The sequence below is a fragment of the Sciurus carolinensis genome, chromosome 12 (genome assembly GCF_902686445.1).
Source record: "Sciurus carolinensis chromosome 12, mSciCar1.2, whole genome shotgun sequence".
NCBI classification, from domain to species: Eukaryota; Metazoa; Chordata; class Mammalia; order Rodentia; family Sciuridae; genus Sciurus; species Sciurus carolinensis.
In genome coordinates this window covers 105,695,833-105,816,862 of record NC_062224.1, presented here as the reverse complement: position 1 = coordinate 105,816,862, position 121,030 = coordinate 105,695,833, and the positions used below count along the sequence as shown (strand labels likewise).

Below are 121,030 nucleotides of genomic sequence, written 5' to 3'. Positions count from 1 at the left end.
GGGGCTAATTTATAGGCCTGGACGGGAAGCTGGGGGGAGTCATTAGGAGAGCCCCCGATGGGGCGTAGCAGTTTTCTAGAGGTGGGGCAGCAGTGGGGTAAGGGCGGTGACAAAGGCTTGCAGTAACTGCTGTAGAAAATGGACTCGAATAAAGACATGGAATGGCCCCACACCAGGCACCATGTGTAAGAACTTGGGAGGCAATGCCGTCCTGTCATGTGCTTCTCTCACCACTCCTTCACCGTGTTCTTCAGGAAATTCTCTCTTCCTTGTCATAAGGCATATATTAAAGCTCCAGAAACTTTAATGACACAGGCACACAAAAAGGTCTTGGGGCTGGGGAGATAGCTCAGTTGGTAGAGTGCTTGCCTTGTAAGCACTAAGGCCCTGGGTTCGATCCCCAGCACCAAAAAAAAAAAAAAAAAAAAAAAAAAGGTCTTGGCTTTTCCAAGGTAAGAATACTGGTGTGAGCAGCTGCAATTGGAATATAGTCCTAGATGCAAGCAGGGCAGGAGGAGACCAGGTGCAGGCAGCTAATTACTAAAGGAAAAGTGGCCTCTGGTTGTCATAATGGGTGGGGGGATGGGACGACAAATGGGTCTGAGCTTTCTGGCTGTAGTTAATTAATTGTAGGAACCCAAGGAATGAACAACCCAAGAAGTCATTTTGATTTGTATGACAGAAAAAAATAAACAAGCCAAGAAAAGAATCCTAGGTCTAGGGAACAGAGGCCTCCCATATGCTGGAGAGAGAGCCTTTTTACTCCATTACCGGTACCAAGTCAGATATCAGATCCATAGCCTTTTACACGTAGCTCAGATAGTCTTGAAAAAGGATGCTGGAGATGCTGTACCCTAGACAGCAAACTGTTATCTCAGACTTTCCTCAAAGGCCTTGCAATCCCTATGGATAGCTATTCAAGAGAAAAGAAAACACTCAAACTTTTTAGTGACCACTACTTGCTAATTCTAAGTAATGCTAATTTCTGGGACCCAAAATGTCACTGGTTGCCATCAACATTTTGAGCTTGTAGGGGTTAGCTTATAGGGATTGGGTAGTGGGGGTGTGAATTCATCCTGTGGTAATGGACCCTAAGTACCAAGTGAATAGCTGGAAAAAATAAATGTGGCAACTGGCTGGATTCCTACACTGCCACTTAGTCATAAGTGCTATTCTGATAGGAAGCACCATCTGGGGTGCCAGAACAGTACAACAAAAGCAATGCCACATTGCTGGAGAACTGTAGAGGCAAGTGCCACCACCAGAGGAAAGACCACTATGATGGCTCCCACCTTATTGCCACCCACTTACTTCGCTGAAAACCCAATCAAGCTGTAACTCCAATTCTAGCCTCTCTTCAAATGGGGCATGCTTCTTAATAAAGCAACTTCAGACAGCCCCTGACACTTGGTTTGCAAATATTGATCTGGAATTTAATTCCATAATATCCTTAAAAAATCTGTCTTTTTAAAATATTATGCACCTGTGCACTAAAGTTCTCCAAAGAAGCCACATCAATATTCAAGAAGCTGCAGACTCTTCAGTGTTGGTTAAAAGATGGGAGAGATGGAATGTTGCAGATCAAGAGCCACTGTTATCTTGGGCTATCTTTAGTTCTTTTTAATAACTCTTTACTATCAACCTCTGTATCTGACCTAGCATTCTTGTGACTACTAGGTAAAACACTTGGCATATAAGTATATTAAGGTTGGTAGCGTTCTAACCTCCACCCACCTAAAGCTGAGAATGGAATACATCTGAATCCTGTAAAAGATTTGCTAGCCTTGTTAAACATCTGAATCCTGTAGAAGGGGTTTCCCTGTCCACCTACTTGATGACTCCACCCACTTTCTTTTGTGAGTACAAAGGCTCATGTAACTTATTCCACAGAGAAAACATGTTGTTCTGGTATCTTGAATTTGTGTTCCCCTGTCATGATCACTCATATTTGGCTCAGAATAAGTCATTTTTAAAAACTTCCTTAAGGAAGTTATTTTCTGTCAATACACCAATAACTTTTATGATTCAATCAAAATTTTTGCTATTATTGTCTATCACACTCCTATCCTTATTCATGACTATATTTAACATGGGGATCACAATTATGTCTTTTTCAGTTATCCTTTCAATAACAAAGAATAAATGGTGCTCTATATCTCACCTCTTATCTCATATAATTGGAGATGAAAATCTGGGATATCTTTTTTTTTTTTTTATTCATTGTTCATTTATCAGGAGTCATTCTCAAGTCATTCAGTGAAATGATAAATTTTCGGAAATCCTGCATGTCTGAAAATGGTTCTCCCTCCACAGCAAACACACTTCACTGCTGATTTGCCTGGGTAAAGGGTTCCAGGTTCAGCTTTGAAGGTACTGTTCCCTTGAGAAACCTTTGGCAATCTATTTTCCACTGCTTTATAGGTAGCCTATTTCTATGTAAAACCTCCTCTCTGTCCTAGGCTTAGTCTAAAATGGGGTCTTTTAAAAGTAAGTATTGTAAGGATTTAGTTGACCCTTAAAATCTGAAGATGTGTGTCTGTTCAAATCTGGGACATCTCCTTTTTAACGCCCCAATGCTTACCATCATTCTTTCCCCCTCATTTTTAAATCGGTGCAGTATAATTACACATAATGGCATCCCCATTCTATTCTTTGTTTCTATAACTTATGTTATTCAAATATTGCAATGGCTGGGTCCATCTTCAAACTCTTATGATTTTCCTGTTTGTTAATTTGCTAATTAGCCCCAAGGTTCTGTAAACTAGTTATAAATCTTGTCTATTTTCTGTCTTTCAGGGATTTCTCAATATTCCTGGTTCGTTGACTAAACATTTAGTCCCCTGGGGCTTTAAAAAAAATTGTGTATGTCATGGGGTTTTAAGCAGAAGGTAGTTGTGCTCAGGTCTCTTGGTTATCTTGTGGTTTAACATGTTCCCTTGCACATTTTAAACTCTTGCTGCCTCTCTATAAACTACTGTGTTCTGGTCTTCAAGGGTCTCACACCTCTGGCTTATTCCGCAGATACAACAAAACATCCAAATACATTCTTTTAGTCTGTTACCTGCAGTGGCCCCTGGAGTCATTCCTCTCTCCCAGGATCTAAGGTCGCTTCTCGCTCCGCGGTGGGAACTGCCTGTGTAACACCCCCACCCCACTGAGCCCGGACCCACTGAATGAGCACCTCTGACCTCTGCTGAGCAGACCTGGGCGCCGTCTTTCCACTTAACAACCCTACAGGTGCGTCCGGGGCACACCCTGCTTAAGAGCCACGCGGCCTCGTTCCCCGCCCGGCCTGTCGGCCTGGCCCCGGCCCCTGCCCCTGCCCCCTGCCCGCGACGAGCCTGGAGAGGCCCACGCGCCCGCCCCGCCTGGCGTCTCCCAACCACGTCGGAGGAGGTGGGCGCGGGCGGTCCCGCAAGGCCAGCCAGGCCGCCTCGGAGCCCGGCCAAGCGGCCCCGCAACCGGACGGGCCCCAGCCCGACCCCCGAGCGGCCGTCCTGGCCGGCCGTGCGGCCCAACCGTCCCACCCGCCGCGCGCCCTCGGGCTGGAACGCGGCGCCCCGGCCCGGCCTGCGGCCTCCGCCCGGTGCGCAGGCGCCGTTCCTCCGCGGCCCGCGGGCGAGCGCCTTCCGCTGCCCCAGCCGCAACGGCAGCCGGTCGCCGCGGGTCTCCTCCTGTCGTCCTCCCGCCTTCCTTTTCGCCCCGCGTCTCGGAAAGTCGTCGGGCAGGTGGAAAGACGCCTCCCCAGTCCCGCCAGGGGCAGTAGGGCCGTCGGGGCGGGGAAGGGAGCACCGCCGCCACGGGCACCGGGGGAGGAGGCGGGCAGAGAGGGGTCGTGGGCTGGAGGTAAGAGGAAGCGGGAGCCTCCCCGGCGCTGCCTCCCGAGGGACCAAGTGTGTGGGCGCGGACGTGTTTGAGTGCGGCCTCTCGCCTGTCGAGGAGGACCGAGTTGCTCCTGCCCACTTGCTGGCCCGGTTCCCGCCCAGCCCTTGCCTGATGCAGAGTTGGCAGTGGAGAGTAAGCCCAGCGAGCCCGGTTGACTCCAGCAGCCTGCGGGCCAGCCGGCCGGGCACCTCCCACTGGCCAGAGGCCATGGTTTCTTGATTCCCACGTAGGTTCATCAACACAGGTTGAGTTTTTAGGGTTTGAATTGTGTGTGGACTTTGCAAAACATGAGCCCCGGCCCACCCTCAGCTCGCATCTCAGTAGTTCATATTCCACTACTGGTCGTTAAAAAAAATGATTTTTCAAGGATTTGCCTGTTCTTCCTCTTAAGCAGCGTTTGTGTTAAATTCTGTAGGGTACAATGTCGGAACAAGAACGTATACAAGAATGCCTCAGGAAAGAAATAAGGTCACTTCTTATTTCCACCAAAGATGGGTTGACTCCACAGCAGTTGGAAAAAGAGTACCTTTTGATGGTTGGCAACCACTTACCACTCCGAGTCCTTGGGTATCGGTCCACGATGGAACTGGTGTTGGACATGCCTGATGTGGTTAGTGTCTGTCCCTGTGGGGATGGTACAGTAATACTGAAAGGTAGGTTTAACATTTTCGAAAATCTGTAAAATTTGTAATTAAACATAATCACTTAGTTTAGAATTGTTCTTTTATCTACAGTTATGCAGCATCCCAGGCATTGAATCTGAATTTGGGTGGAATAGGGAGGAGGAATCACAGGTGTCTCTGAGGCAAAGTCAGAACTTTACCAGAATTAAGAAACTGTCTCAGGAAAAGCTTGCATTCACAAAAACTACAGTTTTGCATGCTTTAAGGGTGCACCTTAAGTAGGGAGAAACATAACAATGGGAACATCTAATTCTAAAAACTTGTTTTAACCTCCATGAGGCACAAAAAGCATCATTACAAAGAACTTTGCTCTTCAAGATTTTCAGATCTTTCAGGGTCAATTAGCAGTAATGATGTACATTGGGATCTCTTTTCATCCTCCAGTAGAGAAGCTAACAAGCCATTCCCCAGAATGCAAGAAATGGAAGAGCCACAGGCTTCTGTTTGGAGAGTTCAGAATTGTTTACATAAGCACAGACACAAAGGATAAAGGGAGTACCTTTTTTTTTTTCTTTTTTTAAAATCTAAACCACGATTTCTTTTTTCACATTTCCCTAGCCATTCCAGATGAATCCACCAAAGGAATAGCAAGTTTAGTTGCAAAGCAGAGGAGCAGCCATAAGGTTCGAAGCTCCATGCCAAAGGGAAGGGCCACTGTTTGCTCTGGGACAAGCTCTGGTCGAGTGCCTTACCGAGGAAGGGTGACCCCTATTCTTCCAGCTGTTGTGAAGAGTGAGTTGAAAGATCTCTTGGCGCTGTCTCCTGTTCTCCTTTCCGATTTTGAAAAGGCATTTGCCAAGCGATTTGGACGATCCTTTCAATATGTGCAATATGGATTCCTCTCAATGTTCGAAGTGCTGAATGCAGCTTCAGACGTCATTTCTGTAGAGCAGACCAGAGCGGGTTCTTTGTTGAAGCTAAAGAAGAGCATATCCATGGAAAAGCAGAGAGGATGGCCAGCAGGTAAGCATGTTAGTGCACATAATTGTATCACAGATGAACAAATGTTGGAGCAGCCCTAACATACACAGCTGTGTAATTGCTATGCTCCATGAGTGTGTCAAAGTTGAAACCTGGCCCTGCCACTTGCAAGCTGCGTGTGGGGCAAGTGACTTAATCTGTCTAAACTCTAATTTCCTCATCTTTTAAAGTAGAAATAATAATACTTGCTGCTTGGAGTTGTGCTGAAGCCCTTACATGAGATAAAGCCTGTAAAGAGCCTGGCATTTTAGTAAGCTCATAATGAGTGGTAGCTGAAGGCTCAGGACTAATGTGATTATTCATATAATATCTCCCTAAACGCAGACAGTATGGAATTTATCCACTAAACAGAGGGGCAACCTGTTTTGGAAACTTCTATATCTGTTTCAGTGATTTTTTTTTTTCCCCTCCAAAGTTTGTATTTAAATTAATGTGGGTGAAATGTCATGAGTTTACAAAGCAGTATTGAAATGGTGGTAGATAATGTATTTGAATATATGAGGATGTGCTATGGTCAGGGAAAACTCTGAAGGCTATGAGTATTTCTGGTCTAGCCTTCATCCTTAGTGGGACTGAGGTGTGTAAACCTAGGAGATGAGGTTACACTGGATAAAGCAGCTTACCAACTGAATAGTGGGGGTGGATAGCCTTTCCTACGATTGGATTGCTCATGTCCCCCATCTGTGTTCCCTTTTCCCTTTCAGGATATCTTGGAAGTAGTTGGTTTATTTGGTGAAGTTGATCTTGGGGTCAAGAAAGAGCTAGGCTATTGTGATTTCCAGTGATGTAGCTTTCATGTTGTACAATAGAATACACTTCCCCCTCCTTCCCATAAATTTGAAGAAAAAGCTTATGCTTTAGAAGCTATCCTTTTTTCTGTTGCTTTTACTCTCCTCTTCCCGTACTGTGAGGTGGCTACCCAGTTTGAATCATAGTTCTGAGCACACTCCTTAATTGGAGACTTTTTGGTTTAACAAGACACAGCTTCTTAGGTTTTTCCCTATCAAATCCAGCTTCTCTGTAATTATATTCAGGTGACCTGAAGTGGAATTTTTTTTTTTTTTTTGTCCCAACCTTTATGGTAATGTACTTATGATCTTCTGGTTTTCTCCTATTGATTAGTAATTATGTACATAGTAGGTAAGTTCTATTGGTTACTATAAAAACATAGGCTTTCCTTAATTTTTGCATTAAGTTGAAGGCAGTTACCTCACAGTAGTTTTTATATATACACACCAGAAATTAAACTCGAAATTGCTAAAGACAATGTTTTCTTCTATTATTCACAAAAGGTAAAATTTTTACCCAGCCATTTAGAATGAAACAACATGGGTCATATCCTACAGGCTGTGTGGTTGCAAAGGCACGCTTTCCACAACACACTCCAAACACGGAACCACCAAAGCAAATACTGAGCATGGACAAGACTGCCACGTTCAATGCAGTGGAGACTTCAAGGTTGAATCACACTGAAAAATTAAACCAGGTGAGATATCTGAGTTTGGAGATAGGAATACACTGAAAATGTGGTGGAAAACTGACCTTTTAAAATTGAAGTCATTCATTTAATTTTGACTATTTTCTGTGGTTCCATTAATTTAGTAAGAAGTGAGAGGTGGCAGTGAGTTGATAGTTTTATCAGCTCTGGTTTCTACTGTTTTACTGTATATGTTCACATCTTGTGTGTGTGGTTCTGTTTTGGGTCCCTGTTCTGGTCCACATAGCTACATATCTGTCCTTGTTCCGGTACTGTACCATAGTGATTACTGTAGGCTTTTAATATCCTGAAAGTATATGATTGAATCCTACAACTTTATTCTTGAAAATTGCTTTGACTACTCTAGGTTTTTGCATTTCCATGTACACTTCATTTGATATAAATCAGCTTGTCACTTTTTACCAAAAATAAGCCTGTTAGAATTACATTAGATATATAGACAAATTTGGAGGAAAATGACATCTTTACAACATTGAGTCTGCTGATTCAAAAGTATGGTGTATCCCATCATTTATTTAGGTCTTTAAATTCTCTCAGCAATGTTTTATAGTATGCAGTTCACAAGGCTTGTATGTATTTTATTAAACTTATCTTTTCATATTTTTGATGCTAGCATGAGTGGTATTTTCAAATCAATCATTGCTAACATATAGAAAATCAGTTGTATTTTTTTTAGTATATTGACTTTGTATCTTGTAATTTTTGAATCGAGCTACTTGATAAACTCACTTTGATTGTTCAAATCATTCTAGTAGCTGTTCTGTAGAGTTGGGATTTTCTGCACAGACTATCATGCCATCTGAGAGGAAGGGTGGTTTGCTGCTTTTCTATGTGCTTTTTCTTCCTTTTACCCCTTTAGGCCAACCTCTCTAATATGAATAGACTGGTGAGAGTGGAAATCGTGCTTTGTTCCTAACTATAGGAGGAAAGCATGTAGTCTTTTTTTTTATTATTATTAACTATGATGTTAATTGTAGCTTTAAAAAAATAGATTCTCTATCAAGTTGAGGAAATTCTTTCCTATTCATGGTTTCTGAGAATCTTTTCATAACTGTGTTGAATTTTGTCATGAATTACTGAGGGAAGAGTGTTGAGATATTTAAATAAGTTGTGGATTTGTTTTACCTTTGAGTTTGGCCAGCTTTTGCTTCAGTGATTGTGAATCCTGCATGCACACTTAGGATTGCTATTCGTTCCTCACAGATTTTCCTATTTGTCACTGTGATTGACTTCTACTCATTAACCTTGTATCCTGCAACCTGGCTGTAATTGTTTATTAGACCCAAGAGCCATTTTTATTCTTTCAGATTGTCTGTGGGTGATCCTGTTTGTGAACAAAGACTATTTTATTCCTCCCTAGTCTGTATACTTTTTATTTCCTTTTCTCGTTTTGTTGGATTATTTGGGACTTGTGAGAGGATGTGGAAGCAGTGGTAGGAGAGGGGACATCCTTGCCTTGTTCCTAATTATTTTTTGTGGTTCCACTTTATTAGCTATACGTCCTCTATAGTTTTAGTGAATGGCTTAGGGTTTTCAACATATATTATTTTTAACTTACACATTTGACCCTAAATAATATACCAATTCATATGTAGTGTTAAGTACCTTAGAATAATGAATACACATTCTTTCCATTCTTGGAGCTATTGTTGTGGTATTTGTATCTCATGTTATATATCCCCTGATACATTATTTTTGGTTCAAAATATTTTTATCTTATTTTTGCAGTGCTGGGGATGGAACCCAGAGGTGCTCTACCACCAAGCTACATTCCCAGCCCTTTTAAAATTTGTTTTATTTTGAGGCAGGGCATGGCTTACCTCAAACTTGCCATCCTCTTGTTTCAGTCTCCCAAGTAGCTGGGATTACAGGCATGCATCACCATGCCTGGCTAAAAATTTGTAAATAAAAAATGTTTGCCCACATTTATTTTGGTGCTTTCCAGTCTTTTGTGTCCTGTTTGCCTCCAGTATAATTTTCTTTCTGCCTGGAAAATTTTAACATGTTCTGTAAGACAAATGGGTTGGGAGTAGATATTCTTAGCTTTTGAAAAAGACTTTTGTTGTCATTTTTGAAATATAACCTTGCTGGGTGTAGAACTTTAGGTTGATAGGGCTCCCTTCCACCTGCTCTTCAGTACTTTAGAGATGTTATTTTGTTGTCTGCATAGTTTCTGACAGTTGTATAGTCTTATTTATCTTCTGTGTATGTTATTTTCCACTGTCACTTTCAAGATTTCTTTCTTCATTATTTTCTACAATTTGATTTTGGTGTCCCTGTCCCTTGGTATAATTTTACTTGTTTGTTGTCCTGGGATTCATTAGCTTCTTGAATTGTTCAGCTTCTTGTATGTGTGTTTGTAATTTTCATGAAATCTGGAAAATTTAGTCCGTAACTATTTTTCTTCCCTTCCATCTTCTCATAGGATTACAATTATACCTGTTTTAGTGTGCTTGTTATCTTCTTGCAGGTCACCGGGTCTCTGTTCTTTTTCTTTTTGTCCCTTTTCTTGTCTCTTTTTCCTTCCATTCTGTACTTCATTTTGGATATTTTGTTGCCTTTAAATTAATTAATCTGCAGTTTTTTACTGGATGTCAGACACTGTGAAATTATCATTGTTGGGCTTTACATAGTAAGTTACTTTTACTCAATTTGGTGATATTTGAGTCTTTTAAACTTTGGGTGGGATCCTCACTGTGTCATCCAGGCTAGTCTCCAGCTGCCAGATCCAAGGGATCCTCCTGCCTCAGCCTTCCAAGTTCTGAGACCACAGGTATGTGTCACCACGCCTGACCTGCTTTTAGGCTTTGTTAGGGCATCAAGCTCTGGACCAAATTGTGTTCCCCCAAATTCATATGTTGAAGCCCTAACTTACTGAATATGATGGTATTTGGAAAGGAGGCATTTGGCAATAATTAGAGTTCAATAAGATCACAAAGGTGGCTTTCTTATGGTGGGATTAGTACCCTTATAAGAAGGAACAGCAAGTTGGGTGCTGTGATGCTTGCCTGTGATCCCAGGGACTCAAGAGACTGAGGCAGGAGGATCACAAGTTCAAAGACAGCTTCAGCAATTTAGTGAGACACCATCTCTGGGGCTATGGCTTAGGGTAAAGTGCTCCAGGTTCAATCCCCAGTACCAGAAACATAAAAAACCCAGAGAGCTTTTGCTTATTCTTAAAGTGGACACACAGCGAGAAGCTGGCCAGCTGTGAGCCAGAGAGCCCTCACCAGGAATCACATGGTACCTTGATTATAGACTTTCAACCTGGAGAACTGAAAGGATACGTTTCTGTTAAAGCCACCCTGTCTGTGGTAACTTTGTGTGGCAGCTCGAGCAGACCAAGACAGAGGGCACAGAAAATCTTCAGGCTGATTTTGATCCCTGCACTGAGGCATTCTTTTCTGAGCATTTGACCCTTCTCCTGTCTGGCGGGAATAGTAACTGTAACCAGCCCCATGTGAGCTTGGGTGGTGATTGACTTACTACTATTTGTTTTATTTCTTCAGCCTCAGAGAACTTCCGCCCACTTGCACAGATCCATACTCATCAGAAACCTGCGGGGGGTCTGTTTGCAGATTTTTGGAGCTATTTCTTGGTGCTGGTCTTTACTGCTACGTCCTGCAAAGTTTAGCATCCTTGTTGTCCCCACACTGATGCGTCTCTTCAGTTCACCTAGAGCCCCAGCCCTTCCTGTTGCCTGTGCGCTGCCACGGCCTGAGCACTCCCCAGGGTGTAAGTGGGGACTTTGAGGGGTCACTTCTCAGCTCTGCACTTTGTTACTCAGCATCTGTAAATTGTCATTTCATGTATTTCCTGTTTTCTACTTACTTATGGCATGTTGGAAGCTATCACCTTGCCTTAAATGGTGAAGCTAATTCCTAATACAAAAAAAGCAGCCTAAAAAATTACTCATAGTCATACTAACAAAATGTGTTTACTTCTTTGATAGCGATTTTCTCGTTTTTAACAATTTTCTCTTGACGTTTCTTAGGCCAGATCAGCCTAAGACTAACCTGTTCATCTGTGTTTATAGGTAAACCGACTGACTGCATCCTTGTGAAATTGACTTTATCTTCGACATTCAGAAAGGATAACCATGAACTGTTAGCCTTTTTAGTTTATTAAAGTTTTATTTTTATTTTTAAAAGTATTCTATTAGTTGTTGATGAACCTTTGTATGTGGGACTGAGAACTGAACCCAGTTCCTCACATGCTAGGTAAGTCCCCAAATGTTAATTCTTGAAAGATAGTTAGGCACAAAAATATTTTCTCTCATCAAGAAACTAAATATAGGGCTGGGTTTGTGGCAAGCGTCTAGCATGTGTGAGGCACTGGGTTCAATTCTTGGCACCACAAATAAATAAATTAAGGCCCTTCAACAACTTAAAAAATAAACTAAATATAGGATCACTTAATTTCCATTGTTGGCTACTGACAATTTGAATTAAAATAAATGTTAGCCATCTAGTTTAATGAATTATTTATTCTCATCCTTTTCCTGTTTTTCCTTTTGAGATGTTAATAAGCGGAAGAAACTTCGCTTATTAATTTTTATTTAAAGAATTAAAGGAACTTTTGCTATCATATGCTAGAAATACATTTTCTAAGTTATTTTCTTTTGTTTTTTTTTGGCCAGAAGTTGACAAGTTAGAATCATTAAATCTGTCAGTGGTTGTTTTCTACTTTGCTTCTTATCTTGAGCCTACAAAGCCCTTTCCCACCTGGAGGTTTTAAACAGGCTTCTATTTGTTGCAAGGTTATAAAGAAAATATAACATTTTAATCTAGATGCATTATAATTTGGGGCTATGATCTGTGCTGGGGCCACACTTTTAATTTGGTTCCTTTTGAGCTCACATTTACATTTGTTAAAACACATCTACCTTGATTGGTCTATTTTCAGACTTTTCTCCATTCTAATATCTTATCCTGAAATTTCAGAATTATTTTGTAAGTGCCAAAATTTCAATAAGATATCTTAGACTTAATTTTTTTGAAGAAGTGTTTCACATTACATAAATGTGTTCATTCAGCATGTCGCAGCTCTTTTTAATCCCGGGCTCTTTGTTACAGATCTGTAGTTTACTTCATTAGAGTTTGGCATGTTTTTGTAAGTGTGTCCTTGGATTTTATATATTGTGGTCCTATTCTTGCTGTTGACAGTGTGATTGTAACTAATCATGGATCCTGAGAGAAGTTAATTTTTTAAAATACTACTTTGAAACTGACCACCTTGCTGAACTAGTTTAAATAGTCTTCCCATAGGTTTTCCAAAGTAGACCATCATATCGTTTGTGGATAAGCTTGCCTTCTTATTCTCAATTCCTAAAGTTCTATTTTCTAAATATATTGTACTGACTAAAAATTCCAGAAAAATATTAAAGAATGATAGTGCATATGTTTTTTTCAGAAATTTTAAACTCTAGAATTCAGGAGGAAGACTGCCTTTTAGCCAGGCAATAAGAAATGCAAAGCTTAAAACATGTGCTCATGGATGGTCTCAAGAAAAGGAATGAAAACGATGCAGACACGTTTTATCTGGATTTCTTTTTTCTTGAGTTTTGTCCAGTGTGTTGCAGCTCCAAGTGTTTTTCATAGATACTACCCAGTACCCCTCTCCCTGCCTCTTGTCTTACACATTAGAAAACTTTATTGTAATATTCACCATGAGCTTTAAAGTAGGTAAACCTTAGACCTATAAAAGAATGTTTTTTGATCTTAAATGAATTGATCAGGTCTCGTTTTAGTTTGTACCTAACTTTTAATTTGTACCTGAACAATTGTTTTTACATGAATTAGGTGCTATGCATATTTTATTTCACCTGATGACCTGATTTGCTATATTTCAAGAATATCCTTGAAAAGCAATTAATATGTTAAACCATTATCAGAAGGGGCTGTTCAGTAGGTTAGTTAATGGAATTCTCTGGAGGTTATATTCTGTGGCCAACTTTGAGTAACTTTTCCCTAGCTCTTTTCCCTAAGTTCAGATGAAATTTTTAGTATGACAAATCAAATTCCTTATGGCCTGTCTTTTAGTTAAATGAACCAGACTAATCCTATTTATAGGATCCTAGTCCATTTGGGTTGCTATAGCATAAATCTCATAAACTGGGTGGTTTATCAACAAAGATTTATTTCTCACAGGTTCTGGAAGCTGAGAAATCCAGGATCATGGCAGTGGAAGATCTGAGTCTAGTGAGGGCCTGCTTCCTTGTTCATAGATGGAAGTCTTTTCTGTCCTCACACAGTTGAAGGGACAAAGGGTTTCTCTTGAGTTTGTTTTATAAGGGCACTTTCACACTCATGACCTAACCACCTCCTAATGCCCAGGCTTTTGGGTTAGGATTTCAACACAGGAACTTAAAGGGGCACATTCAGGCCATAGCAGATAACCTGGCAGATTCCTAGAAAGTGTGTATGTAGTTTGTAAGCATTGCCACAGAAGGTTTCTGTGCCAGCTTTGTGATCTTCATCAAAAATTGTATTAATGTTTTCCCATATGGCTAAAATGTCTTCAGTGTATTCCTCTAAGAGTAACTTCTGTTTCTTTCTGCTTTTAGCTTCTTTTTCATCTTCTCCAAATGCTTCCACCCTCGTGTTTCTAAATTACCACCCAGGTGTCTGTTTTTTAAAACTTTTTCTTATTACAAAAGTAATACAGATTGCAGAAATTTTGCAGTTTTGAAAGGCACAGAAGAAGATAAAAATCATCTGTGCTTTTGTCACCTAGAAAAGTTGACTTTTTAAAAAATGAAAATCTTTTTGTGACTTTTTTCTGCCACAATTGTGCATTGTAAACATTCACATCTTTATATGTTCTCATGCCTCATGATTTATAACAGAAGTATAAGTGGGCCATAATTTATTTAATTTGTAACCTAGGTGGGTGTTTTCTCTGTCTGGTTTGTGCTATTATGCTCAAATTTGCAAGCCTATTACTTCACAGGATAAATTTCCAGAAGAACAATTACCAGATCAAAAGGCATGGGCACCTCTGTGGCTTAGACATGATTAAATTGTCCTCTCTAATGGTGGTTCCAGTTAATGCTGGACATGCCCGAATATGCTACTTTCCTTTTGCCTTTGCTGGGATTCAGTTGAGAAGGACACTTCTTCTGAGAACCCTCCCACCAATGCTCACTGCTTTTCTAATACCTTTGGGCATAGTGTCCTGTTACGGCACTCTGTGGGGATACTTTCAATTTTTTAAATGGACAAGTAGAATTGCATAGATGTATGGTATAGAATGTGATGCTCATGTCTGCGTATACTGGCTAGATCAAAACGGCAACACGTGCATTGTCCCCCCTACTTTTGTGTGTGTGGTGGAACCTCTCAGAATCTCAGCAATTTTCCAAGTAATATATTGTTATTGACTGTAGTCATCATGATGTATAATTGATCTCTTGAACTTACTTCTCCTGTCTACTGAAAGTTTTTGTCTTTTGGCAACATCTCAGCCACCCCCCAGCCTCAGCCTCTGGTAATGACCATTTCACACCTCATGTAAAAGTGAGATCACATGGACTCAATGTTTTCCAGTATGTTCATTGTAATTAGATATTTATTTATATGGTTTTTTTGTTTTGTTTTGTTTCCCCACACTAGACTGTTCCATGAGGGCAGAGAGCATGTATAGCTTATTGATCCCTGAGTATTCAATGCAGTATAGTGGGAAGAACATACTAAATGCTCAGTATATTTTTGTTAAATGAGTAAATGAATGTTTTAAAACTTTTTCTCATTTGACAGGTAAATATCTTACTACTAATGAGTATTTGAGGTTGAACTTTGTTTTTATTGGTTATTTGGTGTTTTTAATTAATTGCCTATTCATGTCTTTGTTTTTCTGAGAAATATATCTGTTCAGAGCTCTTCTCTGGTCCTCTAGGCTTTTATTCTGAATATGGTATATTTTCTTTATAGTTCCCAATTTTCTGAAATATTCAATCTCATTTACTTGATATATTTCCTATTTCTTGTGTTTGATCTATAGGCACTGTCAGGTCCACATTTGATTACTTTCTTTGTGTCCTCTTAATTTTTTTGCACATCATAACTTCCCTCCATTTACCTGGACTTTCAAACAACTCCCCCGTCCCATTCAGTTTAAAGTCAGCTTCATTTACTCATAGCTTGAATGTTTTTTTCTTTACCTTTTTGAGATGGATCATTTCTAGCTAAGAGCCCATCATTTTGTTAACTTCAAACTATGATGGGAAAATATTTGCTCTAACAGGCAACATAGTAAATACTTGATGCTTTGTGGGACTAATGGTATGTGTCATAACAGCTTGTCTCTGCCCTTGCAGCAGCCATGACAATATATAAATGAGTGTGGCTATGTTCCATCAAAACTATGGAAACTGAAATTTGAATATCATATAATTTTCATGTGTCACAAAAATATTATTCTGCCTTTGGTTCTCTGTATTTCTGGAGCCTTGAGGCTCCAGGATATTTCTCTGATCTTGTTATTCATCCCTGGAGAATCGGCAGTTCTTTTCCCTCCATCATCTTTCCTGTTTCTGTGGATTTCACCTCTTGTAATATCTTTTTTCCATTCTTATTCTCCCTTCAGTCTAGTTTAAACTCTTACTTAGCATCCTAGCTAAAACAGTTCCAGTAGTCACTGGTTATCCATCACCCGTCTGATCTAATTGCTGCCAAATCACAGTTCTGATCAAGTCTCTTCTTTGTGAAAAAATCTAGCATCAGTTCTGTTTTCACCTAATATAGCCAAAAACAAACAAACAAACAAACAAACAAAAACAAAAATCAAAAAAAAACTCCTTAGCTTGGCCTTTAGGGTGCTCAATCTACCTTCCCAGTTATCTCTTCTACAATTTTCCTAGTGCCTTCAGGCAATTTATTTTTCTTTGTGAAGTTCCTTCTACCTGCAAAGTGTCTTCTCCACCATCTCTGCAAAAATTTACCCATCCTTCAAAGAACTAAAAATGAGATTACCTGTGTATTTGTAATTTAATGTGATGGATTCTTTTTTCTTTCTTTTTTTTTTTTTTTTCTGTGTGTGGGGGAGATAGTACCAGGGATTGAACACAGGGGTACTTTACCACTGAATCACATCCTCAGCCCTTTTTTTATTTTGAGACAGTCTCACTAAGTTACTGAGGTTGTCCTTGAACTAGTGATTCTCCTGCCTCTGCCTCCTGAGTCACTGAGATTATAGGCATGCATCTTTGCACCTAGTAGGATTCTCTGATAGCACGTTTAACCATAGTCATCCTTAGGTTGTAGCTGTTTATACATTTATTTAATTTCCTTCTTAATTGTAATTGCCTCAAGAGGAATGATGCTGTCAAAGCTGACCAACTTTGTCCCCTGAAACACCTAGCACAGTGATAATTTAATAACTTGTTATGGTGAGAACATGTTGGGATATGATAAAACTGTTATGTTTAGATTCCTTTTTGTTCACTGGGACAGGTTTAGGGACTTAAGAAAGAGAAGAAATGTAAAGAAGCAAGACCTAGAGCTGAGATGTTTTATGAAAGTTAATGATGTAATCATAGACATCCCTTTTCAGATCCACATGGAAATGCCCAAGAGAACATGAAACTAGGGAAAAACTTAAACCTTAGAAGCTAAATAGAAAGCCATCTAGCTGCCAAAATGTCGAGGGATTTCTACTAAATGTGTACCAGTGACATTGGATGAAAAGAGAAGTGAGTCCTGCCAGGGGGCGCACTACCACACAGAGGATCAGGGCAGGGTCATCGTGAACTCGTACTGTGCACAGGGTGCCATGATTAGCCCTCTGCACGCCTTGTCTCCTAGTTTTCACAGCCTCTGAGAGATGGATGGTATCTTCATTTTTCAGATGAAGAAATAGGTTTCTTCACACAGGTTTTATATAATGACAGTCCAAGTGGGAGACCACCAAAGGAAAGTTGAGAAGGAAAAAATATGATAGTGATTGTATCTTGGTGATAGGAGTTCACGTAATTTGTATTTTTCTTTATAACTTTGTAACTTCTCTGATTTTACACTTAGTTGTCAACTGTAATGACCTGAGTGAACATAACTTCATGCACTCCCTCACTTGATTGCTTTGTTCACTAGACGTGGGTTATGTGGATGTGCTGTACTCTGCTCTCTGGTCACCACTTCCTGTGCTTCTAGCCTACTGTTTGCTACCATGCATCATATTTTAACTTTATTGTGTCTCTGTGCCAGTGGCTTCATTTGTTGTACTAAAATACTCATACTCCTGCTATCCTAACTTGGGCCTCTCCTGCCTACTTCCAATCTAAGTTTAGATTTTCCTTATTTCCTCAACTTTATTTTTCTGGGTTTTCTTTTTTTTTTTTTTTTTTTTTTTTTTTTTTTTAATTTTTTTGTTATTGGTGTGTCGTCTGATCTCCCTCCTCTTTCCTTCTGTTTTTAGGAGAGGCCTTGTTTTTGTCTATCAGAGTTACTTTACCTTCTGGCCTCACATTCAGAGTCTTTGTGCCACTGCTGTTTTTCATCCTTTGCTTCTGTTGCTGCAAAAGAACTTTTCCTTCCTGACCTTTAGGGTCAGTGTCCCATCTATGACTTACTCATTCTGTCTCTCCCGCATTAGGTGTTCACTAAGTATGTGTTTCATAAACCTCCAACACTGGGCTGGGGTTGTAGCTCAGTGACTGAGCACTTGCTGGGCATGTGTGAGAGGCCCTGGGTTTGATTCTCAGCACCAATATAATAAATAAAATATTTTCATTTACAACTAAAAAAACTCCAATACTTTTATAAATAGAAAATTAGTGACAAAAATCCCTTTCAATCTGTTACAGAGAATGTTAGTTATGCTGGAGAATTCCTCATGCGTAGTTTCATGAAAATTCTATCTGCATATTTATGTGGTATGAAAAGTCACAGTGCTACTTCTTAAGAAGTGTTTTATCCATTTGGTTGAAGGAAATTTCCTTTTACAGATATTTCCTTTTTATGCTGTTTTAGATTTTTCTTTGATTTTTATGTGTATGTCTTAGTCACAGGGCTGTGACTTGACTTTTTCCCCCCCATAGTTGGAGAACACGTTCAAATCAGTCATTGCACAAATTGGACCTGGAGGGACCATCCATCCAGAACTAAAACATAAGATAAAATTTGTAAGTATTTTACATTTCTTGGAAGCAAGAATAATTGATTATAAAATCAGATATCATTTGTGGTTGAGTTTAATTTGCTTGCAAGTATTAGTTTATATTTATACCTGATCTTTTCTAATATATTGCAAATAGAGTAGCTATTTTTTTAAATCAAAAAATACATAAAGTATACACTTGTAAAAAGAATTTAATGTAAAATTTAGAAAATATAAGTTCAACCACAAATGCTCTCTTCCTTCCCCTCCTCCCTTCATCCTAATAATTTCAGTTTTATATAAATGTACATCAAATACTATTTCACATGGTGTGTGGTGTCCCATTATGTTTATCGTTTTTCACTTATGAGATCCATGATTGATTAAATTTGGGTTATTTTTACTCTTGGCTGTTCAAAAAGGCTGCAGTGATGTCCTTGAACATTTATCCATGTTCATGTCCTTGGCCAATCTGTTTTGCCTTATGAGCATGTGAAGCTCTTTGCTGTTATGCATGGGCTGCAGGGTGCACACGGTTAAGATGCTGTGGAAACCGTTGATCCCGATTTGGATGATCAGGTTCCATTGCAGCTCTTCCTGCCTTATACTGTCCCATTTCAGGGGTCATGACTTTGCTGGGAGAAATGCAAAATCCCTGGTACATTCAGGCTGTTTTGGGTTTTTGTTTTTGAAACTTGAATGCCTGATAGTTATTTGTTCAAGGATATTAAATATGACTTTTTATGATACCAAAAAGTAGAGAAAAATTAAATGTTCATTGATAAAGTGTTAGTTAAATTATCCACATAGCATAGGGAGTATCATGTGGCTTGTAAGAAAGCTTGTGTATATCTTTCTTAGCTAACTGGAATTCTCCTTCATGTTTTTGAACTCTAAAATCAGGTTTTATATTCAGTATTGAATATGGTATTCTCATAGAGTGAGTGATGTGGATGTGCATACACACACAGGTTCCAAACGCATGCCTTCTGAAGTACAGCAATGGCTATCTCTGGGAGTTTGAAATTTTTATTTTATATTTTTTTCCTGAAGCTTGAGTTAGAATTTTGTATAAAATATAATCAAGAAAGAACTAGGAAAGCATAAAATTTTATGCTGCATTGGAGATTGAACAGATCCACTTCTAGGGATTTATCCTAAAAAAAAAAAATCAGTAAATAAATGTGCAGAATGCAAGTATGAGGTTAATCATTGCAATTTTTGTGTCAATGAAAAATAAATGATCACAAACAGATGAAATACATTTAGGTACCTTGAATGTTTTGAAAAATGTGTGGCCCATTTATCCATGTTTACTGATGTGGAACAATGTCTGTGACACATTTTTAAAAATGGTCATACAAACTTAACCTTGTTCTTATATAAACATAAATGTTTTATGATAATATAGGTAATAGTGGCTATTTATGGTTATTTTATCTTTGCTCAGCTGTATTTTCTGAAATTTTCTATAGCATCCATTGATTTCTTATAATTAAAATGCTTGACTATTAATGCAGAATATTAAGTGTATGTGAACTGAAGATAAATATATTAGCTGGGCTAAAGAAATGGGACTTTATGGGAATTATGGCATTGTAGATTATGTAATAATGATTCTCAACTCTGGAAATGTTAGGAATTGGTTTTTTATAATGCTTCTTAAATATCGCAAAACATTTTTTTAACAAAAGCAATGTGTGATTGATTCATTGAATCATGTTATTTTTGCCTTTGTTACTGTTAAGCTTTATACTGTCTTATTTTAAACATTTTGTCTCCTAGCATTTCAATTCTATGTTGTACTTCGTTTTCTTTTCATTAGGTTGTATCTAAGTTTCCAGAGGGTTTGTTAATTTCTAAACTTCTTGGAGAGTTTGAGGTAAGTGTTCTTTTTTCTGTGGCTTACATTTCTTTTGATAGAAATTTTGTTGCTATTCCTTGGATCCCTCAAATTTATACTCTTAACACTTACACATTGTTTTGTATTTTAGTGTCTTTTTCTTCAATACAAGAGTTAAGGATACATACTTGATTATGCATAAAAGGGGTCTTTTTACCACTTGGTGATAACATCTTTGGAATTCATGTGAATTTATTCTTAATATCTGACAATTCCAAGTGTTGGTGGGGAATGTGGAAAAACAATACCTCATTACATATTCTTGATTTTATATTCAGTGATATCAAGGATGAAGGTAAGGGGGCTGGGGAGATAGCTCAGTAAGTAGAGTGCTTGCCTTGTAAGCACAAGGCCCTGGGTTCGATCCCCAGCACCCCCCCCCAAAAAAAAAGAATGAAGGTAAAATAAGGTATGTTCAGATAATCAAAAATAGGTCATTGTAAACACACCTGCACTATAAAGAGATGCTGAAGAATGGACCTCAGGCTGCAGGAAATGATGCCAGATTGGAACTTGAGCCTTCAGGTAGAACTGAAGAATAAAGGATATAATATATCTAAAAATATGCTTTCTTTCATCAATTAAAATATGACTATTTAATGCGAAGATGATAATACATAATTGTGTTTTAACTTAAAGATATAATACACCAGCGTATCATGCAACAGCATAATAAGTGTGGGCAGAATATGGAACTCTAGGGTTGCAAGGTCCTTAGGCTTTATGTGAGGTGGTACAATAAGCCTGAGAAGTTAAGGATGCGCACTGCAATACCTAGAACAATTATTAAAATGCGGAGTTATAGCATAAATCCAATAGATGCATTAAATGCAATTGTATAAAACATGCGGTAAATGTAAGCAAAGTCAGGGAAGGAGGAACAGGAACAAAATACAGTTGGAATCAACTGAAATTAATTTTAAATTCAGTTATATTCATAAGTGAAAATGGACTCACTACTATAATGAAAATATGGAAATCATGAGACTGTGGAAAGCAAAATGCAACTGCATGCTCTCTACAAGGCACACATCATAAGTGTGAGGATAGATTGGCTCAGAGTAAAAGATGAGAAAGATATATAAGCAACATAAAAGAACCGAAGTAACTGAAATAACTTCAGGTAACACATTTGGCTTGAAACCTGCTTTATTGGAGATGGACACATTCCATCAGGGTAAAGGGTCAGTTCTTCAGAAAGACAAAACAATCATAAATGTGAATTCACCTAGTAGAGACTTTAAAAATTCTCTAAAGTTTGATAGAATTAAGAGTTCCATAAATGTAGTTGGAGATTTTAAAACTCTCTTCCCAGCAATTGATCAAATGGCTAAAAAAATGAATAAAGAAATAGAAAATCAGCTGGGTACATGGCATACACCTGAAATCCCAGCTACTGGGGGAGCAGGAGAATCTCAAGGTTGAGGCCATCCTGAGCAATTAACGAGACCATCTCAAAATGAAAAGGGTTGGAGATGTGGAGTGCCCCTGGGTTCAATCTCCATATGCCCCCCACTGAAGAAAACCTTGAAAATCTGATGCTTTCTACCATCTTGATCTACATGATTTTTACAGAACACTATACCCAACAACTGAAGAATACACATTCTGTTCAGCTACATGTGGAACTTTTGCCAAGATAGACCATATAGTTGGCTAAAATGAAATAAATCAAATTTCAAAAAATTAAAATTTTACCAAGTTGTATTCTAAGGCTATGATGGAATTTAATTATAAGTCAACATAATAAGTCTCTCAAGAACCCCATAGATGCTGGTGTGATGACTCGGGCAGAGCTGCTTGCCTGGCGCGTGTGAGGCACTGGGTTCCATCCTCAGCCCCACATTAAGAAATAAAAGTTATTGTGTCCATCTACAACTAAAAATACATTTTTTAAAAAAGAACCCTGTAGACATTTGGAAGTTAAACTGCATTCTTCTAAATTTAATACAGATGAAATTACAGGGGAAATTGTATAAAATTTCTAATGAAAATAGTGTCAAAATTTGTGAGATCCATTTCAAGATAGAAAGAAGACAAGAGTGTCCAATCTCATTGCTTCTATTCAACATTGCACTGATAGTCCTAACCAATATAAGACAAAGAATTAAAACTGTCTTTCTGTAAAATATGACTGTCTTTATAGAATATAGGAATAAATTCTGAAAAAACTACTGGAACTAGTTAGTGAAACATATAACATGCAAAATCTGATTGTATTTCCATGTATAAGCAAAAAATTGGAAAGTAAAAATTATAAAGATTCTGTTTACTATAGTGTCAAATTACTTGGAAATTAGTTCAACAAAAGAAACATTAATAAATTCTGTCAAGACATCTACACTGAAAATTACCAAACATTTCTGACAGAAGTTGAAGAGGATTTAAATGGAGAACTATAACATGCTCATGGATGAGAAGACTAAATATTAATAGATTCAGTATAATCCCCATCATAATTACTGCTACTTATAGATATTGACAAATCCACAAATGTCTGTCCTTAGAAAATCCACCATTTTGAACTGAAGCAATATTTAAACATTTTTTTTAGTTGTAGATGGACACAATACTTTTGTTATTTTTATGTGGTGCTGAGGATTGAACCTAGTGCTCTTCACCACTGAGCCACAACCCCAACCCCCAAGTGATTTTTTTTTTTTTTTTTTTCCCGGACTGGTGCTATGTTAGTCAGCTTTGCATCATTGTGACAAAATACCTGAGAAAAATCAACTGAAGGAGGAAAGATTTAATTTGACTCAAGGGTTCAGAGGTTTCAGTCTAATTGATAGGCATGGTTCCCTTCAGGCCCTGCATGGAGGCAGTGCATCATCGTGGAAGCACGAGGTAGAGGAAAGCTCTCGGTTCATGGTGACCAGGAGACAAAGAGAGCTTGCTTTTTTTTTTTTTAAAAGAACTCCTTCCCCCAAATCCATTAAGCTATGAATCCATTTATGGGGTCAGAGTGAGCCCTCGTGATCCAATCACTGCCCAAAGGCCCCACATTGGAACACTGTTGCACTGAGGATCAAGAGTTTCAACGTGAGCTTTCGGGGGACCTTCAGGATCCATAACAGGTGCCAAGGTAATTCAGTGGGGATAGGAAAGTTTCAGTAAATGATGCTGGAACAGCCGAATACAAGGGAAAAAAATACGAACATTGTTTCCAAACTCACTACGTGCAAAAATTCAAGGTATGTCATATACCTGAATGAAAAAATTAAAACTCAAACTTCTAGAAGAAAACTTATAACCAAGCAAAGGTTTTTTAGGACCCAGAAAGTAATACTTATTTAAAAGAACATTGATGAACTGCATCAAAATTAGTTTCAATTTAAGAGCTCCCTTTTCAAAGTGAATAAGTAGATCATAGCCTGGGGATAAATATTTATATTCTAACACACAGACACCAAAAAAAAAAAAAAGAAAAAAAAAGGAAAAAAAACTGGTGGGGCTGCAAATTGGTGCAGCCACTCTGGAAAGCAGTATGGAGATTCCTCAGAAAACTTGGAATGGAACCACCATTTCACCCAGTGATCCTACTTCTTGGTATATGCCCAAAGGATTTAAAATCAGCATACTACAGTGGTGCAGCCACACCAATGTTTATAGCAGCTCAATTCATAATAACTAAGCTATGGAACTAACCTAGGTGCCCTTCAACAAATGAAGGGATAAAGAAAATGTGCTATATGTACTAAATGAGCTATTACTTGACCATAAAAAGAATGACTTTATGACTTTTGCCAGTAAATGAATGGAGCTGGAGACTATCATGCTAAGTGGAATAAGCCGATCCCCCAAAAACAAAGACCGAATGTTCTCTCTGATACACAGGTGCTAACACACAATTAGTGGGGAGGGAAGAATAGAATTTCAGTGGATTAGACAAAGGGGGATGAAGGGAAGGGAGGGGGGTTGAAAATAGGAAAGACAGTAGAATGAATAGGACATAACTTTCCTATGTTCATATATGAATGCACACCAGTGAAACTCCACCTCATTTAAACCACAAGAATGGGATCTTAATTAGAATTTTATACTCCATGTATGTATAACATGTCAAAATACACTCTACTGTCATGTATGTCTAAAAAGAGCAAAAATTTTTTTAAAAGGACATATCTGTAATGTTAACCTTCTGCAGGTCCATCATAGAAAACCAAACAACTCAGTGTTTTTTAAAGCCCAGAAGGTTTGAGTAGACACTTCACAAATGCAGATATGAGCAATTGATAAATGCAAATGTTGAAAAACCACATAAATGCAGATAGAATTTTCATAAACCTAGGCATGAGGTGTTCTCCAGCATAACTAACATTCTGTGTAACAGATTGAGAGGCATTTTTGTGCACTTAGTGATATAACTATGTTCTAAGAGTTTCTTTTAAGTATGTATGTATCCTGTGAACCTAGAATCACATTCCCAGATATTTATTCAAAATCTGTCTCACCAAGGAAGGCTTGTGTGATGACTCTTAATAGCTTTGTACTTCAAATAACCCTATTATCCATTTAATGGAGTAAATAAATCATGATTCATTTGGACAATGACAAACTATTTACCATTAATACAAAACAAACTGCTGATACATTAACCAACAGGGATGAATCTTAAAAACACTTGCTGCTGAAGACATCAGAACTGATTTATTGTGCAGGAGTGTCTGCCTCTAGGGATGACTCAGAAGAGAACTTCGAGCTGAGGGAAGTGTTCTTTATCTTGAATAGGGGTTAAAGTTGCACAGTTCTTTATGTATTGAAGTTAATTGAATGGCAAACTTAAGTTGTATGCATTTCACTATACATGAATTTTATAAAAAGTCAACAGATTTTGAATTCTAGAAAATGGACGAACATGCTGATGTACTTCAGGGGTAAAAGCATAGAGAGTACTGGTATCTGTAGGTTACTTTGAAATACATAAAAAGGTGAATTGATGGATGGGTACATAGATGATCAAAAGTATAATCCTATAATTTGGGTAATGGAGTTTACTGTCCAATTCTTTAACCTTTTTCTATTTTAAATTTTTATAAGAAAAATGTTATTAATAAGAACAAGAAAAGATAAAGAATATAAGAAAAAGTAGCAGGTATTGGAAACAGGCAAAGGAAAGTTAACATATGAATAATAATGCCCAAGAACAGAATTCAAGTAAACTTTCTGAAATGAAAGATTTGGAACTATATATTGAAAGAGCACACTGCATGCTTAGATCATCAACCTAAAATAACCAACATTATTGAAGTCTATTGGTGAACTTCAAAGAAAAAGGAAAAAACTCCTTTGACCATTTAAAACAAAAAGAGCAAGTGACTTAGACATTTTACATCATTGTTTTGCTAGAGAAAAGTAACATATTTCAAATATTCAAGGAAAGAAAATGTGAGCCAAGAATTTTATAGCTAGTAACACTGACTCAACTGTAGAGAGCCAAACTATAACCAGGCAAGAATTTAAGAGCTATTGTTCCCTTGAACTCTTCCCAAGACATCTTCTAGAGAGTGAACTTCAAATAATTAAAATAACTAGAGTCATCAATGTCATCTATTAATAGAAGGACCGACATTTAATGCAACTTCCAGAACTAAAACCAAATGAAAAGTTAGGAGAAGATATAAAATGGCTAGATACTCTTATGAACACATACATAAAATTAAATGGAGGAGAAGACAGGGTGAGCATATGCAAAAGTTTTATTTTTATTATATTGATGGTAATCTTATTCTGAAACCATTGTTATATGATGTACAAAGCAAATTAATAATTATGAGTTGGTTGTAATAGTATATACAAGTGTATTCTAATTGCATAAATCAAGACTAGAACATTTTGTCATAGCAGACCAACAAGGAAACTGCTAAAGACAAGGTTCATATTAAAATGGCTTACAAGTCCAATTGAAGAGTTATTTCAGGCTTTAATAGGATAATAATTGCAATGACTTAAAGCCCACCAAATATATTTAATTCCATGAGTTTATATGATATTAAAAAACTAATTGGTTAACATGGAAGTTGATAGAAAGCCACTCTTCTTTTTGAAAAATGATAAATTTAATCACTTATCCTGATTTTTCTAAATGAAATTATATTACTGGGTAACCAATAGCAAATGAGGGGAAGCATTATCCTTATTAAACTATTCCAACTAAATAATGAAAAAGAATTGCTAGAATAACACTCTATTAAAGATCTCCATAAAATGATGGTTTAGGTACTGATGAGTAATGATCCCTAAGAACACCAAAGAGAGAACCAGACATTGTGTGCCTTTGTAGAACACACAGGATCATTTACAGTCTTATCAAAGGAATCAGGCATGAGTCTTATCCAGTTGCCAGTGTAGGAAATAGTGTTCTCACTATGAGTTTTTCATCTGCACAATCCAGACAGTAGGGAAACAAAATCATGTAATAGGACATGTAATAGGATATATACATAGCTTTGAAGGCATAAATCTAAATGCTAAGGAAAAATAATGGAAGTAAAGTTGAATGGGGATGGAAGGGAAGTAAGAGTGGGAATAGAAATGTATCAATTCTTCATTGCCTGTAGTTGGGAGTCAATAAAGCAGAAAGCATATATAAAATATTATCTGTCTCATCAGTGAGTCAAATCAGGTGTCCTATCAAAAGAAACTGATTCTCAGGCTCATAAAGCAAAAACAACTTTTTTATGTACTAGTATGAAACTAATATCTCTATTAACAGCAAAAGACAAGATGCATATGTTGTACATAATCTTATATTAAAGCATGTTCACGTTTTCACAATTTCTGGAAAGTTGCACATATAACTGGTGAGTATAGTTACTTCCAGGAGCTGACTGCTGAGTGAAGAATTGAGGTTGAGGTGGAGTCTGTTTTGCAATATACCTTCTTGAACCTTTTGAATATGTTACCTATTCAAAAAATTAGTTAACATTTAAAAAAAATTGTCCCAACTTAGTCTTAGGTTCAATTGAATTGTATTTCCATAGTTCTAGACACTTAGGGTTAAAAAAAAAAAAAAAAAAAAAAACAAACATTAAGGACTAATGAAAAGAAGCCTTAAGATACAATGTACAGACCAGGTGCAGTGGTGCATGCCTGTAATACTAGCCGCTCAGGAGGCTGAGGCAGGAAGATCTCAAGCTCAAAGCCATCCTTAGCAAAAGTGAGGTGCTAAGCAACTCAGTGAGACCCTGTCTCTAAATAAAATACAAAATAGGACTGGGGATGTGACTTAGTGGTGGAGTGCCCCTGAGTTCAACCCCGCCCCAAAAAGATACAGTGTACAAAGAATAGAGAGATTGACTCTACTTTGCCACCACTCCTGCCCAATTCTCTACCAGTTCTTTTTCCTTTGGAATGCTCATGGGTGCTATAAATGTGATATTAATGACCCTTGTTCTATTGCTGTATCATGGTTCAGGAGATAAAAGTTGAATTAAGAATTTGAGCATTTTAATGGTAGGTCTTTTGATAAGGGAAAACTTACCAGTTCTCTGTGCAGTTTTAACCAAAACTAGTGTGATATCCTGTATTTTCTCTCCTCTCTTTATTTGGTATGACTTTTCTTCTTTACCAAGGCAGTAAAATCAAACTGTATACTACAGGAAACACACTGGTAGAAACCTGCTTATTTCTCTTCTAAGATTAAATAATAAAATTTAAGAAAATATTTCAAATAGTAATACCAATTCTACATGTTGAAAATGTTCACAAATATTCTTTCTCTGAAAAATGTAATAACAATAGGCTTATTATGAGTTTTGTAATTTTGTGCATTCCCCACCTGTAAAGACATTTGCTTTATAATCAAATATTGTTAAAAATGAGAGGTGAAAAGTTCCCCTAACTTTCACTTCTGTTTACCATATATTCTCAAGAGAGCTTGACTTTGGCCTAGAAGTTTATGGTGAGCGATTAGCCTCTTTTGTATTATGCTGGTATGAAATACAGATTTACACTCAAGTTCACTGAACCTTAAAATTTTAGTTTGGCTAAATTCAAATTAAAGCATTGTCCAAGAGTATCTGTACACATTTTATTTTTGTTATCTAATGTTTTTCATAATTTTTATGACAGGCAGTTTTTAAAGAACAGCTTTCGCCAAAAAAATTGGGCTTTTTAAATGTGACAGAACTTGTTGGAGCTCTTAGTGACATTCTCCGTGTTGAATTCAGGGAAGGAGAACAAGACTTGCTAGTGTTTGATGCTGATATGAGGCCTGTACAACCTGGTAAGTTGACTCACAGTGTAATGCAAACCTCATTTGTAATTGTCTTTGTAAGGACAGGGGAAAAGGAAGCATTGGCTAGGGAAGAGCCATCTTTATAATTACGTCAACCAGACACATCATGTATTACCCGTGAAATGTTTTGTGTATGATGATCTCCTTTCTGGTGGTATTTATTGTAATAAGGTTAACTGTGTTATTAATTTAAAAAATGAATTAAATTTTTTTTTCTTGGTGGAGATTGACCTGAGGAGCATTCTGCTCCTGAACTACGTCCCTAACCCTTTCTAAAAATTTCATTTTGAGTCAAGGTCTTGCCAGGTTGCCCAGAGTGCCTCAACTTATGATCCTCCTGCCTCAGCCTCTGAGTTTTTTAAATTAATTCACTGTGCTAGACATGGTGGCATACACCTGTAATCCCAGCAACTCAGGCTGAGATAGGAAGATTGCAAGTTCAAGGCCAGCCTCAGCAAGATCTGAAGCAACTTAGTGAGGCCCTGTCTCAAAAAATAAAAAGGGATAGGGATGTAACTCAGTGGTTAAGCGTCCCTGGGTTCAGTCCCCAGTACCATAAATAAATGAATTTTTTTGATAATTCTGAAAAGAATTTTCTGAATAAATGGTCTGATAGTTAAGTAGTTAACTTTGGCCATATATCAAAAGCATTCTAGAATGACATGGAGATTCAGAATAAATGGGTATACATTCAGAACCCCTCATGCATTTTCTAAATAAATATTTGGGGATAATTTTAGGCTTATGAAAAAATTGCAAAGGTAGTACAAACTTCTGATATTCTTTTCATCCATTTTCCCCTAATATTAATATCTTATACTACTGTAATATAATTGTCAGAGCTAAGACATTAACATTGGCACATTGTTACTAACTAAACTCCAGATTCTATTGCCAATTTTTCCAAAATTTTTTTTTTCTGTTTCTGTCTCTACTCCAGGATATCACATTGCATTTCGGGCACTTGATTTTTGTTTTTCTTTTTGGCTTAAACTTTTTAAAAAATTTTTTATTGAGCTAACTGTAGATTCACATGTAGTTATAAGACAATACAGAAAGATCCCGTGTATCCTTTACTCAGTTTCCCCAACGGTAACATTTTGCAGAACTAACAGAACAATGTGATACTTAGATTTTTATAAGCTTCTACAAATGGTTTTGATGGACAGCCACATTCCCAAAATGTAAATACTATTATTGGTTTTTTGTGATTGTTAAAAGAACTCATGTTCATTTAAAAAGTATTCAAACAGCACAAATGAATAAAAAGTAGAAAGTAGGCATTTCTCATTATTTTAACATCCTGGAAATAATGCTGTTAGGATTTTTACATAGTCTTTCAGATTTTTTTCAGTGTGTTTAAGCATAGCTATATTTTTTTACAAAAAAAATTTTTAAACCATTCTAACAATACAGAAGTAACTAATGTTAATAGTTTTAGTGTGTATATTTCTGGACCTTTTCTTTATAATGCAAATTATCACATATATAATTTTTCTTTCACAAAACAGTATTGTATAAATATTGTATAAATCCTTTTCATACTTCATGTATTGTGGATGTTTTTCCATATTAGTATGTACAAGTTGATTTTTGACTACATATAATTCTTTTATGTAACTATAATTCATTGAACCAGTCTCCTATTGATGGACATTTAGATTGTTCCCATTTTTACCATTGTAAGATGTATAGTAGTAAACTTTTTTTTTTTTTTTTTTTTTTTCCATTTCTTGTGGTGCTAGGGATTGAACCCAGGGCCTCACACATGCTAGGCAAGTACTCTACACTGAGCTGCATCCTTAGCCCCATGATAAATATTTTTGTACCCACATCTTTTTGTACTTTCGAGTTTCTTTAGGAGCCTCTGTGATTATAGGTCTGTCTGTCTTCAGTCTGTTTTAATGTGCCAATCACTTGTAGTCATCATATATAAATTTGAACAAAGTTTGTGATTGACTTGAGAATACCTAGGAATTAAGGAATCCTTTTGGAATATTAAATAGCCATGTATACTATACATAAACAACAATGAATATCTGAGCTTAATTAGAACAAGAAATAAATTGAAATCAGGATGTTGAAAAATGAAGCCATTCACCAAAGTTTAAGAAGCATTGCCAGACTATATGCTCCCCTTGTCCAGCACACACAGAAAAACAGGACTTATTCTCATCTCGAACCTTCTCTTATATCTTGCAACATGGAAAGGTCTAAAAGGACAGGTTAGTATTTCTCTTTTATCATCATCTCTAGTGCCTGGCACATAGAAGATGCTTATTAACAATCGTACCATTATTGTAGCAAATATGCACAGGTGATTCTGTTGGCCATTTCAGATGGAGCTATTTCAACAGTCAGAAATTCATGTTTAGTTCAACCAGAAAAGAAAATGGAAGCCAAAGCTTGTGTCTTCAGTCCCCCTAGAAATTCACTGTCTACTGCTGCTGTCAAGGAGACTGTGTGGGATTGCCCTTTGAAAAACCATAAAGAACCAGAACAGAAGATTTATAAGAAGCCTAATCTGGTGGTAAAGCCTTTGCAGCTGGTGAGTGAGGGTTAAAGACCCTGCACAGTGCAGATTCAGCATTATGAAAAGTAACCAAATGTCTCATTAAACCAGAATTCCTTTTAGAAAAATCCTGTCTCTAGGTACATCATTTCTTGAAAAGATCAGTTCTTTGGTCCAAAGTCCCCTTTTACAGTATTTTTTCAGTCATTTATGTAACTAGTTTTCCCTCAGTTTTTATTTTAAAGTTTTCAGATGGTTTTGAGATTGGATAGTTCTCTTATGATGATATCGCTGTCTGTCTCCCTGTGTTTGGAAGTGTGGGCTAGAAAATCCTCAGGGGCTTCAGAGGGGACAGCAGAGGAGCTGTTTGGCTCTGTGCCTCAACAGCTGCTGCACATCTCCTTTGCACTCAGCCTCAGTTATTGGGGTCTTTTTATTTTTTAACCCTTCTGTTTTTGCATCTTCACACACAATTTTTTTTTTTGTTCTCATATCCTATTCCTTTTGTTGTTGGTACTAAGGAAGTAGTCATTGTTCTTCATGTACCCTCTGTTCCTGGCTCCTTTCATGGGATGACAAAAATTTCAGAGCTTGCTATATTATGGAGGACAATAGGAAGGCCTAGAGGAAAATAGTTTATTTTAGAAGTATTTGCACAATCCTATTTTTGATTGGAAGACTAGTCTGAAATTTAATCTAGACTTAAAATTACCTTTCACTGTTGGTAGGGTTGAATATTTATTTATTTATTTATTTATTTATTTATTTATTTATTTATATGCGATGCTGAGTATCAAACCCAGGGCCTTACACATGCCAGGCAAGTGCTTTACCACTGAACCACAACCCTAGCCCCATGTTGTCATGTTTTAATAGGGCATTTGCGTAACACTTCTTAACTCTTTGCCTAACATCAGAAGGTAACATATTCATATTTTAACATAAGTCACCTGTGGAATTTTTTTTAAGTGCACAATTGTGAGCCTCATTCTCAAGTATTCTGAATCAGTAAATCTGGCCTGAATGTGAATTTGTACAATTTCTCAGGTGATTCTGATAAAGGCAACTAATGAAATACACTTTGAGAAATGTCATGGGGTTTGAAATGTCACCCAAAGATTTATTATGGCTTCTTTGATTTCTTTCTTTTAACTTATAGCAAGTAGGAATAAGCAGATCACAACTCAGCTTGGCAATGGCAAATCATGATATCCCACCAGATGCTGTACAGGAGAAGAAATTATGCAGACTTCCACCATTAGATACCAGTACCCTCGTGGGGGTCTTTGTGGAATATATCATCTCTCCAAGTCAATTCTACATCCGAATCTATAGCAGGGATTCATCAGAGTTACTTGAAGACATGATGATTGAAATGCGGTAGGAGTTCTTGTTTTCAGTGTTTTTTCATGCATCACTCTATTCAGCAGCTCTCATTTTTGTTCTCAGGACTCTTTAAAATGAAAGACCCAAAGACAGCTTTTGCATATTGATATTTATTAAATAGAAATTAAAATTGCAAAATTAAAATGCTGCTTTTAAAAATTCATGTGTCTTAAAACATTTTTATAAAAAATAACTTTTAAAAATGTTGGGGCTGGGGTTGTAGCTCAGTGGTAGAGCACTTGCCTTGCATGCGTGAGGCAGGGGGTTCAATCCTCAGCACCACATAAATAAAGGTATTGTGTCCATCTACAACTAAAAAAACAAAAAAAAATTTTTTTTAAATGTTGGAAGAGTATCATTGTTTTACATTTTTACAGATCAATTTAACATCCAGCTTAATAGAAAAAGGTTGGATTTTAATATCTGCTTTTGCATGTAATCTATTGAGATACAATAACTCCAGATCACCTTATGCAGGGGAAATGTTCCAAACCCTCAGTGAATGCCTGATACAGGATAATACCAAACCCTGTGTATATACTTTTTTTTCCCTGTATACACTATAATAAAGGTTTAATTTATAAACTAGGAATAGTAAGAGGTTAACAACAATAAAAATAATAAAATAATTATAACAATATTCTATAATAACAGTTGATTGGGTGGCCAACATGGCTATTAAGTAACTAATGGGCAGGTAGTGCATACAGTGGGTACACGCTGCAGAAAGCCATGATTCACAGCCTGGCTGGATGGAGCAGGATGGTATAAGATTTCATCATGCTACTCAGAATAGCATGCAATTTTAAAATTGTTATTTTCTTATTTCCGGAATTTTCCATTTAATATTTTTGCACCAAGGTTGACCATGGGTAACTGAAACCACAGTAAGCAAAAACCACTGAAAATGGTGAAACTACTGTATGTGGTTTTGGTTAAAGTGTATGGAAACATCTGGCCTCATATGTAGTTGGGGAAAGGAGTATTTTAATAGCCTTTTCAGAAAATTGTGAATATTATTTTTTATAATATGCCCAAAGTTGACAGATGATAGTTTCTTAAAGATTAGTTACAATGTGAAATTTGAATTTTTCATATACTCTTGTGTTAAAATTGGTCTACCTTTGTGCTTTGAGTCAATCCAGGACTAGCTGTGTAATTACAGGTCCCAGTGCAAAATTAAAATGCAGGACATGTTACTTAAAAATTCTTAAGAATTTCAAGAGCAATAGCAGAGCATTTAAGCAAGCACAGGGCCCCTTAAGCATGAGTTCATGGGAAAACATCCCTCAATTAATGTTTCACCCATGCATAATTTTATAACATGTTTCGGTCATTTGTGAAATGCTAGCTCATTGAGTTATGTAGATCTTCCACATGTTGGCATATTTGTTAATATCACTACTGAAGTCATTAGAAAAGCATTAACTTTGACAAGCTGTCAAGTTTGTGGTGGTGGATGCAGTATTTCCAAAATCTCAACTTTTACTTGAAAAATTGAATTTTATCATTGACAATATATACTGTTGGTTGTTTTCCTTGAAGTGACAGGCTCACTTAATTTTGGGTAAGATTTGTACCAAATACCCAAATATCAATTATCATAGTTTGTTAATGGTTCTTTCAAGCAAAAAAAAAAAAAAAAAAGGTGGTTCTTTCCATGAAAAAAGTGACTAATTCATCTTTCAAGTGGAAGTCATACTTCCCTTCCAAAAAAGATTAGGGCACAACTCAAACAAGCTTTTCCTTGATATAACTGGGAAAATGCTTTGTATATACTTAGTTTCATTTTCGTCACCTAATATTGAAAAGATGTCACACAGTGGTGAAGTTTAATAAGCTTAATCTTTACTTTGTCAAAGATGATATTAAGTGATATTGACTGGTTTTTATTTTTAATAATGTCAATGTCTGGCAGTGACAAATAAGTGACTACAAGTTTGCCACTGCCTTGAGATACCTGGCAAATTTACCCACTGTGCTTTTGCACTGTCAGTGTAAATTTCAACATACTGAAAAGGGCAGATAAGATATCAGTAATATTGTGAAAATAGTTTTGATCCTGTGAACCTCCCGGAAGGGTGTTAGGGTTTTTGAACTACTGCCCTAAATTATCTCTTCTCTCAACTCAAAAACTATGTCCTGGTAAACACCATGTTGTAAACACCATGTAAGATGTGGACACTTTCATTCACTAGGTTTATTCATGAACAAGAATGTCTGAGTTTTGTAGGGGTATCGTTTACAAGAATAATTAACTTGGTGTCCCCCAAAGCATTCCATGTTTTTTTTTTCCTATTTTGCCACATTATGTACTCATCTCATTTCCCACAATACCTGACATAAGTCATGTGATCATCAGTAAAAATATTGTCATATATTCCAGTGCATCTATGAGATTTAGTCCATGTTTTAAAACAGATTTAGCAGCTCTGTGACCTTGAAGTTACTTTACTTTTTTGGACCTAGTCTTCTTATTTCTGAAGTGGAATAATAATAGTACCTACACCATAGAGTTGTGTAAATTAAAGTCCTTAAGAGTCTGGCTCAAATGTTGGCTGCTAATATTAACACTGTACCTGTGCAGTGTGGGGCGTGGAGGGGTTGGCACTACAAGGGTAAGGAAGACATGGTCTTTGCCTTCGTGAGGAAGATGGCTGGGGACCGGTGTGATGTAGGACACAGTAGTTCTGCCTGAGCAAGCTTGAGGGAAGCTTCACAAAGGAAATATTTGAGAAAGGCCTCAAAAGCAAGTGAGTTTGCCATTCAAGGAGCCATGAGTGGATGCTTTGGGCCCAGTCACTGCACTGGGACCAGCATCGACAGAGGAGTGAGAACGACAGATAGAGAAGCAGAGTTGGCACCAGGGAGGGAGGTGGAGGGAAGGTGCCTGGGCCTGAGGATGCACGACGCGGTGGGGGGACTGGGTTGCGAGGGCCGCGAGAGGAGTTCTGACCCGTCCTCTAGACCGTGAGGAGCACGAAGGGTTCCAAGACAGGAAGCGTACCAGAAGTTTATTTTTGTAGAAGGATAACTTCAGTTTCAGTGTTAAATGAACAACAACAACAAATCCAAAAAACAGGGAAGATCCATAAATAGGCTATTCTTTGTGAAAGAGTAAGAGTAGAAAGAGAACTGGAGAGAAATTAAAGTAGAATCATCAGGTGTTAATGATGGGGCTGAGAAGAATAGGGAGAGGAGGAGGATGTGAAGACTGTTGGCTTTAGAGACTGGTAGATTTGAGCTAGGGTGAGAGGAGTTGCTTATGCACAGTGCCTGTGCGGTGAGCACCGGGGTCTGTGGCAGAGTTCCATAGGCCGTGTGCCTTGAGGTTGGGTCAGCCTCTGCCACAGAGGCACAACCATGGCAGCACGCGGGGGAGACAAGTTTATTTCTTCTTTCCATAAGGGCTGATGTGGTAGCTCCATGGTGTCGGGACCCAGGAGTTCCTATCATGCTGCTCTTGATAAGGTGTTGCCCCGTCCACATGGTCTGGATAGGCCCACTGCACGTCCACTGGGGTGTCCCTAACCAGGGAGAAGGGGGAAAAGAAGGTGAGGTTGTGAGGGAGGGAAGTTGAAAGACACAACCTGAATTTTTCACACTTTTTAAAAACTTAAGAAAAAATACGCAATTTCCCCTCTTTTCTCTTACATGCTGTTGGCTAGTACTTGGTGTTTATAGAGCCACACCTAAAACTTGGGAAATCTGAATGGTCATGTATCTAGTTGAAACACAGCTGTCACATTACTAAGAACAAAGAGAATAAGTATTGGGGACCATGAGCGTGTCTTCCATATAGTTGGGCATATAAGTTTTGAAGCTTAGGATGTACAGTCCTCTAGTGAGAGAGTCATCAGTTTATCAGTAGTGGGGTAAGATGTGTGAAGGTGAGAGATTGTGTACAGCTAGAATAATAGCAACTAATATTTGAATGTTTATTATGTTTAGTCACTGTCCTGAACTTCCACATGTTTTAACTAAGGTGTTATTGTTACCTGCATCCTCAACAAGGAAGCTGAAGCACATAGCTCATAAATGGTGGAGTCAGGATTTGAACCCAGGTTTCTGGTTTCTGAGCTCTTATGTTATATTTCCTAAAGAAAAAACCCTAGGGAAACACATTTTTAAGGTAATGCAGAGCTTATTAAGAAATAATTATTGGCAAGGAAGAATAGAAGAGAATTGCATCTTGGAAACTAAGCAAGAGTTTGAAAAAGGGTAGGGTAATGCTACAGAGAGATCAGTAATATTGAAGGCTAAGGAGAGGGGCTGTTGGATTGGGGTATTAACGGATCATTGTATGCTTTTTAAAATGTCCATTTTAGCAGGAGCTGGGAAATGAAGTCTCATTGTATTGTGTTCTGAGAACTCGAGATAAAATAATTTTCATACTTTATCTTTGAAGAAGTTTGTTTATAAAGAGAATGAATGTGGATAAGAAAAAAATAAAATTCTTTGGCCTTAGTAAACATTAATAAATCAGAAAAAAATAAGAATGTTTTGCTTTGCCTTTTGCTAAGACTTTCCTGTTCTTGATCTATCCAGAAAAACAATCTTTTTATTCTTCCCCTATGGTTTCTCTGTATATGGAATTTCACAGGCGTTGTTACTCTAACCAGCTGGTTTCTGATCGATATATCATGCCGGAATGTTTCGTCCAGCCGGGACACCTGTGTTGCGTAAGGATTTCTGAGGATAAGTGGTGGTATCGGGTTATTATCCATCGAGTGCTTGGGAAAAAGGAAGTTGAAGTTTTCTACCCAGACTTCGGAAATATTGGAACTGTTCAGAAATCCTCTCTGAGGTTCCTCAAGTGAGTTGAATTTAAAAAGAACAGTGGACAAATTAAATTTTGAATCACAATGTTGAAACTCAGTGCGACTATGATCTCTCTTCTTTTTCTCTTGGCTTCCTCTCTCCCTCCTTCCATCCTTCCCATGCATCTCTCTTCTTAGTGCAAACGTGACAACTATGTCATTTAATTTCACAGGTGGATTATAATCCCATGTCTTCTTTTACTTGGCTATGAATTTGAATGGACCATATGACTAAATTTTAGCCTCTTATTAAGAAAGCAAGTTCTTGGGGATGGCAAGTTGAAGGCCAGCCTGGGTAACTTAGCAAGACCCTGTCTCAAACAATAAGGGCCGGGAATGTAGAGTGCCCCTGAGTTCAACCCTCAGTATCCGAAAAACCAAAAACCAAAGAAAATGACTCTGGGCCATACTAAGAGGTGCCTTCATATATTCAGGAAACTTGAACCTGAATTTTTACTGTATGGTTCTCTCAAGGATTTATTTTATACTTTTTCTTCTTAGGTTGCTTTAAAGTACAAGGTATTCATTTTTAAATTGATGAATAAAATATTCTGAAATGCTGTGCATAACAAATCAAGAAGAAGAGATTTCATAAAAATGCACTTTAAACATATGATTAAATGTTCATATATTGTTGCTGCAGGTGCTGCTACACAAAGCTTCCCGCTCAGGCTATCCCTTGCTCTTTGGCTTGGGTGAGACCGGTAGAGGTATGTACTCTGGTTTTTCAGTAATTAGCAAACATCTTGAGAGTTTATTATGTTCCAAGACTGTTTCTGAGTTCTCAGGATACAAAAACAAAACACGAAACCAGCCCCCAAAAATAATCACACATGTTGTGTGGAATGGAGACACATGGACAGACATTGTTGTACTCTGCTGTATTTGCTATAATAGAGGCTCTAACAGCATGTGGTAGAGGAGAAAAAGGAAGCAGCCCCATCTCTCCAGGGTAATTGGGAAGGCTTCATAATAGAAGTGGCATCTGAGTGGAACTTCGAAGGACTATTAGAAACCAGACAAAAAAAGGAAAAGTATTCCGGGCAAAGGGAGAGTAGCATGAACGTTTCAAATTTAAGAAATTGTAATTAGTTCTGTTTGGCATGGAATATAGAATGAGCTAGAGGGGTACATGACAAACGATGTCAGAAACAGGCACAGACTTTATGTGAAGAGCGGTCAAAGCTGCTGTTATTAGGTGCCAGAGAACTGCCACGGTCAGATGAACCTTTTAAGAGAATTCTCCCATAGCAGTGTGGGGGGCGACTGGAGGGGGACAGAGCAGGAGGTGTTCGCATCTGCAGAGGCAGGTATGGTGTGTGCGGTTACAGTTATCGCAGGCCCTGACCTTTTCCCTGCAGGACCTACACATATCTGTGTGTGTTTATCACACCATAGTATCTGTTTAACCTAAATAATTTAGCAGTTGCTTACATATAAATGACTATTTAAAAATATCTCTTATTTAAAAAATACAACAGAGATTTAAAAAAATCATCTAATTCAACCACTCAGATACACACATCTTGGAAATTGTTGTGTGTCACTTCCAGTTTATTTTACTGGATGTTGGAAGTGAAGGTTTGTATAGGGCTTTTAGTGTTACCTAAAATAATCATAATATATTGTATAATATACTTTTTCATGTAGCATTTAACATAAATGTTATTCTCAATTCTAATGGATTCATAGTAATCTATTAGCTAAATATGCATTGTAAGCTGTTTAACCATTCCTTTATTGTTAGACATTTAATCTTCTAATTTTTAACTACTATAAATATGTGAAGTGTTTTGTTTTATTATTTATTTATTTATTTGCAGTACTGGGGATTGAACCCAGGGCCTTGTGCATTCTAGGCAAGCACTGTACCACTAATCTCTGACACCAGCACCCCCACCCCCACCTTTTTTGAGACAGTCTGAGTTGCCCAGATTGACCTTTAACTTGGGATCCTCCTAAGTAACTGAGATTATAGGCATGCAACACTGCAGTCAATACGATGTATGGTTTTTGTGCAAATCTGTCATCAGAATTGGTTTTTAGGGTGCACTGTAGTTTTGAATGCGTTTCTTTTTACTACTTTGGCTTCTAGGAAACTGGATGCTAAATTTGCCACCCACTTCTAACCAATGTTTATTACTCTTATATCAGTCAAATGACTTGTCTGTTTGTTGTTTTCCTTTTTTTTTTTTTTTTTTTTCCTCTTCATTTTCTTCTTATTTGCCTCCTGTACCCCTCCTGCTTAGGGCTTTTGCCCATTCTGATCACTGGAATAGCTTAGTCCAAGAAGTTTCATGGTTGCCCTTCCTGTTACTTCCTCAAAAGGGATTTTCTTCCACCACTAACTTAGAGTATGCCCTTCCCCTTGAGTCATTCATCATCACCCTGTTTTGTCTTTATTATATTGTCATTGTCTGCTGTTTTCTTATGTGCCTGTCTAAACCTAACGGTGTAAGCCCCTAAGACCAGGAACTTTGTCCTGTTCACCACTGAATCGCCAGTGCCTAGAGCAAGTTTGGTTAATGTTAAGAGCTCAGTAATTATGTTACTAACTAAATGAATTTCTCTCACTTTATTTCTATGTCTATTTTCTAATTTCAAAAATGACTAATTCTTTTGGTAATGGCAGAGGAGCGACAGAGGAATGTGATGAGACTGCGTTCCTGCAGGCAAAGTCAAAAGCAGGCAGGAAAGCAGAAGTCTCCCTTGAAAATCAAACTGTAGTGGGTCAGGTTGGGACCTCACCTTCTCAAGGGCAGTCCTCGCCCTGCAGCCTTGCTGGCTTGAAGAATTAGAAGAGATGGTTTGAGACTGACAGAACAAGTGAGGGGCAAATACTAACACACGGAGTGGGTGATTCCAAAATCCGTGTAAACATTCCTCCCAAATCCTAGGATGACTGTTAAACTTTGCAAGTACTGAGGACAACCATGTTGCTCTAGGGGAAAACCAACAGCTGGCATCTGAAGGAACTGAGCAGAGATTTCAGTTGCCTACAGACTGTGGGAGCAGGGCAGGAGACAAAATTTAGAGTGTAAGTCCAAACAACATAACTAGTTGTCACTTAATAATGGAGATACATTTTGAGAAATGAATTGATAGGTGGTTTCATTATTTTATGAACATCATACCTGTACTTACACAAACCTAGATGGTATAACCTACTACCATACCTGGACTGTGTGTATTTTTAAACACATTTAAAATTTTTATACTTGAAAACATTTTTTAATTTTAAGATTAAAATAGCCATTATGGTTTGGATATGAGGCATCCCTCCAAAACTCCTGGTAATACAGGAATATTCAGAGGTGAAATGATTCATCAGTCCATCCTAGTTTCATTGGTCAGACTGAATAGTAACTGTGGGCAGGTGGGTTGTGGCTGGAGGAGGTGGGTGACAGGGGAAGTTGCCTGGAAGGACTTGTCTCCTCTATGCCCCTGCTTCCTGACCCTGCCACGAGCCGAGCAGCTTTCCTTTCCTGGGCCCTTCCCCCATGATGTCTTGCCTCAACTTAGGCCCAGAGCAGTGGAGTTGGCCATCTACCTGTGAGCCCCAAATAAATTGTTTTTAACTTCATTTTATTTATTTGTTTGTTTATTTTGTGTGGTGCTGAGGATTGAACCCATTGCCTCACGTGTGCTAGGCGAGTGCTCCACCAGTGAGCCACAACCTCAGCCCCCACAAGTTGTTCTTTTTGGATATTTTTGTCACAACAACCCAAAAGCTAACTAAAACAATAACCCATTTTAACTTATTTTTAGCTTTTACATTTTTTTCTTTCTTTCTTTTCCTTTTAAAACTGTTTTATTAAAAACTAGGACACAAACAGACATTAGTGTAGGCCCATGGAGGGTCGGGATCAAGATATCACTGTCTTCCACCTCTGCATCTTGTCCCACTGGAAGGTCTGCAGTGGCAGGAACCCAGAACTGTCATCTGAGACACCATTCCTTCTTCTGGCATGGCAGGTCCTGAAGGACCTGCCTAAGACTGTTTTACAGTTACCTTTTTTTTTTTTTTTTTTTTTTTTTTAAAGATAGCGATATACTTCAATGATTAAAAGTCTCGTGTGGCAAGTGTATAAGCCAGTAGCATAGTTGTCCATCACTGTCATCAAGTATCATGCACTGGCAGCACAGTGGGCCCGTTTCCACCGGAAGCACCGCGAGCCTGGGCAGTGTTACGATGTTATGGCAGCTACCATGTGACTCTGCAGTATCAACTTTTCAGTTCCTTTGTAATCTTAAGGGACCACCGTCGCATACATGAGCTTTTATTGAGCAAAATATTGTTAAGTGGTGCCTAACACCGGGAGGACTGAGGGCATACGTCAGGGGCAGAGCACGTGTGACCCTGAATTCCATCCCCAGCTCAGCAGAACAACAACAACTAGGATATTTTGTCACCCTCATTCTTGATACAAGAAATACTACAGGATGCTCTTCTAGCTCTGAATGGAAAGGAAAGCGGATGGTAACTGAGATCTACAGGCAGGAACCAAGATTATGGAAAACAGTATGTGGAGAAATATAAAACTGTTTTATTCTCAGAATTTCTTTGGGAAACATAGAATTTTTAAAAGTAAAATTATTACATTTATTTTGGCATTTATAACATGTTGATATGTATTTATCCCCAAAGTCTTCATGCAGTTTTGAGCTTTATTATCTTCAGAAGCATAAATGCCACAAGCTTCAAAAATATTATTTGAAACTTTAATTTTTAACATACACTTGTTTGTATGTTATTTTGTGAATTTTGACTAGCAAATTTGCAGTGTTAATATTTTGTTTCATTTAACTTCTGCCCACTCCTTGGGACTGGCGTAAAAAAATTAAAATGCAGTATTTGTGGTAGAATTTTTTTCTATTCCTCCTGGAGATAATTTTGATGTCATATTTTTAGGGAATGTGTTCTTTTTACTTAGTTTCATTTATTGGCATAATTGTTACATCTCCCTGGTCTTTTTTTTTGGCGGAGTGGCGGGGTAGTGCTGGGTATTGAACACCAGGTCTTCTGCATGTCAAGCAGGGACTCTTACCACTCAACCACATCCCCAACCCTTTTAAAATTATTATTTTTTTTTCTTTTGAGACAGAGTCTTGCTAAGTTGCCTTGACTGGCCTTAAACTTGTCATTCTCTGGCCTCAAGCCACCTGAGTAGCTGGGACTTATAGGCATGTACCATCTGTGGGCCTTTATGATGGCCAAGTCCATGCATTTAAGGGCTGGGAGCAGTACAGGGTTATACTCCAGGCTTCCTTCTGGGGCAGCAGGCATGCACCAGAATGCGTGGCCTACATTCTTTTCTTCTTGATGCCAGCAACTGTAGTGGTGTGCCCTTTTATATGCCAATTATTGTTTATTAGTATCTTCTCTCTTCTTTCATGATCCAAAGAGAAAGGTATTTACCATTTGATTAGTTTTTTCCATGAACCAGCTAATCTGTAACTAATAAGAGGAGAAGGAATGGTGGCAACTGTCACAGTGGTAGTTGATTCTGACAGGAGACATCAATGGAGACTAAGATTGGTGGATTGAAGTTTGATATAGAAGAGGAATATGTCCCACAAAGAGGGAAATGGTGACTTTATTTTTTTGGTACTGGGTATTGAACCCAGGGGTGCTTTATTGTCAAGCTACATCTCCAGCCCTTTTTTATTCTGACATAGTCTTGCTAAGTTGCTTAAAGCCTTACAATTGCTGAGGCTGGCCTCTAACTTGGAATCCTCCTGCCTCAGCCTCCTGAGTCATTTGGGATTACAGGCATGTGCCACTGTGCCCAGCTGTTTGTGTGAATTTATGCTCATTTTTCCTATATTTTTTTTATTGGACCTTTTTAAAATCTTAGTTTCTTACTTTTGGCTAAATCTTGCAAATTCCCAGTCATTGTCTCTTCAATTATTATCTATCCTCTATATTCTTATTTTTATTATCTGTTTCTACCTCTTTTTCCAAGGCCATAAGTAAAAGTGTTAAACTTTTTCAGTTTTTCTTTCACATCTTTTAACTCCCTTCTGTATTTTATACTCATCTGTTTTCCTACACTGGGTTTTTTTTGTTTTTTTTGTTTTTTTTTTAACAAATTATCTTCCCCTTTGTAATTTACTCTTTAATCCTATATAATCTGCTACTGAATTAATCTGTGAAGATTTTAGTTTCTGTTTTTATATTTTTACTTTATAAAACTTCTCAGTTATGCTATATTAGTTTTTATAGATTGCTGATATCTGCAGAAGCTTTCAGACTAAGCTGGGTTGTGTTTTTGGAGGGGGAATTTTGCTTTAAGCACAGTAAGTTTAGTTTTATAATTTGTCTAGAAATTGTCCAAGATTTTAAGGGTTTGTTGCAGTTTTATGGTTTCTACTTGTTCTTCTGATTCATTGCTTATGTGCTTTTTATCTTTGCCTGTGTGCTGCTCATTGTCTTTAAAAAAATTTAAGAATGGTTGAGTGATGCGTGCTGAGCTCACCTGTCTCTGGAGAGGGTTTATGTTCCCTTCTGACAGGTGTTTAGCAGTTCCACCAGCATGGAACCATATTAATTTAAATTGACAACATGAGGATTTATGGACCACTCTGGTGATGTGAAAATTGAACTCCAAACCCATGTGAAGGCTGATTTCTTTCTCTCCCTGCTTACCTGAGACTGTATCCTGCAGGACTCAACATAGTGAAGGAAAACTTTTCTAGAGACTCCCTGCTATAGTGGACCCTGGCTTTGCTATCTGTACCCTTCGTAAGGTTCAAATTTGCCTAGATTAGGAGGTACCTTTAATATAAAAGCCATTCCCACTTTCCCTTCAGTTTTGGCCTGATAATTTGTTACTAACTTGCTAGTTCTTTGATTATCTGAGCATATTAAAAATTATATTTTACCTAGACTTTTAGGTTTTATTTTTTCCTATGGGAGGGTTCGCCTAATGATATATTTCTAAAATGGTAGTTCCTCACCAAATAATTACTTTTCATCATTTTTTTAATTTTGACTTTTCTCATCCTCAGATCATAAATATCTTGTGTATCATTCTAGTTATTGTATGGTTTTATTTTTCCACTTTAAACTCCAGTGCATTGGGAGTTCATTTTTATAAATGGTACTGTAACTCATGTTGAAATCAATCACCTAAATCTAATGTTTTTATTATATTTCAGGAACACTGGACATCCAGAGCTATTTTGCAGTTCCAGAAGTTGTGTGGTCTGAAGCCATTAGTAGGAGTAGTGGATGAATACATTGATGGGATCCTTAACATTTTTCTGTGCGACACATCCTCACATGAAGACGTCTATTTCCATCATGTCTTAAGAGCAGAAGGCCATGCTATCGTATGCCGAGAAAATGTCCCTTCCAAGGTAGAGCAATCTGGGTGCATTTTGCAACATATTTTGTTTGCTCTCAACACTTAAAGGTTTTAGTGTTCATTGTTTTTAGAGCCATTTGTTACATTGCTGACTTTTTAATGCAGAACACTCTCAATTTTCAGATGACCATAAAAACCACATTTGGCTAATTGTCCTTTAGAATGTGAATACTTTTGCCATGTGTGGTGACACACACCTGTAATCCTGGTGGTTTGGGAAGCTGAGGCAGGATAATCACAAGTTCAGAGCCAGCCCCAGCAACTTAGCAAGACTCTGTCTCAAAAAATAAAAAGGGCTGGGGATGTGGCTCAGTGGTTAAGTGCTCCTGGGTTCAATCCCCAATACCCCAGTGCCCCCTAAAAAAAGATTGACTATTCTCTCTCACTCCAAAGTATTTCAAAGTGTTTAGTTATCTAAGGTCATCCTAGAGAAAAGCAGCACTCTTATTTTACATTATTGATTAGATTATTGATAGGTTGTTAGTGATCTATCGATAGTGATAGGTGGATCACTGCTAATATTGATGTTAATTTTTATAGCTAGGTAAAAGTGTCAATATGGACACTTTTAATTTAACTATTAAATTTGGAAGATAATATATCTCCATAGCACTTGAAAATTATGAGATACAAACTTTTGTCCTTTCTTTTTTGGATAATTAAACCCTTCTTCTTTTTTAAAATTTTTCTATTTTTATCCAGGGCTTCAGAGACCTAAACCCTTTAGCTTTATACACTCAACCCAGTGGAGGGCCAGATAAAGTTGTCTTGACAGAACTGGGTTATTCTTCCCAGCAGCACTATTTTAATGAAGACCGAGAGATAAGTCCACGATCCAAAGAGAGTGATTTCCATACCCTGGTAAGAAGTTTTTGCAAATATTTTAATAATTCCTTTAATCAACTCTAGTTATCCTCATTTTACTGAGGTTTTCCAAACTTTGGAAATTTTGCACAGTGATCTTAACAATTAACTTGTCTCTCATTGTTTGACAGTTTAAACCTTTGCAGTATTTGCGCTTCCTTGTGTGGTTGTGACTTCACTTCTCTAACCCAAATGTTGTCCTTCATCCTTGCTGCTCAGGTTCTTCTTCAGATGTTCTGATTTCTTTCTCCTTTAATGTTTGCCCACCCTCTCCATCCACTGTGGCAACAGTGTTACTATAGCATCCTCTTATTATGCATTGTTCTAGATGCATAGTAACAACATTTTTTGAACTTGTACCACCTCACAGGCACTGTTCTGAGTGCTCACATGTATGGGAATTCAACCTACGGATCGACCTTCCCATTCTAGATAAAGGAAAGTGAAGCTCATGCTAAGAACTTAATGTTTCTTGAACAGAACAACAAAGATGATGGGTTTTTTTTAGTAGCTATTTACTAATTAGAAAAGATAAAAAGACCTTTTTAAAAAAATTTTTAGTTGCAGATGAGCACAATGTCTTTATATATTTATGTGGTGTTGAGGATCCAACCAAGTGCCCCATGCATGTGAGGCAAGCTCTGTACCATTGAGCCACAACCCCAGCCCCCAAAAAGACCATTTTGATTGCTGGGAGATTACTCTGTTACAAAACAACGGGTATTAACGTTGTATGTTCAAAACAATCTGAGAATTTTAGATGTCTAGTTAACGTTAAAATTAATTGGGCTTGGTTTGGTCCATAACAAACCTGAACTATTCTGTCATTCTAACTGGGTTTAGAAGAGTTACACTTCCTCATCTTAAATAGTGAATTGAATTCAACCTTTAATATTTTTAGACTATCTTATCGGTTGATGTCTTCAGATAATCATTGTTCAGACCTAGAAATATAGGAAGACTCTTTCCTGTACAAAGGGATAAAACTCCCCCAGCCCTCCCCAGTCCACGCTGTGATTTAGCAGGACTGCCATATGCTACCCCCGCCCGCCTCCCCTAACTGTCTTGTGAGCGTCCTGGCAGTTCCTGCCCTCTCTCGGTCGCGCCTTCCCGGACACCCTCCCACTACTGTGGGCCACTTCTCTGTGACGGTGCACGGTGCACAGATCGCACGGTCACGACCTGCTGGTGTTTCCTCTTGTATGTTTTGCTTCCTTCAAAGTTGAGACCTGTTACATCCTTCAGCAAACTATCCATAGACATTTGGTCATATGTGCTCAAAAATGTTTTTTGCCTGAAGTCGTTTTCTAGAATGGGAAGGCCTAGGGTCAGGGATAAAGTTAGAAAATAAAGTAGCATTTGAATGAACCATAGCAAAATATCCAACCAAAATTTATAGTTGTGTAGGTTTTGGAAACAACATTAATATAGAAGACAAAATATTTTTCTTTCATATCTACTAGAAAGATATTAATGATGAAAAATGTTTAAGTCATCTTAAATCTGTGTCAAAGGAGCCATTAAAGGATTCTGAATCCAGTTATTTGAAAACCCACAAGAGCTGTGAAGATCTAAAGTGGTCTGTTCCGGAGCCAAAGGATCCGAAGGAAGAAAATGAGGTAGGAGAGGAAAGGTGGTTTTTTTAAAAAAATATAATTAATTCACAAATGAAGGAGACTGAAATAAAATAACTTTTTAAGCTCCGCTGCTTTTAGTGTCATAGATCATCTCCCACAGATGAATTATAAATTCTGTCTTCAGCAGTCTCCAAGACCAACATTATGGGAACATAACCTCGATTGTGGAAAAGAAAGGCATCACCTGTCTTTGATGTGCTAGTTATTCTCCTGTACCTTTGTACCATCTTCAAGAATTGTGCAGCACCTAAACCCTGGGATTGAGAACAATACTAGGGAAAAAGGTTTATGACTTTTTTGGAGAGCATATTTTATCTTTACTTTAGTAAAATATTTATGTATCCATAGCCTAGAGTCCCCCATGACCATTTCTCCTTTATAGCCTGTATTCCAAAACAACCATTTTCATCTCTTTTAGCTACTACTTTTGGAATTGCCTCTATTCCTTTAATTACGTACTTATCATTTTCTGATTTCTCAGTTTTATGTATCTCTGGACTTCCCACTACGAAAGCTGAGGGTTTAGTTCTCTTTGATCCCTTCTCCCCACCACACACACATATAGCCTTTGTGTCCCCTCCCCCACCATCCATCTTACTAATCGAGTGTCAGTCTTTCCATTAGATCACCACCCACATGTGCATTCTTTTTTTTTTTTAATATTTTTAGTTATGAATGGACACAATGCGTTTATTTATATGGTTCTGAGAATCGAACCCAGTGCCTCACACGTGCTAGGCAAGCACTCTACCACTGAGCCACGATCCCAGCCCCACATGTGCATTCTTATGACTGTAAATGCTGTTCATGGCTCAGGCACATAGTATGCTATGACACCTTTTCCTTTCCTGCATAATTTGTACTTTGTGTTAATATCTTTCTTTTTAAACTAATATATAGTAAAATTTACTTTCTTTTGGTGTAATTTTCTGTCAGGTTTTTTTTTTTTTTTTTTTTTTTTTTTTTTTTTTTTTGCGGTACTGGGGATCGAACTCAGGGCCTTGTGCTTGCAAGGCAAGCACTCTACCGACTGAGCTATCTCCCCAGCCCCTTTCTGTCAGTTTTAATGCACAAGTAGTTTTGTGTAACCACCACAATCAGCATGCAGAATGATTTCATCAGTCTGAAGTAACTCCCTTGTGCTACCCTTTTTAATCAGTCTCCTCCATGTTCCTGACCCCATGCAACTACCCTCTCTCTTGTTTTACCTTTTTAGAACCATCATGTACGTGGAACCACACAGTGTGTAACCTTTAGGACTGGTATCATTCATTCTTCCAAGTGGTTGGATGTAGCAATTTCATATCAAAGCTTTTGACTGCCGAGTGTGGACTTACTGTATGGATGTACCATGCTTGCATATTTTCACCCACTAAAGAACATTTGGGTTGTTTCCAGTTTGGGATAATTATGCATAGAACTGCTACAAGTATTTGTGTACAGGTTTTTATGTGAACATAAGCTTCATTTAAATAGGGCAAATGCCTGGGAGTGGGATTGCTGGGTCACATGATACACGTTTACTAAACTGTTCTCCAGAAAGGCTGTACAAGTTTGCATTCCCACTAGCAATCTGTTAGTTCTAGTTATTCTGCACTGTTGCTAGCACTGCATATCACCAGTAATTTCAATTTTCACCATTCTGTTAGGTGTGTGGTTGTAGTACCATATGGTTTATTTTGCATTTCCTAATGACTGATGTTGTTCAACATTTTTTTTGTGCTTACTTGGCATCCATACATCCTTTCTGGGGAAATGTCTGTTCAGGTCTTTTGCCCATTTGTTGATTGAGTCATTGATTTTTTGTTTTAATGTTTTGAGAATTTTTAATATATTTTGGATGCTATTCCTGTGTCAGATTCCACTTGTAGTTCATCTTTTCATTCTTTTAGTAGTATATTTCATGTAGCAAAAGGTTTTAATTTTGGGAAGGTTAAGATACCAACTTTTTTCTATGTACAGTGTTGCCAATATTGAGAAATCTAAATTAATTTTAGGGGGAAGTATGGGGTTAAGACAGGATTTATTTTGTTGCACGTGAATGTTTAGTTGTTTAAATACCATTTGTTGAGAAGACTATCCTATCTTCATTGAATTTCCTTTAAAGCATTACCAAAATTCAGTTGTCCTTATTTGTGTGTGTGTGTGTGTGTGTGTGTGTGTGTGTGTGTGTGTGGTGTGCTGGGGACTGAACCCAGGGCCTTTCACATAATAGGCCCTGATCTACACTGATCTACAACCCCACCTAGTCATCCATATTTGTATGAGTCTATTTCTAGACTGTGTTCTGTTCCATTGATCTGTTATGTTCATCCCTTTATTGGTACCACATTTTGATTACTGGGTTTATAGGACCTTTTAAAGTCAGGTAGTATGACTCTTCTTTTTCTTTTCTTTTCTTTTCCTTTTTTTTTTTTTTTTTTTTTTGCTGTGCTGGGGATCAAACCCAGGGCTTTGTGCTTGCGAGGCAAGCATTCTACCGACTGAGCTATCTCCCCAGCCCTTATCCTTTTTCTTTAAAAAAAACAAAAACAGATATATATATATATATGTACATAAATACATATATATGTATATATGGACACAATACAGATGGACACAATACAGATGGACACAATGCCTTTATTTTATTTATTTTTAAGTGGTACTGAGGATCGAACCCAGTGCCTCACACATGCTAGGCAAGCGCTCAACTACTGATCTACAACCCCAACCCTATTTTTTCCTTTTTCACAGTTGTTTTTAATATTCTAGTTCCTTTTATTTCCTTGTAAGTTTTAGAATTAGTATATCTGTATCTGAGATTTTGGTTGGAATTATGTTAATTTGTGGATGAATTTGAAGAAAGTTGAAATACCTGCCTATTAATTTTTCTTTTTTTATCTTTATCATGCTGCTATAATTTTCAGTATGCAGAAACTACATGTGTTCCAGTAGCTTTATACCTAAATATTTTATTTATCTTGGGAGCTATTTTTCAGATTTCATATTTTCATTGCTAATATATAGAAATTATTTTTTTATTTTGAACTTTTATCCTGTGGACTAGCTGAACTCACTTATTCTAGGAGTGCTTTGGGATTTTCACATAGATGGTAGTACAGTTTTCTTTCTTTCTAACCTATATAGTTTTAATCTATCTTCCTGCCTTCCTTTGGCTAGGATTTCAAATGCTGTTTGAGCAGGAATGTGAGAAAGGGTATCCTTGTACTCCTGAAAGGTTTTACCATGCATGAATGTTGAATCTTGTTGAATCACTTTTGCATATATTGATATGATCTTGTTCTCTCTTTTATTCTATTAATACTCTATTACCTTAGATATTGGATAGTGAACCCTATTTAGTCATGGTGAGTTATTCTTTTTATATATTGCTGGATGCCATTTCCTGATATATTATTGAAGATTTTTCTGTCTGTCTTCATGAAAGCTATTGGTCTGTATTTTCTGGAAAAGATTAAATCAAATTGATTTTATTTCCTTTTTTGTTTTATTTTTATCAACTTTATTTTTATCTATTTATGGTATACAACATGAAGTTTTAATATATGTATAGATTGTGGAAAGGCTAAATTAAGCCTTATCTCCCATACTTTTTTTTTTTTTTTTTTTTTTTTTTTTAGTGAGAACATTTAAAATCTTTCTTAGCAGTTTTCAGGTATATGACATGTTATTAACTGCAGTCACCATGATGAATAATAGATTTCTTGACTTATTTGTCCTGTCTACTGAAATTTGTGTCCTTTGACCAATATCTCCCCAATTTCCCCATCATTTTACTGTTTCTATGAATTCACTTTTTTTTTAGATTCAACACACAAGTGGGAATATATGTTGTCATCTGTGCCTGGCTTATTTCAGTTAACATAATGTCTTCCAAGTTGTCCATTTTGTCACAATGATGGGATTTCCTTCTGTTTTAAGGCTGAATAGTATTCCGTTATGTATATACCACATTTTGTTAAGACCTTCATCTATTGATGAATGCTTAAATTGATTATATTTTGGTTCTGAGTAAAGCTGCAGCAAACATGGGAGTACAGATATATTTTCAAGACACTGGTTTCATTTCCTTTGGATTTACACCCATTAGTGAGGTTTCTGAATCATATAGTAGTTTTGTTTTTAATTTTTTGAGGAACCTCCATACTTACATAATGTCTGTATTAATTTTTGTTCTCATCAGTAGGGTATAAGGGCTTTTTTCCACATCCTCACCAATACTTTTGTCTTTTTAGTAATTCATTTAGTAATTCTAACTGGTATTGAGATGATGATTTTTTTGTAGTTTAAATTTGCATTTCTCTGATAATTAGTGGTGAACATTTTTTCATATGCCTGTTGGAATTTTGTATATCTTCTCTTGAGAAATATCTGTTTAGGTCCTCTACTCATTTTTAAAAATCAGGTTGTTTTCTCACTTTGAATTGTTTACATTTCTTATATATTTACAAAATTAACCTCATATTAGATGTATCATCCACAAATATATTCTCGCTTTCCATAGGCTGTCTTTCAATCTGTTTGTTTGCTTTGCAGAAATTTTTTGTTTGATGTAATCTCATTTGTCTATTTTTGCTTTTTTTGCCTGTACTTTTGGGGTCATATCCAAAAAAAAATCATTGTGCAGACCAGTGTCATGGGACTTTTCCCCTTTGTTTTCTTGTAATAGTTTTACTGTTTTAGGTCTTACATTTAAGTGTTTAATTCACATCGAGTTGATACTCATATGTGATGTGAGATAAGGGTTTAAGTTCATTCTTCGTGTATAGATATCCAGTTTTCTCAGTACCATCTGTTGAGACACTATACTTTCCCCATTGTGTGTCTGGGTATCTTTGTGGAAAATCAGTTGACTGTAATGCATGGATTTATTTCTGGAATTTTTTGCTCTACTTCATTTGTCCATTTGTCTGCTTTTATGTCAGTACCATGCTCCATGTGTTAGCTCTTGTAGGATTTGTGCCTTTACATATATATTTCAGAGTAAGTTTTTGCATACAAATGCCTTTCTGGGTTTTCCATAGATATTTCTTAACAGTATTTGATTAATTTTGAAGAAAATTAACATCTTTATTATATTGACTCTTCTAACATATGAAAGTTGCATATCTCTCCATTATTTTAAGTCTTTGATTTCTTATCTCTGCGTTTTGTAGTTTTCAGTATGTAGGTTCTGTATATGTTTTGTTAAGCGTAGATACAATGTTATTTGGTGTGATTGTAAATGGGGTGTTTTTACTTCCAGTTTCTACGTAGTCATTGCTGGTGTATAGAAATGAAGTTGATAGTTTTGTGCCAGTCTTGTATACTGCAGCCTTCATCACTTAGGAGGGGTTTTTTGTTTTGTTTTGGTAGATTATTTGGGGTTTTCTTAGTCATGCCATCTACAGATAAAGTTAGTTTTATTTTTTCATTTCTGATCTGTGTGACTTTCATTTCTGTTCCTTGCCTTGTTGCACTGGGCAGAGCTTCTAGCACTATGTGGGATAAGAATGATGAGAGACAGATTTTCACTCCTTGTCTTGGAAAATACCAAAGATATTAGCTGTGAGTTTTGTACAGATGTTCTTTACAAATTGAGGAAATTCCCCTCTATTCTTATTTTTCTGAACTTTTTTGGCATTTTATCTGTTTTATTATACCTGTTTGTGTAGGGTTTTGATTTTTTTCAGTGGTTGGTTTAGGAATTAAAGTATAAATCCTGACCTCTTTTTAAAGTGGACTTAATCAGTTACCACTGAACAGCATGTCAGTATCTTACCATCATGTTTTTTACTTCTTTCTGCTTCCTTGCATACATTGAAATTTCATAATTTATATTTCTTGCTTTCCATATTCACTATATTTTTAAAATTGAAGAGAAGAGTCTATCATATTTACCCATTTCATTTCTTTTATTCTTCTTTTTTCAGTGTTCCAGGTTTCCTTCTGATATCATCTCCTTTCTGTCCAAAGAATTGGAATTCTTTTTAGTGTAGGTCTGCTGACAATAAATCTTAGTTTTCTTTATTGAGCATATATTTATATGCTAAAGAATGTTTTAAAAATATGAGAGGTATTTTTGCCAAATAGAGGCCTTGTTTGCTATTGCTTTTTTTTTTTTTTCCCAAACACTTTAAGTTTCTTATTTTCACCTCCTTCAGGAATTCATAGTTTCTGATACAAAATTCACAGCAATGATATAGTTCTTTATATGTAATATTTCATTTTTCTCTGGCTACATTCAAGGTAGTGTCTGCCTTTAGTTTTCAGCAGGTCAATTATGACTTGTCTAGGCATGAATTTCCTTGGGTTTATGGTATTTGGGATTTACTAAACTTGTAGGTTTATGTCTTTGGAAATTTTTAACCATACTTATTCAAATTATTTTCGCCATTGTACTCTTCTTTTTAGAACTTTAATTACACAAAATTAAATATTTTGATATTGTCTCTTAGTTTCTGAGGCTTTAAAAAAATATTTTGGGCTTTTTTCCCAATATTTTTTTCTCTGTTCAGATTTGATAATGTTTATGGATCTGTCCTCAAGTTCACACGCCTTTTCCTTTTATCTCTATCCTGTTATATTGAAAAGAGGGCCAGCAATATCAATATTCAATATAAAAACCATCTAATTTCTCTTTCTTATTGTGCTCATTTTGCTCCCAGTTTTACCCTCCAAAAGTCTTTCTCGGCCCTCTGGAAGACCCTCTGGTCTTCCGGCAGGTAGAAGAGGTATAGTTGCCTGAGTCCTTGCAAAAGGCAGAGGTTTGAAGGTCTCACTACTGCTCACACTGACTTTTAACTGGTGTTCTTGTTTTCATTCCCATTTTACCCCTCTTTTAAAAAAACTTATAGTGCATTTCCTGAACTTTTAGGGTATTGTATAAATTTGTGTTGCTTCTCAGTTTTTCTTACTATAACCTCAGGAGTCTGCTTTATTGGGATTCCTTCATCAGTTGACAGTTGTCTGCTTTCCTATATCCAGAATGTAGGTGGTTTTTTCTCCTCTTTTATTCTCTTTGACCATGGAGTTTGTATTTTTAATCTCTTTGTTTTTGTTTTGGTGGCATTTCAGGAAGAAAAGAATAATAAATAGCAATAAATTGTGTATTTAAACTGCCATCTTTACTTGGAGTCATGAAACATTATAAAACTAAGTTTTAAAATATACTCATAAGGAAATATAAAATATAGTTTTTATTTGTCCTCTGATACATTCTAGGATGAGATCCCCACTGGAATGCCATGCCTGGAGTCAGTGACCATAGGTGATGATATCTGGGATGAGAACTGGCTACCACTGCAGGCTAAAATAGGAAAAGGAGGCGATTCTGCCTCCCACTTATTTACCTCAAGCCTCGGTGGAAAGAAGCAATGTCCTCCATGTGAAGAAATGCCACAGAAGGTTAGACCCTTGGGATAACAGAAAGCAAATCACTACTGAAAAGGGGAAACTTAAATTTAGATGTCCAAGCCTTAAAAAAATCTTTGTATTCAGGAATTTAAAAGAATTTGTTAGGTCCTAATTCATAGAAATACATGATTTTTTAAAACTAATGGTATTGGTACATAAGTGAGCAGAGGATCCAGCAAAGGGAAATAAACCCCAGGCTTATTGTGTATATCTGCCTATCTGTTTTATCATTGGCCACCCAATCAGAGTTTTAGGATCTATAAACAAAGTCAAGAAACTGTTCTGAAATTTATTTTTGTTGCATTAGTCTTGTACTATAACCTTGGGGTTTCTGCAGTCAGGGTATTTGCTCATCTTGTGCCTAACTATATATTTGAAATGTGTTTTTCACTACCTCTAAGAAAGAAGAAATATTTGTGAGAAAGAAGATGCACTTAAGTTGCTCCTTAGTATTATGCCTTTTAAGTACTAGGTGATCATGTAAAATCATGTAGCCATGAAAATGATGTTAAACAGTACAAACAGGTTGTACAGAAGGAGGAGAGTCACAGTGATGTAGAAAGTTAATCCAGACCTTTCATGTTCAATACACGTTTCTTCCAATGCCCACGTTATCCTCTTTTTTGATCATGTGCTACTATTCAGTTTATTGTTGTTTTTCCTTTATCTTCTAGGATTGGTGTTTTCCTACACCCAAAGATATATGGGATGATTCCTGGCAGCCTTCAGGCCTTGTGAATGGACTGAAAGTAGAAATTAAAAAACAAGAAGAGTTGGATACTCAAGAAAAAAGTACTGGTACAACCAAGATTCAAAAGGTAAATGTCTGATGCGGAGAATGCAGGACAGTGGTAGCACATGTGCTCAGCAGGTGTGAGGCCCTGAGTTCAGTCCTCAACTCTGCAAAAGAAAACACTGAAATAATAAAGAATAAACTACACTCTAGACATCAGCATAGAACTGGAAGAAAAATGTATACCATCATTAAATTCTCAGATAACATAAAAAAAGATTAAAAAAGATGTGTCCAATTTTACTGTGGCATTTTGCATGAGTAAGTACTTTCATCCTTAGAAAGTAAAATAGTGTTTAATGAGTGGTTGATAGAATACACAGGCATAAAATTTAGACTTATTTTAAAATAAATTTTAATATTTTTCTTCTCTTTAGAATAAAATCCCAAGCTTAAAATTAAAAGGCTGATTAACCTGTGTTAGGCATAGAGAAAAATAAGCATATCCTATAACTTAGCCATGAATTTTAAGTTCTTTTATAGTGTAAGCCAATTTCTTCTTTCATGTTGCAATGGCAGAAAGCAGTAACCCTGACACAAAATCCATTTGTTTCATGTTTCTCACATGTATTATGAGTGTCCTGAAAACAGCAGGACAATTTGTGTAAATCATGAAATTTGGTACTTGGTTTCTTGTTAAAAGTCAGATTTGGGGAAGATGAATCTTCTGAGTGATATATGTTGTACAGAATACAGTCCTTCTGTCTGACAGCAATGACAGTCATTCTACATTGCAGAAAGCAGTCTGTTCCTGGGGTTGGGGTTGTGGTCAGTGGTGGAGTGCTTGCCTAGCACATGTGAGGCACTGGGTTCAATCCTCAGCACCACATAAAAATAAAGATATCATGGCCTTCTACAACTAAAAATAATAAAAAAGTCTGTTCCAGAAATTTAGGTTACTTAAGGGAATGGATTTAGTTTTAGCATAACATAGGCTTTTATATTTTTTGATATTGCTTTTTAAAAAATAACAGCTTTTAGTCATGAAAGCCATTTGGAAGAATAAGAGGCCCAAAATAACCAAAGCATTGCTTAGCAAGAAAAATGAAGCAGGAGGCAACACAATACCAGACCTTAAATTATACTATAGAGTTATAGTAACAAATGGCATGGTATTGGCACCAAAACAGGCATGAAGACCAATGGAACAGAATGGAAGACACAGAGACATCCCCATATAAATACAATTATCTCATACTAGACAAAGGAGCCATAAACATACATTGGAGAAAAGATAGCCTCTTCAACAAATGGCACTGGGAAAACTGGAAATCCATATGTAGCAGAATGACATTGAACCCCTATCTCTCACCCTGCCCAAAACTCAACTCAAAGTGGATCAAGGAACTAGGCATACCTACTAGAAGACCCTGTGCCTACTAGAAGAAAGAGTAGGCCCAAATCTCCATCTTGTCAGCTTAGGAAGCGAGTTCCTCAACAAGACTCCTAAAGTGTAAGAAGTAGAATCAAGAATCAGTAAATGGGATGGTGTCAAACTAAAAGCCTTCTTCACAGCAAAAGAAACAAGAGTGTGAAGAGAGAGCTTACAGAATGGGAGAAAATCTTGGCCACGTGTACCTCAGAGCATTAATCTCCAGGATATACAAAGAACTGAAAAAACACCAAAAAACAAATAACCCAATCAATAAATGGACAAAGGAACTGAACTGGCACTCCACAGAAGAAATACGAATGGTCAAAAAAATACATGAAAAAATGTTCAACATCCCTATCAATTAGAGAAATGCAAATTAACACTACACTGAGATTCTATCTCCAGTCATATTGGCAGTTATCAAGAATACAAGTAACAATAAACATTGGCAAGGATGTGGGGAACAAGATACACTGTGGAAAGCAGTATGGATTCCTCAGAAAACTTGGAATCACCATTTGTCCCACTCCTTGGCATATACCCAAGGGATGTAAAATCATCATACTACAGTGACACGGCCACATCAATGTTTATAGCAACTCAATTGACAATAGGAAAGCTATGGAATCAATCTAGGTACCCTTCAACCAATGGATAAAGAAAATGTGGCACATATATACAATGAAATATTACTTGGCCATAAAGAAGAATGAAATTATGGCATTTGTTGGTAAATGGATGGAACCAGATACTATCATGCTAAGTGAAATAAGTCAATCCCAAAAAACCAAAGGCCAGATGTTCTTTCTGATAGGTGGATGATAACTCAAAATAAATGGGGAGGGAAGAATAGAAGTTCACTGAATTAGACAAAGGGAAATAATGGATGGATGAGAATAAGACAGTAGAATGAATCAGACATAACTTTCCTATTTCTCATGTGAGTATATGACCAGTGAAACTCCATATCATATACAGCCACAAAATTGGGAAGCTATACTCCATGTATGCATGGTATGTCAAAATACATTCTACTGTCATGTAGAATTTGTTCTTTTTAGTTAAAAAGAACAAATGAAAAGCAACTTTATTGAAATACAATTAGTACACCATCATAATTAACTAAGGTATACAATTTAATGTACTTAGTGTACAGAGTTGTACAACCTTCATGACAGTCTCTTTTAGAATATTTTCATCACCCCCCAAAACCTCCATAACCCATTAGCCATTAAACCCCTCTGCATCTTCCCAGAGCCTTAAACAACTACTACTCTGTTTTCTATCACTACTTATTTGCTTGTCCAGGACATTTCCTGTAAATGTCATGCAAGTATGGTGTTTTGTGATTGTCTTTCAATTGGCATAATTGTCTTGAAGGTCCATCCATGTTGTAGTATGAATAAGTACTTCATCTGTTTCTATGGTTGAATAATATTTCATTATATGACATAGTACATTTTATTTATCCATCAGTTGATGGAATTTGGTGCTGATTTTACATTTTGGGTCATAATAAATGATGCAGCTAAGAACACTGAAGTACAAGTTTGTGTGTAGACATGTGTTTTAGGTTTTTAGCTAGGAGTGGAGTTGCTGGACCATGTGATAATGCTGTTTTTAACACTTTGTGGAACTGCCACACAGTTTTCCAAAGCAACTGAACCATTTTATGTTTCCCACCAACAGTGTATGAGGATTCTAGCTTCTCCACATCTTCAGTATTCTTCTGTTTTTTTAAAATTACAGTCATACTAATAGATATAACACATATTTCATTGCATATCCCTGATGACCAATGATATTGAGCATCTTTTCACATGCTTGTGAGAGCCATTTGTTTATATTTGGCAAAATCTCTCTTTAGATCCTTTACCCTTTAAGTTTTTTTTTTGTTTGTTTGTTTGTTTGTTTGTTTTGGGTGCTGGGGATCGAACCCAGGGCCTTGTGCTTACAAGGCAAGCACTCTACCAACTGAGCTATCTCCCTAGCCCCACCGTTTAAGTTTTAATGATGCTAATACTTTGTTTCAGATCACTTATGAGACAGTGGTTTTTAGAATCGTTGACTGTTAGTTGTCTTTCACTTTCTTATGGTGTCCTTTGCAGCATCATTAGTTTTTCATGAATTGCAATTTTTTTCTTTGGTTACTTGAATTTTGGGTATCATATCTATAAGCCATTGCCTAATCCAAGGTTGTAAAGATTTATACCTGTTCTTTCTTCTGAGAGTTTTATAGTTTTGGCTCTTAAGCCCTTGATTCATTTTGAGAAAATTTTTGTCATGGTGTGAGATAGAAGTCCACCTTCACTTTTTGCATGTGGATGTTCATTTGTCCTAGAACTATATATTCAAAAGATGATTCTTCCCCCAGGTATTATCTTAGCACCCATATCGAAACTCAGTTGAGAGTTGGGGTTGTAGCCCAGTGGTAGAGCACTTGCCTAGCATATATGAGGCACTGGGTTCAATCCTCAGCACCATATAAAAATGAATAAATAAAATAAGGTACTGTGTCTACCTAAAACTAAAAAATATTTTTTTAAAAAATTCAATTGACCATAAATGTTTTTATTTCTTTATGTGCTCTCAAATCTGTTGTGTGTCTGTTGCTATCCCAGTAACCGATTATCTTGATTACATTAGCTTCTTAGTGAGTTTTGAAATTGGGAAGCATGAGTTATCAAACTTTTTCTCATGTAGTTTTGGTTACTATTATAGCTTCCATGAAGAGTATTGTCAAAGGTTAGTTAATTCATTACTGTGTCATGATGAACTTTATTCCTAGTACTTATTTCCTTTTAAGAAAGCTTTATATGCCCTTTTTTCTATCCCTATTTTAAGACAGCAGAGTACTTGCCATATTTCACTTTGGAGATACAACTGTTTTTTAACTTTTAAGTCAACTTATTAGCCTTTTTCATAGGTTTCATTGGGACACACTTCAAAGGTTACATTGTATCCCTTGTAGTCTTGGATTGAAGTTCTGGCCTCTGATGAGATTGAATTCAATGTGATTTCAGTTGCTGCTGGGGATTCCAGCTGCCTTGGGACCAGATGCACATACTTTGAGGAACGTTGGGGAGACTTGTGGTTTTTGTTTCAGGCCCTTGTAGGTTCACATTGAACTTGTATATATGTATCTGTGTTGTAGCATTAACTGCTCGGCACCATTTCCAGATACATGTCTATATATGATTATATTTCAGTGTTAAGGTAGATACAGTAATATTTTTAATCTGATATATAGAAAAACTATTGTTGGTTGTTTATAATGCTAAGTATAATGCTAGATTATAAGCAAAAAAAAAGAGCCCTGGATTCATGCCCGTCATACCAGGGATTGAACCCAGGGGCGCTCAACCACTGAGCCACATCCCCAGCCCGTGTTGTGTTTTTGTTTTTGCTATTGTTTTTCAGTTTTGAGACAGAGTCTTCATAAATTGCTCAGACTGGCTTTGAATTTGTGATCCTCCTGCCTCAGCCTCCTAAATTGCTGAGCTCACAGGAGTGTATGCCACTATACCTGGCAGGAATTCATATTTTCTTATGAGCAATTCCATCTCCAGCCACAAAATAAGGCTTCACTTGGTCTTGGACATACTGGGGAGATCAAATGTTGAAATAAAATACAGAATGAAAAAAGGATAATTTGGAAGAAACGATCTCTCTGGAGACTTACTTCTTAAAATGCAAGAGATGCAAAATGAAGACTGTTTCCAGTATCAAGAAATGGGAAATCAAACATTATCTCTTAGGTGAAATAAAAATCCAGAAACTAGAAAGCTCCCTTAAAAAAAAGGCAAGGGGAGCTGGAGGTGTAACTAGTGGTAGGGAGTATGTGGTTTAGCACGTGCAAGACCTTGGGTTCAATCCCTGGCTGTGCACACCCAAAAACACCAAAAAAATCTGTTCAATGTAGGGAGCCTGTAGTTAAGACGAGGTTTTCCCATTTCTGCCCCTACACCTGCAGTGAAGGTCTATTCCCAGCAAACACCCTGTCTTTATATCCTTACAGCAATGATGAATTAGGGCTGTAAGATGAGAATATGAGAAACATCGTCTTTAGGGAGGGAACCTTAAGCTTACACAAACTTTGGAGTATTACATTGGCAGACAGCTTAGGATTTTTGTTTCTGCTTGGCTTGTTAGAACACAAATGTGAGATTGTAATAGCATCTTACACATTGAAAGTTCAAGCTGGGAAACTACAGTTCCACCACTTAGCAGCTGATGTCTGGCTTCAGCCTCGCCCCTTTTCTTTCACAGTAAAGGATACTTCTATTTGAATGTCTTTCTAGAATAATAACACAGACACAGTTCCAAGGCCTTTGTATATGTTCTCAATTTTCACAAAAAGCTTTTGAGGCAAATACTATTATCTGTTTTATAGATGACAAAACTGAGGCACAGAGAAATTAGGTGACTCATGTAAAGTCATACAGCTTAGTGAGTGCAGAGCTGGAATTCAGAGACGGGCAGGGTGGCCCAGGAGCCTTTGCCATTGAGTACCACCTCAGCTATGTGTCCCTTTTTTTTTTTTTTTTTTTTAATTTGGTACTGAGGATTGAACTCAGGGGCACTACTCAACCACTGAGCCACATCCCCAGCCCTGTTTTGTATTTTATTTAGAGACAGCGTCTCGCTGAGTTGCTTAGGGCCTTGCTAAGTCATTGAGGCTGGCTTTGAACTCGCCATCCTCCTACCTCAGCCTCCTGAGCCACTGGGATTACAGGCATGTGCCATGGTGCCTGGTGGCTGTGTCCGTTTGAATGTCAGAGGTCTCTACTTTTAAAATGCTTCTAAAGCAGCATATGATTTTTGTCTGTGTTCACTGTTCTCAGTAACTCTTTGGGGTTGGATGTCCTATGCATATCTGTCTGTTCTCCTTTTTCTCCCTTTTACATTGTTTTACTCATATGAAAACAGACATAGTCTATGGGAGAATTAAAAGACTAGCTAGCTTCGTTCATAGCAAATTTGGATCTGGAAAAATAGTTTAGACCTCAGGCTACTCTTTCTGTCAGAGTTAAACTCACTCAGCTGTAGGCAGAGCAGCTTCATTCTACCTACTGCCTGGGAGAGAGGAAGCAGAGACTCACCCTGTCCTTGTTGACCTGAGTAAGCAGTGAGAGCTGGGGCCACTCTGGAGAACGACCTTTAACACACGAGTTCTGCCCAGCAAGGAAGTACGGACGAGTAGTTGTCAGACTCCTATCAACTCACCGAAATGACAAGCCACTCCTTCATGAGAAGGACTGAGTAGGTGGATTTGGAGTGTTTGTAGAAACTTCTTCCCCAGAAGTTCTCCCAAGAGATCGCAAGTGGTCCAGAAGGTTTCATACTAGGCAAGATAGCAGGCTGGGGAAAGAGGCAGCTCCCTTGCACTAGGTTTCAGAAACTCCTTGTTCATTGAGATCAGTTCTTTGTTCCATGTAAGCAAAGAGACTAACCACCTAAGATGTTTTTAAGTCACCGTGGTTGTGATGGACAGTTTTATTTAATATCTGTAATTCTTGATAGCAAAGAATCTGAAGGCCACTTTCAGCTTTATTTATATATATATATTTTTTCACTATAGACTGTTTTCGTCCTGGCCTGATAAAGTTGTCAGTTCTTCCCCTTCTGGCAATTAACCCAAAGGGCATCTATCGCTAGGTGGTGCTGGGGATCGACCTCAGGGCCTCATGCTGCTGGGCAAGAGCTCTGCGCCTGAGCTGTACCCAGCCCCAAGAGGTGATCTCCAAGTCATCTGAGTGATGCAAGTTGTTTACTCCGGGAATGCAGGCACAGAAAGCAGGTTTGTCTTCTTTTTTCCAGACATATTCTCTCAAAGGCAGGAGGATGTGTCGGGGAAGAAGTTAATAAAAACCTCTCAGGTGCAGTGATACACGCGTGTAACCCCAAGCTACTCAGGAAACTTAGGCAGGAGGATCACAAAAAGACTAGCCTGGGCAATTTAGCAAGATCCTATCTCAAAATAAAAAACAAAAAGGGCTGGGAAGATATCCCAGTGGTAGAGCATCCCTGGGTTCAATCCCCAGTACTGCCAATAAATAAAAATTTAAAAACACAAAAAACAGCTGTGGGTATAGCTCAGTGGTAGAGCACTTGCCTAGCATGTGTGAGGCCCTGGTTTCAATCCCCAACAGTGCGCGCACGCGCGCGCGCGCGCACACACACACACACACACACACACACACACACAGAGTAAAAGGCTTATTTCTTACCCTCTGTCCCATCCCCTACTAGATTTCCTGTGAAGTTGGGCGCAGGGGGATCTGAGCCGAGAGGATCCGGGCACTCTGCTTCCTCTGTGGAACATGTGCAAGAGGTGTGATGGGGCCAGGTGTACATTAGACTCAGTTGCATGGTACGAGAGCAACCTGAAGCTGCCCTCAAATTTCTTGTGGGTTCCTAGTGGCATTTTGGGAGAATCATGCACTCCCACTGTCTAGAGGGGGCTTCAGGAGTGAGTGTAATGTTGTTAGGGCTCAAGGACATGGTATAAGTGACCGACCAAGAATTTCAAAAGAAACATTTGTCCTAATGGCCCTTCTGCCAGGAGCTACACGTGGACCAAGAAGCAAATTTTGAAGAGCATTAACAGCCTAGACGGGGCAGCTGCACAGGCCGTGGGGTACCGGGGTTAAACCCGAGAAGGAAGGAGGGAGGAAGCCCAGCTCCTGAATGGGGGGGTGAAAGTAGTAGGGCTTGTGACAGGAAATGGAAATCCAGTGAAAAGTAAGTTTATTTGGGGTCTTCCAGAGGGTGATCGAGAGATTTGTGGCAGTTACCTATGTAATTATGGGGTTTGCCTGTGTGTGTTAATTTTCTTTGGAATCTGTGAGGGAGTCTTAATTACTTCTTTCTATGTAGAGGAAAAATAAGTATTTCTCTTTGGCCAGCGTTCTGTGCTGCTCTGGTGTGCGTTGGCACGGGTTTTAAGAGTCGGGATTCATTCGTGTGTGCCTTTGTGGTGCTGCCGATTCCTGCTTCTGGTGGTGTGAGTCTGCTAACAGCAGATCCTCTCAGCAGGTTTTGTTTGTTCATTTTTCTTTATTTAATCTTCCTTTTTGATGAACTTTCCCCCTAGATATGAAATTTTAGGTTGACACTTTTTTCTTTCGACTATTTGAAGTGATCATTTCATTGTGTTCTGGCTTCTGTTGAAATGTCAGTTATCATTACACCTTTGAAGATCATGTCTTTTTTTTTTTTTTTTTAATCTGACTTAAGATGTTTCTCCTTGCATCTCAGCTCTTTGATGATATGTCTAGATGTATAAATAAATAAGCCCTTTAGATTTATCCCCCTTGGTTCACTGGGGGCTTATTGAATCAGAGAGTTGCTTATTCATCCGTTTTGGAAATTTGGGGCCCGTTTATCTTAATAGCTATTTCTGCTGCTTATTGTGTGTCTCCTTTCCTGATGGAATTTAGCTATAAGATGCAAGAACTTCTGACTGAATCTTCTATGGAGCACTATTATCTTGTTTGGTATGGTTTGGTTTTGATTGGCAGTGCTTCAGTCTGATGGATTTCAGACATCATTTTTCAGTTCTAGAATGCCATTTGGTTATTTTTTATACATTTTGTTTAAATTTTTCATATGTTGATCTGCTTGGGCTATCATTTCCTCTTCGCCATGTTAATCATGGTATAATACAGTCCCTTTTGGATACTTTGAATATCTGAATCCCTTTTGGATATGTTCTTACTCTCTTTTCCCCCTCTATTTAATCCTGTTTTTAGTAACGGGTAGAGGGAAGAAGGAAGTACATCTCATGATTTTTTAAAATCAAATGTTGGCTATTATGGAAAAAAATTATAAAACTCTGGGTTAAGTTATTTTCCTCCAAAGAGGATTGTTGTTGTCAATTTGGCTGCAGATACTGACAAATCACCTTAACATACACATTGGTTCTTGGTTTGGACTTTGTTAAAATGCCCTGTTCCATGTTTGTTCTTGTTCCTTAATCCTTTGTGTCTCTTAGTCTAAAGCATCATCCTTTGAGCAGGCCTGAATGGCCGGCTGGTTGTTTGTCCCCCGCCTGGGAGGGGCTCTGACCCCACCACAGGAAGCTGAAGTATCTGCTGATCTTGTTTAGACTCCTGGCTGTCATTTCCTGTTGGGTTTCTCAGAATCTCATACTTTGCATGTGCAACTTAGGACTTGGCTGATACTTTAGGGAGATTTGTAAGCAGATTATTAGACTCTTCTGTGATCCCTTGAGGCCTGCCTGTACTGTCAGCCTCAAACCCTAATCTCTATTTCCTTAGCCAGTATGGCTGCCAGTTTATGCTTGGACCTTATTCCCTGTACTGGATATAGAAAATGCCTTCAGTAAAAATGCTAGGGGAATAGGGGACCCAATTCATGTTCTGAAGTCCTGCTGACTTGTATGTTCCCAAGGGCTTTCAAATATTTTAAAATCTAATTTTGTCCAACTTCTATAGTACCTGAGGAGTGATTAGTCTGCACCATGACTGGAACTGAAAGTCTTGCTACACATTTTTTTATAGCTTGGAGTCAAGGATAAACCCACTCACATCCAAATAATTGCAGTCTGAGCCTTTTCAGTTAGTACACTTAAATTTCCCATTGCTGGTCCATACAAAGATAAGAACTTCCTGGCAGTTAGGAGCTCCATCTCTGTAGTCAATTATGTGTGTTTAGAACTTGGCTTCTACTACTTATTATCTCTGTGACCTTTGCAAGTTAGTAACGAAGATATTACTGGCATTTCCTAAGCACTTAGTATTTGCCTGTCACTGTTCTGAGCACAAGTTACCTTTGGGGGCTTCATTTTCCCCATCTGCAGAGACTGGTGGACATCAAATAACTTAATCACCATATGGAAAGCATTAGGGTAAGTGAAAGAGGACCTGACACCTACCCACAATGGTGATTCTTGATGTTTAAATGAAAAAAAAAAAAAAATGTGCAGACAACCCACCGCAGTACCTGACATCAGGGGTGTCGCGATGTCATTTCTCACGTCCCGCCCCTCCTCCCCAGCTGTGTGTGTCACTCAGTCCCATGTCTGCTCATAATGTGTTTAATAAAGGTTTCTTAAGTTGGTATTCATCAGGTTAAGGAAGGGCTTGCTGTTTCAAGAGAATATTTAGGTTCTTGAAAGTGAGGCATTTTACTTATTATATTAAATATTTATATTTTGTATATAAGGAAACAGAAAAGGCTTAATTCTTGTTATGCTAACAGTCACTTTTCATGCCTTTGCCCCATGTCTCCCATTTTGCAGCAACCAAACTTAAAGGGTTCTTCGGATTCTTCCGCACTGCCCAAATTGGAAGAGTTCTACATCTCCCTTTTCCAGTCACAGCAGTCAGCAGAAGGGAGCCACTTTGAACCTAACAGCCTCCAGACTCCACCAAAGCAAATTCAGCTGCCCACAGCAGCGGCCAGCTCAGCGACTGCAGCAGCTGATGCCCCAGAAGAGCACTCTGGCTCTGGTAGGTGCCCGTGTGCTCCTGCCCGCTCGCCACTGACAGATGACGTTTGGCCACGTTGATAAAAGTCTTCTTTTACCTCTTTCAGAACGTACATACCTTGGACATTACCAACTGTAGGATTTGTCTCAGTTCTTCCCTTTATCTGTGCTACTCTTTTTTTTTCCTGATGATTTTTGGAGGGAATTTTTTGCCAGTTTTTAAAGATATGGTTCTTTGAATTTATAGAACATTTCTATTAACTTGAAACGTTTCCCTCCACTGACTTGCTAGCCTCAAGTCACTTTCCCTTTCTGGTGCTACACATATGTAGTTTTTATGACTTCTTTCACTTGCCATTATTTTTCAATACTAGGGATCGAACCCAGAGGCTCATGTATGCTAGGCAAGTGCTCTGCCACTGAGCCACACCCCAGCTCTGCTCACTCTCGTTTTTAGTTAATTTCCATCCAGTGTTTACACAGAAGTGGGTTTGCTAGGATATATGGTAACTGCATGTTGAACTTTTTTAAATTGCCAAAATGCTTTCTAAAGTGGCTGCGCTGTTTGCATTCCCACCATTGAAAGTTTAAAAGTTCTAATTGTTCCACATCCTCACTAACAGATGGTATTTTCATTCTTTAATTTTCCTATCTACAGGCATATTATGGTAATTTTAATTTCCTTTTTCCTACTTGCCACTTTTTCACCTAATTTGCCATTCATATATCTTCTTAAGTGGCTGTTCAAGTATCTGTTCATTTTTAAAATTGGTGTATCTTGTCTACTTATAAAAGCTCTTCATTCTAGACACACATCCATTGTAGATCTGTGACTCTTTCATGTATCTATTTCTTACAGTTTGTGTTTTGTCTTTAAGTGTCATGTTCTTAATAGTGTCTTTGGAAGAGCAAGGCTTACATTTGATTGTCTGATTTAGTGATTTTTTTCATGATAATCTGAGCTTTGTGCATCCTCTTTAGAAATCTTTACCTAACCCAAGTAACTAACGGCACAGTAAAGGCCTTGTGCCAGAACCTACACTGCATCGATGAGCACTGTTAGCTTACCTGAATCTTTTTTAAGCAGGACTTCCCTGAAGGAGGCACATGTTGGCTTAGATGCCAACAAACGCTCCTTCACTCACAGTGGCTGGAGGTCAGCAGTCTGGACCAGTTACTTGGGCAGCACTGGTCTGTCCCCATCTGAGAATGCTTGCAGCCCTTCCTTAGCTACTGGGAACTCTGGGCACTGGAGCTCCCTCAGAGGGTTATTTCTTACTTAAAACTGATGCCTACGCCAGTCATTTCATGGCCGACGACTGGCTTTGGTGCTTCTTGGCAACCATTTTGCTTTCCCACTGGCACAGACTCTGGCAGCAGAGGATGGCTGGGCGCACCGTGGTGCTCAGGGCTGGAAGGATGGACGGAAGAGCTCATGGCCTCTTCTCTGGGATCTGAGTCCACTTCCACGAAATTCTTGGAAAGCAGCCTTCCCTTCCTGGTTCATAAGTGCATTTCTCCCTCTCCTCCTCCTGACAATTTGATTCCAAGGCACGATTCCCCACCCTGTTGTTTCCTTTCCTCCTGGTGGCTGATTTCTGAATCTCAGCCTCCCCGACCGGCCTTGTGTCACTGTCATCACCTAACAGAAGATGATTTGTAGCACCTGTTGGTAAAGAACTAGAGTGGGGGAGAGAGGGCGGTGAAAAGACTTGTGTTCTCTTTTTTTAGTGGAGAGCTCTCCAGGGAGCCTAAAGAAGGAAGATCTTTCTAGTAGCCATGCTATCGCAGTGTTCAAGGATAAGAGTCAAGGAGCCTTGGACCAGCTGTCGTTGATTTTGTCTCCTGAGCACAAGATTTCTCAGAAGCTCTACATCCCTCGAAGTACGGCCACTGCTGCCTTGGGAGCTGCCGCGCGGCTGGCCACATCCAGGAGCTTCCTGCACTGGTACCCCAGTGTGAAAAGGATGGAGGCCTGAGCGGGGAGGGGCGCACGGGGTGCTTCGCTCGTCCTAAGGGACTCTGATAGCTTTGTCATGCCGACTGTCCATGTTGGTGTGTAAGTATTGATATTTAACATTATTTTTATTTGTACTAATGATTTTATTCTATATGTTTTTGTTTACCTTTGTTTTTAATGTAGTTTAAAGGAGTTTTTGTTCTTTGTGTTTCTATAAATGTTTTTCTTTTACATATCATGACTGATGGATGAAAATTGAGAGTGTTTTGTGATCCATATTTAGCAAGGTAAATATATTCTCCCTTCCCTGTCTCCAGAAGAAGGATGTTGGAATTTTAGGGCTGCTGCTTTCTATCAAATTTGAAATATTATATATCATAGACCATCATTATTTCTTCTTAATACTGGGATCAGTAAGAAAATTCACACCCTGAGGCTTTGATCATAAAATTATTTTTACATTTTAAAAAAAATTAAGCTATTTTCAGGATGGGCAAATTTCTGGAATATAGCTGAGCCTTCTATGGTTACTGCATTTTCTAGAAGCGTCAACGTGGCATGGTTCGATGCAGTGGTGTTTGGCATTCATGTAGCATTGTGTGAAATGACCATGTGGAAAGTGTTGAAAAAGGTGGCATTCATTTCTTTGTACTAAAGTACTAGGCTTATCCCCAAATTCTAAAAATATTGTTTTATCCATGTAATCAATTGCCAGTATAGAATCATTTCTCAGAAGTCGGAGAAAGCAACGTAAGCTGCTGGTGTGCTATATGTGACACCTGGTCTGCTAGTTCCCCTCTTTGTACAGGAGTTTCTTCTGTTTCCTTCTTAACTACTTAATCAGTAAAATATCCACTATGGAAGGAAGAGGTTGGGATGGAAGTCAGTCTGAACCTCCCTTAGATAATCACGAAACAAAGTTAAACCCAAAGTCTTTAGAGAAGCTGACGAGGTGGCACATGCCTGGGGAGGCTGAGGCAGAAGGATCGCAAGTTCAAGGTCAGCCTCAGCAACTTAGGCCATGTTTCAAAATTAAAAAGGATGGGCTGGGGTTGTGGTTCAGAAAGAGCGCTTGCCTAGCATGTGTGAGGCACTGGGTTCGAGGCTCAGCACCACATATAAATAAATAAATATAGGTCCATCGACAACTAAAAAATATTTTTACAAAAGGACTGAGGATGTGACTCAGTGGTTAAGCACCCCCTGAGTTTAATCCCCAGTACCAAAAAAAAAAAAGTCTTACATGTTTAATGTGATCAAATTTAAAAATCCAGATTCATCCTTTATGCCAATATAAGAATGATGATATACTAACTGAAAAAAAAAAAAAAAAAACCCTAGACACATTGCTAATAGTTAATGCAACACATAGAATAGGTTCCCGTTTGGGCTTTGTGAACTTTGCATCCGACATCTTTACTGCAGAGAGGTATATGTGGAGGGTCAGTAAGGAGCTAAATGTCTTATATGACACTCAACTAATTGAGCTGCCAAAGCTCTGTTTATCATATAAGTTTAGATAATTATCCATAATTTTTTTCCAAAGACAATTTCATTTTTAAATGTTTCTATCTCAGCTATTTAGGAGATTGAGGCAGGAGGATCTCAAGTTTGAGGCCAGACTTGGCAGTCTAGCAAGACCCTCAGCAACTTATTGAGACCCTATCTCAAAATAAAATAATAATAATAATGTTTCTTAGGGTCTTCCTTTAAAGAAATCAAGTCCAAGTAATATACTTCATTTCTCTAGATGAGTAGTTACTGGGTTTGGAAGAAGGTGTGTCCTAAGTGGAAGGGTTGATTGGCTACATGGTAGTCACTACATTGTCACCCTCTCTGTAATTGCACCCAGTGACCAGGAAGAACTCTGCCAAAGCCAGGTAGCTCTTTTGTAAGCTTCACAGTTGGTTTTATGACCTGATGGGGACTCATATCTTGCAAGTTAGTAGAGGCTAAAATAGCTGACGTGCTCGGGCCTTTTTAGAGTTCCACTCTTCTACAGAAGGCTGGGGAGAGAAGTACTTAGAAGAAGCCCTCTGAAGCCGAATGCCGACATACTTTGAAAGAAGCCTATTTAGTACTTAATATTTGACATCTATCTTGAATTAGCGTGAAGAATGGTCCTTTGAAAGGCTTGTACTTTTTGACGCTTGACTCTGACTAGGACTCTTTACCTACCTTGTCCCCCAAAATGTGGGTTTTGTTTGGTAGTTAAATAGCCCAAAACATCAGAGTTAATCACTGAAAAATAGTATGTTCCTGCTCGTGGGCAGGAATGACAATAAGAAATGCACAGAAGATATGTAGATGCTCTGTGGTTTATAGTTAAATTACCTTTTATTGTCAAATGATAGGCCAGCACCCACGCTTGGGATGTTGGTGGTGTTAAGGAGCCCTTAGCGCTAATGGAGGTCCGTCCCCCTGAAATGTCTGAAGTGGGCACCCAAGTGTGAGTGAGGGAACGGGCTGGGAACTAAGGAAACTCCCGGTTCAGGGCTCCTGGGCGGAAGAGGGCCTGGCTTTAACAGTGACTTGGTCTCAACCGCAGCGGCTCATAGCCAGCGCTCCCTCTTCCACCCAAAAGGCCCCATGGGATTTCAACAGACAGGCTCCTGCAGCAGCCGCCAGCCTCTTCCCTCTGGGCCCAACCTGTGCGAGATGCCAGCTGCCCTGTAAGGCTGGGAGCAATGAGAGGCCACTGCCTGCAGTCAGCCCGTGTCTGCCGAGGCTGGAACTGTGGGGAGGACCCTGTGAGGAAAGGCGAAGCCTGGAGAACCCACCTGCCTGGCCCAGCTCCAGTTCCCCTCTGCTGACCCAGCTGGGAGCCCTGGCCACAGGGGAGCGTGCTCTGAACGATTTGTGCCAGAAAACGTGCATTTGGTAAATCAGTCCAAAACAATGGTGGTTTTGACTCAAGGTGTTGGTGGGATAGAGGAGACTGATATACAGAAAAATCTCCTTTTCTTGAAGATGGATAATTGAAATAACAGTGGGCCAGCTCTGCAGCAAAGAATCTGAAAAGGAGGCATCATAAGGAACAGGAAACCAGCGTCTTACAGAGAAGTCTTTCTTAAGTTTCCTATTAACCTTTACATGGTATAACAAGGCTTTTCTAAGGTATACTTATACAATGCCACTGATGACATCCTTTTGTAGGACCTTGCCCTTTCCAAGATATCAACCCAAGTGCATAGCTCTGTCAACTAACTGTACTTTGAATTTAGCCCCATTTCTAATGGGTGCCACTTGTCTCATTTAGTCATCAGTTGGCCTGGGAAGTTTTTGGTGTCATTGATCATCTGGAACCAGAATCCTTTAAATGGTATTTTAACCATGTGCAGGGAAAATGTTAGCTGCTCAGTGGAGGCTCCTGTAGTGTTCAGTATTATAACTGACTCACACGCCACTTTTCTTGTGAAATTGACATTTGGCCATATATCAAAAATGAACAGAGAATTATTCAGAGCTAAATTTTCTTGGTTATAAGCATAGTTTTCAGGAATTACTTTTAAAAAGCTTCCTACTGGGTGTAAACTTTTATTTTTTTGCTAAATATTTTTAGTTTATGGAAAAATGAGCATAGTAAACAATATTGCTTGATTATTTCTTAGTGCCACAAATGCTCCCATGCGGGAAACCAAATCCATGACATTGTCTGCTCTTGGCTTTGGTTACAGAATCTGACGGGGAGTTGCTGGGATCAAGGAGTGATGACTAGCTTACTCTTTGGAGGTCGTAATGTCATTTTGTTTGATTTAAATATTTATGAAGTCAAATTTGTCCAAAATGTCTCGGTGTTTCTTTGTAATTAGTTTTTTGTTGTGTTGGTTCTATATAAATGAAAATTTTACTTGAATATGCAACTCAAAATAGTTGAGTAAAATACAAAATTAGTTAAGTTGGAAAGCAGACTTGACACTTTTTGACTAAACCATTTGTCTCATTTTGTTATGACCTCTTCATTTCCAAAGAAGGCCTTGCAGTCTTTTGCTCTGATAAATAATTATATTCCATAAACTTAAACATGTGTTTGTGTCGGAGTCAATTTTCCTGCCAGAACATTCAGAAACTTCTTTCTTTTGTTCATAGCAACCTGTCAGATCCCCTAAGCCTTCATTCTAAGATTCCCTTTGCTGCTCTTCCGCATGCCACGTGCCAAACTCAGCCGCAGCTTGGAGCTGTCATGCAGCACTCTGTCACCTCCCCCATTCTGCCTGGAGCAGATTATTTCCAGAGGGCTCCCAAATTCTAAAACTGTCCCTTAATGTCATCCCACTGGACCAGAAGCAGCAGCCCAAGCCCCAGCTGTCGGTTTCTCACCAGAACAAGTGGCACCTGGGCAGAGCTGCTCGTTCTGAACGCTCTCCTGATGCGGTGTGAAAACGCCCCTCAGTTAAATCAGATGGTGTGGCCTGTAGGATGCTGATGACCAGGCAAAGAACATCCTCGGAGGGTGTTTGGTGTTTCTTCCCGTCCCGGCCTCCGCGTGCACAACCGTCTTGTCCTTTTAGAAGGCCGAACCTTGAGCCAAAGGCTTATCCTTTCCCTTCTGAGTTTTAGAAGAGATAGCTTTGCTTTGCAGTTCTGGAGTAGGACAAGTTGAGAGTAGAGGGGGGACATTTGGGTGTAAGTGGCTGAATCCTTTTCACATTTCCTATTGTAGGCAGGGAACAGCTGTGATCAGACGGAACATGCTTTGCAACAACCTTTTCAGGAGTTGAGGCAGATTTTGTTTTGCTAACCTTTTTAGATTCAGAAACATAACTTCCATCAAATAATTTGGTGATCTTTAGCTTCTACTTGGAAGTGACCAGTAATTCACTTGACCCAGATTTATGAGGCTTTGCAAGGATTGCCTCAAAACTTGATTTGAGAGAAAAACTGGTGAGTGTACACTAAATGCCAAATTAGTTGTGGCAAATATCACACAGTTGTCACTAAATGTGTATCCTGTACTGGCTTTGCTGCGGATCTTTTCAGATTTAGAGTCATTCAACATATTGTAGAAATCAATTTGTGACAGCAGTCTAGCTTTTGATAGCCAGGATAAAGAAGAAAACCAGCTTTAAAGACATTATTAACCTTCACTGAGGCTATTTTGTCCTTATACCGTGCCATAAGCGTCGGATGCTTGAGACACAGCTCTGTTAAAGACCATTTGCTTGAACAGTTTGGTAAAACTTGTGTTTGATGCGTGAGGTCTAAGATTTTCCAGGTTTCTGTATGCTGTGGACAAGTGCTGTCTGACCCTTTATGGGATCATTAACTATTTTCAGTGTGTCAAACACCGAAGACTGTCTCTCAGAAGGTACAATTCATATAAAATTGTGCTCTGATTTCTAGGAGTTCTGAAACCTGCCCTCAGCCTGCTAAACAAGAGAAGCTCAGGACACTCCCATCCTCCCTCCCTCCCCACGCTGGTGTTCCCTCGCCGATGTCCCGGCGTTTTCCCAGATTTAACCTAGGAGTACACACCTGCACTGCTCCACCCTCGCCCATCATGAAGACCCATCAACAGCACACACCCGTAATCCCAGAAACGTGGGCGGCTGAGGCAGGAGGGTAGCGTGTCTGAGGCCAACCTGGGAAATTTAACAAGATCCTATCTCCAAACGGGGTACAGTGTAGCTCAGTGGTAGAGCATTTGCAGGCTTAGCATGCACCAGATCCTGGGTTTAATCCTCAGGATGACAAAATAAAAAGGCTCATTAATTCTACTTCTCACCGGTCTCATTAGTCTTCCTCTGGCTGCAGACCCCCTGCCACCACCCAGGCCAGGCCACCTCATGTCTTTCCTAGTACATAGTAGAGTCTCTAAGTTTTATTGACTCAAAGAAGAGTAGGAAGAACCAGATAATAGGTTATACATAAGGTTAATTGAAGTCTTGATCTTTTCCCTACAACTCTGTTCTGAACGTCCATGAGGCAGAAGCCTTACTGGGAACATCTACATGAGCAAACATCCCATTTAGTATTTGCATTTAGAACCGAGTGAAGTGCACACAGTCCAGATAAGAGAACTGAGTAGGAAGACAGGACCCTAGCTTAGTCTTCTGCACAAGACATAATTACTTTTCTGGTTCAGTTTGTGGAAGAAAGTGGCAAAAAACAAATAGGCAGTTTGATGTTTGCTTCTGCTCTGGAGCAGCCTCTTAATCTCCTCCCAGAACAGTTGATTTGCCAAACAGGCTCCTCTTAGTTTATTGTTCTTCATTCATAGACTCACCTCTGACTTTGCAGTTTATTTTCTAGAAAAGGCTAATACCATAGATGCTAGTTCAGCAGGTACACAACCCAAAAGAAATTCATTTAAAGGTGCCCCTTAGGGTTGATAGAGCAGGTTCAACTCTAACTGCTTTTTGTGGACCTCTGGTGGCCTGGGGGATGGAGTAGATGAAACTGGGGGAAGAGAGTGTGCTGTCTGGGTGCTACGCCAAAACCATGGGCAGCAGGGCAAAAGTCTGCTCTTCTTACCAGGAAGCTTTAAAATTTTTTTGGTAGTTTTTTTTCCATTAATACTTTCAAAATATATATTGACTTTGAAGATTAAAATTGTGAGGTTTTCTCTTTTGAATTCAGTGTAGTGAGAAAAACATGATTTTTAAAAGTTAATGCAATTAAAGAAATGAGCAAGAAAAGTACCACCAACTACAGATTTCTGTTAGATGGCAAAGGTTAAATTATAGACGCACACTGAAAAATAAGATACGTTAAAAGAACCATCGCCAAGACCTGTGCACTGGTGGGATAGAGCTTCAGCCCACATTAGTTCCAGCCTTTCAGTGAGACCAGGCACACGTACTATCACCTCAAGACTGCAGGCCCCTGCTGCTGCAAGGCTCAGGGGCAACCCACATTCGTACTAACCTTGATGGCCAAGGGACTGTGTCCAACATGCATCTCCAAGCCTTAGGTGGCCATAGCAAGATCTGTACTTACTGAGAGGGCTCTAAACTCTCTGGCACCAGATAGAAACTCGAACCCTGATGGGATGAAATTGCATGAGTCTGCATCACTGCTAGCTGCAGAGTGAGCCCTGGTGCCTCCTAAGTCTATGCAGGTCCTTGCAGCTATGAGACTCGGTAGTGACCTAGCTCAATGCCAGCCAAAGGATGGCCTTTAACAGTACTACCCCAATCATCAGGCATAGTGTGGAACAAGATCCCAGTCACTGGGGGAACAACTTTGCTCTGGAACTTAGTGCCAGACTAACACTGGGAAAATCCTAATGGCCCCCACCCCCAGCCTGCTGGCAAATGGAGCCTCTGGAACGATTCTAGTACCAAGTGAAGGTGTGTGGGCCCAGTCTATTGGATTTCTGTTCCAGCTAGCATCACCTGTGGTCTTGGGCTATGAGTCCACCTCAGGCAATAGGCAACCCATAAGAGTATGGACCTTGGTCCTACCCAGGTGTTGTGCTGTCTTGGCAGGCTGTCGACTCAAACATAGATTGGTGATATTGGTGGTCATAGGTGTGCCAGAGGAGCCGGGGGATGATTCATCTACAGTGATTTCTGCCAAGATCCAGGCTAGTAACCATAAATGAGGCATCTAGATCTATGGCCCTAGGAAGAGGCTTGTGGACACAGACTAGTCTTTCTAGGGACTCTCCCACTGCTCTCTGAATGATACACCAACAAACCTAGGCTTGGATAGTCCTCTAGTACTGAAAGAGTGACAATACACCAACAGCAGACTCCTGAAAATCTGAACCTATTCCATGCTGAAATCATGGAGGTGAGTAAAATTTCAGAGAAAATTAGGCTGCTTAGAATTTCTGGAAAGACACAAAACCAGAATAGGAATAAATATCTAATCCTTCAATGCCCAGATGATGTCACATACCAATAACTGTCAAGAACTTTCAGGAAATCATGACCCCACCTAATGCTTAGGATAAGGTGCCAGAAACTGACCAGGCAGTACTCAGTATGAGAGAACTCTTGAAGAATTTAAGACAGCTGCTTAAAGGAAACAGTAATTTTGAAGAAAACAAATGTTTCAATATTCTAAAAGAAAATTTGGCTTTAAAAAGTCAAATTCTTGAGCTGAAAAACAGTGAAATTTAAAAAAACATAGAAGGCATGACTAGCAGGATAAATGAGAATTATCTCAAAGACTATTTGAAAGTACACAATGGGGGAGGGGAGAAAAAAGAGTGAAGAGAATTGAAAAAGCTTACAAGAAATTGGGGACAGTGTTAAAAGAGCAAATATTAAGGTTATTGGCTCAAGAAGAATTTGCAAATGCCAAAAAAGGTAGAAAGCTTATTCAAAGAAATAGCACAAAACTTCCAAACCTAGAGAAGGACACAAATATCCAGGTACAGAAAGATCAAAGGTCACCAAATTTAACCAAGTCTATCCCAAGACAGAATTAAGCTCTCAAAGCTGAAGGATATATCTTTAGGCTTCAAGAGAAAAGGAACAAAAATAATATAGGGGAACCCCAATTCACCTGAGGGCAGACTTCTCAGCAGAAATTGAGTGGCAGGAGATTCTCACAGTACTGAAGGGGAAGAAAAATGGACTGAGAATAGTATACCCAGCAAAGCGATTATTAAGAAATGATGACAAAATAAAGATGTCCCCAGACAAAAGTTGAAAGAATATATCTCCACTAGATCTATTCTACAAGAAATACTAAAGGAAGTACTTCAAACCGAAAGAAATAATGAGCAAGAAGAAAACAAAACTCACTGGTAAGAATAATTAAACATTCAGAATAATATTGTAACTGTGATGTTAATCATTCATATCTTTAGTATGGAGACTAAAACATCAAATTAATATATTAAACGGCAATACATAAATATGTAAAATGAGACATCAAAAAATTAAAAAATATGGGGAGGAATAGAGGGCAAGCAGAGAGTTTTCTTTCAAGATTTTTTTTCTCCCTCTACTGGGGATTGAACCCAGAGGCACTTTACTACTGACCCACATCCCCAGCACCCCCTTTTTTTTTTTTTGTCTTGAGCCAGGGTCTCACTAAGTTGCCAAGCCTGACCTCAAATCCTCCTATTTCAGTCTCCAAGTCTGGGATTACAGACATGTGCCTCTGCACCTGGCGGAGTGAGTGTTTTTTCTCTTGCACTTTCTTTTCTTTATGATCATATTAAGTTGCTATAATTTCAAAATAGCTTGTTAAAATCAAAAGATATTTTTGTGGGACTGGGGTTGTGGCTCAGTGGCAGAGCGCTTGCCTAGCATGTGTGAGGCACTGGGTTCGATTCTCAGCACCACATAAAAATAAATAATAATAAAGGTCCAACAACTAAAAATATTTTTTTAAAAGTTTTTTTGTGTACCACATGGTAAACACAAACTAAAATCTATAATACATATGCCAAAAATAATTAACAAGGAATCAAAACATACTACTAAAGCAAATCAACCACAAAAGAAGACTGCAAAAGAGAGAAAGCAAAGGGACTATAAAAAAACTAGAAAACAAGTTACATAATGGCTGTAGTAAGAACCTACCTATCAGCAATTATGTAGAATGTGAATGGTTTAAATTTTCCAGTTAAAGACATACAGTTAATGAATGAAAAAACATGACCCAATCATATGTTGCTTATAAGAAATTTGCTTCTCCTCTAAGGACATACATGGGCTAGAAACAAAAGGATGGAATATGATATTCCATGCAAATGGGATCCTAAAGAAAGCAGGAGTAGCCATACTTACATCAGATAGTTTAAATCAAAAACCTCTAAAAAGAAATAAGGAAGGTTCTTATATAATGATAAGGGATCATTTCAGTGGGAAAAACTAACAATGCCAAATACATACACACCCTATATCAGAGCACCCAAATACATAGAGCAAATGTTAACGGACCTAGCAAGAGAGACTCCAATATAATTGTTATTAGGGACTTTAACACCCTATGTTAAGAAATAGATCATTCAGATAAAAAATTAACAAGTAGCAGAGTTAAGTTGTATCCTAGACTAGTTGGACCTAATAGACATCTACAAAAATATTCCAACCAATAGCTGCAGAGTGCACATTTTTTTTCATCAGCACATGGAACACACTGTAGGATAGATCATATAATAGGCCAAGAAATAAGTCTCAACAAACTGTTTTTAAATTGATATTATATTGAGAATCTTTTCTGACCCCATAATGCAATGAAGCTAGAAATTGATAAGATAAACTTTAAAACTAACCAAATACAATGGATCAAGGAAGAAATCAAGAAGGACATTTAAAAATTCTTGAAACAAATGAAAATTGGAGACACAACATACCAAAGCCTGTGGGATAGAGCAAAAATAGCCTTGAAAAGGAGGTTGATAGTGATCAGAGCCCACATTAAAAAAGCTGAGCTCCAATAAACCACCCTCTGCTGCATCTCCAGGTACTGGAAAACAGCAACTCTGACCAAAGTAGGAGAAGACAAGTGATAAAGATCAGAACAGACAGAAATGGAGACTAAACAATACGAATGATGAATGGAACATCGTCAGTTCTTTGAAAAGAAACAAAATAGACAAACCCTTAGCTAGACTAATAAAAGAAGGGATGATTAGAGACATTACAGCTGACACCACAGACATACAAAAGACCTTAGAGATTATTATGAACAACTATGTGCTGATAATTTGATGATCTAGAAGAAAAGGGCCAATTCCTACACACACATACACTACTAAGACAATCATGAGCAGGGCGTGGGGGCAATGCCTGTAACCCCAGCTGTGGGGAAGCTGAGGCAGGACGATCACAAGCTGGAGCCCAGCCTTGGTAACAGTGTCTCAAAAAGTGCTGGGATGTGACTCAGTGCTAGAGTGCCCCTGGGTCAATCTCTAGTACTTTAAAAAGAAAAGGATTGAGTCATGAAGAAATAGAAAACCTGAACAGACCAATAGCAAGAAGACTGAATAAGTAATAATAAACCACATATCAAAAGCCCCAAGACCAGACGACTTCACTGCTGAATTCTACCAAAAACTTGAAGAACTAATGCCAGTTCTCCTTAAATATTTTATTCCCAAAAAATAGAAGAAGAGGGAATTATTTCAAACGTATTCTATGAGGCCAGCGTAACCCTGATACCAAAATCAGAGGACATGACCAAAACAAAACAGAACTCTAGGCTAATATCTGATGAGACACAAAATCCTCAACAAAATGCTAGCAAAAAGAATCCAAAAGGACATTAAAATTAGTACTCACCATGTTCAAGTGGAATTCATCTCAAGGATGGTTCAATATATGCAAATGAGCAAACAGGACATACTGCATCAACAGGATGAAGGGTAAAAACGGTGTGGCGGTCTCAGCTGAATCAGGAAAGGCTTTCCATAAAATGCAGGGTAGAGACACTGGCCTGAAGGCACAGAAGGGACCCAGACCGCCACGTGATAATGCCATTACAGTGAGTCAAGAACAAACATTATTCGGAGTGGGGAGAAGCAGAACGCTCCCTAAGATCTGGAACAAGCCAAGGAGGCCCACTTTCCCCACCTCTGTTCAACATGGTGCTGGAAGTTAGGCAAGAGAAAGAAAGGGAACCCAGAAAAGAAGAAACCAAATTGTCAGTGTTTGCAAGTAACACGAGCTTGTATATAGAAAACCCCCAAATTTCCCCTAAAAACCATAATAAACATATTCAATATATAACAATTGGTGAGATTGCTTTATGTCAGCGAATCATGTGAAATCATCAAAGAAATCAAGAAAGCAATCCTGTTTACAGTAACTACAAAATAAATAAAACACCTAGAAATAGATTTAACCAAAGAGTGAAAGATCTCTACAATAAAAATTGTAAAACATTACTAAAAGAAACTGAAGAGGACACACAAAAGTAGAAAGACATGTTGTGTCCATGGATTCAAAGAAGCAATTTTGTTAAAATGCTCATATTACCCAGAGTAAGTTACAGATTCAGTATAATCCCTGTCAAAATAGCAAGGACCATTTGTTACAGAACTGGAAAAACAGAAGTCTGAAATTTATACAGAACCGGAAAAAAAAAAAAAAAAAAAAACACAAATAGCCAAAGCCATCTTAAACAAAAAGAACAAGGCAGCAGGCATCGCAGGCCTGACTTCACAACCTGCGACACAGTGTAGCAATCAGAACAGAGTGGCACTAGCAGAAGAGCCGACGGACCAGGACAGCGGAGCGGAGGCCTAGGCGTGGCCGGGCTTCCACAGCCAGCGATCTTCAACAAAGGGCGCTGAGAAGACGCACTGCAGGAAGGTGGCATTCTCAAGAAGTGGCGCTGGGAAACTGGACAGCCACATGCAGAAGAACGCACCAGGCCCCTCCACCGCCCCAGCTAGCGTAGATCAGAGGCTAGAATGCAACACGGGAAACACGAAACTACGGGGAGAAAACGCGGGAAATGCTTCAGGACGCTGGAATGGACAAGGAATCTTTGGACAACCCCCCCCCGCCCAAATCCTTTCCCACAGCAAAGGAAAGAAACAGGGTAAAGGGACATGCGACAGAACAGGGGGAAATATTGACAAAGCTTACATCTGACAAGGGATTCATGTCCAGAATGTGCAAGGAACTCCAGAAACTCACTAGCAGAAGAGTCCCAAATAACCCCATTTGAAAGTGAGCAATCCATCTAAGTAAACACGATTCAAATGAAGACACACGAATGGTCAACAGGTACGTGAAAACGATCAGGGAGGAAATGCAAGGCGGAGCCACACTGAGGCCCGGCCTGGTGGCGCAGGCCTATAAACGCATCAGGAAGCGGAGGCAGGAGGATCGGGAGCTTATAGCCACCCTCAGCAACTTAGCAAGGTCCTGTCTCTAAATAAAATGTAAAAAGGGGTGCGGATGTGGCTCGGTGATTAAGTGCCCCTGGATTCAATTCCTTGTACCAAAAAATAAAAACAAAAAACAAACCACACTGAGTTATTGCCCCAGTAAGAACAGCTACTATAAAAGAGACTAGAGAAGTACTCATGAGGACATGGAGGAAAAGAACCCTTGCACACTGTTGGTGTAAATGTAAATCAGCACAACCATTATGAAAAACTGGGTATGCGTCCAAAGGAAATGGAATCAGTACGTTGAAGAGACATCTGCACCCCCATGTTTATTGCAGCATTATTCATAACAGTCAAATAGTGGAAACAACCTAAGTGTCTATGAACTAGTGAATGGATAAAGAAAATGTGGTACAGATATACAGTGGAATACTATTCAGCCATAAAAAAGAGATGAGATCTGCTGGGCACAGCCGCAGATGCCTATAGTTCCAGCTACGATGGAGGCTGAGGTGGAAGGATCAGATGAGCCCACTAACTGGAGACCAGCCTGCACAACACTGCAAAACTGTCTCAAATAAAAAGAAAACGTGGATGGAACTGAAGATCATTATGTTAAGTAAAATCAGACAGAAAGATGAGTAACCACGTGGTCTCGCTCATGTGTGGAATCTAAAAAATTTGATCTCGCCAGGCACAGTGACACACACCTGTGATCCCAGCCACTTGTAGACTGAGGCAGAAGGACTACAAGTTCCAGGTCAACCTCACCAACTTAGCGACGGTCCTAAACAACTCAGCAAGACCCTGCCTCAAAACAAAAATAAAAAGTGCCGGGGGGTGTAGCTCAGGGGCACAGCGCCTCTGGGTTTAATCCCCAGTACCAAAAAAAAGAAAAGAAAAGAAAAGTGCATCTCATGGAAGTAGGTGAAGGGCGGGCCGGGGGCGTGGGGCGGGGTGAGTGATGGGAGAGTTGACCAGTGGCTACTGAGCTGGGCGGAGCCAGGGCGCCCGTCCTATTGCGGGTCAGGTGGCTGTAATAACGAGGCATCTCCCTGTCAGAACAGCCAGAACCGGGGCGGGGCGGGGCTGGGTTTGATCCTCAGCACCTCATAAAAATAAATAAAGGTATGTGTCCATGTACAGGTAAAAAAAATTTTTTTAAAGCTAGAACGGGTTTTCAGAGTTTTCAGCACAAGGACATGATGTTGAGGGGGAGGTATGTTAGCCTGATTTGATCAGCATGCAGGGTACTCGTGATCAAGCATCCCGTGGTGCCCCATTCAAACGTACGATGTGCATGTTTTTATGTGTCAGTCAAAAAAAAAAAAAAAAAAAAAGACGATGAAGAAGCGTTACCAGGTGGCAGGCAGAGCCGCAGGTGCCCCGGCCTGGCCTCGCGCGGCCTCGGGGTGCGGTCACAGACTCCCCGCACTCGGCCTCGTCCTCCAGCGTCTGATCCCATGTGGTTCTGATGAGCAGCGGCTGAGAACTTCTGTACCGAGGACGAGCCCCGCACCCGCGGGAAGAAATCTGGGATCGCAAGCCCTTTGTCACTGACGCTGCACAGTTGGGGGTGGTGACTCTCAAGGGAGGGGGTCGGAGGACAGGCCCACATCCACCCCACATCCACCGCCTGCTCTCCAGCGCCTGAGGCAGCCAATCACCAGCAGGGGTGTGTCCCCCAGACACCCAGCTCGGGACTAAGGTGAGAACTGGTGTGCTACAAAGTCCTTTGAATTTTAAATGAATGAAACAGGGTGGTGACAGACAACTGCAACCCGGATCTGATTATCTAACAGCTAAATCCTACATTTATCTCCCCTGTCGGCACTTCCCTGCTACACCTGGGGGTATCCTATGCTGGATCCCGTCCCTTGTCTTGCAGCTGTTCTCTACCACTGAGCTACATCTCCAGCCCTTTTATTATTTATTAGGACCTTGCTAAATTGCTGAGGCTGGCCTCCAACTGGCAGTCCTCCTGCCTCAGCCTCCACAGTCACTGGGATTACAGGCGTGCACCACTGCACCAAGCAGGTGACTTTTTTCTCCTCCTCCTCCTCCTCCTCCTCCTCCTTCTTCCTCCTCCTCTTCTTCTCTTCCTCCTCCTCCTCTTCTTCTCTTCCTCCTCCTCCTCCTTCTTTCTTCTTCTTCTTCTTCTTCTCCTCCTCCTCCTCCTCCTCCTCCTCCTCCTCCTCCTCCTTCACCTTATTCTCCTTCTCCTCCTCCTCCTCCTTTTTCTTTTTTTTCTTCTTCCTCTTCTTCTCCTCCTCCTCCTCCTTCTTCTCCTCCTCCTTCTCCTCCTCCTTCTCCTCCTCCTCCTTCTCCTCCTCCTCCTCCTTCTTTTTCTTCTTCTTCTTTTCTTCTCCTTCTCCTCCTCCTCCTTCCTCTTTTTCTTCTTCCTTTCTCCTCCTCCTCCTTCTTCTCCTTCTCCTCCTCCTCCTTCTTCTTTCTTCTTTCTTCACAAAATAGTAGCCTAAAGTTTGGCCCCCCGGGTGTGTTTCCATCATGGAGCCTGTGGTAGCTTGTCTTTTACTTAACACAGTGTGGGTGACTGGGCTGGATATACTGCTATCATTGAAATCTTGATATGAAACCTTAACAAACTGAATTTCTGGCTGTCTTTAAAAGGTATCAGTAGGAGTGTCAGGGTGGTTTGGTGCCGCAAAGGACACTGACTGAGGGTTCCTTGGTGAGGCTGTCTAGGCATGCCCCGGTTTTCTCTGGGATGGATGTAGCTGAGCTCTTTTAAGAGGAAGAGCAAGGGTAAAGCAACCTGGGTATTAAAAGTACAGGATTTGCTGCCTGAATTATTCCTTGGAGTAGACTTGGTGAGAAAAAAGAATGTTTCACCAAAGCTGTTATTTTTAAAAATCTAGGTTTTGCTTTTGCTTTGCCACTAGGTGGCGCCCTAGGACAAGAGTGCTGCCGGCCAAGCTAAAATCCTTCCTTGAAACTTGGCAGGGCACTGTGTGGTCTTCAAGCTGGGAAAGGAGCTTGGAGCTCACTTCCTCCAAAACTCCCTTTATATTTGAAAAAGTCAAGCTAAATGACTTTTAAAATAATGTCTTAGAGTAAATCTCATAGGGTGATCTTTTTACAGTTTAAAATTTCTCTAATTTTTCCCTAAAGGAATCTGCCAGAGCTAGCTCCCTCTTTACAGAACTTAAAGCTGGTGTCTGTCCCTGGAAGGTAGTGGGACGCACCCCAAGCCCCCAATCACACCTGGAAACTGCATATGTGGATTCTGTCTTGTTCCATTGAAAAAATTCTAAGAGAAAACAAACCTTGCCATCTTTATTTCAGATTTTCCAGGCAAAATATTTCCACCTTCTTCATAAATTTCCATGGTAGGAAAACCCCACTTTTAAAAAGAAAGAAATAAGAAAAACCTCACAAAACTCTTACAATTTAGGCAAAAATTTTGTCTTTAAAAGAATTTTCTTGGGCTAGGGATATAGCTCAGTGCAAGAGAATGTGCTTTCCAAAGAAGAAAAAAAAATTTTTTACTTAAGGGCATCGAAGTTTCTATGTTTGCATACTTTTTAGAGAAAGATTCCTTGACTTTCTCAGATCCTCAAAAATGACCCCGAATGCCTGCAGGAACTCTGCACCCTGTGACACAAGACTGTTTGCTCTCCAGAGTCTCCCAGAGATGGAGCACCACGGTTAACCCTTGAGCCCTCACCCCCAGGAGAAGACACCACCCACCTGGGAGTCACCGCTGCCAACGAGTTAAGATCACATGAACAAAGGAGACTTTCCTGAGAGCGGGAGTCATTTCATAAGCTCCGTGCCCCTGTTCACCTCCTGAAGCTCTGCATTTACCAAAGAGAAAGACTGACATTCACAAGAGAATTGCTCCTGTAATAAGAGATCCATTGAGTTCGCATGTTTCACAAGCTGTTCATCCTGAGTGCTTCACGCAGATTATCTCATTTAACCACAACACCACTCTGGAGTAGGTACTAGTATTACTCCCATTTGACACTATAAGGGAATCAAGGCACAGCAAAGTTGAGTATCTTACCTACATTGTGGCATAAATTAGTATTGTCATTATATTCATATCCATTTGTTTATTATGCAACACCCTTTTACATATGTAATCTTCACAGCACTCCTATTACGATTCCATTTTTATAAGAGGAGACACTCTTTTTAATTTGTTTCTTAGTTGTAGATGGACTCAGTACCTTTATTTTATTTATTTTTCTGTGGTGCTGAGGATCAGACCCAGTGCCTCACACATGTTAGACAAGTGCTCCACCACTGAGCCACAACTCCAGCCCCAAGAGCAGAATTTTTTTTTTTTCTTTCCAGTGCTGGGGATTGAACCCAGGGCCTTGTGCTTACAAGGCAAGCACTCTACCAACTGAGCTATCTTCGCAGCCCACCAAGGGCAGAATCTTGAGAATAGAAAATTTCCCCAGAGTTATGGTTAATAAGCGGCAGCACCCAAATGTGTGAGATTTGTCCAAAGAAGCGCCTATATTGTTTTCTCATTGTGCTTCTCTTCTCTCTTTTTGCTTGTTTCTTTTTTGTGGTATTGGGGATTGAACCCACATGGGTACAAGCCCTTTATAAAATTTTTATTTTGAGACAGAAACTTGCTAAGTTGCCCAGGCTGGCCTCAAACTCAGGTCCTCCTGCCTCAACCTCCAGAGTAGTGGAATTATAGGTCCTACTTCCTCCTAAACACATTCCAATCCACCCACACCACTCTCCCAAAGCTGCTCCTGTCAAGGTCTCTGGTGACTGCCCTGGGCTGCATCCAGCCCCTGAGTCACCCTACCTGAGTTGTCAGGAGCCTTGACACCCATGGCTGCACCTCCTGCCTGAGGCCCTCCCAGGACCTCTCCTTCTCCAGAGTTTCCTCTCTGGTTGACCCTGAAGTCCTTCTCGGCCTCCTCCTCTTGCCCCCAGCCTGTTGCTGCTGAGGGGCTCCTGGCCTCATTCTCTCAGGCAGCTCCTCCTGTCTCCAGGTGTCAGGACCATCTCTGCTGAGGGTCCGCCATTTGCAAGACCAGTCCAGGCCCCTTTCCCAAACTCCAGGCTCACGTGCCTTCAGGACCTCTCTACTTAGATACCAGACGACACTTCAAGCTGAACACGGCCAAGATGGAGCTCATGATCTTCAATCCTCCTGCCCTGCTCTGTGCCACCTAGTCCTCTGCAGCGGGCAGATGGCAACTCCCTCCGTCCCAGGCCCAGATCCTCAGTTGTCACGGCCGCTTCTCTTCCAGCCTGTGCCCAGGCAGCCAGGCAGCCCCTCAGCTGTACCTTCAAAACCTACCTGGAATCTGACCACTTCTCCCCACCCCACCACCCTGGTGGCAGTTGGGTCACTTCAACAGCCCGACTGGTTTTCTGCTCTACCCGTTGCTGGGCCACTCTGCTCTCCACAGAGTGGCCAGAGAGGCCCTTTCAAACTCCGGGTCACGTGGACTCCCTCCTCTGCCCACGACCCTCCTGGGCTCGGTGTCTTCCCGATTCCTCATAGTGGCCCACAAGTGTTGCCAGATACAATACAAGAGGCCCTGTTAAATTTGGATTTCAGATAAATAGCAAATTCTCGTGCCATAACTCAGACATATTACAAAGCATTCTTATTGTTTTTCTGAAATCCACACTTACCTGGGATTCCATATTTGTGTTTGCTAACTCCGCGGCCTCACCCACAGGCCCCATGAGGTGGCCCCCTCCACTGCTGGTCCCCCTCTCCCTGCGTCTCCCCTCGCTCATTCCATCCCACCCGCGCCTACCTCCTGCTGCCCAGCGTGTGGCTCCTGTTGTTGGGCCTTCACTAGCCATTCTTCCTCCCCCAGGGGAAGGGACCCGGGGAGGGGACCCAGGGAGGGCGCTAGCAAGCAGCCCTCTGCTGAGCTCTGCACACTTTCTGTAGTTAGCTTTGCGTCCCTGTGACTGAAAAACCCCAAAAGAGTAACTTAGAGGAGGACAAGCTGGTTTGGGCTCAGTTTCAGCGGTTCAGTCCATGGCCAGCCCCAGAGCTGGGCCCAAGGCGGGGCAGCGCACCTGCGGGCGGGCCGTGGAGAAGGGCTTCCTCCAGTACCCGCCTGCCTCCCACCCAGCACAGCGTCCCTTCAGACTGCTGGTCCATCAGACGGATTAATGCGCGAGTTAGGTCACCGCTCTCCCAACCGAATCACTTCCCCTCTGAACACTTCGCACTGCTGGCGGGGACAGCTGGTATCCAAGCCTAGGGCTTCTCGGCCCAGCGGTGCCTCGTCGCACTCCACCCTGCCTTTGACTTCAACAGGGAGCAGAACTGGTTCTTTTCCTGGCGTGTTCTCTAGAATAGAAGCGCCACGGGGCAGGTATTTCTGTCCATTTTGTGCATGCTCGTATCCTGAGAGGCTAGAACCTAAGTAGACAGTACGTATTTGAATAAATGAATGGTTTCAGAACTACCCTCCCAGGGCTGGGGTGTAGCTCAGTGGCAGGTGCTGGCCTTGTGTGTGAGGCCCTGGCTTCTGTCCCCAGCACTGAAAGAAAAAGGGAAAAGCCTCAGTCCTTCCCGCTGCATACATTTCCCATTTCAACGGGGCTTGTGGCAGATATTGGAAGACCCTACCCGCCTACCACCTGGAGAGGAGGCTATTGGCAGAGGCGGGCGTGGGCTTCCATCCCAGCTGGAAGGGGCCCTTTGTCCTGGGGCCTTCTGGTCAAGCACAGAACTGTCCCCAGCTCTCTGCCCAGGCAGTTGCCACGTTCCCACGCCCTCAGCATCGTCCTCTATTTGTATTTTCTTTGTGCCGGGACCTCTGCTACTTGAAGGGCCTGAGAATGAACAAGCCAGTCGCCCCCTAGGAGGACTGCGTGGTGCGGTTGAGGTTCTTGCCTGTCTGATAAAGCCAAGGGGAATGGGCCCGCTGGCCACAATCAGTGAGAAAGCCACAATCCCTGATAATCCCCCTGGTAATTCCTGCTTTGGTGACCCCCGGGAGAAAACCGGTGTGAATGCTAAGCTGGAGCAGAGAGAAGCATCTGCTCTGACCTCTCCGTGACCCTGGTGCAGCGGCTCAGCAGCGATGAATTAAAGCAAGAAGCCCTTGGCGTCAGCCTCCATTGACGCCAACAGGAAGGGGGAGCAGAGGCAGATTGCCATGCGGTCATTTCCCCAGAAAGCCCCAAGGGGGGAAATCGTCAGAGCTGGGATAATGTTTACTCAACAGCTTTGTGTAAATTCTCAACCCACCTTATTTCTGCACTAGCGAATGTTCCTGAATTAGAGAAATTACCTCCATGAGACACAATTGCTAGCAAGAAGTCCAGCGCAGTGGGGGGTGTAGTAGCAGCCTGGCTAACATGCCAGAACACAGTGGCCAACGAGGTGGCTCTGGGGAAGGCTGGTTTGCAGAGTCCCTTTCTCCTCTCTGTCCCCCTCATGCCAGGTGGGCCCTGCAGCAGGTACTAGTCAGTCAGAGGGCTGTCATTTCCCAACTCACAATTTACGAGGGGTCTGTTTAACACAGTCTGATTGACTTCCTGTTTCCAAGGTGTCTGAGTCGATTTGTGAACACCCGAGGCTGGGAAACCTATAAAGAAAAGAAATTTATTTCCTGCAGAGCTGGAGGCTGGAAGGTCCAAGTCATGTTCCCTGCACCTGGTGAAGGTTTCCTTGCCGCGTTATCCCACGGCAAAATGGCAAGAGGCAGAGGGACGCAACAGAGCTCTCGTTCCCAGCCTTCATGAGGTATGATCGGCAAATAAAACTCGCATATATTTAAGGTGCACAATGTGATGATTTGATGTACAAATACGTTGGGAAATGAATACCACAATCAAGCTAATTAGCATGCCCATCCCCTCACAGAGTCACTTCTTATGTACACGTGTGGTGGGTCCTTAGGATCTACTCTGCTAGCGAATTTCAAGAGTATCATTATGAACTATAGTCATCATGCTGTACCCTAGATCCCAGCACTTAGTCTCAACTAAGAGTTCATATCCTTTGGCCAGCATCTCTGCATCTCCCCTGTTCCCCAACGCATGTTCCCCACCCTATCCATTTCTATGAGCTCACTGTTCTACATTCCATATGAAAGGGAGAAATCACGGTTATATGGTAGGATTTCCTTCTTCAAGGCAGATAGCAGTCCATGCTGTGTGTGTCCTTTGTCACCGTGGGCACTGGGGTTGCTTCCATATCTCGGCTGTTGTGAACCATGCTGCAACCCCGGAGGCAGATAGCCTCCAGATACTGATTTCACCCGTTTTCTTTTGGATATAAAGCCAGAGGCTGCTGGCTCCCAGGGTGGCTGTTTTTATTTCTTGAGGAGCTTCCGTGCTGTTCTGGAGCCTCTGACGTCCCACAACAGCGTGGGAGGCTCCCTCTTCACAGCCTCACCAGCCCTTGTCCGTATCTTTATCACGGCTGCCGTCCTCACAGGCACAGGATGAGATCGCATGACTTGCTCTGTGTTTCCCTGAGGAATAGTGACACTGAGCATCGTTTCATGCATTGTTGCCCATTTGTATGTCTTTGTTTGTTTGTTTGTTTTTGAGAAATGTCTATTCAGGTCCTTTACCAGTTTTTAACTGGGTCACATTTTGCTGTTGAGTTGTATGAATTCTTTAAATAGTTTGGAATTGTCCTCCTTGGATCTGTGGCTTGTAGATCTTTTCTCACTCCACAGGTCGTCTTTTCAAGTCCCGGATTGTTTGCTGTGCGGAAGCTTTTGAGTTCGATGCAGTCTCACTTGTCTATTTCTATTTTTGTGTCCTGTACTTTTGCTGTCACACCTAAGAAATCATGGCCAAGGCCAGTGTCAAGATGAATTTCCACTATGTTTCCGTCTCGGAGTTTTGTAGTTGTGTGGCTTACAGTTCAGTCTGTAAGCTATTTAGAGTTGATTTTTGTGTGAGGTTGAAGAGAAAGGTCTAATTTCATACTTTTGTGTATGAATATCCAGCTTTCCCAGCACCACTGTTTATTCTCGACAACTTTGTCTAAGATCAGTTTACTATGTATGCCCGGGTTTATTTCTGGGCTCTCTATTCTGTTCCATTGATCTCTATGTCCATTTTTATACCCATATCATATTGTTGATTCCTTCTGCCTTGTAAGGTAATTCAAAATCAGCTTTATTCTTCTTTTCCAAGCTTTATTCTTTTTCTCCAGCTTTATTCTTCTTTTTTCAAGATTGCTTTAGCTGTGCGGGGCTTTCTTATGGTCCCATATGAATTTTAGAATTGTTATTTATGCATATATAGATTTATTTTAATATATATATATTAATTGGAGATGGACACAATACCTTCATTTTATTTATCATTTTGTGTGGTGCTGAGGATTGAACCCAGGGTCCCATGTGTGCTAGGCAAGCACTTTACCACTGAGCCACAGCCCCAACCTATGATTGATATTTTTGTGAAAGATACCACTGAAATTTGTATAGGGATGATAGATACCTTTGGGTAATGTGACTGCTTTAACAGTGTTAAGTCTTCCAATTCATGGACAGTGAACATTTTTGTTTTTCTTTCTTTTTTTTTTTTTTTTGGTCTTCTTTGACTTTTATCAATATTTGATAGCTTTTAGTGTGCATATCTTTCATCTCTTGGTTAAATTTATTCCTAAATATTTGATGCTTTTTAGTGGTATTGTAAATGGGATTATTTTATTTCTTTTTCAGATAGTTCATTGTTAGTGTGTAGAAGCACAACTAATTTTTGTACATTGATTTTGTGTCTTGCAACTTTTGAGAATTTGTGTGTTACTTATAACAGTTTTTGGTAGACAAAAATTACCTACTTTATCCTGTTTTTCCATCATGAGAAAAACAATAATTTCCAGGAATGTTCTAGACTCAGCACTTTCATCAAGACAGTGTTCTCAACTATTGCTCTGTCATCTATGTCACCAACTGGGTTAGTTTTTTTCACCACTTTATTTGGGGCATTAGAGTTGTTAATTGATGTTTTCACTTGCAATTTTAAAATTCTCTCAGAAAGCATATACATCTTCAGAGGTTAATTTGAGAATACCAGAATCATATGGCACCATGTGACAATTTAGGCCCTGTATGCCTGCCTGAAACTCATCTTGCATCCTGCTGGAAGTAGCGCAATACTGTGATGAGGACACTTTCTACTGAGTTTGACCGTTGGCTTCGGCCATTTTCTGCTACTGTAATAGAATACCTGAGACTGGGTAATTTTTAATGAACAAAAATTAATTGGGCTCAGTTCGGGAGAAGTCTAAGAGCAGGGTGCCAGCATCTGGTGAGAGCCTTCATGCCTCATCATCCCACGCAGAAGACAGAAGTGCAAGAGTAAGACACTGAACCCCCAGCCTCGGCCTGTTTATAACCAGATCGATCTGTTCACAAAGGTGTAGCCCTGGTGGCCTAAACACCTCCTGCTAGGTTCTGCCTCCCAGCACTGTTGAATTGAGGACTAAGGTTCTAACACATGCTGTCTGGGGGACACTCGCCCTGGCCCCCAAAATTCATGTCCCTCTCACATGTAACGTACATTCATTTCATCACAATTTTAACTCATTCTAGTACCAGTTCAAAATTCCAAGTCTTGGGCTGGGGCTGTAGCTCAGTGGCACAGAGCTTGCCTGGCACGTGTGAGGCACTGGGTATGATCCTTAGCACCACATAAAAATAAGTAAATGAGCGGCCGGGGTTGTGGCTCAGGGGTAGAGGGCTTGCCTAGCATGTGTGAGGCACTGGGTTCAGTTCTCAGCACCACATACAAATAAATGAATAAAGTAAAAGCATTCAGTCCATTTACAACTATAAATTTTTTTTTTTTTTTAAGATTCCAAGTCTCACCTAAATTAGATATGACTAAAACTGAAGGCCTGATTCATCCTGAGCAAATTCCTCTCCATCTGAGAGCCCGGGACAATAGCAATTCACATGCTATCTAAATACAATGCTGGGACAGGCATAGATAGACATTCCCATTCCAAAACAGGAGAAATAGGAAGAAGAAAGGGGCAGCTGTCCCAAGTCAGTCTAAGCCCCAACAGGGAAAATAACAGTCATATAGCTGGAGGATAAGCTCTTTTGCTCCTGTGTCCTGCATCCTGGGCACACTTGGGTGGATACTGGGTCCCCAGAGCTTAGGCAACCTCACTCCTGTGTCTTTGCTGACCTTAGTCCTCCCAGAAGTTCTCACAGGTCTCCCTGGCTGGAGTTGCCGCTGGTGGCCATTCCCATGGCTCCCCTGACCCGTCGCATGCGCTTATAGATGTCCGACGGGTAACTAAAAGCAGATAAACGCTTAGCAACTCCGCCTTCATGTCGCAACTCTCCTTTGCTACCTTAGACTTTGGTCAGATTCTTGCTTGACTCTACACGGAGGCACGTTGCTCGTTTAAGGAATGTTCATCTGAAACTGGTTCTCCTCCCGCTTCAAGGCTGAAGACACCAGGATAATGGTAACTGAAATGTTTTCAGGAACATCATGATCAACAAATTGTCCACTGCCTGTTTTCACACAGTCTTGTTCCATAGCACTGGGGTGCCACCTAGACATCTCGGCCATGGCCTGAACCTGAAGGAGGACCCAGCTACTGTCCTAACTCACTCCCTCTTGCCTTTCTGACTTACTCATTCTCTCCTGCAGTTACCTTGGATTCCAGGAACAGAAGGTCTGATGATAAACATCTGTGACAAGGGTTAAAACTACCCCCAGGCAAGCAACTTTCTTGTGGCTGACAAGCCTTCACAGGGCCAATCCTGAGATAATGATCAAACAGACCCCAGCTGGAGCAGGCTGTTTGACTCTGCCTACTTCCTTCTCCACCCCACTTCCCTTCCTTCCCTATGTAACCCTGAAGCACTTGTCAGTCCCTGAAGACAGGGCTGAAGAAGCTTAGTCCGTCTGGTCCTTCTCAGATGGCTCTACTGAAAAAATTCCTTTCCTATGTCACCATCAATTTTCCATTTGGTTTTGGGGCAAGTGACCAGACCTGGTGTGGTGAGACTCCTCCTCCTGAAGTCAGCTCCTCCTCCCCGCCTAGGTTTCAGGGATCTCTGAGATGTTCTACTCCTTGGACAAGTCTGCTCGGCCCCTCAGGCTGTCCAATACTTCATTTGAAATCTAGGTGGAGGCTGCCATGGTCCTATGGCTCCTGCATTAAGCATGTCTGGAGAATTAACACCACGTGGCTATTGCCAGGGGTTACACCTTGCACCTTCCTGCATGGCAGGCTGAGATGCCATGGACCGCATGAGTCACAGCAGAGGAGCAGAGTCCCAAGGTGGCACCAAGTGGTGAATGCTGAGGGCCACCGAGTATCTGGACACCCTGCCTCCGGTGGTGCTCTGGGTCTGTGGTGGGAGATCTTTAAATGTCTCCGAGGCCTTTCCCTCACTGTCTTGATGAATGGCTCCCTTCTGTCCGTGGTAATCTGTCCTTGGTTTATTCTCCTGAACAGGTTTTCCTAATTTTTTTTCATTCTGTTCCCCTTTTAATTACAAGCTCCCTTTTTTAATAATTTCTGTCTTCTCTAAATGTACTCAGTGCTGTTAAAAGTATCAGGGCAGCACCTTCAACATTCCACTGCTTAGAAACCTCTTCTGCTGTCGGATATCCTAGCCCGTCACTGTGGAGTTCTGCCTTCCCCGAAGTCTTGGATCCAGACACAGTTCCGCCAAGCTCGTCGCAACTGTATGACCCGGATGACCCCTGGTCTGGTTTCCTGTGCCTTGTTCCTCATTTCTTTCGGAGACTGCAACAGAGCAGCCCCACTGTCTGTGCGTCTGACCAGCCTCTGACCATGGCCGCCTCAGTGATCTCTAAGAAGACTCAGGCTTTCCCTGCAGCTCTCGGCGCCTCCAGAGCCCTCACCGAATCTCTTGATGCACCATTCATGGCAATCTAGATTTTTTCAAGCCTGCTCCACCAAATTCTTCTGGCCTCTACCTTTTGGTCAGTTCCAAGGCCACTGCTACATTTTCAGGTACTTGTTCTAGCAACAGCTCTGCTTCTCAGTACCACTTTTCTGTCTTAGTCCCTTTTCTGTTACTATAATAGAATACCACAGACTGGGTAAGTTATAACAATAGAAGTTTATTTGGCTCACTGCTCTGGAGACTGGGAAGTCCAAGATCAAGATAACATTTGGCTAGGGCCTTCCTGCTGCATGGCCAAGTGGCTTCACCTGCCATTACCATCACATGGAAGCAAATTTCACCATAATGGAGACTGACAAGTCCCCAGGTCTGCAGCGTGGGTTGGCAAACCAAAGTCCCAGGAGAGCCAATAGTATAGTTCCAGTCTGAGGCCAAAGGCCTGAGAAGCAGAAGAGCTGAGGGTGAAGTTCCAGTCAATGCCAGGAGACGTGAGACCCAGGAAGGGGTCACGTTTCAGCCCAAGTTCAAAGTTAAGGAAAAGCTGATGCCCAGCTCTAGGGCAGTCAGACAGGAGGGCTCCCTTTCGATTTGGGGAAGAGTGGGGTCTTCAGCTCATTGAGTGAGCCCCCCACTGTAGGCCCAGCGACTGCTTATTCAGTCTACTGATTTCAATGTCAATATCATCCAAGAGCACCTCCGCAGAACCTCCCAGCACATCGGACTACATATCTGGGTACCCCATATCCCAGTTCAGTTGACACACACAATTAACCATCGCACTGATGAAATTAAGTTGGTATTTATCTGAGTTAAGCAGATAAGTTGTTTAAGTTGTTAATTGAAATTTCTACAGCAACCACTAAGATAACTCAAAAATAAACCACATAATCATCTCAATAGATACAGAAAAGGCATTTGACAACATCCAATACCGTTTCATTATTAAAAAAAATTCAAACTAGGGAAAAAAGGGAACTTCATCAACTGATATAGGTCATTGACATAAACCCGCTGGTAACCTGGTAGTTAGTAGTGAAAGAATGAGAACCTTACCCTGAGATCAGGGGCAAGACCAGGATGTGCATTCACGTCCCTTGTGTCCAACACTAGTCAGGTTCTAACTAGGACAATTAGACAACTAACAGAAATAAAGGGCATTTAGATTAGAAAGGAGACAGAAACTCTACATTTTCAGATAACATTATAGTCTATAAATGAAATCCTATGAAACACGCCCCCCATATTAGAGCTAAGAAAACAAGTAACAATGTTTCATCCATAAACAAAAATCAACTATACTCCTATACACTAGCAAGGAATAATCTGAAAATGAATTTAGGAACTCAATTTCATTTGTTTACAGCATCAAAATAACAAAACAGGGGTGGGGGCTATGGCTCAGTAGCAGAGCGCTTACCTCGCATGTGTGAGGCCCTGGGTTTGATCCTCAGCACCACATATAAATATAAATAAAAGATCCATTGACAACTAAAAAAATTATTAAAAAAATAAACACATAGTAACAAATGTAACAAAATAAATCCAAAACTGAAAACTACAAAACATTTCGTAAACACAAGAACAAAGTCAGAATGTTCACATTTCCAGATTCCAAAACTCACTGTAAAGCTATAGTACTCAAAACTTGGTGGTACCTGTGTAAGGACAGATACAAAACAACAATATAGACGTGATGGCACAGAAATAAACCCATCCACTTAAGGTCAATCCATTTCCCACAAGGTACCAAGATGATTCACAGGGAAATACCTTTTCAACAAATGGCGCTGGGACAAGTGGGTAGACACATGCAAAGAACGAAGCTGGACCCAACCGCACGCCATGTATAAAATTCAAAATGGGTCAAAGATGTAGTGCAAAAGCTGAAACTATAAACCTCTTAGAAAAAAATACAGATGTAAGTCTGGGTGATCTTGGCTTTAGTGATTCTTCTTGGCTATGATACCAAAACCACAGGCAACAAAAGCAAAAATAGGACTTTTCAAAGGAAAGAAATACACAAATGGAACTTAATCTAACTTCCTTTTGTGCTTCAAAGGGTAACAACAAAAAAGTGAAAAGACAATCCATAGAAAAGAGAAAAATTTTACAAATTACACATGATGAAGAACTTGCATCTAAAATATATCACTGAATAATAAAAAGACAACCAATTGCTTTCTACACAGAGCCAGCCACAAGTCCCCGAGCCGGTGGAGAGCTCCGACCCGCAGGCAGCCTCTGAGACCAGGGCTGGGCAGCCAGAGACTTCTCCAGGCGGCCCTGCCCCATCCTGCTGCAGGCTCTTTCCACGGGGCCGTCCAAGATGGCAGACTAGAGGGTGACTGCATCTCCTGTTGCTCCAGAACCCAGGATTCAAGAAGGGGAGGCATTGAGAGACTTGGACTAAAATAGAGCCATGGGGTGAGTCTCCCCCACCTGGTGAAGCTTGGCTTGGGTGGCAGACACAGATAGGGGCGGCTTATCAGAGCAGGGCAGGGCAGCTAGAGTCTTCCCCAGGTAGCCCTGCTCCCTCCAGCGGTGGGCTCCTCCCACACGGCCAGCTGCACAGTGCAGGCCCCCCAGTGAGAGCCTTTCTGCACAGAACCAGCTCCAAGTCCCAGAGCCAGCGGCGAGCTCCAGCCCACAGGCAGCTTCAGGGACCAGGACAGGGCAGCCAGGGACCTCCCCAAGCAGCCCAGCTCCCTCCGGCAGGAGGCACCTTTCAAGGCTAGCTTCTCGGAGCAGACCACCCAGTGAGAGCCTTTCCACACAGAGCCAGTTCCAAGCCCTGGAACCAGTAGCAGGCTAGGGGCAGCTTTCTTCAGAAGCACTGCATTATCAAGTTCCTCCAAGACTTCAGGCTACTGAAGGCTGGGAGGTGATACACTGGAAATCTACAGGGACACTATAAGCCAATAGAGGAAATCTGCAATATCTCAGGGTCCCAATATGAGAAAACAAGGGAAGAAAATGTCCCAAACAAACCTAGATACTATATCAATAAAACCCAATGACAGCACAGCAGAAGAAATGTCAGAAAGGGAGTTCAGAATGTACATAATTAAAACAATCAGAGAAGCAAACGAGGAGATGAAAGAGCAAATGCAGGCATTGAAGGAGGACATCAAAGAGCAAATGCAGGCATTAAATGATTGCACCAATCAACAGTTAAAAGACCAAATACGGGAAGCAAGAGATCATTTCAATAAAGAGTTAGAGATACTGAAAAAAAAAAAAACAAAAAAAAAACAGAAATCCTTGAAATGAAGGAAACAATAAACCAAGTTAAAAACTCCATAGAAAGCATAACCAATAGGATAGAACACCTGGAAGACAGAACCTCAGACATTGAAGACAAAATATTTAATCTTGAAAACAAAGTTGACCAAACAGAGAAGATGGTAAGAAATCATGAACAGAATCTACAAGAATTATGGGATATCATGAAAAGGCCAAATTTAAGAATTATTGGGATTGAGGAAAGCTTAGAGAAACAAACCAAAGGAATGAACAATCTATTCAATGAAATAATATCAGAAAATTTCTCAAATCTGAAGAATGAAATGGAAAACCAAGTACAAGAGGCTTATAGGACTCCAAATATACAAAATTACAACAGACCCACACCAAGGCACATTATTATGAAAATACCTAACATACAAAATAAAGACAGAATTTTAAAGGCCATGAGAGAAAAGAATCAAATTACATTCAGGGGGAAACCAATAAGAATATCAGCAGATTTTTCAATCCAGACCCTAAAAGCTAGAAGGGCCTGGAAGAACATTTACCAAGCACTGAAAGAAAACGGATGCCAACCAAGAAGCTTATACCCAGCAAAACTTACTTTCAGATTTGACAATGAAATAAGATCCTTCCATGATAAACAAAAGCTAAAGGAATTTACAAAAAGAAAGCCAGCATTACAGAACATTCTCAGCAAAATATTCCATGAGGAAGAGATGAAAACCAATGATGCAAATCAGCAACAGGAGGAACTAGCCTAAAGGAATAGTCAAATAAAGGAGAAACCAAATCTTGTCAAAAAACAAAAATGAGTCAAATGACTGGGAATACAAATCATATCACAATAATAACCCTGAATGTTAATGGCCTGAACTCATCAATCAAAAGACATAGACTGGCAGATTGGATTAAAAAGAAAAATCAAACAATATGCTGCCTGCAAGAGACTCATCTCATAGAAAGAGATACCCATAGACTAAAGGTGAAAGGATGGGGAAAAACATACCATGCACATGGACACAGCAAAAAAGCTGGTGTATCCATCCTCATTTCAGATAATATGGACCTCAAGCCAAAACTAGTCAGAAGGGATAAAGAAGGACATTACATACTGCTTAAGGGAAGCATAAATCAGCAAGACATAACAATCATAAACATCTATGCCCCAAACAGTGGCTCATCCATGTACATCAAACAAATCCTTCTCAATTCCAGAAATCAAATGGACCACAACACAATAATACTAGGCGATTTTAACACACCTCTCTCACCACTGGATAGATCTTCCAAACAAAAATTGAATAAAGAAACCATAGATCTCAATAACACAATCAAAAATTTAGACTTAACCGACATATATAGAATATACCATCCAACAAAGAACGAATACCCTTTCTTCTCAGCAGCACATGGATCCTTCTCTAAAATAGATCATATTTTATGCCACAAAGCTACTGTTAGCAAATACAAGAAGATAGAGATACTACCTTGTACTCTATCAGATCATAATGGATTGAAATTAGAAATAAATGACAGAATAAAAAACAGAAACTTTTCCAATACCTGGAGATTAAAAAATACACTATTATATGATGAATGGATAACAGAAGACATCAGGAGGGAAATAAAAAAATTCTTAGAAGTAAACGAGAACAAAGACACATCATATCAAAATCTCTGGGACACTATGAAAGCAGTACTTAGAGGAAGATTTATTTCATGGGGCACATTCAACAAAAGAAGTAGAAATCAACAAATAAATGACTCAACACTACAGCTCAAAGTCCTAGAAAAAGAAGAGCAGACCAACACCAAAAGCAGTAGAAGACAGGAAATAGTTAAAATCAGAGCCGAAATCAATGAAATTAAAACAAAAGAAACAATCGGAAAAATTAACAAAATAAATAGTTGGTTCTTTGAAAAAATAAACAAAATTGATAAACCCTTAGCCACACTAACAAAGAGAAAGAGGGAGAAAACTCAAATTACTAAAATTCGGAATGAACCAGGAAATATCACAACAGACACGATTGAAATACAAAACATAATTAGAAGCTATTTTGAAAATCTATACTCCAATAAAACAGAAAACCTCGAAGACATCAACAAGTTTCTAGAGACATGTGAATTACCTAAACTGAACAAGGAGGATAAACACAACTTAAATAAATCAGTTTCAAGCAATGAAATAGAAGAGGTCATCAAAAGCCTACCAACAAAGAAAAATCCGGGACCAGATGGATTCTCAGTTGAGTTCTACAAAACCTTTAAAGAAGAGCTCATTCCAATACTCCTCAAAGTATTCCATGAAATAGAAGAGAAGGGGAACCCTCCCAAACTCATTCTATGAAGCCAATATCACCCTGATACCTAAACCAGACAGAGACACATCGAGGAAAGAAAAATTCAGACCAATATCCTTAATGAACATCGACGCAAAAATTCTCAACAAAATTTTAGCAAATCGCATACAAAAATATATTAAAAAATTAGTGCACCACGATCAAGTGGGTTTTATCCCAGGGATGCAAGGTTGGTTCAACATCCAGAAATCAATAAATGTCATTCACCTTATCAACAGACTTAAAGTTAAAAATCACATGATTATTTCAATAGATGCAGAAAAAGCATTCAATAAAATACAGCATCCCTTCATGCTCAAAACACTAGAAAAAATTGGGGTAGTGGGAACATTCCTTAACATTGTAAAGGCCATCTACGCTAAGTCCATGGCCAATATCATTCTAAATGGTGAAAAACTGAAAGCATTCCCCCTAAAAACTGGAACAAGGCAGGAATGCCCTCTTTCACCACTTCTATTCAACATCGTCCTTGAAACTCTAGCCAGAGCAATTAGACAAACCAAAGAAATTAAAGGGATACGAATTTGAAAAGAAGAACTCAAACTATCCCTGTTCGCTGATGACATGATTATATATTTAGAGGAATCTGGAAATTCCACCAGAAAACGCTTAGAACTCATAAGTGAATTCAGTAAAGTAGCAGGTTACAAGATCACTGCTCATAAATCCAATGCATTTTTATACATAAGTGATGAATCTTCAGATAGAGAAATTAGGAAAACTACCCCATTCACAATAGCATCGAAAAAAATAAAATACTTGGGAATCAATCTCACAAAAGAGGTGAAAGACCTCTACAATGAGAACTACAGAACCCTAAAGAAAGAAATTAAAGAAAACCTTAGAAGATGGAAAGATCTCCCATGTTCCTGGATAGGCAGAATTAATATTGTCAAAATGGCTATACTACCTAAAGTGCTATACAGATTCAGTGCAATTCCAATTAAAATCCCAATGATGTACCTTACAGAAATAGAGCAAGCAATTATGAAATTCATCTGGAAGAATAAGAAACCCAGAATAGCTAAAGCAATCCTCAGTAGAAAGAGCAAAGCAGGGGGTATTGCAATACCAGATCTTCAACTCTACTACAAAGCAATAGTAACAAAAACGGCATGGTATTGGTACCAAAATAGACAGGTAGATCAATGGTACAGAATAGAGGACACGGACACAAACCCAAATAAATACAATTTTCTCATACTAGACAAAGGGGCCAAAAATATGCAATGGAGAAAAGATAGCCTCTTCAACAAATGGTGCTGGGAAAACTGGAAAACCATATGGAACAGAATGAAATTAAACCCCTATCTCTCACCCTGCACAAAACTCAACTCAAAATAGATTAAAGACCTTGAAATCAGACCAGAGACCCTGCATCTTATAGAAGAAAAAGTAGGTCCAAATCTTCAACTCTTTGGCTTAGGATCAGACTTCCTTAACAGGACTCCCATAGCACAAGAAATAAAAGCAAGAATCAACAACTGGGATAGATTCAAACTAAAAAGCTTTCTCTCAGCAAAGGAAACTATCAGTAATGTGAAGAGAGAGCCTACAGAGTGGGAGAAAATCTTTGCCACTCATACTTCAGATAGAGCGCTAATTTCCAGAATCTGTAAAGAACTCAAAAAACTCTACACCAAGAATACAAATAATCCAATCAACAAATGGGCTAAGGAAATGAACAGACACTTCACAGAACAAGATCTACAAGCAATCAACAGACATATGAAAAAATGTTCAACATCTCTAGTAATAAGAGAAATGCAAATCAAAACTACCCTAAGATTTCATCTCACCCCAATTAGAATGGCGATTATCAAGAACACAAGCAACAATAGGTGTTGGTGAGGATGTGGGGAAAAAGGTACACTCATACATTGCTGGTGGGGTTGCAAATTAGTGCAGCCACTCTGGAAAGCAGTATGGAGATTCCTCAGAAAGCTTGGAATGGACCCACCATTTGACCCAGGTATCCCACTCCTTGGCCTATACCCAAAGGACTTAAAATCAGCATACTACAGAGATACAGCCACATCAATGTTCATTGCTGCTCAATTCACCATAGCCAGATTGTGGAACCAACCTAGATGTCCTTCAATTGATGAATGGATAAAGAAACTGTGGCATATATACACAATGGAATATTACTCTGCCATGAAGAATGATAAAATCATGGCATTTGCAGGCAAATGGATGAAATTGGAGAATATCATGCTAAGTGAGATAAGCCAATCTCAAAAAACTAAAGGATGAATGATCTCGCTGATAAGCGGATGAGGACATATAATGGGGGGTGGGAGGGGTTAGCGTTGGGGTTAGGGTTAGGTTTAGGGTTAGGGTTAAGGAGGGTGATAAGAATGGAGGAAGGAAGGACTGTATAGAGGGAAAAGATGGGTGGGAGGGGTGGGGGGGAAGGGAAAAAAATAACAGATTGAATCAAACAACATTACCCTACGTAAATTTATGATTACACAAATATGCCTTGACTCCATGTACAAATAGAGAAACAACATGTATCCCATTTGTTTACAATAAAAAAAAAGATAACAACTATCAAAAATTAGGGATGAAATCACCATTTGACCTAGTTACCTCACTCCTTGGTGTATCCCCAAATGACTTAAAATCAGCATATTATAGCAATCCACATCACTATTTATAGCAACTCCATTCTCAATAGCCAAGCTATGAAACCAATCTAGGTGCCTCACAAGAGATGAATGGATAAAGAAACGAATGAGATATTACTCAGCTTTAAAAAAGAATGACTTAATCACATTTGCCAGAAGATGGATGGATCTGGAGACTATTATACTAAGCAAGCCAATCCCAAAAAAACAAAGGTTGAATGTTCTCTTCAATTTGTGGATGCTAACACCAAACAAGGGGGTGGAGAATAGAAGTACAGTAGATCAGACAAAGGGGAATGAAGGGAAGGGAAGGGGGACAGGAACGGGAAAGACAGTGGGATGAATCTGACTTAACTTTCCTATGTACATATATGAATATACCACAATTTATCTCTGTTAACACAAAAAGACCAGATAGGACACAAACCTCATGCATCATCTCAGCTCTTTATTCATGGGGATGAAATGGTGCCGTGGATCCACTCTCCTGGTGGAAAATGAGCCACTGAACAAAGAAAGGGACTGGGTTTACATAGGTTATTTTGAGGGCTGGTCGAGTGAACATACATCAGTTTGCTTGGATTTGTAGGAACGTAACTCTTTTGGTCAGGGTCTGCAGATGGTGTTGGAAGAGAGTTTTCTTTGGAGGAGAGGAATGCCTCCCAGAGATCGTTTCCTTTAAGGGTGATAAAACACCTCCTCCCTGTCAGCGTCTGCCGGTGCCTGGAAACATTTGTCCTGGGAGATGAAGGCTGTCAATACATGGCCTCCATTTTCACTGCCTTTCTCAGGCCTCATTATCTTGGGGATTTTTTAAGTCTCCTTTAATCTCCACATCATGTATGACCACAAGACTGGGATCCTAATTAGAATAAGATGTTCTCCATGTTTGTATAAATATGTCAACATAGTCTCTATTGTCGTGTATAACTAAAAGTAACAAATAAAAAATGAAAAAGATAACAACTATCAAAACAAACAAACAAAAGCCCCAGTATAATAACAACCAAAGAAATGAACTCAAAATATTTATTTTTCTTTCTTTTTTGGTACTGGGATTGAACCTAGGGGTGCTTAACCACTAAGCCACATCCCCAGCCCTTTTTTACATTCTATTTAGAGACAGGGTCTCACTGAGTTGCTTAGGGCCTTTCTAAGTTGCTAAGGCTGGCTTTGAACTTGTGATCCTCCTACCTCAGACACTGGAGCCACTGGCATCCCAAGTATGAGCCACCATGCCCAGCACTATGAGTGTTAATATACATATAATATTCATGTAATTACCATCAAACCAAGATACAGGACATTCCCCAAAGCCAAAGCATTCCTGTGTACCCCATGTAGTCAGATGTACCTTTATAAGAAATTGCTGACATGTCTTTTTTTTTTTTTTTTTGGTGGTGCTGGGGATTGAACCCAGGGCCTTGTGCTTGCGAGGCAAGCACTCTACCAACTGAGCTATCTCCCCAGCCCCCGCTGATGTGTCTTTTAATATGACTTTAACATTTTTTTCTTTGTAATAAATTGATTTATGAGTAAGAAAGGCTCATCTTTATCTCTAGCAACATCTCTTGTCTAGAAGTCTACTTAGTCTCATACTGCAGTCACTGCAGACTTCTATGTTAATATTTACAAGATATAATCTTTCTACCTTCTATATTCAAACTGTAATTTGTTTAAAATTTGTTTTGTCAAGTAAAGTGTCACATATCTAGCTTGAAAATATCTACCTATTTCATACCTTGGTTGTGTTTTACATTCACTATATTATTGATATATTTTATCTGCCATGTCTTATACTATTCCTTGAATATTAACATTATCCTTATTTAGATGTATTATTTCAAATGGAATTTAATCTTGTATCCATGGGGAAGAATAAAAGTACTTTTATTATTTTCAAAAAAAAAAAGATAACCAATTTTAAAATGGGCAAGGGATCTGAATAGACATTTCTCCAAAGAAGATAAACAAAATGGCCCATAAATTCATGGAAAGATGCTCATAATATCATTAGCCATCAGGGAAATTCAAAGGAAAAACACAATGTAAGACTTTACTTCACACTCACTAGCATGGCTATAATGAAAAAGACAGATAAAAACAGATATTGGTGAGGATGTGGAAAAATTGGAATCCTTATAAACCAGTTGTGAGAATGTAAAATGATGTACCACTTTGAAAAATAGTCTGAATAAGTACAGAATTACCATAGAACTCAGTAATTCTCCTCCTAGTATAGATACTTAAGGGAAATAAAAGGTTATGACCTTACAAAAACTCGTACATGAATATTCGTGAAAGCATTCTCATAATAACCAAAAAATAGAAACACCCAAGTGACCCAAGGCTCCTGATGTATGATAGAAACAAAATGTGCTTTATCCATGCAATCGAGTGCTATCTAGCCATAAAAAATGAATGAAGTACTGATTCATGAAGAATACTTGGGAAATATGTTATCACTGATACTTCTTTCCAAAATTCATGCCAAAATCTCTACCATGTCAGATATGTAGAGGAATTTCATAAATGTTATTTATTTTCACTGTATCAATTTACATGTGAACCCCCAAACCTTTAGGATTGAATAACTTTCTCCAGTAGTAGCTTCGAAATATGTAAAAATAAATAGGTAGATAAATAAATAAATAAAAATAATTTAGATAAGGATTAGTGTTGATTAATCCAAAAGAAAATAGGATTTTTGAATGAAAATTAGAAATCTCCTTTGTCAATGAATGGCATTACATAAGTGTGTTCTCACAGCCTCAGTCTTGGCCAATGTTAGAACATGAACTCTCTAGGGTTGTCCTAAGAACAGTGGGTCCCAGAAAAAGAAGAATGACTTGTGACAAGAACCCTGAGGAGAGCCTCAATCTGTTTCTATGATTTATGATCCTGTCTCAGTAATGCCTCCCACCATTTGGTTCAGACCCACAAGAGGCCATATCTGACACTTTAGCAGAAAGATTGGTGTACCCCCTCCTGAATCTATATTGGGCTCACAGACCACATTGAGCTCACGAATCACCTTCCTTCCCTGCAAAGTTTTCAGCTGCTTAATTACAGGAGATCAGTTTCCATCTGTGGCCAGGAACCAGGGCCAGGTTAAGTAAGACCTGAATTGGCTCCCAGTTCCCAAGGACAGTCAACCTCAAGGAGTCCTGCCAGGTACTCTCACAGGACTATAGGTTGATAAAAAAAAAAAAAAAAAAAAAAGGCCAGTGTTCCCAAGTAAAGCCCCATTCAGATTCATGAAGGGCTACTGACGATTTCCAATAAAACAACTGCTAATACACCTGGGTTTGGGTAAGGTGGGCAGTTAACCAAAATTAACCATGAAGGTGACCTATTAAATTCACTTCCCAGCTGTCTCCATTCCTCTTCCTAGAAAACCATAGGCAGGTCAGTTTGGTATGGCCTGCCAGAGGGAAAGGAGAGGATGAATGAAAGCAGAGGGCAACTGACCTCTTGAAGTTCTTTTTCTTCGCGTATTATAAGGCCCAATGTTTGGGGAACTTCATGTAATTGTTATGTTGATAACCAACACATATATATCGTACAAAACTTAATCCTCCTGCTTCCTATCCCAGGAGCAGTGGTGCCAGGGAATGTTCCAGAAATGAGCAAAACAGTCCCTGTCCTCAGTGAGCTTACATTAATGTGGTGAGACACAGTACAGCCCTGGCGAGTCCTCTGAGGAAGACAAAACAGCCCACGAAGGAGCGGTCCCTGAGGTAGGAAGAACACCAGATGAGTGTCATTTCACAAGACCTAGAAAACAGAGTATTAAGAGAGTAAGGAGTTGCCAGTCATGCCAGGCTGCACGAAGGTCAAGTGAGGTAGGGACGGAGCTGACTGTTAACTTCTGCTAAGTGACGGTGATTGATAATCTTTTATTTATTTTGGTATTGAAGATCGAACCCAAAGGTGCTTCACCACTAAGCTCTTCTTAACTTTTATTTTTAATAATATTAAAATCCTAGTTAACATTTATTAAATTATGACCAATAACATTTATTTATAACAGTCAAAAAATATTTAATATTATTTTGAGACAGGCCTCGCTACATTGCTGAGGCTGGTCTCAAATTTGCAATCCTCCTGCCCCAGCGACTTGATTACAGCGGGATGTGATTGGTGGGTCATCTTGATAGTTTTTCTAGCAGTCTGCACTAATCAAAAACTCAATCGAAACGGATTGGACAGGGAATTAGGAGGACTATAACAAATCTTTTGGAAGAATAGCGATCAAAAAATAGGTGGAAGAAGAATCAAGTGAACAGAAATTGTAAAACAAGGACAGTTTTTCCTAAAATGTATTCTATGAAGGCATGTTTAGATGCTTAGGAAATAATCTAGAAGAAAAAGAGAACTTAATTTAGGAAAGAAAAGGGATTGCTTTAGAAATAAAGTCCTTGAGAAGGTAAGAGAGGGTGGGATTAGGGCCCAAGAGGAGGTGACCCAAGGAAGAGGGCATCAGGAGGCCGGGCCTGGGGGGGAAGCGGGCTGCTCCTTCCTGTCAACAAAGGGCTCCCTGCACAGGTATCCACAAATACGTGTGTGTGTGTGTGTGTGTGTGTGTGTGTGTGTGAGAGAGAGACAGACAGACAGACAGACAAAGACTGACTCGTGGTGGCTTGTTCCCAAGCTCCTCTGCGTCTTGTTTCTGACTTCCTAGTGTAGCTGAGCTTACACTCTGGGACCTTCTAGTTCTTTCTGACAGCTGCTCAGCATTGCCTTCCATCACTGCACCACAGTTCACTTCGGGTCCTCTGTGACTGGACATTGGCTGTTGCCAGTATTTTTTGACTGTGAATAATGTTTTAATGAAAGTACCAATGTGCTAGTGTATCTGTAAAATAAATTACTAGAAATGAAATGTCTGGGTGTATGGAACATTGTTGAAGTGAACCAAACAACTTCCATTTTGCTTTCTGACTCCATTTTGTGAAACTTATAAAAACATGTTGTTTGCTGTGATAGATCAAAACAAAATGTGTGTGTAGTGTTAAGATAAGTAGAGCGACGTGCAGTGAGGTGCATAGTGACTATGCAGTCACTGAGAAAAACATTTGGCAGTTTATTGACACCAAATTTACGTTAGTTTTAATGGTAAAACTGGTAAAAATATTTACTAGATGGGTTTGCAGAATCTAGGATTTGAAAAACAAATTATGTAATGTGTGAACTTGTTTTGATGTGACTATATAAACTGCAGACTGATCCGGAGCGAGCAGGCACTACTCCATCAACAGAGTCTGTCACTATGTCCCGCTGACTAGTGACATGATAGTGCTCCCCAGCTCGAGGCTCCCGGTCACTGCATGCTGTTACTTCGATGACTGGTTGCTGTTTGCTGTGAACCGAGCATCAATAAAATCTCATCTGAGGACCAACAACCGGCTACGTGAGTGTTACCTTATTCCTACCCGGTTCCCGATCCAGCACAGGCTGCAAGTGTCGCGACGTGCTCCTGACGCTGGGTCAAACAGTATGGGCAGTTTTAATTTTGAAAGCTGTCATCAAATTGTGACAAGTTTATTAACCCAAATTATATATTAGAGTTCTTGCTTCTGCCTCATCCATTCAGTGGCATAGTATTTTTTAAAATATTTTGTTTTAGTTGTAGGTGGGCACAATACCTTTATTTTATTTTACTGTGGTGCTGAGGATCGAATCCAGGTTATATACATAAGATTGAGCATCATTTTGTGTCTAAAATCCATTTGTGTTTCCTTTTCTGTGAACTTTCTGTACTTGTCTTTACTTATTTTTCTATTGAGTTACTCACCTTTTTCCATTAATACATAGAAACTTTATATATTAAGGATTTAGAGTTATGTCTATTATATATGTTGCAAATATTTCCCCAATTTGTTGCATGTGTTTTTACTTTACTTTTTAAAACATATTTTTAAATCGTCAATGGGCCTTTATTTTATTTATTTATTTATATGTGGTGCTGAGTCCCTCATATGCTGAGTCCCTCATATGCTAGGCAAGTGCCACAACTCCAGTCCTCTTACTTCTTTTAATGCATCAAATTTCACGAATATATGTAGTTTGTATAGTTTAATATATATTCTGTCATTTATGTATTCTTTTGTCTTATGGAGTCTATGGAGTCTAATGACTTTCTTGTATGGTTTCTAGGTTTCGTGTCATGCTTAAAAAGGTCTGTGCTCTAAAATGATAAGAAAAGATAAGGATACTGATTTTCACGTTCAAGCCTTTGATGTATCTAGGATTTATTTTTACTAAGAAATAAGTTAAGGATCCAACTTGATATTTTGACTACCCAGATTCCTAATGCCAGTTATTTGTTAAAACGGTCTTAATGGTTAAACTTAACCCCTTGCCATGCCAAGAGAGACATGGTTAAAGAAGAGCGTGCCTTCTGCTAATGGTTGAAGGAAAACCGAAGAACTGGTGGATGGCAGAACACCGGGAAGGAATGGGAAGTTAGTAGAAAAACCGCTTAGCAAAGAGTTGGCCCCACTAGCAGTCTTGCTTTCCAACCCAGTTTCCATCAGTATCTTGGATGACAAAATCTTCATGTGCAGTCCCTCCAATGACTGGGGCCCACGGCGTCTCATCCTCCCTACCTCTATTTGAAATCCATTTTTACCTAAAAATGCATTCAAACTAGGATGGTCTTATTCAAGCCCTGGGAATACGTGCCTGAGCGTTATCCACAGGTAGGAATGATCACGTCTTTGGCGAGCACAGACAAAAGTTTCTTTCCCAGGAGTTGTAGATGGCTGGGCTTTGTGTTTTGAGTGGCCTGTCGGAGGGCATTTGGTGCTGGCAGGTGGCATTGGAGGCAGCATGTTTGCTTGCGGGAGTGCTGCCAGTACCTGATATCAGGCAGCGATCTTCCTCCTCTCGGCTGCCTCGGTCGCTGCTTTGGTCCCACCCAGAGGTGGGAGCAGGATTCTTCATCTCCAGAGAGGTTTCCTGGCATTTCCGTATCTTCCCGTGACAGTTTGAGAGGTGGTGTTTGTGGGTCTGTGATGTGTTTGGTGTTTGATCTTTTGTTTGCTAAGCTTCTGCCAAATAGACACATTTCCCCAGTTGTCACGGAAAAAGCACTAAAATGGCCAAAGATTTGCTACAGGGATAAAACAATGAAGCTCGGTGGATAAACTACAACAAAGGTAAACTTCCCTCGCCTTCACAAAGAGGGCCAAATGGGTTTGTCCTGAAGTCACTGTTGTTTCAGGACCTGGCCTATGACAGCTTGTAAGTCCTGCTACAGAATCGGCCGACTTTCCCATTTGTGCCCGGTTGGTTAGCTGCTGTTCTAGAAAGAGAACGTTCCTTTTCATCTTAACACAACAGGGCCTGAATGCCCTTCCTGCCAGCTGACAGGCAGCACCCTGGAGCTTTACTTGGGATTGTATCTCAAAGCTCCCCCTTGTCACCTCTCCAGCATGGTGTCCCTTTCCAAAGCAACCTGCCGTCTGTCATGTCCCTACGTATTTGTCACTTCAGTCAATTATTGTTTTGCATTGCCATGTCATTCTTTCGGGTATCTGTGTCTTATTTTGCCAGCTGTCCTTGTGAGCTCCTTAAACTTCTTTTGAATTCCCTCCAGCTGTGTGTACAGTATGGACTGTGAATATTTTAAAATCATTCTTAATGATTGCGTTACCCTCAAAGATCTTAGAGTTTCACCCTGGAGTCAAGAAATACTCAGGTGCAATAATAGTTCAGTAACAGGGCCAAGCAACCATAATCCAGTGCCAGATTAGGCCCAGGATGTACCATGATGAGAAGGTCAAAAGAGAGACAGTCACCTGGCTGAGCCAGTCCGAGGAGGCTCCTCCTCGCCTGGAGCACCTGTTATTTGTCCTGGAGAATAAGTCAGTAGCCCTTTCAAAGTTGGCCTGGTTTTACGGATGAATCCAGCTAGCACAGTAGCAATACTGCAGGCATCACTGGGGCCTTTGCACCCTGATAATCTCAGCTTCCCAAAAGGGATTTGTTGTCCAGACAAGCCCAGCTCCTGGGCCCTAGAAATCTCACTGCAAAGTTTACTTCTGTCCTCCTTTCCTATCTCCACGGCGCTTTCAGCACCATTTTTTCAACCTCTGTTTCTATGAAAAGGCTCATCTTCATGGTTCAGCTCTCTAAAAGAAAGCGCCCATCGCAGGAGAACGCGCAGGGCCAGGGTGCCCGCGCCGCCCGGCCGCTTCTGACTCTGCACTTGTGCTTTTAATCCTGCCGCTGTCAAGCTCCATTAGGAGGTTTGAGCATCAGCCTCCTACCTTTGGGGCCTGGCCTCCCATCCTCCCGCGCTGAAATGAGGGCGGTGTTGGAGATTGGTGATCAGAAAGGAGGACGGGCTGGGTATGGCAGAGAGCCTGGCCCTAACTCGCTCCCCTGGCGGCCCCATCACCTTCCACGTGCTACTGGGGCATTTATCCTTCCGTTTGCCCAAACCCTCAGAGCCCACGTGCTGGTGTCTACACAGTGATTGTAAAACAGCAGAAGAGCAAGACTAAGCAATGGCGCTCCTCTTTGGGGGAATGCAGAACGCTGCTGGAGGAGCGAGCCCCCACCCCACACAAGTAGGCAAAGTCACTCAGATCAATCCCGATGATTCCAGGGTGGCAGATGCAACTGCTGGACAGCCTTCCCGCCCGGCCTCCGCGGCAGTTTTGGTGAGTCAGAGGCAACATGTGGACTCTTGGCAGTGAGTTTCTTGGAAGGGAAAGGCACCCTGAGTGATTCCCTTTCCCTGCATCTAATATAAAGTAGAACCCAGCTCTACAGGACCTGAAGGGACGTTGGTTTCTCTGGCTGAAGTTAACACCTTTGTCACCATCAGCTGAAAATATCAAGTGCTCAGCAGTGCAGGTTATGTTCTGGATCTAAAGCCAGAAAGTGTGTGTGTGTGTGTGTGTGTGTGTGTGAACTTCTCTTTTTTTAAAAATTTTTGTCGTATGTAAAAGAGCACTCTTATGTAAAAGAGCTTTTTTCTTAAAGCTCTTTTCTTGTGTAAAAAAATTAAAAAGCTTTGGTTTACATTCAGCAAATCTTGAAAATTACACGAATGATAAATAGATGGAATATAAAGCTCAAAATCAGTGCTGGGGGTGGGGTGTGTAGCTCAGTAGAGAACACTTGCCTAGCAAGCACAAGACCCTGGGTTGCATACCCAGCACTGCAAAAAGAAAAGAAAGAAAAGTAAGTAAATAAATAAATCCATGCTAGTAGGATCAAAAAAAAAAAAAAAAAAAAAAAAAGGAAAGACCACAAAGGTTAATCCTTTCTATCTTGTTTCCATAGCTAATTGTTGAAGTAAATGCTTTTTCTTTTAGAAAAGCTCAAAATTACATGCAAGCTATGTATCTATTATGGAATTTATTTATTTAACAATTTTTATTTAACTTAGAATTAAAATGAATTTACAGAAGAGCAAGTCATGTATTGGTGCCTATAGTGAGTTTTAGTGATAACCAACTTGACACTAATTTTTTGAAATAGTTACTTGTGCTTCCTTTGTCAGACTGAAGCAAAGATTTTTCTAGTATCAGCCATACAATCAGAGAGACAAATGTATTCTGTGTTGGAGACTTAACACTAGTTTGGACAGAATGACCTGGGAAGAGAGAAGGGACATGGATTTATGAGATAACAGGCCTTGAAAAGTCACGAATGTGAGCTTGGATGTGAAGCATCCAACTCGGGACTGAAGAATCAGTCACTGTCCCAAATGACAGTGAGCAAATCATTTCCGTCACCCTCAGTGGGCAAAACTGAACCAAGTAAGGATTTATGGTTCTTCTCTAGAGAGTGACATCAACACTGAAAGCACCTGGCAAGAAATTTCCAGGAGAAACAGGGCAGTCGGCGCCATGAGGCATGAAATATTAGACAATTTATGTGGTGGATTTTAAACTATAACTTGTAGTACAGGAAGGAAATATTGATTCGTGGCGCCCACTTGAGGCTGAATAAATATGCTTGGACTCAGGCTGTTCCATCAAACTAGGCACTGCTCAAAACAGGGTTTAGGATGCTACCATCAGGATGCCCAACCGTCACCATGCAGTTGACTCATTGGTTAAAAAAAAAAAAAAAAAATTCCTCTCCCTTTTGCGCATTCACCTGTTTACAAATATGCTGTTATGTTGCATTGGTAAAGGACGTAGAGGGCAAATATGGCATCCTTGACATCAAAGAGAGAACATAGTGCCCACAACAAAGAGTTTGTTAGGTCTACGTAGAACTTAACCATGTGAATTAGTTGCTGAATATGGTGTCGTAATGCGAAAGATAAATATGTCAATGACTTGCCTATTTGAGGTGGCTAAAGAGCAGACCAAAGTCAACTGATGTTATTTCTTTAAATCATTCCTTTGATTTAGTTTCACAAGAGTTGTAGGAACCACTTACAGAGCTTACAAATCTGCATAAGAAATTGCTTCTTACTCATTTACTGAATTACCCTATAGCTCTTCTGTGACTTTTCCGTTCCAGAACTGATTCATCCTTAAATATCTTTTGGAGGCTCATGCCAAAATGGAAATTGAATGTCAACTTTGCTTTATATGGAAATAGATGCCCTGAAGCTCTTTGGTCCTGGGTAGTGTTTTGTTCAGCGTAGGTAGGCACTGACACTATGTCCCCACATGGCCACACACACTTTACCCTCAATTTGCTGTGTCAGTTACTTTAGCTCAATCATGAGCAAGCAGTTCATGATGATTTTACTTTCAACATACTGGGTTTTGTTGTTGTTGTTGTTGTTTTAAGATGTGGCCTTGCTACTTTGCCCAGGCTGACCTTAAATTCCTGGACTTAAGGCATCTTAGTGCCTCAGTGGCCCAAGTGATAAGACCTGGCTATATTGGTCTTCAGTGAGTAACATTCAAGAGCAGCTGGTTGTAAATGATTTAGTCTTGTGCATCAGCAAGTCCTGATGACAAGGGTAGGTGACTAGAGCCAGAAAGAGAACATGGGCAGAGACCTGTTCAGAAAGCCCACCTACAGTGTGAAAGTGAAAAGGGACGCAGGACCAGGAACATGAACGTGAAGCGCAGACAGAGGAATCAGGGACCTAGTGGCTCTCAAAATTTTTAGAGCTACCCTATATTTCATATGAACTATGCTCACAGCCATGACCGGAAGAGGTAAGGAGTATTTATTTTCGTTTGCAGCTGAGGAACTAAAACTAAAGAAAGATTAAGTAACTTTCCCAAGGTCATTCTGGCTGAAAAGGGACTCAAACCCAGTTTGTCTGATTATAAATTTCAAACTGTGCATTTGACTATTGACTGTACTATTTTTATAGTATGATTATTTGAAATGCATTTAAGTAATTTGTGGTTTCCAAACAATGACTACGAAATACATGATTTTGTCTCAAGAGAGGAAAGACGGTTGCTCATATAGAGAGACTAGGAAAGGGAAGAAATTATAGAAGAAAAAGCAAAACTAAGTAAATTTAAATACAAGACGAATTTCAGACCTTCACAGAGGTAGCACAACCCTGCTCCCTAGATAATTGATAGCCTCATGCCAGAACCCCAATTCCCAGGCCTTGTGAGAGAAGACACACACACCCTGTACTTTCTGGAAGTTCTCAGAACTCCCTCAAGCTTCTCTCTACCGCTGTGCTCACGTGCCCGCACAGGCTCCCTCTTCCTGACCCATGTAGAAATAGGCCCAAAGCCAGCTCTCTACCTGCTCCCACACAACCACAAATTCACTCACAGAAACACAAATGTTGTCAGTTTAGAAATGTGGCTGAAGATCTGGGGGAGTTCACATGAGGGGTGAAATGTCACTCAGTCTTCTCCCACATGCCCATATCCACTGTCCTCCGCCCTTTGTTCCTCATATGCCAAGAGCACCTAAGGCTTCTTAGAAGCACCTAAGAGTTTTTTGAAAATCCACCCCCTCCACCACCAAGTTCTAGAAAGGTAATATGAGGCATTTCCTGATTATTAGCATAACATACCCGATAGAGGCTGTGGCAGAAATCAGATGTGTCATTGTTTTTACAGCAAAATAAATATTGACATTAAGTGAGACGATGTCTTAGAAAGCCTCACTTTCTTAACAAAAAAAAAAGTTTTGCCACCAAGTAGGATTAGTTTAGCTCAGGTTTTGTATTCAAATGAAATCTTTTAAAAATATTGACCTTCTAGAATTTTTGAAAATCAAATTGTGAATAAGAGAATGTAGGCCTGTGTGGGAGAAAATGTAGCATGGTTTATAATCTGGCTCCTCTCTTGAGAAAACTGTGGTACTAATCACTGATTGAACAGCATTTGGCATCTTTAGAAAGGAAAATTTGAATCCCAGCTCCACTTCATACGTGGCTTGAATGCCAGACAGTGGAGTTTCTGCCTGAGTCTGTTCAGGCTGCTATAACCCTACCGTAGACTGGATGGTAAATAAAGAAAAAAAGCTTGCTTCTCACAGTTCTCTAATCTGCAAGTCCTAAGTGAAGAAGCCAGCAGAATCAGTGTCTGATGGAAGCTGGTTCACGGTGCTTTCTTGCGTTCCTCACAGTCTGGAAGGGATGAACAAGCCCCCTGGGGTCTCTAATCCTGTTAGGAGGGCTCTACCTCTTGACCTAGTCACCTCCAAAGGCCCCACCTCCTAATACCCGTCCCTTGGGGTTAGGATTTCAACATTGAAACTCAGGGAGTGGGGGACACATTCAGCCCATTATAGTAACTCAGGAAGCTTCCACCAGATGTAACCGTCAAGTAAAAAGATTTTACCCCACATTATATTGTTATATTGACAACATAAAACTGCCTTGGAAGGAAGGAAGGGCCTCCTCAAGTGAGGGAGGGAGAGTGGTTTCTACTGGCCAAAGAGGAGTTTTATCCCACTCCTGTCAAGTGATTGGTCCCTCCTGAATAGTTCTTTGATTTTGTAATGAAAGTCAATAAAAAACTTAATGACTTTACGACTTATTTTGCTAGAATAAATTAAAGAAAGCAAGAGGTACAATTACTTTTTTATGTAGTTCTATAGATTTTTAGCAAAAGAACACCCAAAACAAACAAACAAAAAAACCTTGCATATTAAAACAACAATACCTGATACCCATTCTAACTGGGGACATTCTGCTTTTGGTAATGGCAGATTAAGTAATCCAGACCATTTTCCTGAAAGGTTAGCTCAAAATAACCAAAAAAGTACTGTCAAGTATAATTAAAATCTTAACAGCATCACAAAGTTACTAAGTTAATATGCAATTACTTGTTTAAGCCCCAAGAGAAGACAGATCAGAAAAGATGAGCTTAGCATTTGCAGTCAGCAGGGATATTTGCTAACCCTGGCTACAGGTCAAAATTGAAGTCCCTGGCTCACCTGAGGGGTGGATGCTGCTAAATCACCCCCTGCTTTTTTTTTTTTTTAATTCAAACCAGCAATTATTATCTATCACGGTTCTTACAGGTTCAGGGGTTTGGCTGGATCATAGGATCTCAGGTCTTCTCATACTTTTTTTTTTTTTTTAAAGACTGCATTTTGATTCATTGTACATAAATGGGGTACAACTTTTCATTTCTATGGTTGTACACAATAGAGATTCACACCATTCATGTAATCATACATGTACATACAGTAACAATGTCTATCTCAGTCTATTAGCTTTCCTTCCCCCGCCACCTCTGGCCCCATTTTCCTCTATACCATCCAAAGTTCCTCCATTCTTCTCTTGCCCACCCCGCCACCCCCCCCCCATTATGTATCATCATACACTTATCAGCAAAAACATTCAGCCTTTGGTGTTTTGGGCTTGGCTTATTTCACTTAGCATGATATTCTCCAACTCCATCCATTTACCTATAAATGCCATAATTTTATTCTTCTGTATGGCTGAGTAATATTCCTTTGTGCATATATACCACAGTTTCTTTATCCATTCATCAATTGAAGGGCATCTTGGTTGGTTCCACAATCTAGCTATTGTGAATTGAGCAGCTATGAACATTGATGTGGCTGCGTCACTGTAGCATGCTGATTTTAAGTCCTTTGTCACCTCCTGCCTTGAGAATCCCAGAGGAGCTAAACTCCAGAACAGGGTGAATGGGAAGTAGAGCAGTACTGGTACTTGGGTCTGGGCTCATGTAGGGGCTCTCTTCTAATGAACAGCAAACGGTCAAGGTGATGCTTTTTCTCTGCATGGTTTTTCACTCTGGGTTTCCTCACATGGGTATGATCAGGGCTCCAAGAAGTCAAGAACAGAAGTTGGAAGGCTTTGGAACTCATACAACTCCACTTCCACCGTATTCTATAGGTAAATGCCCAGGGCAACCAGATTCAAGAATGAATAAAGAGACCCACCTCTTCATGGGAGAACAAAGTTATATTGCAAAATGGCACAGAAAGTAAACTGGGAGGAGTGCAAAACCATTAAACAATCCATCAGGTTAAGAAGTTCCCCTTTGTGGTAAAGAATGGCTACAAAAATCATTCTGTAAATTCATAGTTAATGGTAAGACTCTAAAAGTTTTTCATGCATATTCACATGAGAAGATTGCATGAATAGCTCCAAAATACATGAAGTAAAAAGTGGCAGAACTGAATGGAGAAATAGAAAATCAAACCATAGAAGTCAGAATAATTGAAGAGAACAATGGAAGATCAAAATGGCTATAGACGACTAAATAGTATCATAAACAAACGAACTCAACACACGTGTACAGAGCACACTACCCACCAACAGCATCATACACTTTCTTTAGGGCACATGGAACATTCTCCACAATACATCACTTATTAGGCCATAAAATAAGCCTCAGTGGATCTGGCATTGTAGAAAGCATGACCTTTGACCACAATGAAATGAAATTAGATAATAACAAATACATTTGAGAAATTCACAAATATGACGAAATTAACACACTCCTGAATAACCCTAATGGATCAAAGGAGAAATCATAATGAAAATACTCTGGGATAAATTAAAATGAAAAGAAAACAAAACAAAACCCCCTGTTGGGCATGGGGGCATAAACCCATGTTACTAGGGAGGCTGAGGCAGGAGAATTGCAAGTTCAAGGCCAGCCTGGGAAACTTACCAAGCACCTGTCTCAAAACAAAATGAAAAGGGCAGGGGATGTGGCTCAGGGTAGAGTGCTTGTCTAATGTCCACAAGGCCCTGGATTCAATCCCTGCTACCAAAACCAAGCAAATCCCCAAACTTATAGAATCCAGTAAAAGCAGAGTATGGGGAGATATTTATACCTGTCAACACCATTTTTTTTTTTTTTTTTTTTTTTTTTGGTACGGTTGATTGAACCCAGAGGTGCTTTTATTTTGAGACCGGGTCTCACTAAGTTGTTGAGGCTGACCTCGAACCTTTGATCTTCCTGCCACAACCTCCTGAGTGGTTGGGTGGGGGAGATTACAGGCAGGCACCACCAGATCTGGCCTTCTTTCTTTCTTTCCCTTCCTCCCTTCCTCTTTTTCGTAAAGGAAGATATCAAATCAGTTAGTCAAACTTTCAACTTAGGAAACAAGAGGGGAAAGGACAAACTAAACCCAAAGCAAGATGACAGAAAAAAAATAATAAAGATTTAGAGTGGAAATAAATACAACAGAAAAACAGTAGAGAATCAGTAAAACTAAAAACTGTGTTTTGGAACAGATCAACCTTCATTTAAACTAATCAAGAAAAAAGAGAGATGACTTAAATTACTAAGATGAGGAATGAAAGTACAGTAATCACTACCAACCTTAGAGAAATAAGATTATAAAGGAATATTATGAACAATTATATGCCACCAAACTGGATGACCTACATGAAATGGACAAATTCCGAGAAAGACACAAACTATTGAAACTGACTCAAGAAAAAATAAAATATGAACAAACTTATAACAAGAGACTGAATCAGTCATTAAGGAACTACTACGAAGAAAGCTCAGACCCAGACAGCTTCCCTGATGAAGTCTACCAGCTTTTAAAGAACTAGCACCAACCCTTCACAAACTCTTCCAAAAGAATGGAAAAGGAGGAAACACTTCGTGATTAATTCTTCATTTCTTTCTTTGTTTTGCAGTACTGAGAATTGGACTTGGGGCGCTCTACTACTGAGCTATGTCTCCTGCCCTGTTTATTTTGTGATGAGGTCTTGCTAAATTGTCCAGGCTGGCCTTGTACTTGAGATCCTCCTGCCTCGGCCTCTTCAGTTGCTGGATTACAAGCAAATGCCACAACATGTGGCTATAATGTTATTATTGTTCAATGGGAATAAAGTTTGAGTTATGCAAGATGAATAAGCTAAAGATCTATACAACATAGTATCTACAGTGAACAATACTGTATTGGGCACTTAAAATTTTAAGAAGTTCTCATGAAAGAATTCTAATAATACACACATACAACAATAACAACAACAAAAAGGCACAAGGAAACTTTTATAGATGACAGGTATGTGCCTAGATTGTGTTAAGATTTCACAGTGTATGTACATGTCCAAACTCATCAAATGCTGGCAAAAATGTGGAGCTGGCTCACTCATGTGTTGCTTGTGGAGGTATAAATGGTATAGTGATTCTGGAAAACAAGGTTGGCAGTCTCTTTCAAGATGAAATATTCAACTACCATACAATCTAGCAATTACATGTCCGGGCATTTGTCCCAAAGACCTGAAAATTTATATTCACAGAAAAATTTGTACATGAACGTTGATGGCAACTTTATTTTTAGCAGCCCAAAACTAGGTCCCCAAATGTCCTTAAATGGGTGAATGGTTAAACAAGCTGTGGTACAGCCATACCATGGAGTAGTACTCAATAATAAAAAGAAACGAAATACTGATACATGCAATATCTCTAAGCCCAGAGAAGGAAAAATCCAAAATGTTACATGTGGAGATGGAAACTAGGTGTGGCTACAGAGAGGCACTGGAGGGATTCTTGTGGTAGAAATGTTCTGTACCTTGATTGTGGCAATGTCGTGGCCAAGTTGTGATCTTGTGCTATAATTTTGCAAGATGCTGCCAACAGGGGAAACCGGGTAAAGGGCACTTGGACTCTCTCTGTATTATTTCTTACAACTGCATGTGAATCTATAACTCAAGATGAAAAGTCTGATTTTAAAGAATTACTTGATCAAGAGATAACATTAAATTGAGTAGAACATCCCTGCAGTCTATAAATGAGAAAGGCATATAGCCAGAATATATAATAATCAATTTTATGAATCAATAAGAAAATGTTAGCCAACTTAATAGAAAAATGAGCAAATATTTGAACAGGCACAGAAAATTCAAATAGCCTATATACTCATGTAGGTGTGCCCAGCTTCATTAGTAGCTAGGGATATGAAATAAAGATCTCAATGAGATGTCAGTACACATTCACCAGATTGATGAAAAATAATAAATCAAATTATATTTCAGCAAGGACATGGAGCAAATGGGACTACCATGCATCTCTGATGGAAATGGTAAAATTTATGACCACTCTGGAAAATAATTTGGCATTCTCTAACAAAGCTTTAGCATACCCTATAGTCTACCAATTCCACTCTCAGGCATATACCCCAAAGAAAAGTTTGCACTTACATGTTAAGAGATATACACAAAAATGTTTTTAAATATATTTTTTAGATGTTGATAGACCTTTAATCATTTATTTATATGTGGTGCTGAGAATTGAACCCAATGCCTCACACATGCTAGGCAAGCACTCTACCACTGAGCCACAACCCCACCCACAGAAATATTTTTAGCAGCATTATTTGTGTATCCCAAACAGGAAACAATCCAAATGTCCAGAGTACTAGAATGCACAAATAAATTGGGACATGTTCATACACACAAATATTAAGTATCAGTGAATGAAGGAACTACAATTTTATGTAACAAAAGTGAATGGCTCCCATAAACATAATCAAATGTTATGGCCAGACACAAAAATATATAGAACTTATAGAAAGTTCAAAAGCAAGCAAAACTAAACCATAGTGTTTAGAAGTGCATTAAAAATTGATCAAACTCCAAAGATACATGGGGAAATAATTACCATAGGCGGGATAGTAGTTACTTTGAGGGAGGAGTTCAGAAATGGAGCAGGCTGCAACGAGGAGGCTGAAGTGATGACATTAACTTGGGTGGTAATGACCCAGGTGTTTGGTTTTTGATGCTTTCTTAGGCTGTACATCCATGTTCTGTCTTTACTTTTCTGTAATAGTTTGTAACAGAATCACATGCCCTTAATTGCGTTGTTTTCCTTTGAGAGGAGATGAGAGAAATGTAGGTGTGAGATTCGCCTGTGCCAAGAAAAGGCAGCACATGAAAACCTGAGTTCAATAATTAAAACCTGCGAAGAGGGGGAGAGAGAGGGAGAGAGAGGGAGAGAGAGAGAGAGAGAGAGAGAGAGAGAGAGAGAGAGAGAGAGAGAAATGCTGAAAAAGTAGCAGAGCTGCTGGAATGACTGGGGGCAGCCTGCCTTGGATGGCGGGTTTGTTCTGCTTTTAAGTAACTAGGAATAATGAAGTTTGCTCTGGGGGCCACTTTCTTACCCTGCTCCTTTATGAGTTGGACATGGCCTGAGGGCCCATGGCTTTTCATGTTTCAGAGATTTGTTTTCGTTTTTTTCAAAATGATACCACAATCACCTCTGACTTGAATCCCCTGGACCACCCTGGATCTGAGAAGGAAAACATATCTGATGTGACTCAGGTTTGAGCTCACTCTGGATGTCCCCATCTCTCCCTGTCTTCTGTCCAAGCAACACCGGAAGGTAGGATTAGGAGAAAGATAACTGACGACAGGTAAAGGTTCCAAACTGAGATGCTAAAAAGATGCTAAAAAGAGTCATCTTCCCGCCATCCAACCAGTCATGTTCTCTCAACAGACCTTGTGAATTACTGAGATCAGATCTTGTTTGGGGCACAGCACATAGGTAACCCTCAGAGTTTTAAAACATCGAGGAGTGTGACTTTCCATGAGAAATGCAGGGCACCACTAACTTAAGGCGTTGCTTCGCCTTCCTGCCTTCTCCTGCCATCAGGCCATTGCAACTTAACTGCACACTGACTCCGATTCTGCCCCGCCACAAGCACCCCAGTACACCTCAGTGGCACTTCGGTGTCACTGGACTTGCAGGGGCCAGTGTGGTCTGGAAATAGGAAAACAGATGAGCCCTTGGGGGTGGTTATCCAGCCAGTCTCTTTCCAGTGGACAGCGACACACTCTGGTCCCTAAGATTCCCATTGTCTCGGGGTTTTCCTGCTGGACCCCGACTGTACCGCGCCAAGTCCCTGGTACTGGCGTGTCCTGAGTTTACGTTCTCAGGCACAAAGGCAGCCGAGCCGAGGGAAGGGCGCTTGGAAGGCACAGCTGTCCTGTTACG

At 39.8% G+C, this 121,030-nt stretch overlaps 1 protein-coding gene across 1 annotated transcript; it reads left to right on the top strand.

Annotated features, from left to right (window-relative positions):
- The first annotated feature begins 4,306 nt into the window (after positions 1 to 4,306).
- Positions 4,307 to 73,285, top strand: Tdrd5 (tudor domain containing 5). The gene is made up of 18 exons (XM_047521147.1): positions 4,307 to 4,538; positions 5,127 to 5,531; positions 6,842 to 7,035; positions 18,083 to 18,166; positions 19,967 to 20,027; positions 28,122 to 28,271; positions 30,659 to 30,831; positions 31,955 to 32,175; positions 36,785 to 36,997; positions 37,645 to 37,711; positions 44,163 to 44,363; positions 45,074 to 45,232; positions 46,699 to 46,854; positions 54,079 to 54,261; positions 54,945 to 55,088; positions 65,704 to 65,914; positions 67,624 to 67,951; positions 73,196 to 73,285. Exons 1-17 carry the CDS (start codon positions 4,307 to 4,309, stop codon positions 67,869 to 67,871), a joined length of 3,102 nt encoding a protein of 1,033 aa, XP_047377103.1. The 3' UTR covers positions 67,872 to 67,951; positions 73,196 to 73,285.
- Positions 73,286 to 121,030: the final 47,745 nt, after the last annotated feature.

Bases quoted from the DNA above. Each gene is read 5' to 3' on its own strand.
- Tdrd5 (XM_047521147.1), top strand. From the start codon at position 4,307: ATGTCGGAACAAGAACGTATACAAGAATGCCTCAGGAAAGAAATAAGG. The intron at 28,272-30,658 runs GTAAGTTGACTC...ATTCATGTTTAG, and splicing joins TATGAGGCCTGTACAACCTG to TTCAACCAGAAAAGAAAATG. The intron at 65,915-67,623 runs GTAGGTGCCCGT...CTCTTTTTTTAG, and splicing joins AGAAGAGCACTCTGGCTCTG to TGGAGAGCTCTCCAGGGAGC.